The sequence below is a fragment of the Styela clava genome, chromosome 10 (assembly GCF_964204865.1).
Source record: "Styela clava chromosome 10, kaStyClav1.hap1.2, whole genome shotgun sequence".
Lineage (NCBI taxonomy): Eukaryota > Metazoa > Chordata > Ascidiacea > Stolidobranchia > Styelidae > Styela > Styela clava.
Genome location: NC_135259.1, coordinates 15,506,882 through 15,651,060, shown reverse-complemented (window position 1 = coordinate 15,651,060; position 144,179 = coordinate 15,506,882). Strand labels below are relative to the sequence as shown.

The 144,179-nt window shown below is 34.1% G+C and overlaps 10 protein-coding genes and 3 long non-coding RNA genes across 34 annotated transcripts in view; 7 read left to right on the top strand and 6 right to left on the bottom strand.

Moving 5' to 3' along the window:
- Positions 1–16,868: 16,868 nt before the first annotated feature.
- On the bottom strand, positions 16,869–18,277 carry LOC144428385 (uncharacterized). The gene is made up of 3 exons (XR_013478329.1): positions 18,032–18,277; positions 17,476–17,579; positions 16,869–16,939 (listed from the first exon to the last, which is right to left on the bottom strand). It is a non-coding gene; the product is annotated as an uncharacterized LOC144428385 (long non-coding RNA).
- Positions 18,278–30,647: 12,370 nt separating this feature from the next.
- On the top strand, positions 30,648–35,353 carry LOC120337984 (relaxin receptor 1-like). 11 transcript variants are annotated; one of them, XM_078116867.1, is made up of 7 exons: positions 30,672–31,117; positions 31,264–31,306; positions 31,508–31,633; positions 32,264–32,485; positions 32,567–32,712; positions 32,971–33,114; positions 33,432–35,353. In XM_078116867.1, the coding sequence occupies exons 4-7, from the start codon at positions 32,295–32,297 to the stop codon at positions 33,497–33,499; spliced, it is 549 nt and encodes a 182-aa protein (XP_077972993.1). In that variant the 5' UTR covers positions 30,672–31,117; positions 31,264–31,306; positions 31,508–31,633; positions 32,264–32,294; the 3' UTR covers positions 33,500–35,353. The 11 variants fall into 11 exon arrangements, 10 of the variants coding, with proteins under 10 accessions (XP_077972989.1, XP_077972988.1, XP_077972997.1 ...); XR_013478130.1 differs by lacking the exons at positions 32,264–32,485; positions 33,432–35,353 and adding an exon at positions 32,094–32,196 and having other exon boundaries at positions 30,655–31,117; positions 31,264–31,445; positions 32,567–32,752; XM_078116868.1 differs by lacking the exon at positions 31,264–31,306.
- Positions 34,833–37,650, bottom strand: LOC120337987 (uncharacterized). The gene is made up of 3 exons (XM_039405902.2): positions 37,200–37,650; positions 36,567–36,706; positions 34,833–35,324 (listed from the first exon to the last, which is right to left on the bottom strand). Exons 1-2 carry the CDS (start codon positions 37,537–37,539, stop codon positions 36,591–36,593), a joined length of 456 nt encoding a protein of 151 aa, XP_039261836.2. The 5' UTR covers positions 37,540–37,650; the 3' UTR covers positions 34,833–35,324; positions 36,567–36,590.
- On the bottom strand, positions 34,833–125,807 carry LOC120337787 (uncharacterized). 2 transcript variants are annotated; one of them, XM_078116872.1, is made up of 3 exons: positions 124,146–125,807; positions 123,727–123,839; positions 34,833–36,340 (listed from the first exon to the last, which is right to left on the bottom strand). In XM_078116872.1, exons 1-2 carry the CDS (start codon positions 124,681–124,683, stop codon positions 123,781–123,783), a joined length of 597 nt encoding a protein of 198 aa, XP_077972998.1. In that variant the 5' UTR covers positions 124,684–125,807; the 3' UTR covers positions 34,833–36,340; positions 123,727–123,780. The 2 variants fall into 2 exon arrangements, with proteins under 2 accessions (XP_077972998.1, XP_077972999.1); XM_078116873.1 differs by lacking the exon at positions 34,833–36,340 and adding an exon at positions 122,080–123,352.
- LOC144428137 (G-protein coupled receptor GRL101-like) lies at positions 58,676–68,201 on the top strand. 3 transcript variants are annotated; one of them, XM_078116859.1, is made up of 10 exons: positions 58,676–58,876; positions 59,023–59,204; positions 59,861–59,962; positions 60,031–60,252; positions 60,335–60,480; positions 60,739–60,882; positions 61,229–62,487; positions 66,087–66,125; positions 67,223–67,367; positions 68,004–68,201. In XM_078116859.1, exons 1-7 carry the CDS (start codon positions 58,799–58,801, stop codon positions 61,294–61,296), a joined length of 942 nt encoding a protein of 313 aa, XP_077972985.1. In that variant the 5' UTR covers positions 58,676–58,798; the 3' UTR covers positions 61,297–62,487; positions 66,087–66,125; positions 67,223–67,367; positions 68,004–68,201. The 3 variants fall into 3 exon arrangements, with proteins under 3 accessions (XP_077972985.1, XP_077972987.1, XP_077972986.1); XM_078116861.1 differs by lacking the exons at positions 60,031–60,252; positions 66,087–66,125; positions 67,223–67,367; positions 68,004–68,201 and having other exon boundaries at positions 61,229–61,367; XM_078116860.1 differs by lacking the exons at positions 58,676–58,876; positions 66,087–66,125; positions 67,223–67,367; positions 68,004–68,201 and having other exon boundaries at positions 59,066–59,392; positions 61,229–61,367.
- Positions 62,994–64,481, bottom strand: LOC144428138 (uncharacterized). Its single transcript, XR_013478131.1, has 3 exons — positions 63,919–64,481; positions 63,507–63,620; positions 62,994–63,131 (listed from the first exon to the last, which is right to left on the bottom strand). It is a non-coding gene; the product is annotated as an uncharacterized LOC144428138 (long non-coding RNA).
- Positions 86,833–90,300, top strand: LOC144428335 (relaxin receptor 1-like). Of its 4 annotated transcripts, none has more exons than XM_078117428.1 (7): positions 86,833–86,986; positions 87,377–87,497; positions 87,971–88,072; positions 88,141–88,362; positions 88,445–88,590; positions 88,849–88,992; positions 89,339–90,300. In XM_078117428.1, coding segments are annotated over exons 2-7 (684 nt in total). In that variant the 5' UTR covers positions 86,833–86,986; positions 87,377–87,495; the 3' UTR covers positions 89,407–90,300. The 4 variants fall into 4 exon arrangements, with proteins under 4 accessions (XP_077973554.1, XP_077973555.1, XP_077973556.1 ...); XM_078117429.1 differs by having other exon boundaries at positions 87,377–87,502; XM_078117430.1 differs by having other exon boundaries at positions 87,377–87,529.
- Positions 90,635–93,392, bottom strand: LOC144428317 (uncharacterized). Of its 4 annotated transcripts, none has more exons than XR_013478270.1 (5): positions 93,139–93,392; positions 92,569–92,646; positions 92,029–92,398; positions 91,617–91,730; positions 90,635–91,241 (listed from the first exon to the last, which is right to left on the bottom strand). It is a non-coding gene; the product is annotated as an uncharacterized LOC144428317 (long non-coding RNA). The 4 variants fall into 4 exon arrangements; XR_013478269.1 differs by having other exon boundaries at positions 93,012–93,386; XR_013478268.1 differs by having other exon boundaries at positions 92,029–92,796; positions 93,139–93,385.
- LOC144428028 (uncharacterized) lies at positions 94,073–96,311 on the top strand. The gene is made up of 4 exons (XM_078116668.1): positions 94,073–94,091; positions 94,197–94,235; positions 95,333–95,477; positions 96,114–96,311. The coding sequence occupies exons 1-4, from the start codon at positions 94,073–94,075 to the stop codon at positions 96,292–96,294; spliced, it is 384 nt and encodes a 127-aa protein (XP_077972794.1). The 3' UTR covers positions 96,295–96,311.
- LOC120337130 (uncharacterized) lies at positions 110,702–116,313 on the top strand. The gene is made up of 4 exons (XM_039404851.2): positions 110,702–110,838; positions 111,707–111,770; positions 115,411–115,506; positions 116,179–116,313. Exons 1-4 carry the CDS (start codon positions 110,702–110,704, stop codon positions 116,311–116,313), a joined length of 432 nt encoding a protein of 143 aa, XP_039260785.2.
- Positions 117,490–122,561, top strand: LOC120337986 (relaxin receptor 1-like). 3 transcript variants are annotated; one of them, XM_078116856.1, is made up of 8 exons: positions 117,490–117,690; positions 119,495–119,962; positions 120,025–120,150; positions 120,602–120,703; positions 120,771–120,992; positions 121,073–121,218; positions 121,485–121,628; positions 122,008–122,561. In XM_078116856.1, the coding sequence occupies exons 2-8, from the start codon at positions 119,805–119,807 to the stop codon at positions 122,073–122,075; spliced, it is 966 nt and encodes a 321-aa protein (XP_077972982.1). In that variant the 5' UTR covers positions 117,490–117,690; positions 119,495–119,804; the 3' UTR covers positions 122,076–122,561. The 3 variants fall into 3 exon arrangements, with proteins under 3 accessions (XP_077972982.1, XP_077972984.1, XP_077972983.1); XM_078116858.1 differs by lacking the exon at positions 120,771–120,992; XM_078116857.1 differs by lacking the exon at positions 117,490–117,690 and having other exon boundaries at positions 118,965–119,962.
- Positions 125,808–125,949: 142 nt separating the features above from the next.
- Positions 125,950–135,445, bottom strand: LOC120337961 (uncharacterized). The gene is made up of 8 exons (XM_039405871.2): positions 135,137–135,445; positions 135,015–135,058; positions 130,182–130,572; positions 129,791–129,857; positions 128,473–129,091; positions 128,050–128,204; positions 126,804–126,980; positions 125,950–126,205 (listed from the first exon to the last, which is right to left on the bottom strand). Exons 1-8 carry the CDS (start codon positions 135,421–135,423, stop codon positions 125,987–125,989), a joined length of 1,959 nt encoding a protein of 652 aa, XP_039261805.2. The 5' UTR covers positions 135,424–135,445; the 3' UTR covers positions 125,950–125,986.
- Positions 135,446–138,913: 3,468 nt separating this feature from the next.
- LOC120337484 (uncharacterized) overlaps positions 138,914–144,179 on the top strand; it is an 8,302-nt gene continuing 3,036 nt past the window's right edge. Inside the window, exons 1-4 of the mRNA XM_039405274.2 lie at positions 138,914–139,136; positions 139,459–141,490; positions 142,737–142,954; positions 143,795–144,009. Coding sequence (XP_039261208.2) covers positions 139,051–139,136; positions 139,459–141,490; positions 142,737–142,954; positions 143,795–144,009 — 2,551 coding nt within the window. The 5' untranslated portion in view covers positions 138,914–139,050. The remainder of the gene's footprint in view (positions 139,137–139,458; positions 141,491–142,736; positions 142,955–143,794; positions 144,010–144,179) is intronic.

Sequence of the window (144,179 nt, the reverse complement as noted above, 5' to 3'; positions counted from 1 at the left end):
ATGTGTGTCAATTTTACTTTTTTCATAATTTCGTTTGTTATTTTTACTGGATGGAAAAAATAAACTTGACCATGATATGAGTAGACATTTATACGAAGCCGTAGTCCAGATGAGCAAGTAACTTCATTAGTCGCTATCAGTTACAAATCCTTTTTGAAAGTCGTGCTTGTTATTCCTCGGGTATTCTATCACCTAACTATCATACTTATGAATTTTATTACATAACAAACTGCGATACTGGGTGTAACTAAAATCAATCTTGCAGCCTATTTTGGTGCCTATTTTTCAAAATTTTCTTCCAGCCTTTACGTCGGCCTTTTTTGGTCATCCCGCTTTACTGGCCCGCGAGTATCTTCGCCTTGAAATTTTGGCCCGCGGCCAAATAAGTTTGGGAACCCCTGATCTAAAGAATAATATTGATCTATACTTCCATTATACATATATATATTCATTAAAAATATAATCCCACCGTCTGTGACAATGTTCGCAAGCGGTGTAGCTTTTCGTGGCTTAGTGTCTCACAAGAGGAAAACTTCAGTCTAGGTTTGACTCCTCATATCAGATAAGCCGGGATCGATTGTGTTACGCTCTACCCAGCATAGGAATTGGAACTATAGCTCAACCTATGTGTACTGGGAGTAGTAATTTTATGCCTTATGGTATCATATCCTTTTATATTGCGACTTGTGGTAAAATTCTGGATTAAGATTAGTGTCATTAAAGGGGAATATGATGAACTTGACGTAAAGATTATTTGATTATCAATATGGATTTGTTCAGAAAGATTCATTTTGAAAATGTTTTAAATCAAGTTTTTTTGCCTGTTTTGTTTAAAATGGGTGTTATAGTCTCTCCTCCGGAAATTCCGCCTAATACAACGGAAGGTAAAACTTACTGCAGGATGGCTGTATGCGAGAATTGCGACAAAAACATTGTAGAAATAGCGGATCGCAATATTGGTCATTCATACGTGAGTATTTCCAGCAATATTCATATTCTGATGCTAAAATTTGATTGCCCTGAAAGTCTAGGTACCGTGTGAAGTGAAATACCGGTATAGTATTTACTGTCATACAGGTATAACTTGCGTTCAGAACACGCTTGCTGTGGCACCTCTGTTTTTGCTGAATTTTCGTTTGTTTTTCAGGGGTACTTGCAAAAGATGGCAATATCCGGAGTCCATGTCCCACCAGTTATCCATACGGACTTCGAAGATGATATTCCGTAACTGGCCCACCTTGTTCTATCATGCTCACCACATGTGGCAAGCAGTGAAAGAATGTGGTCAGCAGCATCTGCTATTGTAACACGTTGTACGGTTGGAAAAAATGAACTTGACTTGACTTGACTTGACCTAACAAGGCAGCGAAAAGAATGAAAGAGCAGTTTGATATGATATCAATTGTCAAACATCACAGCTAGTTGAAATCTAAGATAAAACCAGCCACAAAAAATCAGTACAAAAGTTAGTTGACATTGTGACACGCGACAATTTTATGGAAGTCAATATTGTGAAAATTGATAGTGAAACCGAGAATGAACATGTTGGAGAATACGAGGATGGTGTCACTGGCAGAGCGAGTGAGATGATGGCAAGTTGGGATGCAGATCCCGTTGTTGACATAGGGATGAGGTTGTTTCAATATGATTGCTTATTGCTATTCCTCAGTTAAGCTTGTATAGGACAAACTCCGAAATTCAGTAATGATCTTCTTTCTTATTTGATATGCTAAATTCGTTTCCATCACGTTCTATTCTGTGGAAGTATAAGTCAAAAATAGGGCCACTGAATCACATGGTCCCATGTCTTATTAAAATCCCGGCATGAGTATGGGGAGGATTTTGCTTATTATTAATGATCCGTATGTCTGAAAGTGGTTAGCGCGAAAGCCGAAAGGTGTTCTGATGACGAGAGGTCCAGAAATCTACTTGCACATTGCCACATCGACCCATGGGATTTGATTCTACGTTAGACTAATGTAAATTGCGACCAATTTTTTTTACAAACATTTTAATTTTAAATTTTAAGTTTAAACAAGCCCTTGTTTTGGCCCAAAAAAAAATTTATCAATGTCGAGTCACAAATAATCGAGTGAGACTTAGAGATTTCTTGCTATCGACTAGGTCAAAAGAAATTTCGCGCTGTCGACTATCGGGGATATTCAAATCTAGGTTTTATTTTCGGGAAAACACGGTATTGTTAAGAACGGTAAGTAATAAGTATACATTTGGGGAATTTAACCCCATAGTTAAGGAGTGTCGGTACTTATTAAAGTTCGAATGTTAAGTCAACTTCCTCACCCATGATACGCCATAGCTGAGAAGATTTTATGAAGCGCTGTAACACCTGATTCCACCCCCGTTAAGATTGACATTTATAAGCTGTCACTGTATTGCGCTTTGTATGCATTGTATAGGTAACCTCGAAGAGCCCTTTACCATTCATAGAACACTATGAACACACTCAAATATGTCAGTGTATTTATATTTGAACAATACGCATACGCTAATACTAATTCTCGGATTCAAAAGTAAAATTGTGGAACCCCTGAACTGGTAGAACCCTGATTGAATGCCACCGATTTAACCATTTTTCAACTCGGAAAATGCTAATCAATATTTCAAGGTACAAATAAGATATAACTTAACAGATCAAATTCATACCATTAGCATGGAATTTGTAGTATGTGAAAGAAACAGCACGAGAAAATATTTGATACCAGCCTTCATGTCAAAAAAACAACTTCCAACTATACCAGTTTCGATGGTAAATCATTAGACGAGTTGTTCTCAAACTTTCATGCTTCGCGATCAGCACTTGTGCCTCCTTCTCCTCAATAAAAATACCTAGTTCTGTTAATACGTTTCTAGCAGTTGTTTCATACAATGTACTGCTACACATTATGGAGCAGAGAAATAGTGTCGAAAATTTAAACAAATCACATAGTCTTCGTCTTTCGTACATAATACGATAGTCAATAGGGCTGGGCATTTCCGAATACCTGATTATTCCAGAATCTAATCGAATATTGTTTTCGAATCAAATCGAATCTCGCATTCTAGGGAGATTGTATGCGACTTTTTTTTTAAATTTGTTCTCTAGTCACATATTACATACAATTACTGAAAGCTTGGTGTTCACACACGATATGAAACATGTTTCATCAATAACTCAAACGGAAGAAAGAAGTCGTATGCCAGACTTGCATTGTATAAATATTGCTCCAACGAAAAAAACGAAAAATTCATCTCCCAAAATGGCGGTGATTCGAAATTTTCGTCTGAATCGATTCGAATAATTGACTATTCAGTCTGATCCAATTATTCGATTCAAAATGCTCAGCCCGACTTGCTAGATTGAAATGAATACTTTTGGGCTTTATATCAATTCTCAATATTAAACAAAAAAAAGGTACTGTTTTGTATAGTTCAAATACTGCATTCCAGACTGAAGAGATTTGTCTCATACCAAATACATCAATTTATTTGTGAGTTATAAATAAAAAAAAAAAATTCTCAACTCCCCGAATTTAGACTTTACTATGTTACCATCGCACCCCCAGCTCACCCAGTTCGTAATAAATTGGGCACTATATGGCGAACCGAATAGATTATGTTCTTTTCATAGCAGTTGCTTCTTGTGTAAGGCCTTGTTCGGAGCGATCCGGAAGTATGGAGGTAACTAATTTTGTTCGCCTACTTTGCATTAAGTTGTGTAAAGGCGCTGAAACCTATGGGCAAGGGGTATGTATATTCACTTGGCAAACACAGACAGTCCCCAACCTCGTAATAGAACTAAGGGAGGGAAAATCGGAATAAAATCATGGCCTACGACCTAACATGGTACACATACTACGGAAGTACCTTGTTAGGAGCAGCGAATATAAGAATAAAAATAGGTAATTTTCTAAATATTTTTCTGGGCCATTTCATATCTAAATACGTATCATGCGTATTTATATTCAGATGGTTATTGTTATACAAAATGGAAGAATGGACGCTGGGTTTCTGTTGGAGATTGTAACAATCCTAGTACTGGATGTAATTTTATATTTCTATTGGATTCCAATCAATATGAGTGCTGGTGTTAAATTCAAAGTGTTGCAAAGTGTTGTCTCACGGACCAAATGTGAATCAAACAAAATTTGAAGCGCACGTGAGCTGCCAATATTGAATGCTGTGCGACCCGCGAAACGAATTTAATTTAGTTCAATCAAGTGACAGTCCCATCTTTTTGCGTTGCATCAATTATGCCTATGATGCTCCGAAAGCGTGCTTGTGCATAAGATCAAACACCACAATTGCGTCCGCGGTTTCACTCACGTATTTGTATCTTGCTCTGCACACATGTGGACTAAACTATGATGACATCACATGTCAAAGTCTCAGGTTCAAATCCTAGCCGCAGCCTCATTCATAGAGTGTTAAAATAGGTATTCCGGCCCTTCCAAAAATAAACTAGTTTCTTACATCAGGACTGCCTGTGTAGAGACTTATTCGGGACGAAAGGCGTATGAATATGGCCAGCAAAGTGATGTATTTTGTGTTACAGCCTACATCGTTGTTAACTATTTTATTAGTTACCTTTTTTATGCTTATGATGTGTGGCAGACAAATTTTGCGTTTTACATGGAAGAAAATTGTTAAAAAATACAAAAAATTTCAATGAACTATATAGTAGAACATCGCACAACGAGGCCCACCAGGAGGTCGATGTGAAGGCAACATTATTCTATTCACGTACATATTTAAGACCCGCGAATTCTCCCAAATTAGACTGGTTTTAAGCAAGAGGACCGTGGTCTAGTGATCAACGCGTTCGACTGAATTATAGGTGTGCAATCTGCGTCCCACGGGTCAAATGTGGCGCACAAGAAAAAAATTGTCAGCCCGCGGTGAGGTGCCAACATTAAACCCTGTGCGGCCCGCGAAACAAATTTAGTTTAGTTTAATCAGGTGAGAGTAATTCCAATCTCTTTGCGTTGCATGATCTGTGTGTCTGTCTATGGAGTTACAATTCCCTAACTGACAGCTAGCTTGTGCATAAGATCAAACACTTTATTACTTACAATTACATTAATTCTGGTGTTGTACCAAGTGGCAAAAGTTGGATGTTAGATGATTATGCTAAAATCCAAAAATACTTACGTGTCCTTGCTCTATATCTCTGCGCCAGTGGATCCGTATGCGTATGATAAAAAGATGGAATAGCCGAAATAATCAAATGAACTATGTTAATTTGTTGTTATTTTTGTTTCTGCAAAATATTGCCATTGATCAAAGCTGGCAACGATCCCACTTGAATTGATTTGAAAAAAGGTAAATTCATCTGGGCTGATGGCGTAAACTGAACTGAAGAAAACACGGATTAGTATGCAGAACAGCCAAGTAATTCGGGAGGTGATGAGAATTGTGTACATTTCTGGCTTTATATATGGCAGTTAAACGATATTTCGTGCAACAGAAACATGGAATATATATGCGAGGCTCGTGCTTGAAAATAATTGACTTAAAATTGGTTGCACACAACTGCGGGAAAAACGGTTAAACTGCAACTGATTTTGGTATTGATACTGAAACTGTTGACAAGTTTAGCTATTTGATCACGCTCTGTTACAGGGGTTCTCAAACTTTTTAAGTCGCGCCTCTATTAAAGAATTTGTCAAGTCTGGCGCCCACCACAAACATAAGAAGCTAACACTATGTTACAATTACCTGATAGTAATGCGAAAGTATGTCTGATTCGAAAAACACGTTAAAAATACGTTAATGAAACATAATATCTAAAATAAAGAAATGTGATTGTCCAAAATAAGACGGGCAAGATCAAATATATTAAATATTTTTTTGTTTCAGTTAGCTTCACGTCCCCTCGAAAAATTGTCTACGCCCCAGTGGATGGCCCCGCCACGCCATTTGAGAACCACTGCTCGATTAGCCCGTTCTTTACTATCATCTGTTTTTATCTCATTATGTACTTCCATTCGCGTGGTGAGGTGATCGATTTGACTTTATCGTTATTGCTATATTATTTAGACCAGGGATGACCAATTCATTTCAAGCGCACCCCTTCTATTGAAGATAGCTGTAGAAACTACATACAAAATTTAGATTTTTTCCGAGTTTATTTAAAAAATTCAAATTATTAATCGTAAAAATCATATTACTTGTCATTACAATACTTCCTTAAAATCTATTTGGATTACTTTATATATTAAAGGTGAAGGTTCTAAAGATCTTCAATTGAAATTTATTTTAATTGCGGCCTTAAAAAAAACGTTGGCCATTCCCGATTTAGACATAAGTTATTTTAAAAGTTGAATATAACCTAGAGCATAGGTTCTCAAAGTGCTCCGTACGGAGCCCCAGGGCTCCGCGAGAGAAACCCAGGGGCTCCGCGAGCTATTCGATTACTTTTCAAAATACTGACTAGTTTTGTAACTGTTCTAATAAGAAGCAATAACAGCTTTGATAAAATCTGACAATAAAATAGCCTTGAAATATGGCAAAGAGGCGGAATTAAAAAATGACATTATTTATAAGCATGAGCGCAACCAGGATTCATAAGAGGGAGGTGGTTCAAAATTGAAATCGGAAATTTCCGCGCAACATTCTTCACGATTAAAAAAACGGATAACGAAATTTCTATTGCGTAAAATATTTAATCCATGACCGATGCGAGCATTTAACGAACAATTGAAATGTATTTTATTGCGTGCGGCTCCGTCGGTAGTTTCATAATGGGGGAAAAGGTACATCGCGCGCACAATTGACTTTGTTTCGATTTCGCAGTTACTACGATGAAAACCTAACATAACACCAAATTTTGTGATTTACAATGTCTATAAAAACGTTTTCAATCTGAGGTGAGTCTGCTGAAACCAAACCTGTGATCTTCCATTTTAAGTTTCTGTTTTAATATTTTAGAATGCCACTTTTCAATCAAGAAATTTGAGTTGCGGATTTACCTCTTTATTAATTATTATTTTTAGCATTTCGTCACCTATGACTATTATATGGTAACATGTTTTTCACATTGACCTCATAATTCCCCACGAGAAGAAAAAAGGAAATAACGTCGTCATTGTGTAACAATACATGTATATATATGCCAAGGGAAATTTTTGATTTAGGGAGAACAGGCCATGCTGACGAAAAAAATCGGCGATTGTAACAAAATGCAACCGCGCACGTTATTAGCGCCTTTTAAGTCTTCCAAAAATGTCAAAAGGAAAAGATTCGACCCCTTATTTATTAATATGTTTGTCAAGTGACAAATTTACAGCTTTAGTGTATTTAGTGTATATAATTTTCTTTATTTAGTGTATAATTTATGTTTGAAATTTAGATTTATATATGACTTGTATTAACCCTAAGATTCAGCATTTAAATTAAGTAAAGTACTTTTAACTTGCTCAGTAATATTATTCTGAAAGTAACAATTTTAACATTTATTTTGGGGCTCCGTGAATAATAGTCAACCTTTTCAAGGGCTCCGCAACACCAAAAGTTTGAGAACCCCTGACCTAGAGTACGAATGTTTATTAGAGAACTCATCACCAGTTCACCATAATTCAACGGCATTAATCTAAATAAATAAAATATCGCAAATTTATGATTTTTATTCTCTAACACTTTTTTGTAATACTTCACTAAATATCGCTTCAGCTTAAAAAAACATTTATTTCTTAGTATTTTTTTGCAAATAAGAGTATAATATTTCAATATTCGCCGTTTCTTCTTAATTATTGTCATTTAAAATCGACGCCTAATCGTGCATTTTCCTAAAGGGGATCAAGATCTAACTTTTGTAATTTGTGATATATTTGTCAATATCCAATGTTTCTTTGTACAAGAATTATACATTTTATGAATTTTTATAGAATCAAATGATTATAGTTCCAGGATTTGTGAATTGAAATGAGTTCGACCATGTGTTTGATTGTGGATACATCAAGAGTGAAGAATATAAAATATAGCAAAGATTGAAAACGTCGCATAGTAGCCGGTTAGCAGCAATACGGTGGTACAATTCGGAATAAAAGGTGTTCCCCTTTAGTTAAAATAAAACGTCAAATGTCGGTTTCGATATAACTCATTGGTAAACTACATGTCATATCATTCAACTTCCACGAATTGTCAGCGACGTAAAATGAACGCAATTTTCAATTATTCCATAGCCATTGGGTTCTCCTGTTGTTCCGTCGGTATTTTCTTTAGTTACTTGTACACAATCAGCTCATACAAATATTCCATCATAACCAATGTCATCCAGACTAACCCAAGGATCAAATTCACCCGACTTTATCATTGGAAGTAATATAACGTACATTTTCGAGTTAGAAACAGGTTGTAAATTTTGCTAAGACAGGCCCTACGTCTAACTAAAATTAAGTATATATGAAATATAACTAACTTAAAATATTTCCAATTCTTGACAAATTACTCATACCATTTAAACCAGGGTCGTCCGACCCCTGGCCCGCGGGCCATAACAACAAGCTTACTACTGCTCAGTTGGCGATCATCTTGCGGGGAGTTAATAATAATTTTGAAATTACCACAGAGCTCGCAGCCATCGTCCCCATTAATTAAGGGTACGACTAGAGGCATTGGCCTGTTGGGAAATGTGATGAAAAAGATCAAGCGTCTTGGCTTGGCTTTGGCGAAACCTTCGGAAATAACTGCTGATGGCGCCCCATCAATGGTTGGGTAACAACAATTTTTATTTTATTGTTATAATAATTGTGAAAGTTTGGTGTGCGGGTATTGTTTGTTTTTCCATTAACATGTAGTCAGTGTAGCAAAACTAGAATAAAATGCCATGTTAAGTGGCCCGCGCAATTATTAGTAAACTACAAGTGACCCTTCAGTCAAAAAGGTTGGACGCCCCTGTATAAACGAACTGCTGATTGCGAGTGTTTGATTGCGAGTGTTTTCAGGTAACATGCAAACAAACCTATCACTGCGACAAGGAATTCCAGATTGGTTTTTTTTTTTTTTTTTTTTTTTTTTTTTTTATATATATTTATTATTATATAAAACACAGTTAATCGATACATCTACAATAGCTACAGCATTATTAATCAATATTCATAGAAACTACATAATCACAATTCATCATATAAAAATAATCAATTATTGTGCGTATATCCTAAAATTTTCCATTTTTGATAATGTTTCTTTATTTTGCCATTTTTATGTGCAATGAACCGCTCAATTTCCCTCACTTCATGAAGATATGAGGTAAAAACATAGAACAGTGGTTTCTTTTTCTGTATCTTACAACGATATAGATAAAACCGGGCAGTAAGAAGTATACAATTACACAATTTGTTATAGAATTGGCAAACATATCCCAACATGCAATCTTTCTTTGAAAAGTTAAAATTAATCCCTGTTTTTGAATATATCCACATGTTCAGAAATTCCCAAAACTGTTGGACAACTATACAATCATAGAAGAAATGGTCAGTAGTTTCAACATTCGAATGACAGAAATCACATAACTCTGATGAAACAAGTTTAAATTTATACAATCTATCGTTTAGTACTATGGCACCATGAAATAGCTTTACATGAAAAGATTGCAATTTAGTTTCAATAGTACAATAAAAGATATCCATATACAATTTATTCCAATTAAAATCACTCTCTAAATACAAAAGATCTGTCCATTTTTTTCTTGATTTATCAGGGGATATAAATTTGATAAGGTTCAACTTTTTATAGATGCTTTTATTTACTTTTCCTGATTCGAATGTTTCAGAAATAAAATGACATATATTCTCTTCAGTGTCACTTATTACACTAAAATCAACACAGTTTCCAATATTGCATAACCAATAATCGGGTAGAACTCCAGTGATGCGATAATAATTCACATACTCTTCATCACTATATTGCATGCCATATTTTTCAGTCAACTCTCTATAAGTAAACAAATTACCCACATTTGCTAAATGTCTTACAGCTTTTATACCATGATCATACCAAGACTTTATAAAAAATTGTTTTCTGGCATAAGAAATACTTTTGTTGTACCATATAGGTTGATCAAAATTTGACATTTTCCAATCAAAAAGCACATTTTTACAGAAATACCAGTTTTTAAATACATTTCGTATGGATGTTAAAGGTAAATGCTTCAGAACATATGAATTTGAGCTCAATTTTCCTTCAAGCAATGCTTGAAAACAGTATTGGCTAAGCACTTCCATCTCAATCAATTTCCACACTGGATTAACTTCCTCATTCAAGAGTGTTTGAATGAATTTAATTTTTTGGGCAACAATAAAATTTTTTATATCTATCATATCAACACCTCCCTTTTCTTTGGGGCCAATCAATGTATTTCGTTTGATCCGCTCCCAAGTTGAACCCCATATAAAAACATATATAGTTCTATTCAATTCAGTCAAAAAACTTTCAGGAACATCGATTGGTTAAGACGCAAGTTGCGTCGTATCTCATCAATGCCCTCCTTTGGAAAAAACATGGCTTTGTATATTATTGGACACGAAGTAGATCCGTGGATCGTTCTGTTAAATTGTTGTTGTTGTTAGTCTTCTTCTTGGTATTCTTAATAAATATGATATTTTGCTGTGACTTGGAGAGCGTGAGTTACTTTTAGTGACATTTTTCGGCGTAAAATTCGTTAGTGTCCTAGTGGTATGACAGGAATATTAATATTGAAGCGCAAGATGGAATTCGACTCTTAGATACCGATATTTATTTTGACTTATTTTCGACGTTTATTAAAACAAGGTGGATATGAACAATATTGTAAAATGTGATTGTGCAAAAGGGTGGAAAAGATAAAATCACAATATATTATACAAACTTACACTTGCAGTCCCTTTCCAAAGCATAAAGAAGAAAAAGTTTAAGGATTACGCATTCAAATTCTGTATTATAAATTTAAAAATAAAGTTAGGGTTTTTACGCTCAAAATAAGTCCTAAATATTTTTATACAAACTTTCACAGAGCATAGATGCAAGTGTACGTACCGATACAAGAATTACCGACAGGAATATTGTGCATTGAATAAATGAAATTAAGCTTTTGTTGAGTAAATTCTTGGAAATATATAATAAATTGTTCAACCGTTTTTTTTTTCTTTTGCAGGTAACTGTTTAATGCTCAGGAGTACAAATACATATTGAAAGTATTGTTTTGTATGCGGTAAATTATGAAGATAAAATAATACAAAGCCTTTACAAGCCAATACAAAGCCTTTTAACTAACCTTTCAATCTTGAGTGGCAATTCTGTGTTATTGTCATTTTATATTCTAAGCGTTGGTATTTCGAGCCGAATTGAAGAGTTTAAAATGCAATTTTAATGATTACCCAGCAGTGTCCACTTGTAACTTTTATCTCTACGAAACTGGTTTGGTAAATTTCATTTAAAGTTACCAATTTACTGAAGCGGTCAAAATAATATACTTCCAACACATCGTAATCAACATTTTATATTGTTATTACTGATTGATTGTAGTCATAGCATAGGCCATAGATGAAGTGATCTATGCATGAAAATACATTCAATCATTCTATGGCTTGTTTCAAATTCTTTCGCTACTACAATTTACGCCAAAATTTTGTCTACATTATTTCTGATCCGAATCGACGAGTTAGTATGATACCATTTCATCATTAAAATGCACATACAAATCGCTAAGCTGGGCCTGGCTAGACTAATTGATTAAAAAGATTTTATTGTTTCAAAAAAATACAGGTTTTCCAAACTTTTCTGGTTCTTAAGTGCCTGATCATATTTAAAAAAATAAAATCACGATATCATAAGTAACAATAGAACACGCGATGAAATATTTGACAATTAATATTTTATAAAATAGATTGAATTTTGATTGAAAGTGAGGTACAATTCAAGCAGTACGATATTAACACTAACCTACGTTTATTTGAACCAAGCATAAAAGTATAGCTACTGGGATTGTCTATTGTTCAGTTCCTTATTCCATAATGTTTAAATCTTTCATTTTATAGAAAGTATTGAACAGAATTATGTATTTGTAATAAATGTCGGTGTTATTAGATATTTGCAAATACTAATATACTCTTATTTTTAAAAACATACATATTATATTCCAACAAATAATAAATATTCAGCCATTTCTGAAGTTTATTGATGTTGTAACTCTAGTGTTTTCAATCAAAAATATCAAATATATTTTATCTTCATTTCTACATTGAGCTACTATCACTTCCAGAATTTTATTGTTTATAGAGTAATTCAATAAATTAGTAATTTGAAATTAACGGCAAAATAATGCATACATCTCCCCACTCGAGATTGTTACTAGTTTCCTATTTATTCATACATATACATTCATACATATCAGTATCCATCTGTAGAAATACAAATTGAAAGTTAATATAACAACGCACGCAATTTCCTTGTTATTAAAAAAATTGGAACGGCGAAAATAATGATACAAAATTGAGCAAAATTATGTTAGACGTATTTGATAAGTATCCAAAAATTTGACATATTTTCGCAATATTGTTTTTTTAGACAATATTTCACGGCGAGAATTTGGCCAAAATTACCTGATGAACAATGCTCGGAGTGTTTTATACATATTTTCAAATTCCTAAATTATATTTTACAATTCTTGCTTAGAATAACCAACGGCCTGGGTAAATATATAATGTTTGAATTATCGAATCTATTTTAGAAATCCTATAAAAATATGCAGATTACCTCCATTTAAAATAATCTTGGATTTTAATGTCAAATTATGAATAATATGTCTCTATTTTTGATTCAGGTAACGTGGATGAAATTCGAGCGAAGCTTGAAGAAAGCGGAAGGAAAGAAAAGAACTAGAAAAAATCAAAAGGCTGGAGAGATGTAGTCAGGTCACCTGCAAATGCTGTTTTATTTAATTGTTGCGAATTACTTGATTGATTGATCTCAGAAATCCATAGTTGCTAAACTAGCTTCACACGCATTTAATGGATCATAGTACTTTCTACGTTTACGCCAAACCAATCATTTTAACAAGCACTCACTTCAGCCTGTTTTTTCTTGTGCAGATCAAAATGCTTTACCCTCTTTGTGACAACATTGGTGGTCAGACAGACAATATATATGACCAGACCCATTAAAAGATTAAAGATTACCTGCAAACCAAAACTATGTTTATTTTTCACGTGTGGACTGGGATAGTTTATCGGGTATGGGTGATACATTTTCACGCATATTTTATGACTAAATCAAGCTGCTAGACCAGTGTTTCCCAACCCGAGTCCGCGGTCTCATGAGCGTTTGAATGAGTCCGCAACGAGCCAGAAATTCACTGCGGGCCGCAAACGTTTTTGCGAAACTTAACCATCAGCCACGATTTACGTTAGTATTTACATAAAACATAAAAAGCAAGTTTATTCATATAACATTAATCGAGTCAATATTTTCTGGATACTGAATGAGTAGGGCTTGGCATATATTCGAATATTCAACTACTAGAATAGCAATTTATTATTCGAAAATTTGGTAACAAGTGACGCGACAGGTCACTTGCGCGTCGTTTAATCAAACGATTGGATTTACTCGTTGTTGTTCAAGTAATAATTTTTCTGGTAGGTGTTTTCTAAATTGCAAAGCGGCAATACAAAATACTGAAAATAAAACTGAAAACACCCTAAGTTTCTTAAAAAACGCTTTTTTAGACATGTTGCAAATGCAAAATTTCGGGTGCTACCTTAGTATTCGTATCAGGGCATTTCCTTTAGAATTCTTTGCTTTACTGCTGGATCCGCAACCTACGGCCCGCGGAGCAATATAATCAGGCCCGCGACAGCTGTTTTTACGATTATATTCTTTACGTGACAGAATTTATTTTGCGGCACGTTTAGACTAAATTATATCACAGCCGATCAAGTATGCAATTCACAATTACTCGTTGAATGAGCATATAAATTAATTATAATTAGGCATTCAATAGCAACAAAAGGCAGAAAAATTGAACGCTAAGTGAAATTGGTTCAATATTTAAATGGTCAGTCTTCGGGCGCTGCTTAAAATTTAACTGTTGATCTGTATGAAAAAATGTGATTCATTGGCCATACGTCCGGCTTACTTCCCAAAAATATGCGCGGTCAACCAATGACTTGCAACCTTTAATTTTGGCCTGCGAGCGACAAAATGTTGCCGACTTTTGGCTTTGCTGTTGTACGAACAGCTCAGATTTGTCGAATTCACAAAAATACAAATCAAAACAAAATATAACCGGACACTTTACCACGCATTTTTGTGTCCACGGATTGTCATGATATTTTCGGAATAGTATTGCTTTTATTTCGTCAACACAACCGCAGATTGAAATGATCACAATTAAATTAATATTAAAGCAAGGCAATGAATATTTTTTTTTGATTTACTAATATACTAATTATATTTTTAATAAGTACTAAATCTAGTTGTACTTTCTAGAAATTTATAGCAGAAATTTAACTTCTGATCTGTGTGAAAAAATGTGATTCATTGGCCACACGCCCGGCTTTAAACTTTCTGAAAATATGCGCGGCCCACCAATGACCTGCAACCTTTAATTTTGGCCTGCGAGTGACAAAATGTTGCCGACTCCTGGCTTTACTGTTGTACGAACAGCTCAGATTTGTTAAATTCACAAAAATACGAATCATAACGAATTCATTACAGATATCCTAAAAAGAATAGTCGCAATAAAAACACCAACTGAATATAATATAACAAAGATAATTGCTGAGGTAGCAAAAACAAGACTCAAAATTGATATGACAACAACGGATCAAATAGAAAATTTGGTACAAATGGATGAGAAAGACCAAAATGAAACGTCCTGATGGCCCTCACAATTTTACAATGGAATTCTAGAAGCATCAAAAATAAAATTTCAGAATTAGTTCATTTTATATACCATACACATCAAATACCAGATATAATTTGCTTACAAGAGACATGGTTGAATCCAAAAGACGAAATAGACATACCAGGATATCAAATTTATAGGAAAGACAGGCTCATAAGAAGGGGAGGAGGATGCTTAATAGCAGTGAAAACTTCTTTATCATTCCAAAGAATACAGGTTACGACAACGCAAATTGAAATTCAGGCAATAGAAATTAATGGATTTTATTTGTTCAATGTATACAACCCTGGAGTAAATATCACACAGGAAGTTTTGAATAAAATTCTTAATATACACTGACAAAAAGTAATCATATGTGGAGATTTCAATGCCCAAAACACTATTTGGAATTGTTCACAGACAAATTCAAGAGGACAGGTTCTACAGTCATTCATTGAAAGCCATGAATTAGTTATTTTAAATGATGAAATGCCTACAAGAGTGGGAAATGGGAATGAAAGCTCTGTCATTGATTTATGCATAACAACGAAAGACATTGCCCACTTATGCATGATGGAGATATTACATGAAAATTTAGCAAGTGACCATAATTTAATCTGGATGTCATTGAACTCATATAAAAACACTTCAAAGGCAACAAGGCAACCATACATCTCGACTAAAAGAACAGACTGGGAAAAATATAAAGTTGAAAGCTTCAATCACATAAATGGTTCAACAATAAACGATGACGTTGAACTTTTTAATACAAACCTGTGTCAGGGCATAATTCTCAGCGTCACATCATGTACTCCACAAAATGTGATTGCTTTATCGAAAAATGCAATACCATGGTGGAATAAAATTTGCAGCAAGGCTGTAAAAGAAAAAAAGAAAGCATATAGGAAACTAAAAAGAAGTTATCTACCCCAAGACCTAGTGGCATTTAACAAGGCGGTAGCAACATCAAAAAAAGTAATACTACAGCAAAAGAGGGAATACTGGGAACAAACTCAAATAAAGTGGGATACCAAAACAAATCCAAAAATTGTTTGGAATACTATAAAGAAAATGAAGGGGAATATACAAAACAATGACTATAAACTAAAATCCGGAAATAGGGAGATAACAAACAACAAGGAAAAAGCTGATGTACCTGCCGGAGTGTTTACCCAAACCATGTGTTCAGACAGTCAAGATGATGTATATAACACAAATAAAAATATTCGTCAACAGTATTACAACCAAGTTAAAATGGAAATTCAACAAAGCCCAAACCCAATTATGTCATCATATAATAGACGAATAACAATACATGATCTAGAAAGGGCATTGAAAGATTGTAAAGATGATACTACCCCAGGGGAAGATCAGGTTACATACAAGATGATCAAAAAACTTCCAGGACCATGCAAAGGAATAGTCCTTAACTTATTTAACAACATCTGGGATACCGGACAAATACCAGTAGCATGGAAGCGCTCAACCATGATACCAATCCATAAAACAGGTAAACCGAAATCAGACCCAGACTCATACAGGCCTATTTCTCTAACCTCTTGCTTATGTAAAATTATGGAAAAAATTGTTGGCAACAGACTGATGATATATTTAGAATTGAATGGAAAACTCAACAATATTCAAAGTGCTTTTCGCAAACAAAGATCCACACTTGATACACTTATTACCCTTCAAGATACAATCACAAAATCTCTTCAAACAAGACAAGCAACTTTTACTGTATTTCTTGACTTTAATGAAGCTTATGACACTGTATGCCACCATGGACTAATAGGAAAAATAGCAGACATGGGAATAAATGGAAAAATGTTCAACTTTTTTGATAATATTTTAGAAAACCGATCATTCTGTGTTAGAGTTGAAGACAAGTTATCTGATACATACCATCCCATTCGAGGACTTAGTCAAGGTTCAATTCTGTCTCCATATTTCTATCTCATTTTTGTAGATGATCTTCCTTCAACTTTACGAGATACAGATTGTGGACAGTTTGCTGATGATTTTGGGATATACAAAACAGGGAGAAATATTGAATTTTTGGAACGTAGCGTTCAATCAAATCTGAAAAAAATAGAAGAATGGTGTATCACATGGGGTATGAAAATATCTCCTAGTAAATGTTCAGCTGTGTTATTTAGCAACAAAAGAAGAAATCCAGAAATTAAGTTACAAATTGGAGGAGTAAATATACCAATACTTGACAAAGTAAAATATTTGGGCATGATATTTGATAAGAAAATGACATGGAAAGAACATATAGAAAATATCGTAACAAAAGCAGCGCAGAGATTAAATATTTTGAAATATGTTAGTGGTTCCAAATGGGGATCACAATTACACACAATGCTACTATTATACCGCTCCTTAATTCGCTCGTTGTTCGATTATGGAACCCAAATCTATAGCACAGCATCAAAAACATTGCTAACAAAATTGGAAACAATACAAAATCAAGCCCTTCGCATTTGCATTGGAGATATGAGAAGCACACCAATGGATGCAGTATTGAATGCATGCTCAGGAACACCACTGGCATTAAGAAGAAAACAATTATGCTTGAATTACCGATTAAAATTACAAAACTCGGTTCAACTTACCTCAGCAAAAGTACTCGAAGAATCCTGGCAACATGAATATGTGGGATATAAATTTGTATCATTCAAAACTATAACAGAGCTTGAAGAAAATGACTTGTCAAAACCTGAAAATAAACACCAAATAAAACATTATATACAAGAAAGATGGAATATACAATATAAACAAAACATATCAGGACTATACTATAAAAGAATATTTCCGGAAATATTACTAAATTACTCGAAAAAAATAAAAGAATCAAGAATACAAACAAGAAATATTTTTAGACTTCAAACAGGACATGGTATGCTAAATAAACATCTTTCGAAATTCAATAAAAATGTAGATGAAATATGCGACCAATGCAACAGGGAAGTTGAAGACACTGAACATTTTTTAATACACTGTCCAAAATATGAACAATATCGAACCAACATTCGAAATCTTTGCAGAAGAGAAAATGTACCATTTACATGTAAAACATACTATATGAGGTGAAATTTAGAAATGCCATAAATTGGTTCATCATTCAAACTGGAAGAAAACTTTGAACACATTACAAAATACTATACTTACCAATCTGAGAATCAAAACAAAACTGAAAGCACAACCGAGTTGTTGACAAGCAGGTTCACGCCATGACGACAAAAAATGGCTGTAGCGAATTGGTAAAGTGTGTGCAATTTTACTGCAATAGAATAGTGCAAAGAGCATATATATATATTCATTGAATAGTGTGAAGTGTTTTTTTTTCACAACATTTTAGTGACAGAATTTCCATTGTTCAGCACGAAATTCTATTTTGCGAAGTGCTTTTTATTTCACTTTTTAAATAAAAATGAAAAATAAAATAATCGGACACTTTACCACGCATTTTTGTGTCCACGGATTGTCATGATATTTTCGGAATAGTATTGCTTTTATTTCGTCAACACAACCGCACATTAAAATGATCACAATTAAATTAATATTAATACAAGGCGATAAATATTTTTTATTTTTATTTACTAATATACTAATTATATTTTTATTAAGTACTAAATCAAGTTGTACAACGGCGATAACAAATTCGCAAGATCGCAATTAATTTATATCAAAACTAAATATGACCGGGCAATATATTCTCACATTATTATGTTCGCAGATTGCCGTGGCATTGAAAAGAAGTAATGCTTTCATCTTGTCATAAGTCAACGCAACCGCGAGTGACCATGAACACAATTAAATTAAAATAAGAACACATTTTAAATTATAGTCGTTGTCAAGGATTGAATACTGTGCGACAGAAAAGACCATTTATACACTAAAGAAGTCGGCCCTTTTAACAAAGGCGTAATTGCGTAGCATTTTCGGTAAAATTCTGTTGTGTTGTGTTATTACCTCTTCACACAGAGTACGGTTGCAATAAACTCACGTTGAGTCCGCAAAGATTTTCGCCAGTGAGAAAATAGTCTGCGACCAAAAAAGGTTGGGAAACGCTGTACTAGACAAATTCGACGCTATTTACAGATCAAATTGCCTATTTTCATACATTCTGTAACGAGGTATGACCATACCAAGGCCTTTTAGCCAACATTGGTAATTATTTTGAATCATGTATATCCAGAACTTACTAAGAAATTTATTTGCAAAAAAAAGCGCTTCGGAAGTGCGTGTAGCAATATGGAGGGAACTAATTTTTTTCGCCTACTTTACATCAAGTTGTGTAAAGGGATTGAAACCTATGGGCAGGAGTATATTCACTTTGCGAACACAGCCAGTCCCCAAATTCGTAATAGAACTAAAATGAGATAAAACAAAATAAAACTTTAGCATAACCCGAACCTGCTACACACACTACGGGAGTACCAAATTATATATATTCGAGAAACACATTCACTCAAAATTAATGTCATTAAATAAATAAAACCAAAGACAAGTTTTGGAGTTGTTTTCCGAACCGGTCCAAAGTTTTAAAACTGCTGAAGTTTCAAATTTTTGCCGAAACAGCAAGGTCTATCAAAGATATCATAAATCTTTTGCGGCACTACCGCAGCATTTGTACCAGGTATACATATGTGTTTTGTTGTGTGTTACGAGAGTTGGGAATTATTTCAGAGCATGTGGAGAGCGGAGCGGACATTTTGTGTTCATGCAGTTAATTTGTGTTCTATTCACTTTTGTACAATGTAACGTACCAGTTTGTTGAGTATACGTAGTAGTATAATAAATAAAATTAATAATAAAAAAAATACAGAGAGAATAAAGAAGAATTCTATATTAAATATGCCCTATAATAATTTTGGAAAATTTGGCATTATTCTTTTGCCAAAATCTCGTCGTTGAATATTGTCTCAAAAACGCTATTGCGAAAATATGTCAAATTATTAGATACTTAACAAATACGTATAACATATTTTGCTCAATTTTGTATCATTATTTCCGCCATTTCAACTGTCTTATTAACACGGGAATTGCGTGCATTGTTATATCAACTTTCGATTCGAATTTCTACCGATAGTTACAGATATGAATGAAAGGAACAACGTAAAATGCATTGTCTAGTTGAAAATTTATCGTCATCGTAACAATCTTGAAATTAACTTCCGAACCTCAACAGAATGTTGTCAGAAAAGCACCTTGCGTATATTTGTTTGTGCAGAGCAGTTTGTTCATTTGCGTATTAATTACAATACACGTTAAAATTCGGATAAGTTTGATAAAATTTTTTTTTTTTTTTAAATATTACGTTTATTAGCTTCATTTACTCTACAGGATTTTAGCCTTTGCTTAATAGTGGAGAAAAATTGCACAGAAGCAAGCGTCTACTTTTAAAAGTTAAAATTATTTGAATTTGATTTTGAATATATCAATTTACAAAATCAATCAGTAATCACTAGATTCAAATTATTAGGTTATTGAAATACGCAACAAACAATTAAAGTGATAAAAGACCAATGTACAAACAAAGATTAATTATTTAATACATATATATGTTATTTTTCGAATGAAAATATATTAGTATTCGCAAATATCAGATAACCCCGACATTTATTACAAATACATAATTCTGTTCAATACTTTCTGTAAAATGAAAGATTCAAACATTAGGGGAAACGGAGCTGAACAATGGATAATCCCAGTAGCTATACTTCTATGCATGATTCAAATAAACGCAGGTTAGTGTTATCTGCTGAAATTGTGCATCACTTTCAGTCTAAATTCAACCTATTTTATAGAATATTAATTGTCAAATATTTGCTTGCATGTTCTATTGTCACTTATAATATCGTGCTTTTATTTTTTCAAATATGAGCAGATAGAATATAAAGGACAATAACATAAAAATGCCACTTAAGACTGAAACGTTAATTTGATAGGCTTGATATTGTCTCTTAACCTACCGCATTAAACAGTTTCCTACAGAAGAAGGATGCAAAACATAAAATCTCTGACGGTTGATAACATTGTATTTTATATTTTCAATACCCTATTCAACAGAAGTTTAATTTGATTTATACAATGCACAATATTCCTGGTGGTAACTCTTGTATCAGTACGTATATTACTTGCATCTATTCTCAGTGAAAGTTTGTATACCAACTTTTTGGAATTATTTTAAGCGTAAAAACCCTGCTTTTATTTTCATATTTATAATTTAGAATTTGATTGCGGAATCCTCAGATTTCCAATTGACTTATTTTGCGATGGAGAAGTTCTCTGCGAGTAAGTTAGTTTGTATAATATATTGGTGGATTCTTTTTTTTCTACATCACTGTACAAGTATATTTCAATCGTAACAAGTGTTCGTTGAACATAGCAACATATTTCAATTCTTCGAATGTCACTGAAATTAGTTCATCATGAGCCATTAGTATGAACATAGTAACCCCATAACAAGATTGTTCATATGTATTTTATTATATTTAAACGTCAACAATTGGTCAATTTGAATACCGGTATTAATGAGCCGAATACCGGTATGCAAGTTTCTCCCCTTCACCTCTTCTGCAATGACACATGGACACTAAAGTTATTTTATGCCGAAAAATGTCACAAAAAAGAACTCACACACTTTAAATCACAGCGAAAAATCAAATTAAAGAGGTCTCCAAACTATATGAGAATTGAGAAATACCAAGAAGAATACTAACAACAAAAACAACAACAACAATTTAGCAGAACGATTCATTGATCTTCTTTGTGTCACAATAATATTCAACGCTATTCTTTTTCCATAGAGACGGCGTCGATGAGATACGACGCAACTTGAGTCTTAACCAATCTGGAATTCCTTGTCGCAGAGACAGGTTTGTTTGTATGTTACCTGAAAATCTCAAACACTTGCAATCAGCAGTTTGTTTAAAAGGTGAGAAGTAATTTGTTTATTCAAAAAATATAAAGTGTTTCATCCTTGATTTTAGTTAGACGTGGCGCCACTCCTAACAAAATATAACCTGTTTCGTACTCGAGAATGAACATTAAATGTTATTTTGTATTTGCAAATATGGTGTTTTGAAGAAAAAAGCTCCTAACATTTTATAACAAACCCCGGAATTATATCTTTTGTCATAAATACGTCCCCGCAACGGGAAGAAGCATTTGAAGAAGTATATCATATTTCTGGTGCACAAAACTTCGCCAAGTATAAACACCATTAAACAATAATGATAGCTATTTCGTTGATATAAATTCAACTTTTCCACATTCATTTGTAGATGCTGAATGTTACAGCGACGAATTCAAATGTACAGACGGATCAGGGTGTGTACCACGTGAATCGTATTGCGATACTCGTAGCATCGATACCCGCCATTGCATGTCAGTTGAAATACAATTTCCATATGCATATAGTTTACATACTTATAAACTTTATATAAAAATGTTTGTTTATATTCATAGAGATGTTGATACATCTTCTCATTATATGAGTTCATAATTCACATAAATACAAAGCGCTAATGAATGTCTTGTGTCTAGGGACAACAGCGACAAAGACTTCCGGCAGTTACGGGACGACAAAACTGGACATTTATGCCGATCCGTTTCAAATGATTTCTGCTATCTTCCCGAAAGTCAAGCCTATAAAGCCTCCTCCCTTTGCGAAGCAGGTGAAAACGATAAACATCTACAAGTATATAAAATTTGTCGGTTTGCCCGTGACAAAGACGGGTCTGTGAGACCCAAGCAGTCCAATTTCGAAACGAATTTTTTTTTTAGAGTGGCTCTAGTTTTATTCCATAAATTTTTTAATAAATAATCATTTATCATTAAAGTTTTTGTGCTACTTTGGTATGCGATATCATCGGAATTTTCAACTTTTTGTTAAACTATTTGTTCCAAGCATTATTCATATAACTTTAATTTACAAAAATATATAATTCAACAACTCTCAGGTGCATTTTTTTAACTTTCCTTTACCATTATTTATACAGCAAAAAATAGAAAGATTAATTCAGCACTAACTTAAAACAGAGGTGGTAAATATAACACTTATGCCTTTCATATATATACATTATAATTTTTAATCTCCACTCCCAGTAAGATAAAACGATGAACCAATCACAAAATTTCGAGTACGAAAAAAAATGATGAATTGAATTTAAATGAAAAGAAATATTCTTAGAAAAAGTGTGATATAATGAATGATGATGCAATATGCAGTATGGCTTTTTTGTGAATATTGTTCTCGGCCACTCTGTGAAGTTATTACTGCCATAGCTAAAATAAGTCCGTCATCTGATTTGTGTTTCAGATCCATTTTGTCGTGGTGATGAAACACTTTGCCGATATCCATATAATTATTGCCAAAAGATTAACTTTTGCACTCGAGAGATTCTTTGTACGTGAGTGAATAACTAATTATGGAAATATCGTATAATTCTGTACAACTAATCATATGGGTCTTAGACCCATCATATTACGCAAGTATAGCAATGTGTGTGGAAAATAATTCAGAGCAGAAAATTGATACCTCACAACAGTCTATAATTAGCTTATCTTGCTCACATTTGTAAGAAAGCATGAGATCCCAATCGGGGTTTGCCACTTAGTATTCTATGAACAACCGTTTTACTCATAAACTTATATTTACTGTTGTATATTCAAAACCTTGTGTCGATGCTTTTGCATCTTGGTCAACTGTCTAATAAATACGATTGTAATATGATGCTTCCATATTCTACCCTCATTGCATCCAATTGTCTACAATCATTTTGTTTGACTCAAAGTGGACAAATTGTTCACTTGGGTAAATTCTTGTTGCTGTTGGGGTTGATTGATTCTGTTGCGGTTGTTTTTATAAATCGTATTATCTCAACTAATGAACCTATCGATCTCAAATTTACACTTCTTCTATAACTTTCATTCAATTTCAAATTGCTTTCGAGATCTCTGGGATACGATATTTCACCTCTAATTCAACTGTTTGATTTATATTGATGTGGAACAGTTTTTATTCCGCCACGGATAACCGTCTCCAAATTGTTTTACCAAGCGTGGTACCGGAAACAACGTACGACCCTGGAGTCCACATATTTGATTACTGCTTCCTTGTTTTAAGTAACAATGACCCATATCATTCCAAGCCTTTCTTCGATCGAAAACGACAAGAGGGAGATATGCTATGTTCTGGTTTGGACGCTCGACGAATGAATCGAAAGTGTCCACTACCGGCGGAATTTATATGTGATTCGTATCCACATTGTTCGGGAGGTAATTCATTATTTAAACTTGTTTTTGAAGAAACTAAGAAACTGTTGTTGTATAATCTCATGCTTTAGTATCAGAATTTTGTTTAACAGAGTTTTTCATTTCATTCAGAATGATTAAATCATTTGGAATATATTATTTTCAATTCGAGCATGTTTATTGGATGGTAGCATTTAGAACCTGGAATATGTTAGACTATTATACAAGCATTTATTTAAACTTGACTTAGTTCTTGGAAAATGGCAGTAAAAGCTGTAATATATAAGATGATTAGCAACTTATTTCATTAGTTTAAAAGTAGCAACAACTTCTATGTTGGGTATTTATCTTTCGCCCAACAAATGTTGTTGGCAGTATAATTTTGAAATTATCTCAATTTCTCACAAACTGATTTTTAAGATCATTTGCAAAACTATATGACTTGTAGCCAACTCGGAGGCATTCTTTGGCAAAACTAGGAAGCGTTTCCAAAATTCAAAATATATCAAGAGTTTTTTTTGTTTTGTGTCGTTTTAAAAAGTCTGTAATGATACAATATTTCAGTACATGTTTCTTCTGCCTCTTTATTTTCGTTATTACAGGAGTCGATGAATGCTTTTGCGATGGAAATGAACCCATACTAAATAGAAGTAAGTTCATTTGTAAATAAAAGTAAAATAAAATACAAACAGTCAGAACAGATATATACACATATATTTCAATACGTAAAGTCTTGTAGAACAAAAAATGAACGGAATGTCTTCTCAAATGGATATACTGGTATTTCATTTAGTTACCTTCATTTTTAAAATATAAGAAAGGATACAAAAAATAAAATATAATTATTATCTTGTTACATATCGCAACGTATTGTTAACGATTTTCGTTAATAATATGTCGATTTTACCTATATTAATTCTTATTGTATTACAAAGTTGAATTGGAGTCAGATAAAAAGTTGCACAGTCTCTTACTGTTTCTGAAACTTGAAGTATTTTGCTAAAATGAGGAACATCAAAAATGTTTAAATTGATTCAGAAGAGTGTAAAATTTTCTAACGAAAATATCATTTAAACGTCTAACCTCATTTTCTAAATTTGTTAAATTTAATATGAATGAGTAAATTAGAAACTGCCCACAAAGCAAATACTGTATATAATTATCACCAATTAAAAGGATTGTTCAAAAATTAAGCAACTAACAAAATAACATAATAACTCGCAGTCTTTCATGAAGAAGAGTGCTTCCGCTGTTTCACATCTAAGGAAATAATTCCTTACGGAAAACTGTGTGACGGTATCATAGACTGTCAAGATTTATCAGACGAATGTTTATGCAAACGAAAAGGTGTCATAGACATCTGCAAACACGTTGTTTGGGGTGAGATTTCTGTCTGCGATTACTTGACTTTTGGAAACAATTTATCCTAGAAAAAGACTAAAAATTTTGCTTTTGAAAAAAGGGCAACAAGATGGTACACCGTACTTCTCATGTAATGCCACGGAGGCATACAATAGTACAAAAGTATGCAATAAAATGTAAGTAGGTCACAGCATATTTTGAAAGTATGGAATAGGAGTTAGAATATGAAGAAATCGGTAAGTAACTTCAAGAAAAATCTAACTTTTTTAATTGAAATTGATTTTGAGCTCAGCCTACAGCTAAAACGACTATAATCTATGGAATGTTTCATCAGGCTATACGCTAACATTAACCTTTTACCTTTCTAAAATATCTATTTGTATATTCAATTTGAATAAAATTTATCATAATTATATTTTAGACCAGACTGCATGGGAGCAATTGACGAAAAATTTTGTCCAGACACAGGTTGTCCGGGTAACGCGAATTTTATCAGATCTATTACTATTTTTATGCAAAATTTACTTCAGAAATACTGTCGAAAATATCTTTATTTGTTTTTTATTATTTGGTATATCATAGTTAATTATATATTTTGCAATAGATTTGGATTTCTCACTTTTTCAAATATTTTACAATAATTTAAATCTCGGTCTTACAGCACTAAGGCTAATTTCACGACTTTAGAGGTTGTGAATAGAGGACATTTTAATTGCCATAGGTTATCATTACACAGATGACTCGTGGGATCAGACAGCAGACAAATGTAACTTCCGTTGTGGATTACGAAACCGTATGTTTTACAATTTTATAGAATATATATAATCATTGAAGATCATAGTAAATAATATGGAATGAAACAGCAATTACAATATACAACTTAAGTCTCAATTAATATTTCAAACCGAATGGGAGCGAAAAATGTGTCAGATAGTTTTTTTTTAATTTAATAAGATCTACAATTTACAATTTATCAATCACGTGTTGCCTCGAAATATTCACTGAATAAGCTCACCATTCAAAAATTATATTTGTTTTATATCAACCGTGAGGCTCAGTTCACGACCATAATTTCAACTCTATCAATAGTCTCTACTTTAGTTCAATATTTTTTGTTGTTTATGGGATTTAGCTTCTAAATCAGTCTGTTCGATTCCAGAAGAAAACACATATTTTTGTTAAAAACTGAACTATATCTTGCTGCTAAAAAATTCTGTTCATCATTAAATTAGCCCAATACCTTATTTGAGAATTATAGCAAATTTATCGAAAAGAAAATTGTTGATGTGATAATAAAAACAGTACATAATGATATATATTCTGGATAAAGAAAATTACGCCTTTTGTCATTTGACCAGGAAACATTGAAAATATTTGTGTAATTTATCATTGAAAAATTTTGGAATGTTTGTGAACTTTCTTTGCAAACAAACCTGTCAAACTTTCATTATTTCTGATGGTCATATATATTTCTCAACATTTTTGTTATTTGTACATACTGACTCAAATTCTATAAATCAAAACTTTTCAGAACTAATTACAACAAAGTGCGATGGAATTATAGAATGCAGATATTTTTACCGCGAGGAATGTCTCGATTGCCTGATGATACCCGAATTCTGCAAACACTATTTTATTGGAGGGTATTATCAATGTTCAAGCAAATCGAGAATTCCATCCTGGAAGATATGTGACGGAATAGCTGATTGCGAAGTAGGAGAAGAAGAAATCAAATGTCCACGAAGGTAAAGTATTTCTAAATTGATTTCTGGCGTATGTCACAAAATTATATGTATTGAAGAATTAATAACTATTTTCGCATCGTATGACGTTTCATGCGAGGACGACCAATCTTATCAATGTACTCGCGGCAACGTTTTGTTTTTCATTTCACGAGTTCTGCTTATTAGTAACATCAAATTAAATTTAGAATAAAATTAAATATCGAGCGTGTGAAGTGAAACTAGCACCTAGTAATTGAGTCTAGTTTTGAACATTAATTTTATGAATTTAAAGTTAGCAATTTGAGTTTAATCAACCGAACATGATAATATTTTTTTCAAATATGGTATTTTTATTTTTTTTCTCCACCTGAGATGGTCTGATGTACTTAGCACACTATAATATACCAGAAATTGAATTTAGATAGGGGAGTTTCGAATTGGAAGACCTAAAATCCTACCAAAAATAATAATGAAATGACTATTAATGAATGAAAATAATATTAATAATAATAGAAGCTTGGTAAGATGTATACTTATATTGATTCACGAGATCAGAACAAGTAGGTTGATTTCAACTTTTCATTCTTCCGTCCACGAAACTCTCTTTAATAAAAAAGTTTACAAATTTTTATTTTTTTATTTTCAAAGATTTTATTGCGAAGGGAATAAGCCAATAAACGTACCGGACCACAAAGTCTGCAACCTTCAAAAAGTATGTGAGACTAATTTATGTTTGTGTTAATAATACGATAATTGCAAATATTTTGTTTTGTTATATCGGCGACTTTAAAAACGCTAACATCAAGTCTTAAAAACGATAATTACACTTTTAACTTCGTGATGGAAATTTTTTTGCTAACAAATCACTTCGATATCTGAGTCCTTATCCACCAAATGGTTTTGTCCGTCGCGCAGCTTAAATCTATAGTTAGCATCGCTCTGAGACGTCTCATTGTCGGCCATTTCAAATTTACAATTAGGTTTGGGTTGAAAACAGAGATACGAATTGCTTAACATCAAAATCTATTGTTTGATCTCTCATTCTGAGCAATAAATTTACCAAGTATCACGTACACGGAGTAGTGAAACTTGGACCCATTGTGATGTAACCTACACTCTCGCGAATAGAACGATCAGTACCAATCGGGTACATCAGTGTTTTTTATTCGCGAACCAATCAGTAGTGAGTGCCTTCGTTAGTGATTGGTCAAACGGGATTTTAATTCTTGATTCGCACGAAAAAACATGAGGTTATAGAGTTGGATCGCTTGCATATTCCTAGCTTCTGACATATAGCTGTAATAAATTGCACAACGTACAACTATACCATGTGGTACTTACAATTCCGAATAATGTTATCAAAAATGTTTATTGGAAAAACAAATTGCTTTTATATTCATATGTTGGCTATTACAGGACTGTGAAGATTCTAGCGATGAAATGAACTGCAATGAAACAACTCACTTTTACTGCAATGACACAGGAGATGTTAAATTCATCTCTAAAAATGAGGTTTGATTGCATTTTGACTCTTAAATATTATAATACAAATTGAGGTATGGTTTTAACATAACTCAGATTAGCTCTGAAATCTGAATGAGAAATTTTCGAAACAGGAATTTGCAGGAATTTTAGAGAAAACATGTGTTCCCAAGCTGTGGGCGGAGCAACAATAATATCCCTCCTGAATATTCTCTCAACTATAAAATAAATATATATATCAGTGCGCTGATGGATGGTTAGTAACTAGTAATTGACAAAGTGACTAACCATCCATCAGCGCACTAATATAAATATTTATTTTCCCGTTCGCGATGCCAGCAGATAAAATTTATCAGGCCATTTTAAAACGATAAATAGCTAGGGAGGAAGAGTTCCACGAATTGGTAGTAAATGAAAAAATATTTTGACACGACACAATTTCTTGCAGTATGGGATTTGACCAAGCAGACAATAAACCCAAACTTAGTAATAGGGCAAACGTTGGATTCAGAACGATTATTCTGTAATATCTTAAAAATTATGACATTCGTTGATTCGTAATTCATTTGAAATCAAAATCGTTAACGGTATTTTAGTAAGGAATATAGGTGACGGATCGCTTGATCCCGATAGAGTTATATACATTTGCCGTTATGCCCAAGTTGTTTTGATCTTCACATACTGATAAAGACGTGACAACTAAAATAGTATTGCTTTACCAATATATAAATTTTTACAGATATGTGACGGGAGTCAAGATTGTAAAAGTGGTAGAGACGAATGTCTTCCTGAATGCATTGTCAGTGCATTTTCAGACACTAATTCAATGATCAAGAATAAGTTTGTGCTTGCCACTGTATGGGTGACAAGTTAGTGTAGTTTATATATATATAAAACCTAATTGTACCAACCAAACCAAACAGGTTATTTCTTGATTACTTAATGTATGTATATTGTAAAGCATATAGGTAGCAGAATTATTTAAAACGTAATAATCTTTGTAATGTCTCTCGAACGAAGCGCGGTTTCGCACATACATGAATCAGTTCAAAAGTAGTTCAGTTCGAATGATCTGGGGCAATCAGCCAAAGTAAGTTACCAATCATGTCCAATTTGTGAATTTGCTTTTGCAAAATAGCTATTTTCAAATATAAGCTGAAAACGTTGTAAATTCCTGCGACGTTTTGCATCAATTTACTATCTGTCGACCGTGCTCTCCAATTAGAATCGATTCTGAACTGTACGTCGACATTCTTTGTCATACATAGTATTGAGTTAAAGCCTGTAAAATATGGAAAATAAATAAATATTTCTATGAATGTCTAGAATAAGATAATAAATAGGTGTGAATACAACTTGCTTAATGTTTTGTCTGAAATAATTTATAAACTTCTTCAAGAAGGCATCTATATATCGGCGTCAGTACATTTGCATTCACGTACATTTGCATTCGCACATTTGCACCCGCAAACTGCAGTCTGGACATTTGCACCCGCAAACATCTTAAACGCACCAATAGTCATGATCGCGAATAACCATGTTTCAGATAAACTTTAATTACCAACTATAAATATATATTCGAAATGAAGACGGATTACAAGTTCTAAGTAGCCCTTATCCTTGATGAGGGTCGTTACGTTTTCACTGTCCTTGCGAGTTACAATCCTTTCCTAGTTTCATCGGTCATTTTTTTTTTCGATGAAATGACGCAAAAGTAGTTGAATGTGTGGTGGTTAGAAGACGATGGGGAAGGAAACTGGTTGTACATAAATTAATCAAGTCAGTGTCAAATCAATTATCAAAATTAATCGGGTTTTCAGTGAGTTTGTCTTCATTACTATACATAATATTAGGATGTCGCTATTTCGGCGCAAATGGCAATATAACCTCTTTTACAGTGAGTAGATGCGAATATCCGTGGGTGCAAAAGTTCATGGGTGCAAATGTCTTTGGGCGAAAATGTACGTGGGTGCAAATGCACGTGGGTGGAAATGTTCATAGATGCAAATATTCATGGGTGCGAATGTCCATGAGAGCAAATGTTCATGGGTGCGAATGTCCATGAGAGCAAATGTTCATGGGTGCAATCTGTATGTGGGTGCAAAAATCTGCGGGTGCAAATGTATTGATGTAATTGTTCATGGGTGCAAATGTCCGTGGATGCAAAAATATTTAGATGCAATTGTCCTGAGTGCAAATGTACATAGGTTCAAAGATAATGGAACCCTATATATCAATCTATCGTTTAACAAAACTTTGCCAGTTATTAAATACTTTTTTGTCAGGTACCGTCACATTGGCAGGAATTGTGTTCGTGATTATTTTCTCTATAATCAAGTTATTCAAGATGAAGAAAGATAAAAAGAATGCTGTGTTCAACAAAATCTTGATTTGTAATCTGTCAGCGTCTGATTTTCTCGTTGGGGTAGATCAACTTAAATATTTTAGTTAAATATTTGAACCATTTTAAAATCTGTAATCTGTCAGCGTCTGATTTTATCGTTGGGGTAGATCAACTTGAATATTTTAGGTAAATATTTGAACATTTTTAAAACATACGATTTAACTCAGGTATACACAATGACCATATGCGTAAAGAGTGTAACAATGCAAGGTGAGTACTGCAAAGAAGATGTAGAATGGAGAAGTGGAATTACCTGTTCTGCTATTGGAGCTTTGCTTATGATTGGAACAGAGTCTTCAGTTTTTACTCTCACAATCATTACAGGATTTAGAGTATATACTGTTCTGAGGTAAATGACAGAGTAAAATTGATTATATTATTGCTGTGCGTTTATATGAATATATATTTCAGACCATTTGTTGAAGTTAGACTCAGAACAATTCGTCATATTATCGTATTGTCATGGACTCTTGCTATTGCAATTGCCGTGATTCCGTTGTTGCCAGTTACTGAAGACTACTTTGTGGACAATGTATGGTATGACAAAATGTTCTGTTAAATATTGTAAGAACAAATATAAAATGTTCTCTGTCATATATGTAACATCTATTTGTTACTCTATTAATAGAATTATTTGTTTGTCATTTCCTTATGGGTCGGCATTTCTTAAATGTAGATTTTTTCTTTCCGTCGGAACCTCAGTTTCTAATGAAAGTGTACAGTTTTTGTCCACCATGATAAGCTCTTTGTTTGAATTTTTATTGTTGTTACTGTTATTCTATAATAGACTTGACAAGAAATAGCATACATTAAGAATCTGAACTTTTCTGTAAATCACCCTGTGAAAAAGGGTTTTTCAAACTTAAGCTACTCAGTCGGGATTCCACAAAATTGTTTTTACTGAGATCCAAATCAATGTCCACCAAGGGTTACAGAAGGCGATCTACTGATGTTGTGCCAATATTTTCTGACAATGACAAATAGTTTACAATTTCAGGTTGAGTCAAAATCCATTTTTTTTCAATAATCAACAAAAACGAAATAAAGGGATTAAATCAATGGATTTCAACAATACAAACTGAAAATAATGATACATTGAAGTAAGACAATTTTTGAACTGATATAAGTATTCAGAAATATTATGTTTAACATTTCGTTTTTTAACAGATTAAGTGACTCATGGTCAGCATTGGAAACTATGCTCAAAAGACTAAATCCTAAATTCAATATTGACCAAAAGTTTGGATATTACTCAACTCATACCGTTTGTCTCCCAACAGTATTTCCGAATCCAATGAATGATATGGCATGGGGTTATTCACTAATCTTTCTCATCTTCAATTTCTTGGCCTTTTTTGTGATTTCAGTTGGATATTTTGTGATATATAAGTAAGAACAACAAATTGGTTACTGAGTTTCCAAATTGTGTTCATCGGATAAAAAAGTGTAAAGTTTTCATATTACCGACAGGAATTCAACTCGAGAAAATAAAGCATTGACCAACCAACAGTTAAAGGAAAGGGCAAAATCCATGCAGAAAAAAGTTACCGTGATCATCATAACAGATTTGTTGTGTTGGATGCCAAATTGTATCATGGGATTTCTACAAGTTGCTGGTAACTATATCGCGAGAAAACTCAATTGTGGCCATGTACTGTGAGGAAATATAGCTTAATAGCATTACCCATTTATATAAAAATTATGGTTATACGTATGAATAGAATAATGAATTGAGTTATGTATAAAGTTTTCAAAGCGAGACATAGCCTTAAATTTACTTTGATGATTGCAATGACAATTGTAATATATATTACAAATTATCTATCTGCAAGAACATTATGAATAATGTTTTAATCATTTATTTTTTTATGAAGGCATAGATATACTAAACGACGCTTATCTTCCTGTTGGGCTGATTATCATACCAATAAACAGCATGATAAATCCTATGTTGTATTACGCTCTTCCCAAACCTATCAAATATATTTTGGCTTGGTTCAGAAAAAGGGTTCATGCAAGTAAGTATGCAAAATTTGTAATAAACCGAAGTAAAGATTCGTAAATACCAATTTCACAGTTATAAACTATGTTTCGAAATATTTTTATTTTTGGGGGAGACTTAAGTGAAAGTCGAATAGGCATCCGGTGCTGCGTTAGACTTTCTTGTGCATATTTTTGAGTATCGCTTCATTGTTAAACATGACAATTACTTTATACCAATGTTTAACTCTAGCACTAGCTTCATCTATTGCAGTTTGATGTATTGTAATATGATAGTAATAAATATATTTACTTTACCTAAATGTTCATTATTCGACGTATCATTGTGCTCCAGAAAACAAACATGCAGCCGAAACCCCACAAAAGAAAATTGACAAAAATGGAGAACAACATGAAAACTGAACAATTATAATTATGCATCTTGGCAAAAGAGCACTTCTAAATAGATTTAAAAACTTGGACAACCTTGTTACGTGGGCTACAAATGAAAAGTGAAATTGACAATTTTATTCTTCGAACATGAAATATTTAGCGACACAGTTTTGGTATTGAAATTTTGTTGCTTCCGTAGTATGTGTACCAGATTAGTGTTAGGCCAGATTTTTTTTTCGGATTTCCTTATTTTAGTTCTACAGTTTTACGAGTTTAGGGACTGACTGTGTTAGCCAAGTGGATATACCCATAGGTTGCCGTCCCTCTACCCAACTTGATGTAAAGTAGACGAACAAAATCAGTTATCTCCATTTTGGTACACATACTTCTGGAGCGCCGAAATTTTTCTTCTCAGGATATTGTTCAAAATTTGAGGAGTAAAGTTCAAATGGTATTGAATTTCGACTTTTGTGAACAATTACTCTCTATCGTTTGAAAATACAAAGCAACATACTAATATTTGATATTTGTCAGTAATTTTATTATAAATATTAAGTTGAAAATGTTCTGCAATTAATCGATGAAATCTCACTTTTCGGGACAAAATGTAGAATTCTTTCCAATTCTAAATAGATGAAAGTTTGCTTTGTATGTTTCTATATTAACTCAACATATATTATTCAGTTTGCCCAAATGTAAATTTTTTTGTTATCTAATTATTTTCGTCATTATGTCGTCATCTAAATTTTGAAAACATTTGCACGATGATGATTGCGGCCATGGTTCAATAAAAACCCTTGCAATCAGAATCTGTCTTTCAGAGAAGTGTACAACATTCAACGAAAGTTTGACTATGGGATTAAATTGCAGTTTAATTTGCGTTGTTATTTTGTTGTTGAGTTCTATTTTGCCATGTGTCTCCTGTTTTAATTTGATATGTCATAGTTACTTCTATCGCAACCTTCTATTTCAAAATTGGAGAACTGATTCAGGTTGTCAGCTTTCTCTCCGAGTTAATTCGATATAATTCATCTTTCTTTGACTTAGTATTTGATGTTATAAATCATGTTGGATTACGAGTCCTAAAATTTAAAACTATTATGATAAAATATTGTGAAACCATCAAGAGCAACATATAAATTAGCGTCGGCGATCACCCAATGGAATAATCACAAAACTAATTACTGAAGCAAGACATCTCGTAACTCAATTTCAATTTCTCGGCCTCTTTTTACGATTGTCTATGTTGAAATTTTTACCCCATCGAGAATAACCCCATTTGTTAGTGTTCACTTAGATCTTCGCTGTCGAATATTGAAACCTAACAACAAATTCTTGATCTATCAATTTTAATATTTTACTGTCGGCGAGTACATATTATTAAATGTTACCGTTACCACGCATAGAAGGTTGACAACCACTGCTGCTATTGATCATTGATGTTCAATCTACTACAACATGACATGTAGAAATATAGAACCTTTCGACATTTTCCAGTTTATTCTACAATCCGCTTATAGCATTTCATATGAAAATTTGCGGTTAGTTGTCGAGCAAACTGGCGACAAAGTTTTAAACGAACCAATGCATTGCAAACTTCGAATTTGTCCAATTGTCGGCTTTTTTAATGCTTATTATATTGCGCATTTACAGTTTCTTGAGAAATTTGTAAATCATCGTTGACGTGTTTCTACGGCCTAACACTACCAATATGTTACTGCCCAGAAATCGTGATCCGTTCCTCATTTCAATCAATACCAAGTTTTTTGTCAAGTGTCTTTGTATTTTTCTTCACATTTTGCAACAATGTATTGTGTTTCTTTGAAAATATCTTCTAATTGTAAATACTGAAGAACTGTAAAATAAAATAAAGTGTACATTAGAGCAGTGATTCCCAAAGTGGGCGATATCGCCCCCCGGTGGGCGAAAAAGTCGAAGGGGGTGATAGGGGGGCGATTTCGCGCAACCTGTTTTTGCTCGTCGCATCGTGCACTTGATTACTGTACTCTGCGTGCTTTCGTAGGTTTGTATCACGTGAGCACACGCGAAACGATTGCTGGGCTCGTCTTCGCAGTAAGGTACGGTAGTTTGCGTATCACAGTGGTCAGGAAATCTGTAGTAATCTGGCCCGGGAAGCTTCACTGAATGGACCTTTCCTGACCTTTGACCCCGGAAAACTCTTCCCATACTTTACCATTCTGTTTTTTAAAAGTACCAGTAAAGAATTTTAGCCTGGTCTATCACAGCTGGGGTTGAGCTCACGAATTGTCGCAGTTTTTGCACGATGTTCCGTTTTTAACTTTCAAAAAATATATGCGATCCGCAAAAGAATAGCAACCCTAAATTTTGACCCGCGAGCGATGTAAAATTTGCCGACTCCTGGGTCATCCGAGTCCGCGAATCCAAAACAAATGGCTGATTAATTCTATGGACTGGTGATCGGACTGGAGGACGTGGTAGGATGAGGAATCGGGAATGAATTTTACGAAGATCGTTATATATCATTTATTTTGGTGAAGGTCATCAGGTTGTAGGGATGAATGGGATGTACGAAAATCATTATAGGTTTTGGAAAATTCATTTTTTTTTCATTATTTCAATGTGAAATGGGGTAAATTTAGGGAGTTAAATGCAAGAGTACACGGCAGTTTTTGAGGAAATAGAATCCTGGATTCTTTCATTTCCGACCTCTGATATGGTAAAAGAGGGGTTTTCAGCCGTGCTGCTATTGCTATCAAAACAACGAAATCGCCTTACCATCAGTAAACGGGGTAATTTTAGATATATATAATAGAAAACTCACTGAAGAACACCAAGCTCATCCATCTCATTAAAAAACACTATAAAATATGATTTGTCTTCTTATTTGGTCTGTAATATATTCGTTTCAGACTTTCAATTTTTTTTGCAGTGCCGGGGGGCGATGAAGCTGTATAACGTACTATATGAGAGCGATGGTACAAAAAGTTTGGGAACCACTGCATTAGAGCATATTTTAAATGTTTAAAAGTTAATCGAGTCGTAGATGATACAGATCATCAAATTCGTATACGTATTCAGCAAACTCAAGTTTAGATCGAGTTTCAATCACACTCACAGTATGCCTTCTGAATTCTAGTAATTAATTGAAGTCGTAGTTGCTTTCGGGATCCACAATCGATCTGGTGTTTTCTTCTTTCGAGGTTGTAACATCAGTCAACCCAAAGTCAAGGGTGTTCTTTTTCAAGCGCGATTTGCCTGTAATATTCGATAGTTCATTTCTGGAAGGTACTTTAAAGTTGGGATTTGCACCGCCATTAAACGTACAGCATTCTTCAGATCTGCAAGGAAGATCTTTCAAAGATCTTTCATTTTTGGAACGTCGTTCTTGGGATAAAATTTTTCTAGATTTATCAACCGAATACTCTGATTTCCCATGTCGAAAATTTCAATATCTTTTCTTGATTTTTCGATATATTCGTTTTCGTTGTCATCTACGGTCTCATAATTTGCATCGTTACCTCCGAAGGAATTTACATCAATTGACATAGAGCTTTTCTCGTTTTCAAGACGTTTTAAGATTGACATTCTATGTATTTTACACGCATTTCGTGTACTTCTGACAGATAATCATTAGGCATGGATAGTTCATGTCGTGTCGAAATTTCCCTATCTTTCAAATCTGTACTCAACTTGTTGGATATTTTGTTCACTACAGCACAATCTAATGAACTTAGGTTCCCGGATGTACCTGGTCCATCATCTGGAATTCTTACCAAATTTCCGCAACCAGTTTTTACCATTTGTCCTGCGGTGGAATTGGTCTCAAGACCTTCGACGTCACGACAACAAATGTTATCCGCACGACAAGTTCCATTTTTTTTGTTGAACTTGGTTTTCGCGCTCGTGTTTCCAGTTTGTAAATGTTGACTCGGTTCGGTACCATGTGAATATTGCTTAATTTCCACGCTTGCTCTACGTAGAAAAAACAACAGCAACGGATCTTTATTTGATTGGGTCAAAATTTTTGAACCCTCCAACTTTGCAATCGATTGGGTATTCGGGTTGCCGTTTTCCATGACATCAAACATCAAAAACTCACGATATGCTATTATAAATAATTTGAATACAATGCAAAAAAGTTAAAATACAATTGTGATGTCATAATCACATTGAAATTATGCTACGAGACGCGTTTCAAAACCCGGTGTTCACATTGTTTGTCAATTACAATTAGCAGAACGCGACAGCTCACATGCCTCGATACCAACAGCATTTTAGGGGTTTCCAAATTATAGTTTGCCTTACTTGAAAACGTGTTGTTATTTATACACTGTTTGATCGTGACCAATAAACGTTTAACTTAACTCGCGTTTGCATTAAGTTTTATAAGTTTTCTTCGTTCTTGGTGCCAAAAGTGTTTCATTATCACTGCAAATCCAAACCCAATCACTCACAAACATCCTCCTTGCTTCCTAAAATTTATGTCTTGTGATTTTTTGGGTGATTTCTGATTCGCTCACTAATAAAATTAGGCCATTGTGACTTGACAATAAAAAATAAACAATCTCAAATTTTACTAACTCAAACTTCCACTTTTATTTACAGATGTTCTGGAACAACTGAGAAAAAGTGTCAAAGCAAAAGGAGAACTATTTATCTCATTTTAAATTGATCTCATTTAGAGCCTGTTTTCAATATATTTTATTAAGAAGTCGAATCGTGAAAATGTTAAATCGGCCGCGTCGGGCCTGAAATGCCAATCATCACGTTCGGGTCTGCCGGACTTCTTTATCGCTAATTTTTTTTTTAAATAAGTACATGTTTATTAAAAATATATACTAAAACTCTTTGTGGATACTCATCAACATGACACATACTGAACTAAACTCTTGCAACGACAATTCAAAAAACTCCTAAATAAAATATGAAATTTCGGGTTTTTCTTCGGGCTCGGGCATTGCAAATCCAGTAAATTAGTCGGGCTCGGGCTGAGTCGGGTTTAATACTCACGGGCCTGGATCGGGTCAGGCTGAAATTTTTGGGCCCGATCTTACCTCTAGAATAGTGTATGGTTTTCTTATTTATCTCGAGAGAAAGAGGAGAGCCGATAATACAGCTCATTCATCAGCTGTGGATCTACTACTTCTCCTCCTGTTACCATATCATGTGGGATGTGGGAATAGTCAACAAGTTGGTCGTTTTTGATACATGGACTTGTAGGAGGAAGTCGTACCGGTGCGTAAGCTATCAAACGATGCCAAAAAGTCCCGCACTCTTCTCGCAATGAATCGTCCCCACGGAATTTGAATTAGTGATTCAACGACGTGTTCCTTCTCTTAGCACGTTGCACCCATCGCTGAGACAAATAATATCAATAAAAGAAACATCTACATATTATGGTTCTTTATTCGTCTTTTAAACAGAATTCAAAGGCTGGTACCAAGCAAGCAACGGCTTTTCCTACAAATTATTCAATGATCGAGTCAATTACGCAACAGCAAAATCTAACTGCCAGAAACAAGGAGCTGATCTGGCATCTGCGAGCTTTAGAAACCCTACCGTCCTCAGGTGATTGGAGTATTCAAACTTGAATATTTTCTAATTAATAATTGGGGTTACGAGAGTCTATTTAGGTTTCCTTGCTCTATGTCTTTGCGCAAGTGAATCGGTATTTTCTGGAACCAAAAGTTATTTTCAAATTTCATTTTTTCGTTATATTTATGGGAGATAAGACTTATGGTGAGTGCCGTGACCTAGTGTCCAAACCTTTCGACTAAATCATAGGTGCGCAGTCTGTGTCCCACGGGCAAAATGTAGCCTACAAAAACAAATTGTGCAACCCGCGGTGAGGTGCCAATATTCAATGCTGTGCTGCCCGCGAAACAAATTTAATTTAGTTCAATCAGGTGAGATTATTCCAATCTCTTTGCGTTGCATGATCTATTTCCATGAAGTTACAATTCCCTAACTAACAGCTAGCTTGTGAATAAAATCAAACATCTCATTACTTACAATTACATTAATTCTGGTGTTGTACCAAGTGGCAAAAGTAGGATGTTATATTATTGTGCTACTATTAGTTTAGGTTACGCCAAATATATCTACTTCAGCTTGCTTTATATCTCTGCGTATATGCGTATGAAAGATGAAATAGCCGAAATAATCAAATGAACTATGTTAATATGTTGTTATTTTTGTTGCAGCGAATTAATGTCATTGATCACAGTTGGCAACGAGCACACTTGGGTTGGTTTAAGCAAACATGAAGGTAAATTCATCTGGGCTGATGGCGAAGTTTCAACTGAAGATAACACGGATTGGTACGCAGAACAGCCAAGTAATTCGGGAGGTGATAAAGATTGTGTACATTGTTGGCCTCATATAAGGCAGTCGAACGACGTAATCGTGCAACAAAGACTTGAAATATATATGCGAGGCAAGTGCTTGAAAATAATCGATTCTGTTGTTATAAATCTCGTGATTGGTTGCACACAACTGTTAAAAAAAGAATTAGCGGGCACTTTTATTTACAAACCAAAATTAAAGTGCCAAACACATTTTTCTGTTCTGATTCATCACAAACTAATGTGGTAATCTGTATCAGCTTGGTACTGAAACTGTTGACAGGTATAGCTATTTGATATTGTTCTATTACAGTAGTTCTCACTCTTTTTAAGCTGCGCCCCATTTTAAAAATTTGACAAGTTTCGCGCCCCACCTCAAACATAACTAGCTAACAATATGCTTCAAATAACTTATAGTAGGGCAAAAGTGTGTATTATTTAAAAACACGTTGAAAATACGTTAATGGAACGTAAATATCCGAAATAAAAAAAAATATAATCGTCCAAAATAAGGCGGGCAAGATCAAATCTAACCAATATTTTTCACTGAATCACTGCTTTATTAGCGCATCTGCGTGGTGAGGTGATCGATTCAACTTTATCGTTATTGCTATATTATTTGGACCAGGGATAACCAATCCATTTTGTGCGCATGACGGGCTCTCTTGGAGATAGTTGTGGAATTTTTTTACAACTACATAAAAAATTTAGATTTTTCGAAGTCTATTCAAAAAATCCAAACTATCAATTGTTAAAATTGTATTAATTGTCATTAAAACACTTCTTTAAAATATTTTCGGGTTACTTTGAATAATAAAAGCTTAGTTCTTCAGTTGAAATTTATTTTAATTGCGACCTTCAAAAAAAAGACGTTGGAATCCCGATTTAGACATAAGTTCTTTTTGAAGTTGAATAAAACCTAGAGTACGAATGTTTGATAGAGAACTTATCGCCAGGTCACCACAATTCGGCTTTAATCTTAACAAAGATAATATCGTTGGAAAATGAAAAAACACAAATTTTTGAATTTTACTCCCTAACACTTCTTTGTAATACTACAGTGAATACCACTTCATCTTAAAAACATTTATTTCGTGCTAATATTTCAATATTTGCCGTTTCGTCTCAATTATTACAAATTTATTTACAAATTGTGCATTTTTTCTGAAAGCATCAAGACATCAAATTTGTAATTTATGATATATTTGTCAATATCCAATGTTTCTTTTTTATAAGAATTACACATGTTATGAATTAACATAGAACATCCCCTTTTAATTAAAATAAAACGTCAAATATCAGTTTCCATACTCCCGAAAACTCCGGAAAAATTGAAAAAAATAATAAATAAATAAATACACTTCTTGTGACTTCTTTCCTTATTATTTAAATTTGAAATCGTTTGGTTCTGTAATTCCAGATAAAAATAATAAGTTTATTCGATAAATGTGTTCGATATTTTTTCAGATTGTATTCGAAGTAGTGAAATATTCGGTTTTGGTCATCCCTGGTACGGATATTCAAAATTTCGACTTCGCCTTAACAACGATGGTCGAAACCTTTTTCAAACTCTCTTCTCGCAAAGGTATTTTATTGGTATACTACATTTCATATTATTCAACTTCTACGAATTGTCAGCGACGTAAAAATGAACGCAATCTTCATCCATTCCATAGCCGTTGCGTTCTCCTGTTTTCCATTCAGTATTTTCTTTAGTTAATTGTATACAATCATCAGTCCTAATAAATATTCCATCGTGTCCAAAGTCACAACCCAGGTATCATATTCACCTGGCTTTATCATTGGGAGTAATTCACTGCAATACAAACAAAAAGCTATGGTCAAATAAATGAACACGAAAGCCAAAATGAAGTAGCACCGATATCAAATCTTTTACAGCAGGCTACCGGTATAGTTTTTCCGACCTCGACTGGCCGCCAAATCGCTGAGGTGCAATCACAGAGCCACCACACGGTGCGCAATATTTACATAATGATGTAAGCATGCAAAATTTCAGAGTGAAAAACGAATCCCAAATGGACCACAGACATTTTTGAAATAAATAAAAAGTAATAACTTTCTAACGATAAAGGCAATCCTCAACCATGGTGCATATAAGTTACAAGTCAGTGCATTAAATATGCAGTCTCCAACTGAAGCACATCTCAGTCGCGCCCACATAAAGATCTTACCTAAGCTAAGGCCGTAAGAGCACAATCAAGCCTCCTTTACGAACTTAGCTTGGGTTAGTTCGGCATAACGTTTCCTTCTTTAGTTTCCTTGTAGCCTTCTTTAGCTTAGGTTCGGATCATATTAAGATACCGAATAAGATGAAGAAAAGTCAATTATATACTTCACATAGAACCGTGATTAAGCCGATGTTATGTCTCTGGCGTCTGGTTTGGACGGAGAAGTTATTGTGAACAAGGCAAAAATTACCAACGTCACATTATTTTTCTTGGCTGCGTAAGTCAATGAGCTATGAATTGTTCCACGCATAGATTGCATTGATAGAACGCCAGACTAGTATGTAACGTTTTTCTTTCATTAGTTCGTTGGAAGGCAACATATCCGATGACACCCACTTGCGCGTTCCTTCGACAGAAACAGACGAGTATAATGGAATTGCCATATCTTATTTACAAAGCCCCTGCCACCAATGCAATAATGCAAGATTTGAGTAAAAACAACCGTCATTGTTTAAATTAGTAGTTCTCCATTCGGGGTCAGGGTTATAGGAAGGATTTGAAAATATGAATTTCCTATTTCGAAATGCTAGAGGTATGCAACTGCCTATTTATTGTTTATTAATGTCTTTCCACTCGCAGTTTGCAATTTGAGAACTACGTATGATATTTTATAAAGTAATATTTGGAATTTATGAAATTGAATTACTACACATACCTGTAACTGTAGAGTTTTATTAAATATTCTTAGAAAAAAAAATCGATGAGAAGCAATTTCTGTGGTAATCCCTGATATTTTAATCTTGGCGAATGAACTTTACTTGTCTAATTTCTCTAAAGTTTTGTGTATTTCGGAAAAACTTTCACAAAAATTGAATTTGGATTTTATTAAATTATATGACGAAATTTGCTTGTAAAGTATTTTTTTTAAATCTGAAAATTGAGTTAAATTTTTAGAAGAAAATAAACGAGAAGAGAAGAGAGACTTGAAGATTACAAAATGAGAGACAATATAATACACTAACACATCGTTTTAAATAAAAAATATTTGTAATTTTATGAGAACCTGTTTGAAAATGAACTAACATTGCATAGTATTAGCATAGCATCACCGTTCCACTGATAATGACATATTTCGCACAAAGATATCTCATTCTAATCAAATTAAGATAAAATTTACCTACGTTTCATCATCTGATATAAATTTATTTTTAGCTTTCTAAAACACTGGTAATTCATTATTTAATCAAAAGAAATGCGACATTGTCAGTTATACGGTTATGCACCACTGAATGAGATGAAAGTATAGCAAGTCTAACCCATAAGTATGTAATCAAAATCTGTTGAAATTTCAATTTACATTCACATAATGAGGTACAATATATTGCATTTATAGACCAAGGAAATCAATGTTATTTATTTTGTTTAATGCAATTTAAAGTTGATTTGTTGATTCTTCTAATTGCATTTCTTTAATAAATAACATTCATCATTTTTTCGGTAAATCTGCGACGTTTATATTTTATTTATATTGAGTATAAGCTCAGCTTTGTCGTGACCATGTCAAATGAAATTTTCTATGAATTATACCCTTAAAATTTTATATAGACACGATTCGTATTTTTCCGGCAAATAAGACCTGATCAATTATTAGCAATAAAAAGTGTTTTTATTTTTATTTTACCGCCCAATATTGGGGAAAAAACTGTATTGCCTCGTTCCAACTTTCGTCATTTTAAGCACCAAATCGCGTATTGCCTGTATTGCCTCGTTCCAACTTTCGTCATTTTAAGCACCAAATCGCGCTCATAATTTTATATGGCAAAATATGTTACAGCCAGACCCACGTTTATGTCAAAGAATCGTAGCCACAGAATTATCTATTTCATCCAATTAAAAAAGTGTTGTCTTATCTGCTGTCAATTTTCGCTGAACGGGCCAAACCGTAATGCTATAAATTTTGAAATAACGATAAAGAACATAAACAAAATAAGTGACGCTTCATCGCAATAGGGAGTAACCTCATTGCAGGAGTCATGTTGGAAATTATCACTAATAGTAAAATAAAATTCAGGGCGATACTATGTAAGACTGTAAGCAAACCCAGCAATTTAAGTCCGCAGTGCTATCGAATGTATTGGACCATGCTATAGCCGTACGTAGGCCTACTTTGCCACTGGAATTATTTATTCATTTTCAATATTTTACAGGCATATCAACACTGTTTATGATAAATGTCTACATACAGTTCCAATTGAGGGAGAGTACGGTCGACTCGAAATAAATATTTTCTACTTTAAGTACTTGACTATTTGCAATTTACAGTGTTTAAAGATTAAATTTTTCGTTAGAAGGCTATTGTTTTTATTTATTTCAATAGTTTTTGTGACTTCCATGGGATTCACTTATTTGTGTGCCATTTCGTTATCAAAATTAAAAAATAGCTTTCCTTGTTGGGGTTCCTTTTTCGCGTAAGTTGATATCTGATGGTCAGCTGCGGACTGTACCGGTATACAATGAAACGACTGTTAATATTGTCTTGATTATAATGTTGTAATTATAGAATCTTCTTTTAGAAACTTATAAAAATATGCATATCATCTCCATTTAAAATATTCTGAGACTTCAAATCATGAATAAGATGTCTTCATTTTTATTTCAGGTGTCGTGGATGAAATTTGAGCAAAGCTAGAAGAAACCAAAATGAATGAAGGAACTAGAAGAATTCAAGAGGCTGGAGAGATGTCGGCAGTTTCACGTGCGAATGCCGTTTTATTTTATCGTTGCAAAGGGCTTGATTGATCTCAGAAATCCGTGGTTGCTAAACTAGCTTCACACGCATTTTATAGGTCATAGTACTTTCTACGTTTACGCCAAATTACACATTTAAACAATCACTCACTTCAATTTGTTAATTTCTAACATTTTTTTATTAAAAACCGCAACGTCATGTGCAGATCAAAATGCTTTATTTTTATACCCTCTTTGTGACAACATTGGTGGTCACCCACTATAAAAAGATTAAAGATTACCTGCAAACCAAAACTACGTTTATTTTTCACGTGTGGACTGGGATAGTTTGCCGGGTATGGGTGATACATTTTTACACATTTTTTATGACTTAATTAGGCTACTCACTAGACCAGGGGTCACCAACGCGTAGCCCGCGGGCACCAAGTCGCCCTTAAAGACCATATGAGTCTCCCGGAGGTCTGTTCCAAACTAAGCTTAATAACGGCGCTTATGAGTAAGCTACATCAGTTAAATATTGTCCTGTTATTCTTGTATGGCACTATATTAAATATTGTAGCCATCAACCTGATTTTTATTTGACTTCAGTAATGTGACGGGTCAATTATCACTCTTCCAATTATGACATCACACTGATATAACTTACCACGAACCCGCGCTTTTTCTTGTCCGTTGTTTTGTGGAGCAGCAATAATATAATTATTGATTCCAAAGAAAAATGGCAGAAAAACGATGAAAAACCCACCATTTTCATAATGAATGGGGGTGGATATATTTTTACCACCATGATAACTGCCTGCACGTGTCTCATTTTTGGGGCGATTGTAGCGACGGCAAAGCGAAAATGTATTTCACGTCTTGTCACGAAATCTACCCACTCACTATCCACTGGTCAGCGCAGTACGGGCAGAACAGCTCGCGATTCAAATCATACAGCAATACTATTTTACGAGACCATTGTTTCGTTCAACCTATCTTTGTGAATCAACATTTTTGACATAAACTCAGAATAGGATGGGATTTACATATTTATCCCGGGGGAGAAGATAGCCCATAAGACGGCTTAATCATATAGCGAACCAGGGCCTCTCGTCCGGTTACCATTTCATGTCGGGTATGGGATTAGCTAAGTATTTGTTTTCGTAAGCATGAACTTAATGGCGAAGGAAGCCATCCCAACTGCGGTAAGGGGTCCAGCAATCCTCTCGCACATAACTATCCTCACATGGAATTCTAACCTGTGAACCTAACGCTTAGCACACTAACGATGGCCACACAGCCGCGATTTTTTAAAAGTTTACATTGAATTGGTAGCCCGCGGCTCAATCTGTAACCAGAAAGTAGCCCTCGGCTTCGAAAAGGTTGGGGATACTTGCTTTAGACAAATGCGACGCTACATCACGTTAGGTAAAGGAACTGAAACCTATGGGTAGGAGTATATTCACTTTGCTAACACTGACAGTCCCCGAATTCGTGATAAACTAAAATAAGGAAAATCGGAATAAAATTTGACCTATCCCTAACCTGCTGGTAAACACACTACGGGAGTACCAAATTATATAAATATTCTACTCAAATATACGAGAAACACTTTAACTTAAAATAAACGTCATGCAATAAATAAAACCAAGAACAAGTTGTTTTCCGAACCGATCTAATGTTTTGAAACGTTTCGTCAAAGTTCCGATTTTTTGCCGAAACGGCAACGTCTATCAAAGATATAATTATTTTGCGGTACTTCCGCAGCGTTTGTACCAGGTTAGGGTTATACATATTTGTTTTGTTGTGTGTTACGAGAGTGCATGCACTAAATTTTTGTTTTATTCACTTTCTTATAAACTTTATAAGAAAGTGAACGTACCAGTTTGTTATGTTTACTTAGTAATGGCATTATACTTTTGCCAAAATCTTGTCGTGAAATAATGTCTCAAAAACACTATAGCGAAAATATGTCAAATTATTAGATACTTAACAGATACGTATAACATATTTTGCTCAATTTTGTATCATTATTTCCGTCATTTCAACTGTCTTATTAACACGGGAATTGCGTGGATTGTTATATCAACTTTCGATTTGAATTTCTACCACTAGATACAGATATGAATGGAAGGAACCCGCAACATGCATAGTCTAGTTGAGAATTTATCATCATCGTAACAATCTTGAAAAGAATAAGATGAGTAGAGGTGAAGGAGGAACATGTATGTAGAATGGTTGTTTGTTACACAAATAGAAAATTGATAATACCGAGATTTTTATTCCTGTGAATATCAAACTCTAGTATATATATATATAGTAAATATGCATGTGTTGTCAGAAAAGCACCTCGCGTATATTTGTTCGTGCAGATCAGTTTGTTTATTTGCGTATTACTTACAATACACAATAAAATTCGGATAAGTTTGATAAAAAAATAAAAAAAATTTTCAAAGGTTACGTTTATTAGCTTCATTTACACTACAGGATTTTAGCCTTCGCTTAACTAATAGGGAAGAAAAATGTCACAGAAGCAAACGTCTACTTTTAAAAGTTAAAATTATTTGAATTTAATTTTGAATATATCAGTTTACAAAAACAATCAGTAATCACTAGATTCGAATTATTAGGTTATTGAAATACGCAATAAACAATAAAATTATAGAGTGATAAAAGATCAATGTACAAACAAAGATTAATAATTATATATATATATATATATTTGCAAATACTAGTATATTTTTATTTAAAAAATAATATACATATATATATATATATTATTTTTTAAATAAAAATATACTAGTATTTGCAAATATCAGATAAAACCGACATTTATTAGAAATACATAATTCTGTTCAACACTTTCTATAAAATGAAAGATTCAAACATTAGGGGATACGGAGCTGAACAATGGACAATCCCATTTGCTATACTTCTATGCATGATTCAAATAAACGCAGGTTAGTGTTAATATAATATTGCTGAAATTGTGCATCACTTTCAGACAAAATTCAACATATTTTATAGAATAATATTTGTCAAATATATGCTTGCGTGTTCTATTGTCACTCATAACATCGTGCTTTTATTTTTTCGAATATGATTAGGCACTTAAGAATCAAAAAAGTTTGGGAAACCTGTATTTTTTGAAAAAAAAAGTCTTCCCTAATCAGTTAGATTGGCCGAGCTCAGCACTGCAACTTCGTGCATCTTAATGATGAAATGTCATCATACGGAACTTGTTGTTTTGTAATTATAAATCCGAAATAAATGTAGAAAAAGAATTTGAAACAAAACATAAATTTATTTAATGTCATTTTGTACATATATTACTCCATATATTATCATTGATGTAATTTAATCAATCAGATTTAATAACATAAAATGTTTACTACGATGTGTTGGAAATATATTATTTTGGCCGTTTCAGTGAATTGGTAACTTTAAATGAAGTTTAGCAAACGAGTTTTGTACAGATGAATCTTACATGCTGACATTGCTTTTTATTCTTCATATTCTATTTGAATTTCTTATTTCGGCTCGAAATACCAACGGTTAGAATATAAATGACAATAACATAACAATGCCACTTATGACTGAAACGTTAATTTGATAGGCTTGATATTGTCTTCTTAACCTACCGCCTTAAACGGTTTCCAACAGAAGAAGGATGCAAAACATAAAATCTCTGACGGTTGATAGCATTTTATTTTATATATTTTCAATACCCTATTCAAAAAAAGTTTAATTTGATTTATAAAATGCACAATATTCGTGTTGGTAACTCTTGTTTCAGTACGTATATTACTTGCATCTATTCTCAGTGAAAAATTGTATACCAACTTTTGGGGCTTATTTTGAGCGCAAAAACCCTGCTTTTATTTTCATATTTATAATTTAGAATTTGATTGCGGAACCCTCAAGCTTCCTATTTCTTCTTTTTGCGATGGAGAAATTGACTGCGAGTAAGTTAGTTTGTATAATATATTGGTGGTTTCATTTTTTCTACATCACTGTACAAGTACATTTCAATCGTAACAAATGTTCGTTAAACATAGCAAGAAATTCTTCAAATGTCACTGCAATTAGTTCATCATGAATCATTAGTATGAACATAGTAACCCCATAACAAGATTGTTCATATCTATTTTATTATTTTTAAACGTTAACAATTGGTCAATTTGAATACCGGTAATAATGGGCCGAATACCGGTATGCAAGCTTCTCCCCTTCACCTTACTGCAATGACACATGAACACTAAAGTTATTTTACGCCGAAAAATGTCATAAAAAAGATCTTAAACACTTTGAGTCACAGCGAAAAAATAAAATTAATCAGGTCTCCAAACTATATGAGGATTGAGAAATACCAAGAAGAGTACTAACAACAAAAACAACAACAACAATTTAGCAAAACGATCCATTGATCTACTTTGTATCACAATAATATTCAACGCTATTCTTTTTCCATAGAGATGGCATTGATGAGATACGACGCAACTTGAGTCTTGACCAATCTGGAATTCCTTGTCGCAGAGACGGGTTTGTTTGTATGTTACCTGAAAATCTCAAACACTTGCAATCAGCAGTTTGTTTAAAAGGTAGAAGTAATTTGTTTATTCAAAAAATATAAAGTGTTTCATCCTTAATTTTAGGCAGATTTGGCGCCACTCCTAACAAAATATAACCTGTTTCGTACTCGAGAATGAACATTAAATGTTATTCTGTATTTGCAAATATGGTATTTTGAAGAAAAAAGCCCCCAACATTTTATAACAAACCCCGGAATTATATATTTTGTCATAAATACGTCCTCGCAACGGGTAGAAGCGTTAAAAGCAGCATATCATATTCCAGGTGCATAAAACATCGCCAGTCATAAACACCATTAAACAATAATAATAACTTTTTCGTTGATATAAATTCAACTTTTACACATTCATTTGTAGATGCTGAATGTTACAACGACGAATTCAAATGTACAGACGGATCAGGGTGTGTACCACGTGAATCGTATTGCGATACCTATCACCACAATACCCGCCATTGCATGTCAGTTGAAAATACAATTTCCATAACTTTATATAAAAATGTTTGTTTATATTCATAGATCTGTTGATACATCTTCTCATTATATGAGTTCATAATTCACATTAATACCAAGCGCTATTAAATGTCTTGTGTCTAGGGACAACAGCGACAAAGACTTCCGGCGGTTCCTGGACAACAACAAAACTGGACATTTATGCCGATCCGTTTCACATGGTTTCTGCTATCTTCCCGAAAGTCAAACCTATAAAGCCTCCTCTCTTTGCGAAGCAGGTGAAAACAACAAACATCTACCTAGTATCTAGTATAAAAAATTTGTCGGTTTTCCCGTGACAAAGACGAGTCTGTGAAACCCAAGCAGTCCAATTTCAAAACGAAATTTTTTTTTAGACTGACTCTAGTATTAATTCATAAATTTTTTAATAAAGAATCATTTATCATTAAAGTTTTTTTGCCAATGTTAGACATCACATAATTCGATGCTACTTTGGTATGCGATATCATCGGATTTTTCAAGTTTTTGTTAAACTATTTGTTCCAAGCATTATTCATATAACTTTAATTTACAAAAATATATAATTCAACAACTCTCAGGTGCATTTTTTTTTACTTTCCTTTGCCATTATTTATACAGCAAAAAATAGAAAGATTAATTCAGCACTTATTTAAAACAGATGTGGTAAATATACCACTTATGCTTTTCATATATATACATTAAAATTTTTAATCTCTACACCCAGTAAGATAAAACAAAAAACCAATCATAAAATTTCGAGTACGAAAAAAAATAATGAATTGAATTTAAATGAAAAGCAAAAATTATTAAAAAGAGTGTGATATAATGAATGATGAAGCAATATGCAGTATGGCTTTTTTGTGAATATTGTTCTCGGCCACTCTGTAAAGTTATTACTGCCTTCGCTAAAATAAGTCCGTTATCTGATTTGTGTTTCAGATCCATTTTGTCGAAGTGATGAAACACTTTGCCAATTTCCATTTTTTTATTGCCAAAAGATTAATTTTTGCACTCAAGGGATTCTTTGTACGTGAGTGAATTACTAATTATGGAAATATCGTATAATTTTGAACAACCAATCATGTGGGTCTTAGACTCATCGTAATACGCAAGTATAGCAATGTATGTGTATAATAATTCAGAGCAGAAATTTGGTGCCTCACAATAGTCTACAATTATCTTTTCTTGCTCACATTTGTAAGAAAGCATGAGATCCCAATCTGGGTTTGCCACTTAATATTCTATGAACAACCGTTTTACTCATAAACTTATATTTATTGTTGTATATTTAAAACATTGTGTCGATACTTTTGCATCTTGGTCAACTGTCTAATAAATACGATTGTAAAGTGATGCTTCCATATTCTACCCTCATTGCATCCAATTGTCTACAATCATTTTGTTCGACTCAAAGTGGACAAATGGTTCACTTGGGTAAATTCTTGTTGCTGTTGGGGTTGGTTGATTCTGTTGCGGTTGTTTTTATAAATCGTATTATCTCAACTAATGAACCTATCGACCTAAAATTTACACTTCTTCTATAACTTTCATTCAATTTCAAACTATTTCCGAGATCTCTGGGATACGATATTTCACCTCTAATTCAACTGTTTGATTTATATTGAAGTGGAACAGTTTTTATTCCGCCACGAATAACCGTCTCCAAATTGTTTTACCAAGCGGGGTACCGGAAACAAAGTACGACCCTAGAGTCCACATATTTGATCAATGCTTCCTTGTTTTAAGTAACAATCACCCATATCCTTCCGAGCCTAACTTTAATCGAAAACGACAAGAGGGAGATATGCTATGTTCTGGTATGGACGCTCGACGAATGAATCGAAAGTGTCCACTACCGGCGGAATTTATATGTGATTCGTATTCACATTGTTCGGGAGGTAATTCGTTATTTAAATTTGTTTTTGAATAAACTGAGAAACTGTTGTTTTATAAACTCATGCTTTAGTATCAGAATTTTGTTTAACAGATTTTTCGTTTATTTACGATTACCATACATTGGTTTTATTCAGAATGATTAAATCATTTAAAATGTATTATTTTCAAATCGAGCATGTTTATTGGATGGTAGCATTTAGATCCTGGAATATGTTTGACTATTATACAAGCATTTCTTAAACTTGACTTAGTTCTTAGAAAATGGCAGTAAAAGCTGTAATATATAAGATGATTAACAACTTACTTTATTAGATCAAAAGTAGCAACAACCTCTATGTTGGGTATTTATCTTTCGCCCATCAACTATTGTTGGCAGTATAATTTTGATATTATCTCAATTTCTCACAAACTGATGTTTTAGATTATTTCCAAAACTATATGACTTGTAGCCAACTCGGAGGCATTCTTTGGCAAACTAAGGAAGCGTTTCCAAAATTCAAAAATATCAAGAGTTTTTTTGTTTTTTGTCGTTTTAAAAAGTTTGTAATGATACAATATTTCAGTATATGTTTCTATTGCCTCTTTATTTCCGTTATTACAGGAGTCGATGAATGCTTTTGCGATGGAAATGAACCCATTCTAAATAGAAGTAAGTTCATTTGTAAATAAAAGTAAAATAAAATACAAACAATCAGAACAGATATACACATATATTTTAATAAGTAAAGTCTTGTAGAACAAAAAATGAACGGAATGTTTTCTCAAATGGATTTACTGGTATTTCATTTAGTTACTTTCATTTTTAAAATATAAAAAAAGATACAAAGAATAAAATATAAATATTATTTTGTCACATATCTCAACGATATTTTTAAAAAAACGATTTTCGTTAATAATATGTCGATTTTACCTATATTAATTCTTATTGTATTACAAAGTTGAATTGGAGAGTTGGATAAAAAGTGGCACAGTCTCTTACTGTTTCTGAAACTTGAAGTATTTTGCTAAAATGAGGAACATAAAAAAAATGTTTAACTGTTTAACTGATTCAGAAGAGTGTAAAAGTTTCTAAAGAAAATTTCATTTAAACGTCTAACCTCATTTTCTAAATTTGTTGAATTTAATATGGATAAGTAATTTATAAACTGCCCACAAAGCACATACTGTATATAATTATCATCAATTGAAAGGATTTTTCAAAATTAAGCAACTAACAAAATAATATAATAACTCGCAGTCTTTCATGAAGAAGAGTGCTTTCGCTGTTTCCAATCTAAAGAAATAATTCCTTACGGAAAACTGTGTGACGGTATCATAGACTGTCAAGATTTATCAGACGAATGTTTATGCAAACGAAAAGGTGTCATAGACATCTGCAAACACGTTGTTTGGGGTGAGATTTCTTTCTGCGATTACTTGATTTTTGGAAACAATTTATCCTAGAAAAAGACTAAGAATTTTGCTTTTGAATAAAGGGCAACAAGATGGTACACCGTACTTCTCATGTAATGCCACGGAGGCAAACACTAGCACAAAAGTATGCGATAAAATGTAAGTAGGTCACATCATATTTTGAAAGTATGGAATAGGAGTTAGAATATGAAGACCTCGGTAAGTTGCTTCAATACAAATCTAACTTTTTTATTTGGAATTGATTTTGAGCTCAATCTACATCTAAAACGACCATAATTTATGGAATGTTTTATCAGGCTGTACGCTAACATTACCCTTTTACCCTTCTAAAATATCTATTTGTGTATTCAATTTGAATAAAATTTAACATAATTATATTTCAGACAAGACTGCATGGGAGCAATTGACGAAAAATTTTGTCCAGACACAAGTTGTCCGGGTAACGCGAATTTTATCATATCTATTACTATTTTTATGCAAAATTTACTTCAGAAATACTGTCGAAAATATTTTTATTTGTTTTCTATTATTTGGTCTATCATAGTTAATCAGATATTTTGCAATAGATTTGGATTTCTCACTCTTTCAAATATTTTACGATAATTCAAATCTCGGTCTTACAGCACTAAGGCTAATTTCATGACCTTAGAGGTTGTGAATATAGGACATTTTAATTTCCATATGTTATCATTACACAGATGACTCGTGGGATCAGACAGCAGACAAATGTAACTGCCTTTGTGGATCACTAAACCGTAACCGTATGTTTCACAATTTTATAGAATATATATAATCATTGAAGATTATAGTAATTAATATGGAATGAAACAACAATTACAATATACAACTTAAGTTTCAATTAATATTTCAAACCAATTGGGAGCGAAAAATGTGTCAGATAGTTTTTTTTTAATTCAATAAGATGTACAATATTTACAATTTGTCAATCACGTGTTGCCTCAAAATATTCACTGAATAAGCTCACCATTAAAAATTTACATTTGTTTTATATCAACCGTGAGGCTCAGTTCACGACCATAATTTCAAGTCTTCCAATGGTCTCTACTTTAGTTCTTTATTTTTTGTTGTTTATGGAATTTAGCTTCTAAATCGGTCTGTTCGATTCCAGAAAAAAATACATATTTTTGTTAACATCTGTACTATATCTTGCTGCTAAAAAATTCAGTTCATCATTAAATTAGCCCAATTCTTAATTTGAGAAATATAGCAAATTTATCGGAAAGAAAATAGTTGATGTGATAATAAAAACAGTAGATAATGATAGATATTCTAGATAGAGAAAATTACGCCTTTTGTCATTTGACCAGGAAACATTGAAAAAATTTGTGTAATTTACCATTAAAAAATTCTGGAATGTTTGTGAACTTTCTTTGCAAACAAACCTGTCAAACTTTCATTATCTCTGATGGTCATATATATTTCTCAACATTTTTGTTGTTTGTACATACTGACTAAAATTCTATAATTTAAAACCTTTCAGAACCAATTGCAACAAAGTGCGATGGAATTATAGAATGCAGAGAGTTTTACCGCGAGGAATGTCTCGATTGCCAGATGATACCCGAATTCTGCAAACACTATTTATTTGGAGGGTATTATCAATGTTCAAGCGGATCGAGAATTCCATCCTTGAAGATATGTGACGGAATAGCTGATTGCGAAGTAGGAGAAGAAGAAATCAAATGTCCACGAAGGTAAAGTATTTCTAAATTGCTTTCTGGCGTATGTCACAAACATATATGTATTGAAGAATTAATAACTATTTTCGCATCGTATGACGTTTCATGCGAGGACGACCAATCTCATCAATGTACTCGCGGCAACGTTTTGTTTATCATTTCACGAGTTCTGCTTATTAGTAACATCAAATTAAATTTAAAATAAAATTAAATATCGAGCGTGTGAAGTGAAATTAGCACCTAGTAATTGAGTCTAGTTTTGAACATTAATTTTATGAATTTAAAGTTAGCAATTTGAGTTTAATCAACCGAACATGATAATATTTTTTTCAAATATGGTATTTTTTTTCCACCTGAGATGGTCTGATGTACTTAGCACACTATAATATACCACAAATTGAATATAGATACGGGAGTTTCGAATTGGAAGACCTAAAATCATACCAAAAATAATAATAAAACGACTATTAATGAATAAAAATAGAATTAATAATAATAAAAGTTTGGTGAGATGTATACTTCTCACACTGATTAATGAGATCAGAACAAGTAGATTGATTTCAACTTGTCATTCTTCCGTCCACGAAACTCTCTTTGATAAAAAAAAGTTTTCACATTTTATTTTTTTTATTTTCAAAGATTTAATTGCGAAGGGAATAACCCAATAAACGTACCTGACCACAAAGTCTGCAACCTTCATAAAGTATGTGAGACTAATTTATGTTTGTGTTAATAATACGATAATTGCAAATATTTTGTTTTGTTTTATCGGCGACTTTAAAAACATCATCAAGTCTCAAAGACGATAATTACACTTTCAACCTTGTGATGGAAAATTTTTTTGCTAACAAATTACGTCGATATCTGAGTCCTTATCAACCAAATCGTTTTGTCCGTCGCGTAGCTTAAATCTATAGTTAGCATCGCTCTGAGACGTCTCATTGTCGACCATTTCAAATTCACAATTAGGTTTGGGTTGAAAACAGAGATACGAATTGCTTAACATCAAAATCTATTGTTTGATCCCTCATTCTGAGCAATAAATTTACCAAGTATCAAGTACACGGAGTAGTGAAACTTGGACTCATTGTGATGTAACCTACACTCTCGCGAATAGAACGATCAGTACCAATCGGGTACATCAGTGTTTTTTATGCGCGAACCAATCAGTAGTGAGTGCCTTCGTTAGTGATTGCTCAAACGTGATTTTAATTCTTGATTCGCACGAAAAAACACGAGGTTATAGAGTTGGATCGCTTCCATATTCCGAGCTTCTGACATTAACTGTAATAAATTGCACAACTTACACCTATAACATGTGGTACTTACAATTCCGAATAATGTTATCAAAAATATTTATTGGAAAAACGAAATGCTTTTATTTTCATATGTTGGCTATTACAGGACTGTGAAGATTCTAGCGATGAAATGAACTGCACTGAAACAACTCACTTTTACTGCAATGACACAGAAGATGTTAAATTCATCTCTAAAAATGAGGTTTGATTGCATTTTGACTCTTAAATATTATATTACAAACTGAGGTATGCTTTTCACATACCTCAGATTAGCTCTGAAATCTAAATGAGATATTTTCAAAACAGGAATTTGCAGGAATTTTAGAGAAAACATGTGTTCCCAAACTGTGGGAGTAGCAACAATATTATCCCTTTTGAATATTCTCTCAACTATAAAATCAATATATATATTAGTGCGCTGATGGATGGTTAATAACTTGTTATTGACAAAGTTACTAACCATCCATCAGCGCACTAATATATATATTTATTTTCCAGTTCGCGATTCCAGCAGATAAAATGTATCAGGCCATTAAAACAATGAATAGCTAGGGAGGAAGAGTTCCTCGAATTGGTAGTAAATGAAAAAATATTTTGACACGACACAATTTCTTGCAGTATGGGATTTGACCAAGCAGACAATAAACCCAAACTTAGTAAAAGGGCAAACGTTGGATGCAGAAACGATTATTCTGTAATATCCTAAATGTCCTGACATTCGTTGATTCGTAATTCATTTGAAATCGAAATCGTTAACGGTATTTTAGTAAGGAATATAGGTGTCGGATCGCTTGATCCCGATAGAGTTATATACATTTGGCGTTATGCCCAAGTTGTTTTGATCTTCACATACTGATAGAGACGTGACAACTAAAATAGTATTGCTTTACCAATATATAAATTTTTACAGATATGTGACGGGAGTCAAGATTGTAAAAGTGGTAGAGACGAATGTCTTCCTGAATGCATTGTCAGTGCATTTTCAGACACAAATTCAATGATCAAGAATACGTTAGTGCTTGCCATTGTATTGGTGACAAGTTAGTGTATATTATATATATAAAACCTAATTGTACGAACCAAACCATACAGGTTATTTCTTGATTACTTAATGTATGTATATGGTAAAGCCTAGAATTATTTAAAACGCAGAATTATTTAAAACGTAATAATCTTTGTAATGTCTATCGAACGAAGCGTGGTTCCGCACATACATGAATCAGTTCAAAAGTATTTCCGTTCGAAGTATCTGGGGCAATCAGCCAAAGTAAGTTATCAATCATGTCCGATTTGTGAATTTGCATTTGCAAAATAGCTATTTTCAAATATAAGCTGAGAACATTGCAAATTCCTGCGACGTTTTGCATCAATTTATTATCTGTCGACCGTACTCTTCAATTAGAATCGATTCTGAACTGTACGTCGACATTCTTTGTCATACATAGTGTTAAGTTAAGGCCTGTAAAATATGGAAGATAAATAAATATTTTCATGAATGTCTAGAATAAGATAATAAATAGGTGTGAATACAACTTGCCCAATGTTTTGTCTGAAATAATTTATAAACTTCCTCAAGAATGCATCTATATATAGGCGTCAGTACATTTGCATCCGCATACATTTGCACCCTCAAACATGTTAAACGCACCAATAGTCATGATCGCGAATAACCATGTTTCAGACAAACTTTAATTACCAACTATAAATATATATTCGAAATGAAGACGGATTACCAGTTCTAAGTAGCCCTTATCCTTGATGAGGGTCGCTACGTTTTCACTGTCCTTGCGAGTTACAATCCTTTCCTAGTTTCATCGGTCATTTTTTTTTCGATGAAATAACGCAAACGTAGTCGAATTTGCGGTGGTTAGCAGACGATGGGGAAGGAAACTGGTTGTACATAAATTAATCAAGTCAGTGTTAAATCAATTGTACAAAACAAGAGATAGGTGATTCAAGAAAGAAAATAGATAAGAGAAAAATCAAAATTAATCGGGTTTGCAGTGAGTTCGTCTTCATTACTATTTATAACTTTAGGATGTCACTATTTCGGCGCAAATGGCAATATAACCTCTTTTCCAGTCACGAATATCCGTGGGTGCAAATGTTCATGGGTGCAATTGTAAGCGGATGTAAATGTACGCGGGTAAAAAAGTACGTGGGTGCAAATGTAAGCGTGTGTAAAAGTACCTGGGTGCAAATGTACGCTTGTGCAAATGTACGCGTGTGTAAAAGTACCTGGGTGAAAATGTACGCGGGTGCAAATGTACCGGGTGCATATGTCCGTGGGTGCAAATGTACATTTGTTCAAATACCCGTGGGTGCGAAAGTTCATGGGTGCAAATGTCTTTGGGCGAAAATGTACGTGGGTGCAAATGCACGTGGGTGGAAATGTTCATGAGTGCAAATATTCATGGGTGCGAATGTCCATGAGAGCAAATGTTCATAGGTGCAATCTGTATGTGGGTGCAAAAATCTGCGGGTGCAAATGTATTGATGTAATTGTTCATGGGTGCAAATGTCCGTGGGTGCAAAAATATTTAGATGCAATTGACCTGAGTGCAAATGTACATAGGTTCAAAGATAATGGAACCCTATATATCAATCTATCGTTTAACATAACTTTGCCAGTTATTAAATACTTTTTTGTCAGGTACCGTCACATTGGCAGGAAATGCGTTCGTGATTATTTTCTCTATAATCAAGTTATTCAAGATGAAGAAAGATAAAAAGAATGCTATGATCAACAAAATCTTGATTTGGAATCTGTCAGCGTCTGATTTTCTCGTTGGGGTAGATCAACTTAAATATTTTAGTTAAATATTTGAACCATTTTAAAATCTATAATCTGTCAGCGTCTGATTTACTCGTTGGGGTAGATCAACTTGAATATTTTAGTTAAATATTTGAACATTTTTAAAACATATGATTTTACTCAGGTATACACAATGACCATATGCGTAAAGAGTGTAACAATGCAGGGTGAGTACTGCAAAGAAGATGTAGAATGGAGAAGTGGAATTACCTGTTCTGCTATTGGAGCTTTGCTTATGATTGGAACAGAGTCTTCAGTTTTTACTCTGACGATCATTACAGGATTTAGAGTATATACTCTTCTGAGGTGAATGACAGAGTAAAATTGATTATATTATTGCTGTGCGTTTATATGAATATATATTTCAGACCATTTGTTGAAGTTAGACTCAGAACAATTCGTCATATTATCGTATTGTCATGGACTCTTGCTATTGCAATTGCCGTGATTCCGTTGTTGCCAGTTACTGAAGACTACTTTGTGGACAATGTATGGTATGACAAAATTTTCTGTTAAATATTGTAAGAACAAATATAAAATGTTCTCTGTCATATATGTAATATATATTTGTTACTCTATTAGTCTATTAATAGAATTATTTGTTTGTCATTTCCTTATGGGTCGGCATTTCTTAAATGTAGATTTTTTCTTTCCGTCGGAACATCAGTTTCTAATGAAAGTGTACAGTTTTTGTCCACCCTGATAAGCTATTTGTTTGAATTTTTATCGTTGTTACTGTTATTCTATAATAGACTTTACAAGAATTAGCATTCATTAAGAATCTTAACTTTTTTGTAAATTACCATGTAAAAAAGGGTTTTTCAAACTTAGGCTACTTAGTCGGTATTCCACAAAATTGTTCTTACTGAGATCCAAATCAATGTCGACCAAGCGTTACAGAAGGCGATCTAGGGATGTTGTGCCAATATTTTCTGACAATGACAAATAATTTACAATTTCAGGTTGAGTCAAAATCCATTTTTTTCAATAATCAACAAAAACGAAATAAGGGGAATAAATCAATGGATTTCAACAATACAAACTGAAAATAATGATACATTGAAGTAAGACAATTTTTTAACTGATATAGGCATTTAGAAATATTATGTTTAACTTTTCGTTTTTTTAACAGATTAAGTGACTCATGGTCAGCATTGGAAACTATGCTCAAAAGACTAAATCCTAAATTCAATATTGACCGAAAGTTTGGATATTACTCAACTCATACCGTTTGTCTCCCGACACTATTTCCGAATCCAATAAAGGATATGGCATGGGGTTATTCACTAATCCTTCTCATCATCAATTTCTTGGCCTTTTTTGTGATTTCAGTCGGATATTTTGTGATATATAAGTAAGAACAACAAATTGGTTACGGGGTTTCCAAAGTGTGTTCATCGGATAAAAAAAGTGTAAAATTTTTATTTTACCGACAGGAATTCAACTCGAGAAAATAAAGCATTGACCAACCAACAGTTAAAGAAAAGGGCAAAATCCATGCAGAAAAAAGTTACCGTGATCATCATAACAGATTTATTGTGTTGGATGCCAATTTGTATCATGGGATTTCTACAAGTTGCTGGTAATTCTATGTCGAGAAAACTCAATTGTGGCCATGTACTGTGAGGAAATATAGCTTAATAGCATTACCCATTTATATAAAAATTATGGTTATACGTATGAATAGAAAAATAAATTAGGTTATGTATAAAGTTTTCAAAGCGAGGCATAGCCTTAAATTTACTTTGATGATTGCAATGACAATTGTAATATATATTACAAATTATCTATCCGCAAGAACATTATGAATAATGTTTTAATCATTTATTTTTCCATGAAGGCATAGATATACCAAACGACGCTTATCTTCCTGTTGGGCTGATGATCATACCAATCAACAGTATGATAAATCCTATGTTGTATTACGCTCTTCCCACACCTATCAAATATATTTTGGCTTGGTTCAGAAAAAGGGTTCATGCAAGTAAGTATGCAAAATTTGTAATAACCCGAAGTAAGTAATCGTAAATGATTTTTGAAATTACCGGTTTCACAGTTATAAACTATGTTTCGAAATATTTTTATTTTCTGGGGAGACTTTAGGGAAAGACGAATAGGCCACCGGTGCTGCGTTAGACCTTCTGGAGCATATATTTGAGTATCGCTTCATTGTTAAACATGGCAATTTATTCTTGCTATTTCCCAAATTACTTCATACCAATGTTTAACCCTAGCTTCATTTATTACAGTTTGATGTATTGTAAAATGATGATAATAAATATATTTACTTTACCTAAATGTTCATTATTCGACGTATCATTGTGCTTCAGAACACGAACATGCAGCCGAAACCCCACAAAAGAAAATTGACAAAAATGGAAAACAACTTGAAAACTGAACAAGTATAATGATGCATCCTGGCGAAAGAGCACTTCTAAATAGATTTAAAAACTCGGACAACCTTGTAACATAGGCTACAAATAAAAAGTGAAATTGACAATTTTAATCTTCGAACATGCAATATTTAGCGACACAGTTTTGGTATTGAAATTTTGTTACTTCAGTAGTATGTGTACCAGGTTAGGGTTAGGCCATATTTTTTTCGGATTTCCTCATTTTAGTTCTACAGTATTACGCGTTTAGGTACTGACTGTGTTAGCCAAGTGAATATGTCCATAGGTTGCCGTCCTTCTACCCAACTTGATGTAAAGTAGGCGAACAAAATCAGTTATCTCCATTTTGGTACACATACTTCTGAAGCACCGAAATTTTTCTTGTTAGGATACTGTTCAAAATTTGAGGAGTAAAGTTCAAATGTTATTGAATTTCGACTTTTGTGGACAAATACTCTCTATCGTTTGAAAATACAAAGCAACATACTAATATTTGATATTTGTCAGTAATTTCATTATAGATATCAGGGAAAGTTGAAAATGTTCAGCAATTAATCGATGAAATCTCATTTTGCCGAACAAAACGTAGAATTCTTTCCAATTCTAAATAGATGAAAGTTTGCTTTGAATGTTTCTATATTAACTCAATATTATTTAGTTTATATTATTCAGTTTGACCAAATGTAAATTTTTTTCGTTATATAATTATTTTCGTTATTATGTCGTCATCTAAATTTCGAAAACATTTGCACGATGAAACCAGGGATTGCGGCCATGGTTCAATAAAAACACTTGCAATCAGAATCTGTCTTTCAGAGAAGTGTACAACATTCAACGAAAGTTTGACTATGGGATTAAATTGCAGTTTAATTTGCGTTGTTATTTTGTTGTTGAGTTCTATTTTGCCATGTGTCTCCTGTTTTTATTTGATATGTCATAGTTACTTCTATCGCAACCTTCTATTTCAAAATTAGAGAACTGATTCAGGTTTTCAGCTTTCTTTCCGAGTTAATTCGATATAATTTATCTTTTTTTGACTTAGTGTTTGATGTTATGAATCATGTTGGATTACGAGTCCTAAAGTTTAAAACTATTATGGTAAAATATTGTGAAATCATCAATAGCAGCATCTAAATTAGCGTCGGCGATCACCCAATGGAATAATCACAAAACCAATTACAGAAGCAAGACATCTCGTAACTCAATTTCAATTTCGCGGCCTCTTTTCACGATTGTCTGTGTTGAAATTTTTACCCCATCGAGAAGAACCTCATTTGTTAGTGTTCACTTAGATCTTCGCTGTCGAATATTTAAACGTAACAACAAATTCTTGATCTATCAATTTTAATATTTTACTGTCGGCGAGTTATGTGTTACCGTTACCACGCATAAAAGGTTGACAACCACTACTGCTATTGACCATTGATTTTAAAACTACTACAATATGACATGTAGAAATATAAAACTTTTCGACATTTTCCAGTTTATTCTACAATCCGCTTGTGCCATTTCCGATGACAATTCGCGGTTAGTTGTCGAGCAAACTGGCGACAAAGTTTTAAAAGGACCAATGCATGGCAAACTTCGAATTTGTCCATATGTCGGATTGGTAATGCTTATTATATTGCGCTTTTACAATTTCTTGAAAATTTTGTAAATCATCGTTGACGTGTTTCTACGGCCTAACACTACCAATATTTTACTGCCCAGAAATCGTGACACATTCCTCATTTCAATCAATACCAAGTTTTCTGTCAAGTGTCTTTGTGTTTTTCTTCACATTTTGCAACAATGTATTGTGTTTCTTTAAAAATATCTTCTAATTGTAAATACTGAGGAACTGTAAAATAAAATAAAGTGTACATTAGAGCATATTTTAAATGTTTAAAAGTTAATCGAGTCGTAGATGATACAGATCATCAAATTCGCATACGTATTCAGCAAACCCAAGTTAAGATCGAGTTTCAATCACACTCACAGTATGCCTTCTGATTTCTAGTAATTAATTGAAGGTGGATATATTATGATATATAACTTTTATTTCATTGATTTTCAATTTTTTCCTGAGCTCATTCGGGCCGATTGCATTACTTATAAATTACCTGATTTAAAAAAAAGCGCCACCACACGGATTTCTACAACAGTCGTTTCCGCCAGAAAGGTGCTCATTCAGCGGTAAATTACTCGTACTAAGTGGTATGTACATTTATGTTACCTGTGTATGCCGATCCACCAATTACACCAAGTAACAGTAATATGTTGATCATCATCAGTATAACAGAAATATTACGATATCTTCTCGCAACGTCCCGCACTTCACCGATCTCGTCTGAAAATATTTTCACGCTTATTTTGGAAGATTTTTATGATTAAAAGAAAAGAAATAAAAAAAACGTTGAGCCTAACTTCAAAAACTAATTATATTACCATAACTGAATTTATTGACAAAATAAGCTATTCGTGTTTAAATAATTATAAGATAGATGGAGCTTAGCATATTGATAAGCTATTTCAAGGGTTTTATCAATATGGTATGGCGCAATCGAGAAGGAAAACTCATCAGGATTTATGTTAAAATACAAATATTTATTTTATGTATATCGATAGAAAATATGTATTGTACCTACCTTTCAAATAGGCTTGATAGGTGGAGTGGTCGGTAGCATGGGACATCACACTTTCTTTATCTGCCAAACTGCGTTCTTCAACTTGTGTTTCAGCATCATATTTGCCGATGTTGGGACAAGGAAATTTACAAACACCCAACCGGCAGTAGCGGATTTTTTTCAGTGGTGTCGTCCTCTTTGTGCATGTTAGTAGATGAAAAGTCTGGAGATTGAGGTTTGAATCCTTCCACTGTAAGCTCTTCCGCCAGAAATGACGTCAGAGATGATTGTTGTACTGGAAAATCCTCTCGATTTCGCTGCAATTAAGCAATTTTCTTCATAATGATGTCTTCTGAAACCCTGCTGTCAAGTTCCGTTTTGCTTTCGTCATCTAAAAAATTGTCATTGATTTCGTTGATAACTTCTGCAAATTCAGCTTTCCTGCTCTTTTTTTAATGACGTCACTGTTTTATCTAACCACTGGAGAAACTTTTTCTTCAAATATTTTATTCTCGGATAGAAGAAAGTCACGTTAAGTTTTTTTAAAAAAAAACCTAATACCGATGTTTGATCCGCAATATCGTCAGTAGAAGAGTCACCACTTTCTTAATTTGTTTCTCCGAGTGTGCTACTTTTCCCCTGTACAAAAGAATTGATATTAGACAAAATAACTTGGTCACTCTGATCTGTTCCATTGACGTTATGAAACGTTTTTTCAGTCGTAATTTCTGAAATTGAATCGTCCTTCAAATGATCTCCAATCTCAAGCATATCAATACTTCGATTTGCCTGTAATAGTCGATAATTCATTTCTGGAAGGTACCTTAAAGTTGGGATTTGAACCGCCATTGAACCTACAGCATTTACATCAATTGACATAGAGCTTTTCTCGTTTTCAAGACGTTTTAAGATTGACATTCTATGGTATTTTACACGCATTTCGTGTACTTCTGACAGATCATCTTCAGGCATAGATAGTTCATGTCGCGTCGAAATTTCCCTACCTTTCAAATCTGTACTCAACTTGTTGGATATTTTGTTCACTACAGCACAATCTGATGAACTTATTTTCCCGAATGTACCTGGTCCATCATCTAGAATTCTTACTAAATTTCGGCAACCAGTTTTTACCATTTGTCCTGCAGTGCAATTGTTCTCAAGATCTTCGACGCCACGACAACAAATGTTATCCGCACGACAAGGTCCATCTTTTTTGTTGAACTTTCCAAATAATTTGAATACATTGCAAAAAAGTTAAAATACAATTGTGATGTCATAATCACATTAAAATTATGCTGCGAGACGCGTTTCAATACCCAACCAATTTTATTTGTAAATACCCAGGTAATTTTCGATGTTCACATTGTTTGTCAATTACAATTAGCAGAACGCGACAGCTCACATGCCTCCATACAAACAGCATTTTAAGGGTTTCCAAATTATAGTTTGCCTTACTTGAAAACGTGTGGTTATTGGACACGTAGTGGACATAACGATCGTTCAATGTTATGTTGGTCTTTTTGTTGTTGTTCTTTGACACTTTTTGGACATCTGATGGAAAATCTAAAAAACCGCTTTTTTCTTTCATTGCTGGACCGATTGATTCAAAATTTTTACTGGTTAAAGATGAAATGTTTCTCCAGAAGGCTATTACTTTTATTTATTTCAAATATTTCTGTTCGCTCTGTGAGATTTGTTTTTGTTTGCTATGACGTCACTGAATGTTCTGCGGACGCATAGCCGACACTCCTCTTCTTTTTGATAACGTGCCATCGAACGTCGATGGTTCGTAACGAAGTCCTTACGGTACTTTGCTAAGATTTTTTTCCTTACGGTGATCGACGGTACGGTAAACCGTACTGTACTGCGAACAGAGGTGTCCATATATTTGGGCGTAGCTCTCTTGTTTACACACTGTTTGATCGTGACCAATAAACGTTTGACTTAACTCGCGTTTGCATCAAGTTTTATAAGTTTTCTTCGATCTTGGTGCCAAAAGTGTTTCATTATCACTGCAAATCCAAACCCAATAACTCACAAACATTCTCTTTGCTTCCTAAAAATTATGTCTTGTGATTTTTTGGGTGATTTCTGATTCCCTCACTAATAAAAGTAGACCATTGTGACTTGACAATAAAAAATAAACAATCTCAAATTTTACTAACTCAAACTTCCACTTTTATTTATAGATGTTCTGGAACAACTGAGAAAAAGTGTCAAAGCAAAAGGTGAACTATTTATCTCGTTTTAAATTGATCTCATTTAGAGCCTGTTTTCAATATATTTTATTAAGAAATCGAATCGTGAAAATGTTATGAATTTACTATCACAAATGAAGAGCATATGGCGTATAGAAGTTCAAATATCAGAAATTTCACAATTCCTGTGTGTAATCTGCAATATCGACGATGGTTTATTATGGCTCTAACATTGCAACGCGGAAATTCCATTTTTATGGAAGACGGTGATTTTTGAATAATGACTTCATTAATCCTTAGCCTTCGCGTAACTAATTATTGAATATTGTATCTAAATAATTATTAAAAATGATGAAAATATGTAAAATTCTCATCGCTCTTGAATATAGCATATTCGTAGACCTAAGATCTGAAGCCCGAGCCCACCCGACCCGAAATTCGGGCCGAGTCGGGCCTGAAATGTCAATCATCACGTTCGGGTCGGGCCGGGCTTCTCTATCGTTGACTTTTTTTTAAATAAATACACGTTTATTAATAATATATAATAAAACTATGTGTGGATACTCATCAACACGACACATACAGAACTAAACTCTTGCAACGACAATCAAAAAAACTCCTAAATAAAATATGAAATTTCGGGTTTTCTTCGGGCTCGGGCATTGCAAATCCAGTAAATTAGTCGGGCTCGGGCTGAGTCGGGTTTAATACTCACGGGCCTGGATCGGGCCAGGCTGAAATTTTTGGGCCCGATCTTACCTCTAGAATAGTGTATGGTTTTCTTATTTATCTCGAGAGAAAGAGGAAAGCCGACAATACAGCTCATTCATCAGCTGTGGATCTACTACTTCTCGTCCTGTTACCATATCATGTGGGATGTGGGATTAGTCAACAAGTTATTCGTTTTTGATACATGGACTTGTAGGAGGAAGTCGTACCGGTGCGTAAGCCACCAAACGATGCCAAAAGCCCCGCACTCTTCTTGCAATGAATCGTCCCCACGTAATTTGAATTAGTGATGCAACGACATGTTCCTTCTCCTAGCACGTTGCACCCATCGCTATGACAAATAATATCAATAAAAGAAACATCTACATATTATGGTTCTTTATTCGTCTTTTAAACAGAATTCAAAGGCTGGTACCAAGCAAGCAACGGCTTTTACTACAAATTATTCAATGATCGAGTCAATAACGCAACAGCAAAATCTAACTGCCAGAAACAAGGATCGGATCTGGCATCTGCGGGCTTTAGAAACCCTACCGTCCTCAGGTGATTGGAGTATTTAAACTTGAATATTTTCTAAATATTAAGTGGGGTTACGAAAGTCTATTTAGGTTAATTTGCTCTATGTCTTTGCGCAAGTGAATCGGTATTTTCTGGAGCCAAAAGGTATTTTCAAATTCATTTTTTCGTTAGATTTATGGGAGATAAGATTTATGGTCAGTGCCGTGCCCTAGTGGCCAAAGCTTAGGTGCACAGTCTGTGTCCCACGGGCAAGATGTGGCCCACAAAAACAAATTGTTCAGCCCGCGGTGAGGTGCCAATATTCAATGCTGTGCTGCCCGCGAAACAAATTTAATTTAGATCAATCAGGTGAGAGTAATTCCAATCTCTTTGCGTTGCATGATCTTTGTGTCTACGAAGTTACAATTCCCTAACTAACAGCTAGCTTGTTCATAAAATCAAACACCTCATTACTTAAAATTGCATTAATTCATGTGTTGTACCAAGTTGCAAAAGTAGGATGTTAGATTATTATGCTACTATTAGTTTGGGTTACGTCTAAAATATCTTCTTCAGCTTGCTCTATATCTCTGCGCCAGTGGATCCGTATATGCGTATGAAGGATGAAATAGCCGAAATAATCAAATGAACTATGTAAATTTGTTGTTTTTTATGTTGCAGTGAATTGATGTCATTGATCACAGCTGGCAACGAGCACACTTGGGTTGGTTTAAGCAAACATGAAGGTAAATTCATCTGGGCTGATGGCGAAGTTTCAACTGAAGATAACACGGATGGTATGCAGAACAGCCAAGTAATTCGGGAGGTGATGAAGATTGTGTACATTTTTGGCCTCATATAAGGCAGTTGAACGATGTATCGTGCAACAGAGACTTGAAGTATATATGCGAGGCAGGTGCTTGAAAATAATTGATTCTGTTGTTATAAATCTCGTGATTGGTTGCACACAACTGTTAAAAAAAGAACTAGCGGGCACTTTCATTTACAAATAAAAATTAAAGTGTCAAAAAAATTTATTTTGTTCTGATCCACCACAAACAATAATGTGATAATCTGTATCTGCTTGGTACTGAAACTGTTGACAGGTTTAGCTATTTGATCTTGTTCTATTACAGTAGTTTTCACTCGTTTTAAGCTGCGCCCCATTTTAAGAATTTGTCAAGTTTCGCGCCCCACCTCAAACATAACTAGCTAACAATATGCTTCAAATAGCTTATAGTAGGGCAAATGTGTGTATTATTTAAAAAACACGTTGAAAATACGTTAATGGAACGTAAATATCCGAAATAAAAAAATATAATCGTCTAAAATAAGGCGGGCAAGATCAAATCTAACCAATAGTTTTCACTGAATCACTGCTTTATTAGCGCATCTCATGCGCATTTCATCTGCGTGGTGAGGTGATCGATTCGACTTTATCGTTATTGCTATATTATTTGGACCAGGGATGACCAATCCATTTTGTGCGCATGACGGGCTCTCGTGGAGATAGTTGTGGAATTTTTTTACAACTACATAAAAAATTTAGATTTTTTTAAAATCTATTCAAAAAATCCAAACTATCAATTGTTAAAATTGTATTACTTGTCATTAAAACACTTCTTTAAAATATTTTCGGGTTACTTTGAATATTAAAAAAGGTTAGTTCTTCAGTTGAAATTTATTTTAATTGCGACCTTTAAAAAAAAGACGTTGGAATCCCGATTTAGACATAAGTTCTTTTTGAAGTTGAATAAAACCTAGAGTACGAATGTTTGTTAGAGAACTCATCGCCAGGTCACCACAATTCAACGGCTTTAATCTTAATAAAGATAATATCGTTGGAAAATGAAAAAAACACAAATTTTTGATTTTTACTCCCTAACACTTCTTTGTAATACTACAGTAAATACCACTTCATCTTAAAAACATTTATTTCGTGGTAATATTTCAATATTTGCCGTTTCGTCTCAATTATTATATCATTTAAAATCGACGTTTACAAATTGTGTATTTTTTCTGAAAGCATCAAGACATCAAATTTGTAATTTGTGATATATTTGTCAATATCCAATGTTTCTTTTTTATAAGAATTACACATGTTATGAATTATTATAGAAGCATTTGAATATATGAATATGAATCAAATGAAATTTATAATTTGTGATATATCTGTCAATATCCAATGTTTCTTTGTATAGGAATTACACATTTAATGAATTAACATAGAACATCCCCTTTTAAATAAAATAAAACGTCAAATATCAGTTTCCATATAACTCCGGAAAAATTGAAAAAAATAATAATAATAAAATGAATACATTTCTTGTGACTTCTTTCCTTATTATTAAAATTTGAAATAGTTTGGTTCTGTAATTCCAGATAAAAATAATAAGTTTTTTCGATAAATGTGTTCGATATTTCATATTCAAAAATATTTTTTCAGATTCGAAGTAGTAATATATTCGGTTTTGGTCATCCCTGGTACGGATATTCAAAATTTCGACTCCGCCTTCACAACGATGGTCGAAACCTTTTTCAAATTCTCTTCTCGCAAAGGTATTACATTGGTATACTACATTTCATATTATTCAACTTCTACGAATTGTCAGCGACGTAAAAATGAACGCAATCTTCATCCATTCCATAGCCGTTGCGTTCTCCTGTGTTCCATTCAGTATTTTCTTTAGTTAAATGTATACAATCATCAGCCCTAATAAATGTTCCATCGTGACCAAAGTCATCTAGACCAACTCAGGTATCATATTTACCTGGCTTTATCATTGGAAGTAATTCACTGCAATATAAACAAAAGCTATGGTCAAATATCTGAACACGAAAGCCAAAATGAAGTAGCACCGATATCTAATCTATTACAGTAGGCTACCGGTATAGTCTTTCCGACCTCGACTGGCCGTCAGATCGCTGAGGTGCAATCACAGAGCCACCACACGGTGCGCAATTTTTACATAATGACGTTACCATGCAAAACTTCAGAGTGAAGAACGAATCCCTTCTAACGACAAAGGCAATCTTCAACCATGGTGCATATAAGTTACAAGTCAGTGCAGTAAATATGCATTCTCCAACTGAAGCACATCTCAGTCGCGCCCACATAAAGATCTTACCTAAGCTAAGGCCGTAAGAGCACAATCAAGCCTCCTTTACGAACTTAGCTTCGGTTAGGTCGGCACAACGTTTCCCTTTTTAGTTTCCTTGTAGCCTTCTTTAGCTTAGGTTCGGATCATATGAAGATACCGAATAAGATGAAAAGAAGTCAATTATATACTTCACATAGAACCATGATTAAGCTGATGTTATGTCTCTGGCGTCTGGTTTGGACGGAGAAGTTATTGTAATCAAGGCAAGAATTACCAACGTCACATTATTTTTCTTGGCTGCGTAAGTCAATGAGCTATGAATTGTTCTACGCAGAGATTGCATTGATAGAACGCCAGACTAGTATGTACCGTTATTCTTTCATTAGGTCGTTGGAAGGCCACATTTCCGATGACATCCACTTGCGCGTTCCCACGACAGAAACAGACGAGTATAAGGGAATTGCCGTATCTTATTTACAAAGCCCCTGCCACGAATGCAATAATGCAAGATTTGAGTAAAAACAACCGCCATTGTTTAAATTAGTAATTCTCCATTCGGGGTTAGGGTTAGGAAGGATTTGAAAATATGAATTTCCTATTTCGAAATGCTAGAGGTATGCAACTGCTTATTTATTGTTTATTAATGTCTTTCCACACGCAGTTTGCAATTTGAGAACTACGTATGATATTTTATAAAGTAATATTTGGAATTAATGAAATAAAATTATTACACATACCGGTAACTGTAGAGTTTTATTAAATATTTTTAGAAAAAAAAATCGATGAGAAGCAATTTCTGTGGTAATCTCTGATATTTGAATCTTGGCGAATGAATTTTACTTGTCTAATTTCTCTAAAGTTTTGTGTATTTTGAAAAAACCTTCACAAAAATAGAATTTGGATTTTATTAAATTATATGACCAAATTTGCTTGTAAAGTATTTTTTTTAAATCTGAAAATTGAGTTATATTTTTAGGAGAAAATAAACGAGAAGAGAAGAGAGACTTGAAGATTACAAAATGAGAGAATATATAATACACTAACACATCGTTTTAAATAAAAAAAATATTTGTAATTTTATGGGAACCTGCTTGAAAATGAACTAACATTGTATAGTATGAGCATAGCTTCACTGTTCCACTGATAATGACATATTTCGCACAAGGATATATCATTCTAATCAAAATAAGATAAAATTTACCTACGTTTCATCATCTCATATAAATTTATTTTCAGCTTTCTAAAACACTGGTAGTCCATTATTTAATCAAAAGAAATGCGACATTGTCAATTATACGGTTATGCATCACTGAACCAGATGAAAGTATAGCAAGTCTAACCCGTGAGTATGTAATCAAAATCTGTTGAAATTTCAATTTACTTTAACATAATGAGGTACAATATATTGCAATTATAGACCAAGGAAATCAATGTTATTTATTTTGTTGAATGCAATTTAAAGTTGATTTGTCTTTTCTAATTGCATTTCTTTAATAAATAACATTTATTATTTTTCCGGTAAATCTGCGACAAGTTTATATTTTATTTATATTGAGTATAAGCTCAGCTTTGTCGTGACCATGTCAAATGGAATTTTCTATGAATTATACCCTTAAAATTTTATATAGACACGATTCGTATTTTTCCGGCAAATAAGACCTGATCAATTATTAGCAATAAAAAGTGTTTTTATTTTTATTTTACCGCCCAATATTGGGGAAAAAAACTGTATTGCTTCGTTCCAACTTTCGTCATGTTAAGCACCAAATCGCGCTCATAATTTTATATGGCAAAATATGTTAGAGCCAGACCCACGTTTATGTCAAAGAATCGTAGCCACAGAATTATCTATTTCATCCAATTAAAAAAGTGTTGTCTTATCTGCTGCCAATTTTCGCTGAACGGGCCAAACCGTAATGCTTCTAAATTTTGAAATAACGATAAAGAACATAAACAAAATAAGTGACGCTTCATCGCAATAGGGAGTAACCTCATTGCAGGAGTCATGTTGGAAATTATTACATATAGTAAAATAAAATTCAGGGCGATTCTATGTAAGACTGTAAGCAAACCCAGCAATTTAAGTCCGCAGTGCTATCGAATGTATTGGACCATGCTATAGCCGTACGTAGGCCTACTTTGCTACTGGAATTATTTATTCATTTTCAATATTTTACAGGCATACCAACACTGTTTATGATAAATGTCTACATACAGTTCCAATTGAGGGAGAGTACGGTCGGCTCGAAATAAATATTTTCTACTTTAAGTACTTGACTATTTGCAATTTACAGTGTTTAAAGATTAAATTTTTCGTTAGAAGGCTATTGTTTTTATTTATTTCAATAGTTTTTGTGACTTCCATGGGATTCACTTATTTGTGTGCCATTTCGTTATCAAAATTAAAAAATAGCTTTCCTTGTTGGGGTTTCTTTTTCGCGTAAGTTGATATCTGATGGTCAGCTGCGGACGGTACCGGTATACAATGAAACGACTGTTAATATTGTCTTGATTATATTGTTGTAATTATAGAATCTTCTTTTAGAAACTTATAAAAATATGCATATCATCTCCATTTAAAATATTCTGAGACTTCAAATCATGAATAATATGTCTTCATTTTTATTTCAGGTGTCGTGGATGAAATTTGAGCAAAGCTAGAAGAAACCAAAATGAATGAAGGAACTAGAAGAATTCAAGAGGCTTGAGAGATGTCGGCAGTTTCACGTGCGAATGCCGTTTTATTTTATCGTTGCAAAGGGCTTGATTGATCTCAGAAATTCGTGGTTGCTAAACTAGCTTCACACTCATTTTATAGGTCATAGTACTTTCTACGTTTACGCCAAATTACACATTTAAACAATCACTCACTTCAATTTGTTAATTTCTAACATTTTTTTATTAAAAACCGCAACGTCATGTGCAGATCAAAATGCTTTATTTTTATACCCTCTTTGTGACAACATTGGTGGTCACCCACTATAAAAAGATTAAAGATTACCTGCAAACCAAAACTACGGGTCAATTATCACTCTTCCAATTATGACATCACACTGATATAACTTACCACGAACCCGCGCTTTTTCTTGTCCGTTGTTTTGTGGAGCAGCAATAATATAATTATTGATTCCAAATAAAAATGGCAGAAAAACGATGAAAAACCCACCATTTTCATAATGAATGGGGGTGGATATATTTTTACCACCATGATAACTGCCTGCACGTGTCTCATTTTTGGGGCGATTGTAGCGACGGCAAAGCGAAAATGTATTTCACGTCTTGTCACGAAATCTACCCACTCACTATCCACTGGTCAGCGCAGTACGGGCAGAACAGCTCGCGATTCAAATCATACAGCAATACTATTTTACGAGACCATTGTTTCGTTCAACCTATCTTTGTGAATCAACATTTTTGACATAAACTCAGAATAGGATGGGAATCACATATTTATCCCGGGGGAGAAGATAGCCCATAAGACGGCTTAATCATATAGCGAACCAGGGCCTCTCGTCCGGTTACCATTTCATGTCGGGTATGGGATTAGCTAAGTATTTGTTTTCGTAAGCATGAACTTAATGGCGAAGGAAGCCATCCCAACTGCGGTAAGGGGTCCAGCAATCCTCTCGCACATAACTATCCTCACATGGAATTCTAACCTGTGAACCTAACGCTTAGCACACTAACGATGGCCACACAGCCGCGATTTTTTAGAAGTGTACATTGAATTGGTAGCCCGCGGCTCAAGCTGTAACCAGAAAGTAGCCCTCGGCTTCGAAAAGGTTGGTGATACTTGCACTAGACAAATGCGACGCTACATCACGTTAGGTAAAGGAACTGAAACCTATGGGTAGGAGTATATTCACTTTGCTAACACTGACAGTCCCCGAATTCGTGATAAATTGAAATAAGGAAAATCGGAATAAAATTTGACCTATCCCTAACCTGCTGGTAAACACACTACGGGAATACCAAATTATATAAATATTCTACTCATATATACGAGAAACACTTTAACTTAAAATAAACGTCATGCAATAAATAAAACCAAGAACAAGTTGTTTTCCGAACCGGTCCAATGTTTTGAAACGTTTCTTCAAAGTTCCGATTTTTTGCCGAAACGGCAACGTCTATCAAAGATATTATTATTTTGCGGTACTTCCGCAGCGTTTGTACCAGGTTAGGGTTATACATATTTGTTTTGTTGTGTGTTACGAGATTGCATGCACTAAATTTTTGTTTTATTTACTTTCTTATAAACTTTATAAGAAAGTGAACGTACCAGTTTGTTATGTTTACTTAGTAATGGCATTATACTTTTGCCAAAATCTCGTCGTGAAATAATGTCTCAAAAACACTATAGCGAAAATATGTCAAATTATTAGATACTTAACAGATACGTATAACATATTTTGCTCAATTTTGTATCATTATTTCCGTCATTTCAACTGTCTTATTAACACGGGAATTGCGTGCATTGTTATATCAACTTTCGATTTGAATTTCTACCACTAGATACAGATATGAATGGAAGGAACCCGCAACATGCATAGTCTAGTTGAGAATTTATCATCATCGTAACAATCTTGAAAAGAATAAGATGAGTAGAGGTGAAGGAGGAACATGTATGTAGAATGGTTGTTTGTTACACAAATAGAAAATTGATAATAACGAGATTTTTATTCCTGTGGAATATCAAACTCTAGTATATATATATAGTAAATATGCATGTGTTGTCAGAAAAGCATCTCGCGTATATTTGTTCGTGCAGAGCAGTTTGTTTATTTGCGTATTACTTACAATACACAATAAAATTCGGATAAGTTTGATAAAAAAATAAAATTTTTTTTAAAGGTTACGTTTATTAGCTTCATTTACACTACAGGATTTTAGCCTTCGCTTAACTAATAGTGAAGAAAAATGTCACAGAAGCAAACGTCTACTTTTAAAAGTTAAAATTATTTGAATTTAATTTTGAATATATCAGTTTACAAAAACAATCAGTAATCACTAGATTCGAATTATTAGGTTATTGAAATACGCAATAAACAATAAAATTATAGAGTGATAAAAGATCAATGTACAAACAAAGATTAATAATTATATATATATATATATATTTGCAAATACTAGTATATTTTTATTTAAAAAATAATATACATATATATATATATATTATTTTTTAAATAAAAATATACTAGTATTTGCAAATATCAGATAAAACCGACATTTATTAGAAATACATAATTCTGTTCAACACTTTCTATAAAATGAAAGATTCAAACATTAGGGGATACGGAGCTGAACAATGGACAATCCCATTTGCTATACTTTTATGCATGATTCAAATAAACGCAGGTTAGTGTTAATATAATATTGCTGAAATTGTGCATCACTTTCAGACAAAATTCAACATATTTTATAGAATAACATTTGTCAAATATATGCTTGCGTGTTCTATTGTCACTCATAATATTGTGCTTTTATTTTTTCGAATATGATTAGGCACTTAAGAATCAAACAAGTTTGGGAAACCTGTATTTTTTGAAAAAAAAAGTCTTCCCTAATCAGTTAGATTGGACGAGCTCAGCACTGCAACTTCGTGCATCTTAATGATGAAATGTCATCATACGGAACTTGTTGTTTTGTAATTATAAATCCGAAATAAATGTAGAAAAAGAATTTGAAACAAAACATAAATTGATTTAATGTCATTTTGTACATATATTACTCCATATATTATCATTGATGTAATTTAATCAATCAGATTTAATAACATAAAATGTTTACTACGATGTGTTGGAAATATATTATTTTGGCCGTTTCAGTGAATTGGTAACTTTAAATGAAGTTTAGCAAACGAGTTTTGTACAGATGAATCTTACATGCTGACATTGCTTTTTATTCTTCATATTCTATTTGAATTTCTTATTTCGGCTCGAAATACCAACGGTTAGAATATAAATGACAATAACATAACAATGCCACTTATGACTGAAACGTTAATTTGATAGGCTTGATATTGTCTTCTTAACCTACCGCCTTAAACGGTTTCCAACAGAAGAAGGATGCAAAACATAAAATCTCTGACGGTTGATAGCATTTTATTTTATATATTTTCAATACCCTATTCAAAAAAAGTTTAATTTGATTTATAAAATGCACAATATCCGTGTTGGTAACTCTTGTTTCAGTACGTATATTACTTGCATCTATTCTCAGTGAAAAATTGTATACCAACTTTTGGGGCTTATTTTGAGCGCAAAAACCCTGCTTTTATTTTCATATTTATAATTTAGAATTTGATTGCGGAACCCTCAAGCTTCCTATTTCTTCTTTTTGCGATGGAGAAATTGACTGCGAGTAAGTTAGTTTGTATAATATATTGGTGGTTTCATTTTTTCTACATCACTGTACAAGTACATTTCAATCGTAACAAATGTTCGTTAAACATAGCAAGAAATTCTTCAAATGTCACTGCAATTAGTTCATCATGAATCATTAGTATGAACATAGTAACCCCATAACAAGATTGTTCATATCTATTTTATTATTTTTAAACGTTAACAATTGGTCAATTTGAATACCGGTAATAATGGGCCGAATACCGGTATGCGAGCTTCTCCCCTTCACCTTACTGCAATGACACATGAACACTAAAGTTATTTTACGCCGAAAAATGTCATAAAAAAGATCTTAAACACTTTGAGTCACAGCGAAAAAATAAAATTAATCAGGTCTCCAAACTATATGAGGATTGAGAAATACCAAGAAGAGTACTAACAACAAAAACAACAACAACAATTTAGCAAAACGATCCATTGATCTACTTTGTATCACAATAATATTCAACGCTATTCTTTTTCCATAGAGATGGCATTGATGAGATACGACGCAACTTGAGTCTTGACCAATCTGGAATTCCTTGTCGCAGAGACGGGTTTGTTTGTATGTTACCTGAAAATCTCAAACACTTGCAATCAGCAGTTTGTTTAAAAGGTAGAAGTAATTTGTTTATTCAAAAAATATAAAGTGTTTCATCCTTAATTTTAGGCAAATTTGGCGCCACTCCTAACAAAATATAACCTGTTTCGTACTCGAGAATGAACATTAAATGTTATTCTGTATTTGCAAATATGGTATTTTGAAGAAAAAAGCCCCCAACATTTTATAACAAACCCCGGAATTATATATTTTGTCATAAATACGTCCTCGCAACGGGTAGAAGCGTTAAAAGCAGCATATCATATTCCAGGTGCATAAAACATCGCCAGTCATAAACACCATTAAACAATAATAATAACTTTTTCGTTGATATAAATTCAACTTTTACACATTCATTTGTAGATGCTGAATGTTACAACGACGAATTCAAATGTACAGACGGATCAGGGTGTGTACCACGTGAATCGTATTGCGATACCTATCACCAAAATACCCGCCATTGCATGTCAGTTGAAAATACAATTTCCATAACTTTATATAAAAATGTTTGTTTATATTCATAGATCTGTTGATACATCTTCTCATTATATGAGTTCATAATTCACATTAATACCAAGCGCTATTAAATGTCTTGTGTCTAGGGACAACAGCGACAAAGACTTCCGGCGGTTCCTGGACAACAACAAAACTGGACATTTATGCCGATCCGTTTCACATGGTTTCTGCTATCTTCCCGAAAGTCAAACTTATAAAGCCTCCTCTCTTTGCGAAGCAGGTGAAAACAACAAACATCTACCTAGTATCTAGTATAAAAAATTTGTCGGTTTTCCCGTGACAAAGACGAGTCTGTGAAACCCAAGCAGTCCAATTTCAAAACGAAATTTTTTTTTAGACTGACTCTAGTATTAATTCATAAATTTTTTAATAAAGAATCATTTATCATTAAAGTTTTTTTGCCAATGTTAGACATCACATAATTCGATGCTACTTTGGTATGCGATATCATCGGATTTTTCAAGTTTTTGTTAAACTATTTGTTCCAAGCATTATTCATATAACTTTGATTTACAAAAATATATAATTCAACAACTCTCAGGTGCATTTTTTTTTACTTTCCTTTGCCATTATTTATACAGCAAAAAATAGAAAGATTAATTCAGCACTTATTTAAAACAGATGTGGTAAATATACCACTTATGCTTTTCATATATATACATTATAATTTTTAATCTCTACACCCAGTAAGATAAAACAAAAAACCAATCATAAAATTTCGAGTACGAAAAAAAATAATGAATTGAATTTAAATGAAAAGCAAAAATTATTAAAAAGAGTGTGATATAATGAATGATGAAGCAATATGCAGTATGGCTTTTTTGTGAATATTGTTCTCGGCCACTCTGTAAAGTTATTACTGCCTTCGCTAAAATAAGTCCGTTATCTGATTTGTGTTTCAGATCCATTTTGTCGAAGTGATGAAACACTTTGCCAATTTCCATTTTTTTATTGCCAAAAGATTAATTTTTGCACTCAAGGGATTCTTTGTACGTGAGTGAATTACTAATTATGGAAATATCGTATAATTTTGAACAACCAATCATGTGGGTCTTAGACTCATCGTAATACGCAAGTATAGCAATGTATGTGTATAATAATTCAGAGCAGAAATTTGGTGCCTCACAATAGTCTACAATTATCTTTTCTTGCTCACATTTGTAAGAAAGCATGAGATCCCAATCTGGGTTTGCCACTTAATATTCTATGAACAACCGTTTTACTCATAAACTTATATTTATTGTTGTATATTTAAAACATTGTGTCGATACTTTTGCATCTTGGTCAACTGTCTAATAAATACGATTGTAAAGTGATGCTTCCATATTCTACCCTCATTGCATCCAATTGTCTACAATCATTTTGTTCGACTCAAAGTGGACAAATGGTTCACTTGGGTAAATTCTTGTTGCTGTTGGGGTTGGTTGATTCTGTTGCGGTTGTTTTTATAAATCGTATTATCTCAACTAATGAACCTATCGACCTAAAATTTACACTTCTTCTATAACTTTCATTCAATTTCAAACTATTTCCGAGATCTCTGGGATACGATATTTCACCTCTAATTCAACTGTTTGATTTATATTGAAGTGGAACAGTTTTTATTCCGCCACGAATAACCGTCTCCAAATTGTTTTACCAAGCGGGGTACCGGAAACAAAGTACGACCCTAGAGTCCACATATTTGATCAATGCTTCCTTGTTTTAAGTAACAATCACCCATATCCTTCCGAGCCTAACTTTAATCGAAAACGACAAGAGGAAGATATGCTATGTTCTGGTATGGACGCTCGACGAATGAATCGAAAGTGTCCACTACCGGCGGAATTTATATGTGATTCGTATTCACATTGTTCGGGAGGTAATTCGTTATTTAAATTTGTTTTTGAATAAACTGAGAAACTGTTGTTTTATAAACTCATGCTTTAGTATCAGAATTTTGTTTAACAGATTTTTCGTTTATTTACGATTACCATACATTGGTTTTATTCAGAATGATTAAATCATTTAAAATGTATTATTTTCAAATCGAGCATGTTTATTGGATGGTAGCATTTAGATCCTGGAATATGTTTGACTATTATACAAGCATTTCTTAAACTTGACTTAGTTCTTAGAAAATGGCAGTAAAAGCTGTAATATATAAGATGATTAACAACTTACTTTATTAGATCAAAAGTAGCAACAACCTCTATGTTGGGTATTTATCTTTCGCCCATCAACTATTGTTGGCAGTATAATTTTGATATTATCTCAATTTCTCACAAACTGATGTTTTAGATTATTTCCAAAACTATATGACTTGTAGCCAACTCGGAGGCATTCTTTGGCAAACTAAGGAAGCGTTTCCAAAATTCAAAAATATCAAGAGTTTTTTTGTTTTTTGTCGTTTTAAAAAGTTTGTAATGATACAATATTTCAGTATATGTTTCTATTGCCTCTTTATTTCCGTTATTACAGGAGTCGATGAATGCTTTTGCGATGGAAATGAACCCATTCTAAATAGAAGTAAGTTCATTTGTAAATAAAAGTAAAATAAAATACAAACAATCAGAACAGATATACACATATATTTTAATAAGTAAAGTCTTGTAGAACAAAAAATGAACGGAATGTTTTCTCAAATGGATTTACTGGTATTTCATTTAGTTACTTTCATTTTTAAAATATAAAAAAAGATACAAAGAATAAAATATAAATATTATCTTGTCACATATCTCAACGATATTTTTAAAAAAACGATTTTCGTTAATAATATGTCGATTTTACCTATATTAATTCTTATTGTATTACAAAGTTGAATTGGAGAGTTGGATAAAAAGTGGCACAGTCTCTTACTGTTTCTGAAACTTGAAGTATTTTGCTAAAATGAGGAACATAAAAAAAATGTTTAACTGTTTAACTGATTCAGAAGAGTGTAAAAGTTTCTAAAGAAAATTTCATTTAAACGTCTAACCTCATTTTCTAAATTTGTTGAATTTAATATGAATAAGTAATTTATAAACTGCCCACAAAGCACATACTGTATATAATTATCATCAATTGAAAGGATTTTTCAAAATTAAGCAACTAACAAAATAATATAATAACTCGCAGTCTTTCATGAAGAAGAGTGCTTTCGCTGTTTCCAATCTAAAGAAATAATTCCTTACGGAAAACTGTGTGACGGTATCATAGACTGTCAAGATTTATCAGACGAATGTTTATGCAAACGAAAAGGTGTCATAGACATCTGCAAACACATTGTTTGGGGTGAGATTTCTTTCTGCGATTACTTGATTTTTGGAAACAATTTATCATAGAAAAAGACTAAGAATTTTGCTTTTGAATAAAGGGCAACAAGATGGTACATCGTACTTCTCATGTAATGCCACGGAGGCAAACAATAGCACAAAAGTATGCGATAAAATGTAAGTAGGTCACATCATATTTTGAAAGTATGGAATAGGAGTTAGAATATGAAGACCTCGGTAAGTTGCTTCAATACAAATCTAACTTTTTTATTTGGAATTGATTTTGAGCTCAATCTACATCTAAAACGACCATAATTTATGGAATGTTTTATCAGGCTGTACGCTAACATTACCCTTTTACCCTTCTAAAATATCTATTTGTGTATTCAATTTGAATAAAATTTACCATAATTATATTTCAGACAAGACTGCATGGGAGCAATTGACGAAAAATTTTGTCCAGACACAAGTTGTCCGGGTAACGCGAATTTTATCATATCTATTACTATTTTTATGCAAAATTTACTTCAGAAATACTGTCGAAAATATTTTTATTTGTTTTCTATTATTTGGTATATCATAGTTAATCAGATATTTTGCAATAGATTTGGATTTCTCACTCTTTCAAATATTTTACGATAATTCAAATCTCGGTCTTACAGCACTAAGGCTAATTTCATGACCTTAGAGGTTGTGAATAGAGGACATTTTAATTGCCATATGTTATCATTACACAGATGACTCGTGGGATCAGACAGCAGACAAATGTAACTGCCTTTGTGGATCACTAAACCGTAACCGTATGTTTCACAATTTTATAGAATATATATAATCATTGAAGATTATAGTAATTAATATGGAATGAAACAACAATTACAATATACAACTTAAGTTTCAATTAATATTTCAAACCAATTGGGAGCGAAAAATGTGTCAGATAGTTTTTTTTTAATTCAATAAGATGTACAATATTTACAATTTGTCAATCACGTGTTGCCTCAAAATATTCACTGAATAAGCTCACCATTAAAAATTTACATTTGTTTTATATCAACCGTGAGGCTCAGTTCACGACCATAATTTCAAGTCTTCCAATGGTCTCTACTTTAGTTCTTTATTTTTTGTTGTTTATGGAATTTAGCTTCTAAATCGGTCTGTTCGATTCCAGAAAAAAATACATATTTTTGTTAACATCTGTACTATATCTTGCTGCTAAAAAATTCAGTTCATCATTAAATTAGCCCAATTCTTAATTTGAGAAATATAGCAAATTTATCGGAAAGAAAATAGTTGATGTGATAATAAAAACAGTAGATAATGATAGATATTCTAGATAGAGAAAATTACGCCTTTTGTCATTTGACCAGGAAACATTGAAAAAATTTGTGTAATTTACCATTAAAAAATTCTGGAATGTTTGTGAACTTTCTTTGCAAACAAACCTGTCAAACTTTCATTATCTCTGATGGTCATATATATTTCTCAACATTTTTGTTGTTTGTACATACTGACTAAAATTCTATAATTTAAAACCTTTCAGAACCAATTGCAACAAAGTGCGATGGAATTATAGAATGCAGAGAGTTTTACCGCGAGGAATGTCTCGATTGCCAGATGATACCCGAATTCTGCAAACACTATTTATTTGGAGGGTATTATCAATGTTCAAGCGGATCGAGAATTCCATCCTTGAAGATATGTGACGGAATAGCTGATTGCGAAGTAGGAGAAGAAGAAATCAAATGTCCACGAAGGTAAAGTATTTCTAAATTGCTTTCTGGCGTATGTCACAAACATATATGTATTGAAGAATTAATAACTATTTTCGCATCGTATGACGTTTCATGCGAGGACGACCAATCTCATCAATGTACTCGCGGCAACGTTTTGTTTATCATTTCACGAGTTCTGCTTATTAGTAACATCAAATTAAATTTAAAATAAAATTAAATATCGAGCGTGTGAAGTGAAATTAGCACCTAGTAATTGAGTCTAGTTTTGAACATTAATTTTATGAATTTAAAGTTAGCAATTTGAGTTTAATCAACCGAACATGATAATATTTTTTTCAAATATGGTATTTTTTTTCCACCTGAGATGGTCTGATGTACTTAGCACACTATAATATACCACAAATTGAATATAGATACGGGAGTTTCGAATTGGAAGACCTAAAATCATACCAAAAATAATAATAAAACGACTATTAATGAATAAAAATAGAATTAATAATAATAAAAGTTTGGTGAGATGTATACTTCTCACACTGATTAATGAGATCAGAACAAGTAGATTGATTTCAACTTGTCATTCTTCCGTCCACGAAACTCTCTTTGATAAAAAAAAGTTTTCACATTTTATTTTTTTTATTTTCAAAGATTTAATTGCGAAGGGAATAACCCAATAAACGTACCTGACCACAAAGTCTGCAACCTTCATAAAGTATGTGAGACTAATTTATGTTTGTGTTAATAATACGATAATTGCAAATATTTTGTTTTGTTTTATCGGCGACTTTAAAAACATCATCAAGTCTCAAAGACGATAATTACACTTTCAACCTTGTGATGGAAAATTTTTTTGCTAACAAATTACGTCGATATCTGAGTCCTTATCAACCAAATCGGTTTGTCCGTCGCGTAGCTTAAATCTATAGTTAGCATCGCTCTGAGACGTCTCATTGTCGACCATTTCAAATTCACAATTAGGTTTGGGTTGAAAACAGAGATACGAATTGCTTAACATCAAAATCTATTGTTTGATCCCTCATTCTGAGCAATAAATTTACCAAGTATCAAGTACACGGAGTAGTGAAACTTGGACTCATTGTGATGTAACCTACACTCTCGCGAATAGAACGATCAGTACCAATCGGGTACATCAGTGTTTTTTATGCGCGAACCAATCAGTAGTGAGTGCCTTCGTTAGTGATTGCTCAAACGTGATTTTAATTCTTGATTCGCACGAAAAAACACGAGGTTATAGAGTTGGATCGCTTCCATATTCCGAGCTTCTGACATTAACTGTAATAAATTGCACAACTTACACCTATAACATGTGGTACTTACAATTCCGAATAATGTTATCAAAAATATTTATTGGAAAAACGAAATGCTTTTATTTTCATATGTTGGCTATTACAGGACTGTGAAGATTCTAGCGATGAAATGAACTGCACTGAAACAACTCACTTTTACTGCAATGACACAGAAGATGTTAAATTCATCTCTAAAAATGAGGTTTGATTGCATTTTGACTCTTAAATATTATATTACAAACTGAGGTATGCTTTTCACATACCTCAGATTAGCTCTGAAATCTAAATGAGATATTTTCAAAACAGGAATTTGCAGGAATTTTAGAGAAAACATGTGTTCCCAAACTGTGGGAGTAGCAACAATATTATCCCTTTTGAATATTCTCTCAACTATAAAATCAATATATATATTAGTGCGCTGATGGATGGTTAATAACTTGTTATTGACAAAGTTACTAACCATCCATCAGCGCACTAATATATATATTTATTTTCCAGTTCGCGATTCCAGCAGATAAAATGTATCAGGCCATTAAAACAATGAATAGCTAGGGAGGAAGAGTTCCTCGAATTGGTAGTAAATGAAAAAATATTTTGACACGACACAATTTCTTGCAGTATGGGATTTGACCAAGCAGACAATAAACCCAAACTTAGTAAAAGGGCAAACGTTGGATGCAGAAACGATTATTCTGTAATATCCTAAATGTCCTGACATTCGTTGATTCGTAATTCATTTGAAATCGAAATCGTTAACGGTATTTTAGTAAGGAATATAGGTGTCGGATCGCTTGATCCCGATAGAGTTATATACATTTGGCGTTATGCCCAAGTTGTTTTGATCTTCACATACTGATAGAGACGTGACAACTAAAATAGTATTGCTTTACCAATATATAAATTTTTACAGATATGTGACGGGAGTCAAGATTGTAAAAGTGGTAGAGACGAATGTCTTCCTGAATGCATTGTCAGTGCATTTTCAGACACAAATTCAATGATCAAGAATACGTTAGTGCTTGCCATTGTATTGGTGACAAGTTAGTGTATATTATATATATAAAACCTAATTGTACGAACCAAACCATACAGGTTATTTCTTGATTACTTAATGTATGTATATGGTAAAGCCTAGAATTATTTAAAACGCAGAATTATTTAAAACGTAATAATCTTTGTAATGTCTATCGAACGAAGCGTGGTTCCGCACATACATGAATCAGTTCAAAAGTATTTCAGTTCGAAGTATCTGGGGCAATCAGCCAAAGTAAGTTATCAATCATGTCCGATTTATGAATTTGCATTTGCAAAATAGCTATTTTCAAATATAAGCTGAGAACATTGCAAATTCCTGCGACGTTTTGCATCAATTTATTATCTGTCGACCGTACTCTTCAATTAGAATCGATTCTGAACTGTACGTCGACATTCTTTGTCATACATAGTGTTAAGTTAAGGCCTGTAAAATATGGAAGATAAATAAATATTTTCATGAATGTCTAGAATAAGATAATAAATAGGTGTGAATACAACTTGCCCAATGTTTTGTCTGAAATAATTTATAAACTTCCTCAAGAATGCATCTATATATAGGCGTCAGTACATTTGCATCCGCATACATTTGCACCCTCAAACATGTTAAACGCACCAATAGTCATGATCGCGAATAACCATGTTTCAGACAAACTTTAATTACCAACTATAAATATATATTCGAAATGAAGACGGATTACCAGTTCTAAGTAGCCCTTATCCTTGATGAGGGTCGCTACGTTTTCACTGTCCTTGCGAGTTACAATCCTTTCCTAGTTTCATCGGTCATTTTTTTTTCGATGAAATAACGCAAACGTAGTCGAATTTGCGGTGGTTAGCAGACGATGGGGAAGGAAACTGGTTGTACATAAATTAATCAAGTCAGTGTTAAATCAATTGTACAAAACAAGAGATAGGTGATTCAAGAAAGAAAATAGATAAGAGAAAAATCAAAATTAATCGGGTTTGCAGTGAGTTCGTCTTCATTACTATTTATAACTTTAGGATGTCACTATTTCGGCGCAAATGGCAATATAACCTCTTTTCCAGTCACGAATATCCGTGGGTGCAAATGTTCATGGGTGCAATTGTAAGCGGATGTAAATGTACGCGGGTAAAAAAGTACGTGGGTGCAAATGTAAGCGTGTGTAAAAGTACCTGGGTGCAAATGTACGCTTGTGCAAATGTACGCGTGTGTAAAAGTACCTGGGTGAAAATGTACGCGGGTGCAAATGTACCGGGTGCATATGTCCGTGGGTGCAAATGTACATTTGTTCAAATACCCGTGGGTGCGAAAGTTCATGGGTGCAAATGTCTTTGGGCGAAAATGTACGTGGGTGCAAATGCACGTGGGTGGAAATGTTCATGAGTGCAAATATTCATGGGTGCGAATGTCCATGAGAGCAAATGTTCATAGGTGCAATCTGTATGTGGGTGCAAAAATCTGCGGGTGCAAATGTATTGATGTAATTGTTCATGGGTGCAAATGTCCGTGGGTGCAAAAATATTTAGATGCAATTGACCTGAGTGCAAATGTACATAGGTTCAAAGATAATGGAACCCTATATATCAATCAATCGTTTAACATAACTTTGCCAGTTATTAAATACTTTTTTGTCAGGTACCGTCACATTGGCAGGAAATGCGTTCGTGATTATTTTCTCTATAATCAAGTTATTCAAGATGAAGAAAGATAAAAAGAATGCTATGATCAACAAAATCTTGATTTGGAATCTGTCAGCGTCTGATTTTCTCGTTGGGGTAGATCAACTTAAATATTTTAGTTAAATATTTGAACCATTTTAAAATCTATAATCTGTCAGCGTCTGATTTACTCGTTGGGGTAGATCAACTTGAATATTTTAGTTAAATATTTGAACATTTTTAAAACATATGATTTTACTCAGGTATACACAATGACCATATGCGTAAAGAGTGTAACAATGCAGGGTGAGTACTGCAAAGAAGATGTAGAATGGAGAAGTGGAATTACCTGTTCTGCTATTGGAGCTTTGCTTATGATTGGAACAGAGTCTTCAGTTTTTACTCTGACGATCATTACAGGATTTAGAGTACATACTCTTCTGAGGTGAATGACAGAGTAAAATTGATTATATTATTGCTGTGCGTTTATATGAATATATATTTCAGACCATTTGTTGAAGTTAGACTCAGAACAATTCGTCATATTATCGTATTGTCATGGACTCTTGCTATTGCAATTGCCGTGATTCCGTTGTTGCCAGTTACTGAAGACTACTTTGTGGACAATGTATGGTATGACAAAATTTTCTGTTAAATATTGTAAGAACAAATATAAAATGTTCTCTGTCATATATGTAATATATATTTGTTACTCTATTAGTCTATTAATAGAATTATTTGTTTGTCATTTCCTTATGGGTCGGCATTTCTTAAATGTAGATTTTTTCTTTCCGTCGGAACATCAGTTTCTAATGAAAGTGTACAGTTTTTGTCCACCCTGATAAGCTATTTGTTTGAATTTTTATCGTTGTTACTGTTATTCTATAATAGACTTTACAAGAATTAGCATTCATTAAGAATCTTAACTTTTTTGTAAATTACCATGTAAAAAAGGGTTTTTCAAACTTAGGCTACTTAGTCGGTATTCCACAAAATTGTTCTTACTGAGATCCAAATCAATGTCGACCAAGCGTTACAGAAGGCGATCTACGGATGTTGTGCCAATATTTTCTGACAATGACAAATAATTTACAATTTCAGGTTGAGTCAAAATCCATTTTTTTCAATAATCAACAAAAACGAAATAAGGGGAATAAATCAATGGATTTCAACAATACAAACTGAAAATAATGATACATTGAAGTAAGACAATTTTTGAACTGATATAGGCATTTAGAAATATTATGTTTAACTTTTCGTTTTTTTAACAGATTAAGTGACTCATGGTCAGCATTGGAAACTATGCTCAAAAGACTAAATCCTAAATTCAATATTGACCGAAAGTTTGGATATTACTCAACTCATACCGTTTGTCTCCCGACACTATTTCCGAATCCAATAAAGGATATGGCATGGGGTTATTCACTAATCCTTCTCATCATCAATTTCTTGGCCTTTTTTGTGATTTCAGTCGGATATTTTGTGATATATAAGTAAGAACAACAAATTGGTTACGGGGTTTCCAAAGTGTGTTCATCGGATAAAAAAAGTGTAAAATTTTTATTTTACCGACAGGAATTCAACTCGAGAAAATAAAGCATTGACCAACCAACAGTTAAAGAAAAGGGCAAAATCCATGCAGAAAAAAGTTACCGTGATCATCATAACAGATTTATTGTGTTGGATGCCAATTTGTATCATGGGATTTCTACAAGTTGCTGGTAATTCTATGTCGAGAAAACTCAATTGTGGCCATGTACTGTGAGGAAATATAGCTTAATAGCATTACCCATTTATATAAAAATTATGGTTATACGTATGAATAGAAAAATAAATTAGGTTATGTATAAAGTTTTCAAAGCGAGGCATAGCCTTAAATTTACTTTGATGATTGCAATGACAATTGTAATATATATTACAAATTATCTATCCGCAAGAACATTATGAATAATGTTTTAATCATTTATTTTTCCATGAAGGCATAGATATACCAAACGACGCTTATCTTCCTGTTGGGCTGATGATCATACCAATCAACAGTATGATAAATCCTATGTTGTATTACGCTCTTCCCACACCTATCAAATATATTTTGGCTTGGTTCAGAAAAAGGGTTCATGCAAGTAAGTATGCAAAATTTGTAATAACCCGAAGTAAGTAATCGTAAATGATTTTTGAAATTACCGGTTTCACAGTTATAAACTATGTTTCGAAATATTTTTATTTTCTGGGGAGACTTTAGGGAAAGACGAATAGGCCACCGGTGCTGCGTTAGACCTTCTGGAGCATATATTTGAGTATCGCTTCATTGTTAAACATGGCAATTTATTCTTGCTATTTCCCAAATTACTTCATACCAATGTTTAACCCTAGCTTCATTTATTACAGTTTGATGTATTGTAAAATGATGATAATAAATATATTTACTTTACCTAAATGTTCATTATTCGACGTATCATTGTGCTTCAGAACACGAACATGCAGCCGAAACCCCACAAAAGAAAATTGACAAAAATGGAAAACAACTTGAAAACTGAACAAGTATAATGATGCATCCTGGCGAAAGAGCACTTCTAAATAGATTTAAAAACTCGGACAACCTTGTAACATAGGCTACAAATAAAAAGTGAAATTGACAATTTTAATCTTCGAACATGCAATATTTAGCGACACAGTTTTGGTATTGAAATTTTGTTACTTCAGTAGTATGTGTACCAGGTTAGGGTTAGGCCATATTTTTTTCGGATTTCCTCATTTTAGTTCTACAGTATTACGCGTTTAGGTACTGACTGTGTTAGCCAAGTGAATATGTCCATAGGTTGCCGTCCTTCTACCCAACTTGATGTAAAGTAGGCGAACAAAATCAGTTATCTCCATTTTGGTACACATACTTCTGAAGCACCGAAATTTTTCTTGTTAGGATACTGTTCAAAATTTGAGGAGTAAAGTTCAAATGTTATTGAATTTCGACTTTTGTGGACAAATACTCTCTATCGTTTGAAAATACAAAGCAACATACTAATATTTGATATTTGTCAGTAATTTCATTATAGATATCAGGGAAAGTTGAAAATGTTCAGCAATTAATCGATGAAATCTCATTTTGCCGAACAAAACGTAGAATTCTTTCCAATTCTAAATAGATGAAAGTTTGCTTTGAATGTTTCTATATTAACTCAATATTATTTAGTTTATATTATTCAGTTTGACCAAATGTAAATTTTTTTCGTTATATAATTATTTTCGTTATTATGTCGTCATCTAAATTTCGAAAACATTTGCACGATGAAACCAGGGATTGCGGCCATGGTTCAATAAAAACACTTGCAATCAGAATCTGTCTTTCAGAGAAGTGTACAACATTCAACGAAAGTTTGACTATGGGATTAAATTGCAGTTTAATTTGCGTTGTTATTTTGTTGTTGAGTTCTATTTTGCCATGTGTCTCCTGTTTTTATTTGATATGTCATAGTTACTTCTATTGCAACCTTCTATTTCAAAATTAGAGAACTGATTCAGGTTTTCAGCTTTCTTTCCGAGTTAATTCGATATAATTTATCTTTTTTTGACTTAGTGTTTGATGTTATGAATCATGTTGGATTACGAGTCCTAAAGTTTAAAACTATTATGGTAAAATATTGTGAAATCATCAATAGCAGCATCTAAATTAGCGTCGGCGATCACCCAATGGAATAATCACAAAACCAATTACAGAAGCAAGACATCTCATAACTCAATTTCAATTTCGCGGCCTCTTTTCACGATTGTCTGTGTTGAAATTTTTACCCCATCGAGAAGAACCTCATTTGTTAGTGTTCACTTAGATCTTCGCTGTCGAATATTTAAACGTAACAACAAATTCTTGATCTATCAATTTTAATATTTTACTGTCGGCGAGTTATGTGTTACCGTTACCACGCATAAAAGGTTGACAACCACTACTGCTATTGACCATTGATTTTAAAACTACTACAATATGACATGTAGAAATATAAAACTTTTCGACATTTTCCAGTTTATTCTACAATCCGCTTGTGCCATTTCCGATGACAATTCGCGGTTAGTTGTCGAGCAAACTGGCGACAAAGTTTTAAAAGGACCAATGCATGGCAAACTTCGAATTTGTCCATATGTCGGATTGGTAATGCTTATTATATTGCGCTTTTACAATTTCTTGAAAATTTTGTAAATCATCGTTGACGTGTTTCTACGGCCTAACACTACCAATATTTTACTGCCCAGAAATCGTGACACATTCCTCATTTCAATCAATACCAAGTTTTCTGTCAAGTGTCTTTGTGTTTTTCTTCACATTTTGCAACAATGTATTGTGTTTCTTTAAAAATATCTTCTAATTGTAAATACTGAGGAACTGTAAAATAAAATAAAGTGTACATTAGAGCATATTTTAAATGTTTAAAAGTTAATCGAGTCGTAGATGATACAGATCATCAAATTCGCATACGTATTCAGCAAACCCAAGTTAAGATCGAGTTTCAATCACACTCACAGTATGCCTTCTGATTTCTAGTAATTAATTGAAGGTGGATATATTATGATATATAACTTTTATTTCATTGATTTTCAATTTTTTCCTGAGCTCATTCGGGCCGATTGCATTACTTATAAATTACCTGATTTAAAAAAAAGCGCCACCACACGGATTTCTACAACAGTCGTTTCCGCCAGAAAGGTGCTCATTCAGCGGTAAATTACTCGTACTAAGTGGTATGTACATTTATGTTACCTGTGTATGCCGATCCACCAATTACACCAAGTAACAGTAATATGTTGATCATCATCAGTATAACAGAAATATTACGATATCTTCTCGCAACGTCCCGCACTTCACCGATCTCGTCTGAAAATATTTTCACGCTTATTTTGGAAGATTTTTATGATTAAAAGAAAAGAAATAAAAAAAACGTTGAGCCTAACTTCAAAAACTAATTATATTACCATAACTGAATTTATTGACAAAATAAGCTATTCGTGTTTAAATAATTATAAGATAGATGGAGCTTAGCATATTGATAAGCTATTTCAAGGGTTTTATCAATATGGTATGGCGCAATCGAGAAGGAAAACTCATCAGGATTTATGTTAAAATACAAATATTTATTTTATGTATATCGATAGAAAATATGTATTGTACCTACCTTTCAAATAGGCTTGATAGGTGGAGTGGTCGGTAGCATGGGACATCACACTTTCTTTATCTGCCAAACTGCGTTCTTCAACTTGTGTTTCAGCATCATATTTGCCGATGTTGGGACAAGGAAATTTACAAACACCCAACCGGCAGTAGCGGATTTTTTTCAGTGGTGTCGTCCTCTTTGTGCATGTTAGTAGATGAAAAGTCTGGAGATTGAGGTTTGAATCCTTCCACTGTAAGCTCTTCCGCCAGAAATGACGTCAGAGATGATTGTTGTACTGGAAAATCCTCTCGATTTCGCTGCAATTAAGCAATTTTCTTCATAATGATGTCTTCTGAAACCCTGCTGTCAAGTTCCGTTTTGCTTTCGTCATCTAAAAAATTGTCATTGATTTCGTTGATAACTTCTGCAAATTCAGCTTTCCTGCTCTTTTTTTAATGACGTCACTGTTTTATCTAACCACTGGAGAAACTTTTTCTTCAAATATTTTATTCTCGGATAGAAGAAAGTCACGTTAAGTTTTTTTAAAAAAAAACCTAATACCGATGTTTGATCCGCAATATCGTCAGTAGATGAGTCACCACTTTCTTAATTTGTTTCTCCGAGTGTGCTACTTTTCCCCTGTACAAAAGAATTGATATTAGACAAAATAACTTGGTCACTCTGATCTGTTCCATTGACGTTATGAAACGTTTTTTCAGTCGTAATTTCTGAAATTGAATCGTCCTTCAAATGATCTCCAATCTCAAGCATATCAATACTTCGATTTGCCTGTAATAGTCGATAATTCATTTCTGGAAGGTACCTTAAAGTTGGGATTTGAACCGCCATTGAACCTACAGCATTTACATCAATTGACATAGAGCTTTTCTCGTTTTCAAGACGTTTTAAGATTGACATTCTATGGTATTTTACACGCATTTCGTGTACTTCTGACAGATCATCTTCAGGCATAGATAGTTCATGTCGCGTCGAAATTTCCCTACCTTTCAAATCTGTACTCAACTTGTTGGATATTTTGTTCACTACAGCACAATCTGATGAACTTATTTTCCCGAATGTACCTGGTCCATCATCTAGAATTCTTACTAAATTTCGGCAACCAGTTTTTACCATTTGTCCTGCAGTGCAATTGTTCTCAAGATCTTCGACGCCACGACAACAAATGTTATCCGCACGACAAGGTCCATCTTTTTTGTTGAACTTTCCAAATAATTTGAATACATTGCAAAAAAGTTAAAATACAATTGTGATGTCATAATCACATTAAAATTATGCTGCGAGACGCGTTTCAATACCCAACCAATTTTATTTGTAAATACCCAGGTAATTTTCGATGTTCACATTGTTTGTCAATTACAATTAGCAGAACGCGACAGCTCACATGCCTCCATACAAACAGCATTTTAAGGGTTTCCAAATTATAGTTTGCCTTACTTGAAAACGTGTGGTTATTGGACACGTAGTGGACATAACGATCGTTCAATGTTATGTTGGTCTTTTTGTTGTTGTTCTTTGACACTTTTTGGACATCTGATGGAAAATCTAAAAAACCGCTTTTTTCTTTCATTGCTGGACCGATTGATTCAAAATTTTTACTGGTTAAAGATGAAATGTTTCTCCAGAAGGCTATTACTTTTATTTATTTCAAATATTTCTGTTCGCTCTGTGAGATTTGTTTTTGTTTGCTATGACGTCACTGAATGTTCTGCGGACGCATAGCCGACACTCCTCTTCTTTTTGATAACGTGCCATCGAACGTCGATGGTTCGTAACGAAGTCCTTACGGTACTTTGCTAAGATTTTTTTCCTTACGGTGATCGACGGTACGGTAAACCGTACTGTACTGCGAACAGAGGTGTCCATATATTTGGGCGTAGCTCTCTTGTTTACACACTGTTTGATCGTGACCAATAAACGTTTGACTTAACTCGCGTTTGCATCAAGTTTTATAAGTTTTCTTCGATCTTGGTGCCAAAAGTGTTTCATTATCACTGCAAATCCAAACCCAATAACTCACAAACATTCTCTTTGCTTCCTAAAAATTATGTCTTGTGATTTTTTGGGTGATTTCTGATTCCCTCACTAATAAAAGTAGACCATTGTGACTTGACAATAAAAAATAAACAATCTCAAATTTTACTAACTCAAACTTCCACTTTTATTTATAGATGTTCTGGAACAACTGAGAAAAAGTGTCAAAGCAAAAGGTGAACTATTTATCTCGTTTTAAATTGATCTCATTTAGAGCCTGTTTTCAATATATTTTATTAAGAAATCGAATCGTGAAAATGTTATGAATTTACTATCACAAATGAAGAGCATATGGCGTATAGAAGTTCAAATATCAGAAATTTCACAATTCCTGTGTGTAATCTGCAATATCGACGATGGTTTATTATGGCTCTAACATTGCAACGCGGAAATTCCATTTTTATGGAAGACGGTGATTTTTGAATAATGACTTCATTAATCCTTAGCCTTCGCGTAACTAATTATTGAATATTGTATCTAAATAATTATTAAAAATGATGAAAATATGTAAAATTCTCATCGCTCTTGAATATAGCATATTCGTAGACCTAAGATCTGAAGCCCGAGCCCACCCGACCCGAAATTCGGGCCGAGTCGGGCCTGAAATGTCAATCATCACGTTCGGGTCGGGCCGGGCTTCTCTATCGTTGACTTTTTTTTAAATAAATACACGTTTATTAATAATATATAATAAAACTATGTGTGGATACTCATCAACACGACACATACAGAACTAAACTCTTGCAACGACAATCAAAAAAACTCCTAAATAAAATATGAAATTTCGGGTTTTCTTCGGGCTCGGGCATTGCAAATCCAGTAAATTAGTCGGGCTCGGGCTGAGTCGGGTTTAATACTCACGGGCCTGGATCGGGCCAGGCTGAAATTTTTGGGCCCGATCTTACCTCTAGAATAGTGTATGGTTTTCTTATTTATCTCGAGAGAAAGAGGAAAGCCGACAATACAGCTCATTCATCAGCTGTGGATCTACTACTTCTCGTCCTGTTACCATATCATGTGGGATGTGGGATTAGTCAACAAGTTAATCGTTTTTGATACATGGACTTGTAGGAGGAAGTCGTACCGGTGCGTAAGCCACCAAACGATGCCAAAAGCCCCGCACTCTTCTTGCAATGAATCGTCCCCACGTAATTTGAATTAGTGATGCAACGACATGTTCCTTCTCCTAGCACGTTGCACCCATCGCTATGACAAATAATATCAATAAAAGAAACATCTACATATTATGGTTCTTTATTCGTCTTTTAAACAGAATTCAAAGGCTGGTACCAAGCAAGCAACGGCTTTTACTACAAATTATTCAATGATCGAGTCAATAACGCAACAGCAAAATCTAACTGCCAGAAACAAGGATCGGATCTGGCATCTGCGGGCTTTAGAAACCCTACCGTCCTCAGGTGATTGGAGTATTTAAACTTGAATATTTTCTAAATATTAAGTGGGGTTACGAAAGTCTATTTAGGTTAATTTGCTCTATGTCTTTGCGCAAGTGAATCGGTATTTTCTGGAGCCAAAAGGTATTTTCAAATTCATTTTTTCGTTAGATTTATGGGAGATAAGATTTATGGTCAGTGCCGTGCCCTAGTGGCCAAAGCTTAGGTGCACAGTCTGTGTCCCACGGGCAAGATGTGGCCCACAAAAACAAATTGTTCAGCCCGCGGTGAGGTGCCAATATTCAATGCTGTGCTGCCCGCGAAACAAATTTAATTTAGATCAATCAGGTGAGAGTAATTCCAATCTCTTTGCGTTGCATGATCTTTGTGTCTACGAAGTTACAATTCCCTAACTAACAGCTAGCTTGTTCATAAAATCAAACACCTCATTACTTAAAATTGCATTAATTCATGTGTTGTACCAAGTTGCAAAAGTAGGATGTTAGATTATTATGCTACTATTAGTTTGGGTTACGTCTAAAATATCTTCTTCAGCTTGCTCTATATCTCTGCGCCAGTGGATCCGTATATGCGTATGAAGGATGAAATAGCCGAAATAATCAAATGAACTATGTAAATTTGTTGTTTTTTATGTTGCAGTGAATTGATGTCATTGATCACAGCTGGCAACGAGCACACTTGGGTTGGTTTAAGCAAACATGAAGGTAAATTCATCTGGGCTGATGGCGAAGTTTCAACTGAAGATAACACGGATGGTATGCAGAACAGCCAAGTAATTCGGGAGGTGATGAAGATTGTGTACATTTTTGGCCTCATATAAGGCAGTTGAACGATGTATCGTGCAACAGAGACTTGAAGTATATATGCGAGGCAGGTGCTTGAAAATAATTGATTCTGTTGTTATAAATCTCGTGATTGGTTGCACACAACTGTTAAAAAAAGAACTAGCGGGCACTTTCATTTACAAATAAAAATTAAAGTGTCAAAAAAATTTATTTTGTTCTGATCCACCACAAACAATAATGTGATAATCTGTATCTGCTTGGTACTGAAACTGTTGACAGGTTTAGCTATTTGATCTTGTTCTATTACAGTAGTTTTCACTCGTTTTAAGCTGCGCCCCATTTTAAGAATTTGTCAAGTTTCGCGCCCCACCTCAAACATAACTAGCTAACAATATGCTTCAAATAGCTTATAGTAGGGCAAATGTGTGTATTATTTAAAAAACACGTTGAAAATACGTTAATGGAACGTAAATATCCGAAATAAAAAAATATAATCGTCTAAAATAAGGCGGGCAAGATCAAATCTAACCAATAGTTTTCACTGAATCACTGCTTTATTAGCGCATCTCATGCGCATTTCATCTGCGTGGTGAAGTGATCGATTCGACTTTATCGTTATTGCTATATTATTTGGACCAGGGATGACCAATCCATTTTGTGCGCATGACGGGCTCTCGTGGAGATAGTTGTGGAATTTTTTTACAACTACATAAAAAATTTAGATTTTTTTAAAATCTATTCAAAAAATCCAAACTATCAATTGTTAAAATTGTATTACTTGTCATTAAAACACTTCTTTAAAATATTTTCGGGTTACTTTGAATATTAAAAAAGGTTAGTTCTTCAGTTGAAATTTATTTTAATTGCGACCTTTAAAAAAAAGACGTTGGAATCCCGATTTAGACATAAGTTCTTTTTGAAGTTGAATAAAACCTAGAGTACGAATGTTTGTTAGAGAACTCATCGCCAGGTCACCACAATTCAACGGCTTTAATCTTAATAAAGATAATATCGTTGGAAAATGAAAAAAACACAAATTTTTGATTTTTACTCCCTAACACTTCTTTGTAATACTACAGTAAATACCACTTCATCTTAAAAACATTTATTTCGTGGTAATATTTCAATATTTGCCGTTTCGTCTCAATTATTATATCATTTAAAATCGACGTTTACAAATTGTGTATTTTTTCTGAAAGCATCAAGACATCAAATTTGTAATTTGTGATATATTTGTCAATATCCAATGTTTCTTTTTTATAAGAATTACACATGTTATGAATTATTATAGAAGCATTTGAATATATGAATATGAATCAAATGAAATTTATAATTTGTGATATATCTGTCAATATCCAATGTTTCTTTGTATAGGAATTACACATTTAATGAATTAACATAGAACATCCCCTTTTAAATAAAATAAAACGTCAAATATCAGTTTCCATATAACTCCGGAAAAATTGAAAAAAATAATAATAATAAAATGAATACATTTCTTGTGACTTCTTTCCTTATTATTAAAATTTGAAATAGTTTGGTTCTGTAATTCCAGATAAAAATAATAAGTTTTTTCGATAAATGTGTTCGATATTTCATATTCAAAAATATTTTTTCAGATTCGAAGTAGTAATATATTCGGTTTTGGTCATCCCTGGTACGGATATTCAAAATTTCGACTCCGCCTTCACAACGATGGTCGAAACCTTTTTCAAATTCTCTTCTCGCAAAGGTATTACATTGGTATACTACATTTCATATTATTCAACTTCTACGAATTGTCAGCGACGTAAAAATGAACGCAATCTTCATCCATTCCATAGCCGTTGCGTTCTCCTGTGTTCCATTCAGTATTTTCTTTAGTTAAATGTATACAATCATCAGCCCTAATAAATGTTCCATCGTGACCAAAGTCATCTAGACCAACTCAGGTATCATATTTACCTGGCTTTATCATTGGAAGTAATTCACTGCAATATAAACAAAAGCTATGGTCAAATATCTGAACACGAAAGCCAAAATGAAGTAGCACCGATATCTAATCTATTACAGTAGGCTACCGGTATAGTCTTTCCGACCTCGACTGGCCGTCAGATCGCTGAGGTGCAATCACAGAGCCACCACACGGTGCGCAATTTTTACATAATGACGTTACCATGCAAAACTTCAGAGTGAAAAACGAATCCCTTCTAACGACAAAGGCAATCTTCAACCATGGTGCATATAAGTTACAAGTCAGTGCAGTAAATATGCATTCTCCAACTGAAGCACATCTCAGTCGCGCCCACATAAAGATCTTACCTAAGCTAAGGCCGTAAGAGCACAATCAAGCCTCCTTTACGAACTTAGCTTCGGTTAGGTCGGCACAACGTTTCCCTTTTTAGTTTCCTTGTAGCCTTCTTTAGCTTAGGTTCGGATCATATGAAGATACCGAATAAGATGAAAAGAAGTCAATTATATACTTCACATAGAACCATGATTAAGCTGATGTTATGTCTCTGGCGTCTGGTTTGGACGGAGAAGTTATTGTAATCAAGGCAAGAATTACCAACGTCACATTATTTTTCTTGGCTGCGTAAGTCAATGATCTATGAATTGTTCTACGCAGAGATTGCATTGATAGAACGCCAGACTAGTATGTACCGTTATTCTTTCATTAGGTCGTTGGAAGGCCACATTTCCGATGACATCCACTTGCGCGTTCCCACGACAGAAACAGACGAGTATAAGGGAATTGCCGTATCTTATTTACAAAGCCCCTGCCACGAATGCAATAATGCAAGATTTGAGTAAAAACAACCGCCATTGTTTAAATTAGTAATTCTCCATTCGGGGTTAGGGTTAGGAAGGATTTGAAAATATGAATTTCCTATTTCGAAATGCTAGAGGTATGCAACTGCTTATTTATTGTTTATTAATGTCTTTCCACACGCAGTTTGCAATTTGAGAACTACGTATGATATTTTATAAAGTAATATTTGGAATTAATGAAATAAAATTATTACACATACCGGTAACTGTAGAGTTTTATTAAATATTTTTAGAAAAAAAAATCGATGAGAAGCAATTTCTGTGGTAATCTCTGATATTTGAATCTTGGCGAATGAATTTTACTTGTCTAATTTCTCTAAAGTTTTGTGTATTTTGAAAAAACCTTCACAAAAATAGAATTTGGATTTTATTAAATTATATGACCAAATTTGCTTGTAAAGTATTTTTTTTAAATCTGAAAATTGAGTTATATTTTTAGGAGAAAATAAACGAGAAGAGAAGAGAGACTTGAAGATTACAAAATGAGAGAATATATAATACACTAACACATCGTTTTAAATAAAAAAAATATTTGTAATTTTATGGGAACCTGCTTGAAAATGAACTAACATTGTATAGTATGAGCATAGCTTCACTGTTCCACTGATAATGACATATTTCGCACAAGGATATATCATTCTAATCAAAATAAGATAAAATTTACCTACGTTTCATCATCTCATATAAATTTATTTTCAGCTTTCTAAAACACTGGTAGTCCATTATTTAATCAAAAGAAATGCGACATTGTCAATTATACGGTTATGCATCACTGAACCAGATGAAAGTATAGCAAGTCTAACCCGTGAGTATGTAATCAAAATCTGTTGAAATTTCAATTTACTTTAACATAATGAGGTACAATATATTGCAATTATAGACCAAGGAAATCAATGTTATTTATTTTGTTGAATGCAATTTAAAGTTGATTTGTCTTTTCTAATTGCATTTCTTTAATAAATAACATTTATTATTTTTCCGGTAAATCTGCGACAAGTTTATATTTTATTTATATTGAGTATAAGCTCAGCTTTGTCGTGACCATGTCAAATGGAATTTTCTATGAATTATACCCTTAAAATTTTATATAGACACGATTCGTATTTTTCCGGCAAATAAGACCTGATCAATTATTAGCAATAAAAAGTGTTTTTATTTTTATTTTACCGCCCAATATTGGGGAAAAAAACTGTATTGCTTCGTTCCAACTTTCGTCATGTTAAGCACCAAATCGCGCTCATAATTTTATATGGCAAAATATGTTAGAGCCAGACCCACGTTTATGTCAAAGAATCGTAGCCACAGAATTATCTATTTCATCCAATTAAAAAAGTGTTGTCTTATCTGCTGCCAATTTTCGCTGAACGGGCCAAACCGTAATGCTTCTAAATTTTGAAATAACGATAAAGAACATAAACAAAATAAGTGACGCTTCATCGCAATAGGGAGTAACCTCATTGCAGGAGTCATGTTGGAAATTATTACAAATAGGAAAATAAAATTCAGGGCGATTCTATGTAAGACTGTAAGCAAACCCAGCAATTTAAGTCCGCAGTGCTATCGAATGTATTGGACCATGCTATAGCCGTACGTAGGCCTACTTTGCTACTGGAACTATTTATTCATTTTCAATATTTTACAGGCATACCAACACTGTTTATGATAAATGTCTACATACAGTTCCAATTGAGGGAGAGTACGGTCGACTCGAAATAAATATTTTCTACTTTAAGTACTTGACTATTTGCAATTTACAGTGTTTAAAGATTAAATTTTTCGTTAGAAGGCTATTGTTTTTATTTATTTCAATAGTTTTTGTGACTTCCATGGGATTCACTTATTTGTGTGCCATTTCGTTATCAAAATTAAAAAATAGCTTTCCTTGTTGGGGTTTCTTTTTCGCGTAAGTTGATATCTGATGGTCAGCTGCGGACGGTACCGGTATACAATGAAACGACTGTTAATATTGTCTTGATTATAATGTTGTAATTATAGAATCTTCTTTTAGAAACTTATAAAAATATGCATATCATCTCCATTTAAAATATTCTGAGACTTCAAATCATGAATAATATGTCTTCATTTTTATTTCAGGTGTCGTGGATGAAATTTGAGCAAAGCTAGAAGAAACCAAAATGAATGAAGGAACTAGAAGAATTCAAGAGGCTTGAGAGATGTCGGCAGTTTCACGTGCGAATGCCGTTTTATTTTATCGTGGCAAAGGGCTTGATTGATCTCAGAAATTCGTGGTTGCTAAACTAGCTTCACACTCATTTTATAGGTCATAGTACTTTCTACGTTTACGCCAAATTACACATTTAAACAATCACTCACTTCAATTTGTTAATTTCTAACATTTTTTTATTAAAAACCGCAACGTCATGTGCAGATCAAAATGCTTTATTTTTATACCCTCTTTGTGACAACATTGGTGGTCACCCACTATAAAAAGATTAAAGATTACCTGCAAACCAAAACTACGTTTATTTTTCACGTGTGGACTGGGATAGTTTGCCGGGTATGGGTGATACATTTTTACACATTTTTTATGACTGAATTAGGCTAGTTTGCCGGGTATGGGTGATACATTTTTACACATTTTTTATGACTGAATTAGGCTACTCACGCCGGGTATGGGTGAAGTCGCCCTTAAAGACCATATGAGTCTCCCGGAGGTCTGTTCCAAACTAAGCTTAATAACGGCGCTTATGAGTAAGCTACATCAGTTAAATATTGTCCTGTTATTCTTGTATGGCACTATATTAAATATTGTAGCCATCAACCTGATTTTTATTTGACTTCAGTAATGTGACGGGTCAATTATCACTCTTCCAATTATGACATCACACTGATATAACTTACCACGAACCCGCGCTTTTTCTTGTCCGTTGTTTTGTGGAGCAGCAATAATATAATTATTGATTCCAAAGAAAAATGGCAGAAAAACGATGAAAAACCCACCATTTTCATAATGAATGGGGGTGGATATATTTTTACCACCATGATAACTGCCTGCACGTGTCTCATTTTTGGGGCGATTGTAGCGACGGCAAAGCGAAAATGTATTTCACGTCTTGTCATGAAATCTACCCACTCACTATCCACTGGTCAGCGCAGTACGGGCAGAACAGCTCGCGATTCAAATCATACAGCAATACTATTTTACGAGACCATTGTTTCGTTCAACCTATCTTTGTGAATCAACATTTTTGACATAAACTCAGAATAGGATGGGAATCACATATTTATCCCGGGGGAGAAGATAGCCCATAAGACGGCTTAATCATATAGCGAACCAGGGCCTCTCGTCCGGTTACCATTTCATGTCGGGTATGGGATTAGCTAAGTATTTGTTTTCGTAAGCATGAACTTAATGGCGAAGGAAGCCATCCCAACTGCGGTAAGGGGTCCAGCAATCCTCTCGCACATAACTATCCTCACGTGGAATTCTAGCCTGGGAACCTAACGCTTAGCACACTAACGATGGCCACACAGCCGCGATTTTTTAGAAGTGTACATTGAATTGGTAGCCCGCGGCTCAAGCTGTAATCAGAAAGTAGCCCTCGGCTTCGAAAAGGTTGGTGATACTTGCACTAGACAAATGCGACGCTACATCACGTTAGGTAATAGAACTGAAACCTATGGGTAGGAGTATATTCACTTTGCTAACACTGACAGTCCCCGAATTCGTGATAAATTAAAATAAGGAAAATCGGAATAAAATTTGACCTATCGCTAACCTGCTGGTAAACACACTACGGGAGTACCAAATTATATAAATATTCTACTCATATATACGAGAAACACTTTAACTTAAAATAAACGTCATGCAATAAATAAAACCAAGAACAAGTTGTTTTCCGAACCGGTCCAATGTTTTGAAACGTTTCTTCAAAGTTCCGATTTTTTGCCGAAACGGCAACGTCTATCAAAGATATAATTATTTTGCGGTACTTCCCCAGCGTTTGTACCAGGTTAGGGTTATACATATTTGTTTTGTTGTGTGTTACGAGATTGCATGCACTAAATTTTTGTTTTATTCACTTTCTTATAAACTTTATAAGAAAGTGAACGTACCAGTTTGTTATGTTTACTTAGTAATGGCATTATACTATTATAGTTATGGCCAAAATCCCGTCGTGAAATAATGTCTCAAAAACACTATAGCGAAAATATGTCAAATTATTAGATACTTAACAGATACGTATAACATATTTTGCTCAATTTTGTATCATTATTTCCGTCATTTCAACTGTCTTATTAACACGGGAATTGCGTGCATTGTTATATCAACTTTCGATTTGAATTTCTACCACTAGATACAGATATGAATGGAAGGAACCCGCAACATGCATAGTCTAGTTGAGAATTTATCATCATCGTAACAATCTTGAAAAGAATAAGATGAGTAGAGGTGAAGGAGGAACATGTATGTAGAATGGTTGTTTGTTACACAAATAGAAAATTGATATTAACGAGATTTTTATTCCTGTGGAATATCAAACTCTAGTATATATATATAGTAAATATGCATGTGTTGTCAGAAAAGCATCTCGCGTATATTTGTTCGTGCAGAGCAGTTTGTTTATTTGCGTATTACTTACAATACACAATAAAATTCGGATAAGTTTGATAAAAAAATAAAAAAATTTTTAAAGGTTACGTTTATTAGCTTCATTTACACTACAGGATTTTAGCCTTCGCTTAACTAATAGTGAAGAAAAATGTCACAGAAGCAAACGTCTACTTTTAAAAGTTAAAATTATTTGAATTTAATTTTGAATATATCAGTTTACAAAAACAATCAGTAATCACTAGATTCGAATTATTAGGTTATTGAAATACGCAATAAACAATAAAATTATAGAGTGATAAAAGATCAATGTACAAACAAAGATTAATAATTATATATATATATATATATATATATTATTTTTTAAATAAAAATATATTAGTATTTGCAAATATCAGATAAAACCGACATTTATTAGAAATACATAATTCTGTTCAATACTTTCTATAAAATGAAAGATTCAAACATTAAGGGATACGGAGCTGAACAATGGACAATCCCATTTGCTATACTTCTATGCATGATTCAAATAAACGCAGGTTAGTGTTAATATAATATTGCTGAAATTGTGCATCACTTTCAGACAAAATTCAACATATTTTATAGAATATTAATTGTCAAATATATGCTTGCATGTTCTATTGTCACTTATAATATCGTGCTTTTATTTTTTCAAATATGATCAGGCACTTAAGAATCAAAAAAGTTTGGGAAACCTGTATTTTTTGAAAAAAAAAGTCTTCCCTAATCAGTTAGATTGGCCGAGCTCAGCACTGCAACTTCGTGCATCTTAATGATGAAATGTCATCATACGGAACTCGTTGTTTTGAAATTATAAATCCGAAATAAATGTAGAAAAAGAATTTGAAACAAAACATAAATTGATTTAATGTCAATTTGTACATATATTACTCCATATATTATCATCGATGTAATTTAATCAATCAGATTTAATAACATAAAATGTTTACTACGATGTGTTGGAAATATATTATTTTGGCCGTTTCAGTGAATTGGTAACTTTAAATGAAGTTTAGCAAACGAGTTTTGTACAGATGAATCTTACATGCTGACATTGCTTTTTATTCTTCAATTTCTATTTGAATTTCTCATTTCGGCTCGAAATACCAAGGTTAGAATAAAAATGACAATAACATAACAATGCCACTTATGACTGAAATGTTAATTTGATAGGCTTGATATTGTCTCCTTAACCTACCGCCTTAAACGGTTTCCAACGGAAGAAGGATGCAAAACATAAAATCTCTGACGGTTGATAGCATTTTATTTTATATATTTTCAATACCCTATTCAAAAAAAGTTTAATTTGATTTATAAAATGCACAATATTCGTGTTGGTAACTCTTGTTTCAGTACGTATATTACTTGCATCTATTCTCAGTGAAAAATTGTATACCAACTTTTGGGGCTTATTTTGAGCGTAAAAACCCTGCTTTTATTTTCATATTTATAATTTAGAATTTGATTGCGGAACCCTCAAGCTTCCTATTTCTTCTTTTTGCGATGGAGGAATTGACTGCGAGTAAGTTAGTTTGTATAATATATTGATGGTTTCATTTGTTCTACATCAGTACATTTCAATCGTAACAAATGTTCGTTAAACATAGCAAGAAATTCTTCAAATGTCACTGCAATTAGTTCATCATGAATCATTAGTATGAACATAGTAACCCCATAACAAGATTGTTCATATCTATTTTTAATTTGAATACCGGTAATAATGGGCCGAATACCGGTATGCAAGCTTCACCCCTTCACCTTACTACAATGACACATAGACACTAAAGTTATTTTACGCCGAAAAATGTCATAAAAAAGATCTTACACACTTTGAGTCACAGCGAAAAAATAAAATTAATCAGGTCTTCAAGCTATATGAGGATTGAGAAATACCAAGAAGAGTACTAACAACAAAAACAACAACAACAATTTAGCAAAACGATCCATTGATCTACTTTGTGTCACTATAATATTCAACGCTATTCTTTTTCCATAGAGATGGCATTGATGAGATACGACGCAACTTGAGTCTTGACCAATCTGGAATTCCTTGTCGCAGAGACGGGTTTGTTTGTATGTTACCTGAAAATCTCAAACACTTGCAATCAGCAGTTTGTTTAAAAGGTAGAAGTAATTTGTTTATTTAAAAAATATAAAGTGTTTCATCCTTAATTTTAGTTAGACGTGGCGCCACTCCTAACAAAATATAACCTGTTTCGTACTCGAGAATGAACATTAAATGTTATTCTGTATTTGCAAATATGGTATTTTGAAGAAAAAAGTCCCCAACATTTTATAACAAACCCCGGAATTATATATTTTGTCATAAATACGTCCCCGCAACGGGTAGAAGCATTAGAAGCAGCATATCATAATCCAGGTGCATAAAACATCGCCAGTCATAAACATCATTAAACAATAATAATAACTTTTTCGTTGATATAAATTCAACTTTTCCACATTCATTTGTAGATGCTGAATGTTACAACGACGAATTCAAATGTACAGACGGATCAGGGTGTGTACCACGTGAATCGTATTGCGATACCGATGATTTTCGCATCACCCGCCATTGCAAGTCAGTTGAAAATACAATTTCCATATGAATATAGTTTACATACCTATAAACTTTACATAAAAATGTTTGTGTATAATCCTAGAGCTGTTGATACATCTTCTCATTATATGAGTTCATAATTCACATAAATACCAAGCGCTATTGAATGTCTTGTGTCTAGGGACAACAGCGACAAAGACTTCCGGCGGTTCATGGACGAAAAAACTGGACATTTATGCCGATCCGTTTCACATGGTTTCTGCTATCTTCCCGAAAGTCAAGCCCATAAAGCCTCCTCTCTTTGCGAAGCAAGTGAAAACGATAAACATCACGTATATAGTATTTGACGGTTTGCCCGTGACAAAGACGGGTCTGTGAAACCCAAGCAGTTCAATTTCAAAACGAATTTTTTTTTTCAGACTGACTATAGTTTTATTCCATAAATTTTTTAATAAATAATCATTTATCATTAAAGTTTTTTGCCAATGTTAGATATCACATAATTCGATGCTACTTTGGTATGCGATATCATCGGATTTTTCAATTTTTTGTTAAACTATTTGTTCCAAGCATTATTCATATAACTTTAATAAACGAAAATATATAATTCAACAACTCTTAGGTGCATTTTTTTTTACTTTTCTTTGACATTATTTATAAAGCAAAAAATAGATAGATTAATTCAGCTCTAATTTAAAAACAGAGGTGGTAAATATACCACTTATGCTTTTCATATATATACATTATAATTTTTAATCTCCACTCCCAGTAAGATAAAACGTAGAACCAATCACAAAATTTCGAGTACGAAAAAAAAATGATGAATTGAATTTAAATGAAAAGCAAAAATGCAATATGCAGTATGGCTTTTTCGTGAATATTGTTCTCGGCCACTCTGTGAAGTTATTACTGCCATAGCTAAAATAAGTCCGTTATCTGATTTGTGTTTCAGATCCATTTTGTCGAAGTGATGAAATACTTTGCCATTATCCATATCTTTATTGCCAAAAGATTAACTTTTGCACTCAAGGAATTCTTTGTATGTGAGTGAATTACTAATTATAGAAATATGGTATAATTTTGTACAACCAATCATGTGGGTCTTAGACTCATCGTATTACGCAAGTATAGCAATGCATGTGTAGAATAATTCAGAGCAGAAATTTGATGCCTCACAATAGTCTACATGTATGTTATCTTGCTCACATTTGTAAGAAAGCATGAGATCCCAATCGGGGTTTGCCACTTAGTATTCTATGAACAACCGTTTTACTCATAAACTTATCTTTATTGTTGTATATTCAAAGCCTTGTGTCGATACTTTTGCATCTTGGTCAACTGTCTAATAAATACGATTGTAAAATGATGCTTCCATATTCTACCCTCATTGAATCCGATTGTCTACAATCATTTTGTTCGACTCAAAGTAGACGAATTGTTCACTTGGGTAAATTCTTGTTGCTGTTGGGGTTGGTTGATTCTGTTGCGGTTGTTTTTATAAATCGTATTATCTCAACTAATGAACCTATCGATCTCAAATTTACACTTCTTCTATAACTTTCATTCAATTTCAAATTGCTTTCGAGATCTCTGGGATACGATATTTCACCTCTAATTCAACTGTTTGATTTATATTGATGGAACAGTTTTTATTCCGCCACGAATAACCGTCTCCAGATTGTTATACCAAGCGTGGTACCGGAAACAACGTACGACTCTAGAGTCCACATATATGATCACTGCTTCCTTGTTTTAAGTAACAACGACCCATATCCTTCCGAGCCTAACTTCGATCGAAAACGACAAGAGGGAGATATGCTATGTTCTGGTATGGACGCTCTACGAATGAATCGAAAGTGTCCACTACCGGCGGAATTTATACGTGATTCGTTTCCACATTGTTCGGGAGGTAATTCATTATTTAAACTTGTTTTTGAATAAACTGAGAAACTGTTGTGGTATAATCTCATGCTTTAGTATCAGAATTTTGTATAACAGAGTTTTTCATTTATTTACGATTACCATACATTGGTTTTATTCAGAATGATTAAATCATTTACAAGATATTATTTTCAATTCGAGCATGTTTATTGGATGGTAGCATTTAGAACCTGGAATATGTTTGACTATTATACAAGCATTTCTTAAACTTGACTTAGTTCTTAGAAAATGGCAGTAGAAGCTTAAGGTGATTAGCAACTTATTTCATTATTTTAAAAGTATCAACAACCTCTATGTTGGGTATTTATCTTTCGTCCAACAAATGTTGTTGGCAGTATAATTTTAAAATTATCTAAATTTCTCACAAACTGATGTTTTAGAATATTTGCAAAACTATTCTTTGGCAAAATTAGGAAGCGTTTCCAAAATTCAAAATATATCAATAATTTTTTTTGTTTTTTGTCTTTTTAAAAAGTTTGTAATGATACAATATTTCAGTATATGTTTCTATTTCCCCTTTATTTTCGTTATTACAGGAGTCGATGAATGCTTTTGCGATGGAAATAAACCCATACTAAATAGAAGTAAGTTCATTTGTAAATATAAGTAAAATAAAATACAAACAATCAGAACAGATATACACATATATTTTAATAAGTAAGGTCTTGTAGAACAAAAAATGAACGGAATGTTTTCTCAAATGGATTTGCTGGTATTTCATTTAGTTACTTTCATTTTTAAAATATAAAAAAGGATACAAAGAATAAAATATAAATATTATCTTGTCACATATCTCAACGATATTTTTAAAAAAAGGATTTTCGTTAATAATATGTCGATTTTACCTATATTAATTCTTATTGTATTACAAAGTTGAATTGGAGAATTGGATAAAAAGTGGCACAGTCTCTTACTGTTTCTGAAACTTGAAGTATTTTGCTAAAATGAGGAACATAAAAAAAATGTTTAACTGTTTAACTGATTCAGAAGAGTGTAAAAGTTTCTAAAGAAAATTTCATTTAAACGTCTAACCTCATTTTCTAAATTTGTTGAATTTAATATGAATTAGTAATTTATAAACTGCCCACAAAGCAAATACTGTATATAATTATCACCAATTAAAAGGATTTTTCAAAATTAAGCAGCTAACAAAATAATATAATAACTCGCAGTCTTTCATGAAGAAGAGTGCTTTCGCTGTTTCCAATCTAAAGAAATAATTCCTTACGGAAAACTGTGTGACGGTATCATAGACTGTCCAGATTTATCAGACGAATGTTTATGCAAACGAAAAGGTGTCATAGACATCTGCAAACACGTTGTTTGGGGTGAGATTTATTTCTGCAATTACTTGATTTTTGGAAACAATTATCCTAGAAAAAGACTAAAAATTTTGCTTCTGAATAAAGGGCAACAAGGTGAGACACCGTACTTCTCATGTAATGTCACGGAAGCAAACAACAATGAAACAGTTTGCGATAAAATGTAAGTTGCTTCAAAATAAATCTATTATTTTTATTTGGAATTGATTTTGAGCCCAATCTACACCTAAAACGACCATATTCTATGGAATGTTTTATCAGGCTGTACGCTAACATTGCCCTTTTACCCATTCTAAAATATTTATTCGCATATTGACTTTGAATAAAATTTAACATAATTTTATTTCAGACCAAACTGCATGGGAGCAATTGACGAAAAGTTTTGCCCAGAGACGAGTTGTCCGGGTAACGCGAATTTTTATCAGATCTAGTAATATTTTTATGTAATATTTACCTCAAAAATACTGTTGAAAATATTTTATTTGTTTTCTATTATTTGGTCTATCATAGTTAATCAGATATTTTGCAATAGATTTGGATTTCTCACTCTTTCAAATATTTTACAATATTTTACAACACAGATGACTCGTGGGATCAGACAGCAGAAAAATGTAACGTCCGTTGTGGATTACCAACCGGTATGTTTTACAATTTCATAGAATATATAGCGGCTCAGTTCACGACCATAATTTTAACTCTATCAATAGTACTTTAGTTCAATATTTTTTGTTGTTTATGGGATTTAGCTTCTTAAAACAGTCTGTTCGATTCCAACGGAAAACACGTATTTTTGTTAAAACTGAACTATATCTTGCTGCTAAAAAATTCAGTTCATCATTAAAGTAACCCAGATCTTAATTTGAGAATTATAGCAAATTTATCGGAAAGAAAATTGTTTATGTGATGAAAAAACAGTAGATAATGATAGATATTCTGGATAAAGAAAATTACACCTTTTGTTATTTACCAGGAAACATTGAAAATATTTGTGTAATTTACCATTGAAAAAATTTGAAATGTTTGTGAACTTTCTTTGCAAACAAACCTGCCAAACTTTCATTACTTCTGATGGTCATATATATTTCTCAACATTTTTGTTATTTGTACATACTGACTAAAATTCTATAATTTAAAACCTTTCAGAACCAATTGCAACAAAGTGCGATGGAATTATAGAATGCAGAGAGTTTTACCGCGAGGAATGTCAAAATTGCCACATGCCCGACTTCTGCAAACACTATTTATTTGGAGGGTATTATCAATGTTCAAGCAAATCGAGAATTCCAGCCTGGAAGATATGTGACGGAATAGCTGATTGCGAAGGAGGAGAAGAAGAAATCAAATGTCCACGAAGGTAAGGTATTTCTAAATTGCTTTCTGGCGTATGTCACAAACTTATATGTATTGAAGAATTAATAACTATTTCCGCATCGTATGGCGTTTCATGCGAGGACGACCAATCTCATCAATGTACTCGCGCCAACGTTTTGTTTTTCGATTCCCGTGTTCTGTTTATTGGACACGTTTAGTGGACATAACGATCGTTTCAAAATTTTGTTGTTATTGTTATTTGTCTCCATCATTTTTAAAAAATCGCTTTTCTCTTCGAATACTGGACCAATTGCTTTGAAATTCTTTCTCCAGAAGGGTATCACTTTTTTCCCCGCTATGACGTCATCAAATATATTGCCATTGGGTGGCGCCACGTGTCCATATATTTGAGCATAGCGCTCTTGTTAGTAACATCAAATTAAATTTGAAATAAAATAAAATATTGAGCGTTTGATTCACGTTATATTATGAAGTAAAACTAGCACCTAGTAATTGAGTCTATTTTTGAACATTAATTTTATGAATTTAGAATTAGCAATTTGAGTTTAATCAATCGAACATGATAATATTTTTTTCAAATATGGTATTTTTATTTTTTTCTCTACCTGAGATGATCTGATGTACTTAGCACACTTTAATATACCACAAATTGAATATAGATAAGAGAGTTTCGAATTGGAAGACCCAAAATCATACCAAAAATAATAATAAAATGACTATTAATGAATAAAAATATTATTAAAAATAATAAAACCTTGGTAAGATGTATACTTCTCATACTGTTTCATGAGATCAGAACAAATAGGTTGATTTCAACTTGTCATTTTTTCGTCCACAAAACTCTCTTTAATAAAAAAAGTTTTCAAATTTTTATTTTTTCATTTTCAAAGATTTTATTGCGAAGGGAATAAGCCAATAAACGTACCTGACCACAAAGTCTGCAACCTTCAAAAAGTATGTGAGACTAATATATGTTTGTGTTAATAATACGATAATTGCAAATATTTTGTTTTGTTATATCGGCAACTTTAAAAACGCTAACATCAAGTCTTAAAGACGATAATTACACTTTTAACTTTGTGATGGAAAATTTTTTTGCTAACAAATCACGTCGATATCTGAGTTCTTATCCACCAAATCGTTTTGTCCGTCGCACAGCTTAAATCTATAATTAGCATCGCTCTGAGACGTCTTATTGTCGACCATTTCAAATTTACAATTAGGTTTGGGTTGAAAACAGAGATAAAAATTGCTTAACATCAAAATCTATTGTTTGATCTCTCATTCTGAGCAATACATTTACCAGTGGCGGCGCGTCAATAGGGCCAACCGGGACAATGCCCCGGTTGTTTTTTCGGTATAATAAAAAATATTCGAAAAATACCACAATATCGGTTGCACAGACTGTCTACACTAGCCATATTCTCCCGACATGGTTCATTTTTCGCTCGCAAAGCCTTCGCCGAACGTCGACGGGGCGACGCCGATTTTGCCCCGGTTGCTCATTGTATATCGTATTCTCTCTTTTATCTGCCACTCGCCGCGTTTGTCTCGTTTGTTTTCTGTTTCTTTTACTAAATCATCGGGGCCGATCGGGGCTAGCCCCGAATTTATGACGACACAATGCCGACGTTTCTTACAACAACGTGTTGACATATTCACGCATTCCTTCTCGTTCGTTGGTTGCTTGAAGAGTTGATAGTTTCCTCGCCTTCGTTTTTGTCACTTGTTTCGCTATTTGAATCAGTTAGAGACCTTTAGTCCATTTTCTTTCGATTTTCCACATTCCTTTTGAGCTCCTCACTTCTTTCCGGCTTCGCATTTCTTAGCCTTAGACCTCATAATGAATAAGGTTGATGCACTACTTCGCACTCCGTTTTCGCAGCTGCCGCTGGAACAAACATTAGAGGTACAACGTCTTGGGCCTGATCAACCAAAAAATTGTTCACTGGAACAATCCCAGGACGGAGGAAAGCGTCGGCGTACATTCTGCGCAGAAACTTGGTATAAAAAACACGAATGGTTGTGTTACAGCGAGGACAAAAATGCTCTTTTTTGTTTTTATTGCCTACTTTTTGCTACCGCCCGAGACTCACGTCGGTGTAAATTTGGTTTTAGAGATCTTAAACATCTTTCTGAGCGTGCCAGGGATCATCAATCTTCTATGGAGCATCTGGACAATGCAGTAAAATACCGAACATTCGGAAATGTTAATATTGCAGCACAGTTGGATGAAGGACGCGCGGTTTCTATTCGTCGGCACAATCAAAACGTCGAGAAAAACCGCCATGTTCTCGGTCGATTGATAGATGTTTTGAAGTTCATTGGTTGTCACGAGCTGTCCCTCCGTGGGCACGATGAACGGGCTGGCTCTTCTAATCGAGAGGTATTTTGGGATATGGTGGAATACACCGCATCCCTAGATACAGTATTGAGAGATCATCTTGATGCCGCAACTGTTTCGAAAGGGACATCTAAGGATATCCAAAATGATTTGCTCGACTCAATGTATAAAATTTATTTACAACATTTGGCTCTGGAAATTGAGAATTGCCAGTTCATTTTGATTCAGTCTGACGAGACAACTGACATCAAGTGCGTTTCCCAACTGGCTGTGATTTTTCGGTTTGTGAAAGATGGTAAACCTACAGAGAGATTTCACAGCTTTGTACCAATCGTTGATCGCACGGCTTGCGGGATATCGGCTGTACTGAAAGAAGTGTTACAGCCTTACAACGCGAAGTCAAAATTGATAGCTCAAACTTACGACGGCGCGGCAGTCATGAGTGGGTCGAAACATGGTGTTCAAGTTTATATAAAAGAAGATTTTCCTCATGCGCATTTTTTACATTGTTATGCACACCAATTTAACCTCGTTATTAAAAATATGTGTCTTGATACCCCTCTCGTCCGTATATTTTTTGCAAATGTTTCGGGGTTTTCTTCATTTTTTCCGTTTCGCCGAAGCGCTCTGACCTCCTTCGCCAGATATGTAGCCACCGTCTCCCAGCTTGTGCACCAACACGTTGGAACTTCCAATCACGCGTGGTGCAGGGCGTGTCCGAAGCGTCTGCTAGAAGATGGTGAGTTTTCATTTTTTCTCCACAATATTCTATCACGTGGATGTATTATACGGCGCATTGCAGTCAAGGCTAATGGATGGATCGTCTGTGCAGTGTATTTTAGACCTCTGCGATGCTGTATCTCGTATCCGGGAAACAATAAAATACGACGACACATGGAGTGCTTCTTTACGCCGCGGGCAAACAACGCAGCGTTTGATTTTGTCTGCAAAGGAATGCTGTGACATTCTGGTGAATCAAATAGGCGATCGTCTGCGGACTGAACACCTTGCCGCGTTCTCTTTGATGAACCCCAAAAATTTTTCAAAATTTGCTGTCAATTTCCCATTCATTTGTTGGCTACTGTCTCCAAATTTAACCCCATGATAAACGTGGGTAAATTGGAAAATGAATTGCGATGTATATACACCAATCAAACTTCTTTGAACATCACATCAACTTGCGCGCTCCATGGGTTCCTCATAGATAACACTCTAGTAACTACATTTGCGGCGTCAGTAAAATTTATGGACATCATTTTGACGACTCCTATTTCTTCCGCCGAAGCAGAGCGAACATTTAGCACGCTCTGAAGAGTATTAAAACGTATCTCAGAAACACAATGAAGCAAGATAGATTATATTCCTTGGCTGTTTTATCCATTCACAGAGACGTTATTTCTGGGATGCATGACTTTAATCAGCGCGTTATTGAGCATTTTGCTTCCAAGAAACCGCGGCGTGTTGCATATATGTTCAAGCAGTAGAAGTCTAGCAGCATATATATCTATGAGTGAGCGACGCATGTCCTTAACTTTCCTTTCTTCATAGTAACGTTTTAAACCTTGTTTTAGGTTTTGTCTGCTTTCCCGAAGTTTCTGTTAATATGTCATTGTATTTATCTGGGTAAATATTGCCTTTCCTTTTGAAAGAGGTTTCAAAATAAACTATGTCTATATTTATTAATCCCTTGACTTGGACCCGTTTTAAAGACGCTTTCTTATCGTTAAAAATTGTCGCTTTTGCCGATTGGTTGTTACCGATGGAATGGTTTTTATACTCATAAAATGATGGAAGAACTTACAGCGCTCATCCTGTCCCCGTAGATGGGGGTGACTTGGTCCCGCAGTAGCTTGCCCCTGTTGTTAAAATGACCACGCGCCGCCACTGACATTTACCAAGTATCAAGTACACGGAGTAGTGAAAATGGACCCACTGTGATGTAACCTAAACTCTCGCGAATAGAACGGTTAGTACCAATCGGGTACGTCAGTGTTTTTTATGCGCGAACGAATCAGTAGTGAGTGCCTTCGTTAGTGATTGCTCAAACGGGATTTTAATTTATGATTCGCACGAAAAAACATGAGGTTATAGAGTTGGATCGCTTCCATATTCCTAGCTTCTGACACATAGCTGTAATAAATTGCACAACGTACAACTATAACATGTGGTAGTTACAATTCCGAATAATGTTATCAAAAATATTTATTGAAAAAATGAAGTGCTTTTATTTTGATATGTTGGCTATTAAAGGACTGTGAAGATTCTAGCGATGAAATGAACTGCCATGAAACAACTCACTTTTACTGCAATGACACAGGAGATGTTAAATTCATCTCTAAAAATGAGGTTTGATTGCATTTTGACTCTTAAATATTATAATACAAACTGTGGTATGCTTTTCACATAACTCAGATTAGCTCTGAAATCTAAATGAGATATATTCGAAAAAGGAATTTTGCGGGAATTTTAGAGAAAATATGTGTTCCCAAGCTGTGGGCGGAGGAACAATAATATTCCTTCTAAATATTCTCTCAACTATAAAATAAATATATATATTAGTGCGCTGATGGATGGTTAGTAACTTGTAATTGACATATATATATTCATTTTCCCGTTCGCGATGCCAGCAGATAAAGTGTATCAGGCCATTAAAACAATAAATAGCTAGAGAGGAAGAGTTCCACGAATTGGTAGTAACTGAAAAAATATTTTGACACGACACAATTTCTTGCAGTATGAGATTTGACCAAGCAGACAATAAACCCAAACTTAGTAAAAGGGCAAACGTTGGATTGAGAAGCGATTATTCTGTAATATCTTAAAAGTCATGCCATTCGTAATCCATTTGAAATCAAAATCGTTAACGGTATTTTAGTAAGGAATATAGGTGTCGGATCGCTTGATCCCGATAGAGTTATATACATTTGGCGTTATGCCCAAGTTTTTTTGATCTTCACATACTGATAGAGACGTGACAACTAAAATAGTATTGCTTTGCAAATATATAAATTTTTACAGATATGTGACGGGAGTCAAGATTGTAAAAGTGGTAGAGACGAATGTCTTCCTGAATGCATTGTCAGTGCATTTTCTGACACTAATTCAATGATCAAGAATGAGTTAGTGCTTGCCACTGTATGGGTGACAAGTTAGTGTATATTATATATATAAAACCTAATTGTACCAACCAAACCAAACAAGTTATTTCTTGATTACTTAATGTATGTATAATGTAAAGCATATAGGTAGCAGAATTATTTAAAACGTAATAATCTTTGTAATGTCTCTCGAACGAAGCGCGGTTACGCTCATACATGAATCAGTTCAAAAGTAGTTCGAATTATCTGGGGCAATCAGCCAAAGTAAGTTACCAATCATGTCCAATTTGTGAATTTGCATTTGCAAAATAGCAATTTTCAAATATAAGCTGAAAACTTTGTAAATTCCTGCGACGTTTTGCATCAATTTACTTTCTGTCGACTGTACTCTCCAATTTAAATCGATTCTGAACTGTACGTCGACATTCTTTGTCATAAATTAGGTTAAGACCTGTGAAATATGGAAAATACATAAATATTTCAATGAATGTCTAGAATAAGATAATAAATAGGTGTGAATACAACTTGCTTAATGTTTTGTCTGAAATAATTTATAAACTTCCTCAAGAAGGCATCTATATATCGGCGTCAGTACATTTGCATTCATACATTTGCACCCGCAAACTGCAGCCTGGACATTTGCACCTTCATACTTTACACCCACCGACATTTGCACCCATACATTTCCACCCATAGATTTTAGCACCCGTATATTGATTACACCCGCGGACATCTGCACCCATGTACATTTGCATCCACGAACATTTTCACCCATGGACGTTTGCACCCCATGTACATTTGCTCCCACGTACATTTGCACCGCATGAACACATTTGCACCTATGAACATTTGCACCCACGGACATTTACACTCTATACATTTGCACCCGCATACATTTGCACTCGCATACATCTTTTACGCACCAATAGTCATGATCGCGAATAACCGTGTTTCAGACAAACTTTAATTACCAACTATAAATATATATTCGAAATGGAGACGGATTACAAGTTTTAAGTAGCCCTTACTCTTGATGAGGGTCGCTACGTTTTCACTGTCATTGCGAGTTACAATCCTTTCCTAGTTTCATCGGTCATTTTTTTCTTTCGATGAAATAACGCAAACGTAGTCGAACGTGCGGTGGTTAGCAGACGATGGGGAAGGAAACTGGTTGTACATAAATTAATCAAGTCAGTGCTAAATCAATTGTACAAGACAAGAGAGAGGTGATTCAAGAAAGAGAATAGATAAGAAAAATTAGAGAGCGAGAAACTCCGACTCGACGAAATTATGATTTATATGTAACAAGTTGTTTACTTTACAGCACTTTCCTACTCTTTGTATTATTGCATCATAATGGTGTCTATACAGACGCGGGTTGTTTCCCTCGATCTGTGTTAATGGATGAAAATCGAAAGTAATCGGGTTTGCAGTGAGTTCGTCTTCATTACTATTCATAACATAAGTATGTAGCTATTTCGGCGCAAATGGCAATATAACCTCTTTTACAGTCAATAGATGCGAATATCCGTGGGTGCAAATGTTCGTGGGTGCAATTGTAAGCGGATGTAAATGTACGCGGGTTCAAAAGTACGTGGGTGCAAATGTACGCGGGTTCAAAAGTACGTGAGTTCAAATGTACGCAGGTTCAAAAGTACGTGGGTGCAAATATCCGCGGGTTCAAAAGTACGTGGGTGCAAATGTACGCGTGTTCAAAAGCACGTGGGTGCAAATGTACACGGGTTCAAAAGTACGTGGGTGCAAATGTACGCGGGTTCAAAAGTACGTGGGTGCAAATGTCCGCGGGTGCAAATGTCCGTGGGTGCAAAAGTACCGGGGTGTGAATGTCCGCGGGTGCAAATGTACCGGGTGCAAATGTCCGCGGGTGCAAATGTACATTTGTTCAAATGTCCGTGGGTGCAAATGTTCGTGGGTGCAATTGAAAGCGGATGTAAATGTACGCGGGTACAAAATTACGTGGGTGCAAATGGGCGTGTGTGTAAAACTACCTGGGTGCAAAAGTACCTGGGTGCAAATGTCCGCGGGTACAAATGTAAACGGGTTAAAAAGTACGTGGGTGCAAATGTACACGGGTTCAAAAGAACGTGGGTGCAAATGTGCGCGTGTGTAAAAGTATCTGGGTGCAAATGTACGCGGGTGCAAAAGTACCTGGGTGTAAATGTCCGCGTGTGCAAATGTACCGGGTGCAAATGTCCGTGGGTGCAAGTGTACATTTGTTCAAATGTCCGTGGGTGCAAATGTTCGTGGGTGCAATTGAAAGCGGATGTAAATGTACGCGGGTACAAAAGTACGTGGGTGCAAATGTGCGCGTGTGTAAAACTACCTGGGTGCAAAAGTACCTGTGTGCAAATGTACAGGGTGCAAATGTCCGTGGGTGCAAATGTACATTTGTTCAAATATTCATTTGTGTAAATGTGCGCGTGTGTAAAAGTACCTGGGTGCAAATGTACGCGGGTGCAAAAGTACCTGGGTTGAAATGTTCGCGGGTGCAAATGTACCGGGAGCAAATGTCCGTGGGTGCAAAAGTACCTGGGTGCAAATGTCCGCGGGTGCAAATGTATCGGGTGCAAATGTTCGTGGGTGCAAATGTACATTTGTTCGAATGTTCGTGGGTGCAAATGGGCGCGTGTGTAAAAGTACCTGGGTGCAAATGTACGCGGGTGCAAAAGTACCTGGGTGCAAATGTCCGCGGGTGCAAATGTATCGGGTGCAAATGTTCGTGGGTGCAAATGTACATTTGTTCGAATGTTCGTGGGTGCAAATGGGCGCGTGTGTAAAAGTACCTGCGTGCAAATGTACGCGGGTGCAAAAGTACCTGGGTGCAAATGTCCGCGGGTGCAAATGTACCGGGTGCAAATGTCCGTGGTTGCAAATGTACATTTGTTCAAATGTTCGTGGGTGCAAAAGTTTATGGGTGCAAATGACTTTGGGCAAAAATGTATGTGGGTGCAAATGCACGTGGGTGGAAATGTTCATGGGTGCAAATATTCATGGGTGCGAATGTCCACGACAGCAAATGTTCATGGGTGCAATCTGTATGTGGGTGCAAAATGTATTGATGTAATTGTTCATGCGTGCAAATGTCCATGGGTGCAAACGTATTTATATGCAATTGTCCTGGGTGCAAATGTACATAGGTTCAAAGATAATGGAACCCTATATATCAATCTATCGTTTAACATAACTTTGCCAGTTATTAAATACTTTTTTGTCAGGTACCGTCACATTGACAGGAAATGCGTTCGTGATTATTTTCTCTATAGTCAAGTTATTCAAGACGAAGAAAGATAAAAAGAATGCTATGATCAACAAAATCTTACTTTGTAATCTGTCAGCGTCTGATTTTCTCGTTGGGGTAGATCAACTTAAATATTTTAGTCAAATATCTGAACCATTTTAAAATCTGTAATCTGTCAGCGTCTGATTTTCTCGTTGGGGTAGATCAACTTGAATATTTTAGTTACATATTTGAACATTTTTAAAACATATGATTTAACTCAGGTTTACACATTTTCCATATGCATAATGAGTATAACAATGCGAGGTGAGTATTGCAAAGAAGATATAGAATGGAGAAGTGGAAAAACCTGTTCTGCTATTGGAACTCTGCTTATGATTGGAACAGAGTCTTCAGTTTTTACTCTCACAATCATTACAGGATTTAGAGTATATACTGTTCTGAGGTAAATGACAGAGTAAAATTGATTGTATTGTTGCTGTGCGTTTATATGAATATATATTTCAGACCTTTTAATGAAGTTAGCCTCAGAACAATCCGTCCTATTATCGTATTGTCATGGACTCTTGCTATTGCAATTGCCCTGATTCCGTTGTTGCCAGTTACTGAAGACTACTTTGTGGACAATGTATGGTATGAGAAAATTTTCTGTTAAATATTGTAAAAACAAATATAAAATGTTCTCTGTCATATATGTATTATGTATTGGTTACTCTATTAATAGAATTATTTGTTTGTCATTTCCATATGGGTCGGCATTTCTTAATGTAGATTTTTTCTTTCCGTCGGAACATCAGTTTCTAATGAAAGTGTACACTTTTTGTCCACCATGATAAGCTCTTTGTTTAAATTTTTATTGTTGTTACTGTTATTCTATAATAGACTTGACAAGAATTGGCATTCATCAAGAATCTGACTTTTCTGTATATCACCATGTAAAAAAGGGTTTTTCAAACTTAGGCTACTCAGTCCACAAAATTGTTTTTACTGAGATCCAAATCAATGTCCACCAAGGGTTACAGAAGGCGATAAACTGATGTTATGCAAATATTTGCTGATAATGACAAATAGTTTACAATTTCAGGTTGAGTCAAAATCCATTTTTTTCAATAATCAACAAAAACGAAATAAGGGGAATAAATCAATGGATTTCAACAATACAAACTGAAAATAATGATACATTGAAGTAAGACAATTTTTTAACTGATAAAAGTATTTAGAAATATTATGTTTACCTTTTTGTTTTTTAACAGATTAAGTGACTCATGGTCAGCATTGGAAACTATGCTCAAAAGACTAAATCCTAAATTCAATATTGACCGGAAGTTTGGATATTACTCAACTCATACCGTTTGTCTCCCGACACTCTTTCCGAATCCAATAAAGGATATGGCATGGGGTTATTCACTAATCTTTCTCATCATCAATTTCTTGGCCTTTTTTGTGATTTCAGTTGGATATTTTGTGATATATAAGTAAGAACAACAAATTGGTTACTGGGTTTTCAAAGTGTGTTCATCGGATAAAAAGTGTAAAATTTTCATATTACCGACAGGAATTCAACTCGAGAAAATAAAGCATTGACCAACCAACAGTTAAAGAAAAGGGCAAAATCCATGCAGAAAAAAGTTACCGTGATCATCATAACAGATTTGTTGTGTTGGATGCCAATTTGTATCATGGGATTTCTACAAGTTGCTGGTAACTATACCGCTAGAAAACTCAATTGTGGCCATGTACTGTGAGGAAATATAGCTTAATAGCATTACCCATTTATATAAAAATTTTGGTTATACGTATGAATAGAAAAATAAATTAGGTTATGTAAGTCAAGGTTAAGTTTTCAAAGCGAGACATAGCCTTAAATTTACTTTGATGATTGCAATGACAACTGCAATATATATTACAAATATTCTATCTGCCAGAACATTATGAATAATGTTTTAATCATTTATTTTTTCATGAAGGCATAGATATACCAAACGACGCTTATCTTCCTGTTGGGCTAATGATCATACCAATCAATAGCATGATAAATCCTGTGTTGTATTATGCTCCTCCCACACCTATTAAATATATTTTGGCTTGGTTCAGAAAAAGGGTTCATGCAAGTAAGTATGCAAAATTTGTAATAAACCGAAGTAAGGAATCGTAAATGATTTTTGAAATTACCCGGCAAAATTTCACATATATATATAGCAATTTCACAGTTATAAACTATGTTTCGAAATATTTTTAATTTCTGGGGAGACTTTAGTGAAAGTCGAATAGGCAACCGGTGCTGCGTTAGACCTTCTTGTGCATATATTTGAGTATCGCTTCATTGTTAAACATGGCAATTTATTCATGCTATTTTTCAAATTACTTCTTACCAATGTTTAACCCTAGCACTAGCTTCATCCATTGCAGTTTGATGTATTGTAATATGATGGTAATAAATATATTTACTTTACCTGAATGTTCATTATTCGACGTATCATTGTGCTTCAGAACACGAACATGCAGCCGAAAGCCCACAAAAGAAAATTGACAAAAATGGAAAACAATATGAAAACTGAACAAGTATAATGACGCATTTCTGCAAAAGAGCACTTCTAAATAGATTTAAAAACTCGGACAACCTTGTAACATGGGCTACAAATAAAAAGTGAAATTGACATTTTTACTCTTCGAACATGAAATATTTAGCGACACAGTTTTGGTATTGAAATTTTGTTACTTCAGTAGTATGTGTACCAGGTTATGGTTGGGCCATATTTTTTTGGATTTCCTCATTTTAGTTCTTTAGTATTACGAGTTTAGGGACTGACTGTGTTAGCCAAGTGAATATGCCCATAGGTTGCCGTCCCTCTATCCAACTTGATGTAAAGTAGGCGAACAAAATCAGTTATCTCCATTTTGGTACACATACTTCTGGAGCGCCGAAATTTTTCCGGTTAAGATACTGTTCAAAATTTGAGGAGTAAAGTTCAAATGTTATTGAATTTCATCTTTTGTGAACAATTACTCTCTATCGTTTGAAAATACAAAGCAACATACTAATATTTGATATTTGTCAGTAATTTCATTATAGATATCAGGGAAAGTTGAAAATGTTCTGCAATTAATCGATGAAATCTCATTTTTTCGGACAAAATGTAGAATTCTTTTTTTGTTATCTAATTATTTTCGTCATTATCTCGTCATCTAAATTTCGAAAACATTTGCACGATGAAACCAGGGATTGCGGCCATGGTTCAATAAAAACCCTTGCAGTCAGAATCTGTCTTTCAGAGAAGTGTACAACATTCAACGAAAGTTTGACTATGGGATTAAATTGCAGTTTAATTTGCATTGTTATTTTGTTGTTGAGTTCTATTTTGCCATCTGTCTCCTGTCTTAGTTACTTCTATCGCAACCTTCTATTTCAAAATTAGAGAACTGATTCAGGTTGTCAGCTTTCTTTCCGAGTTAATTCGATAAAATTTATCTTTCTTTGACTTAGTGTTTGATGTTATCAATCATGTTTGATTACGAGTCCCAAAATTTAAAACTATTATGGTAAAATATTGTGAAACCATCAAGAGCAACATTGCATTGCAAACTTTAAATTTGTCCGATTGTCGGCTTTGTTAATGCTTATTATATTGCGCTTTTACAGTTTCTTGAGAAATTTGTAAATCATCGTTGACGTGTTTCTACGGCCTAACACTACCAATATTTTAGAAATCGTGACACATTCCTCATTTCAATCAATACCAAGTTTTCTGTCAAGTGTCTTTGTATTTTTCTTCACATTTTGCAACAAAGTATTGTGTTTCTTTAAAAATATCTTCTAATTGTAAATACTGAAAAACTGTAAAATAAAATAAAGTGTACATTGGAGCATATTTTAAATGTTTAAAAGTTAATCGAGTCGTAGATGATACAGATCATCTAATTCGTATACGTATTCAGCAAACCCAAGTTAAGATCGAGTTTCAATCACACTCACAGTATGCCTTCTAAATTCTAGTAATTAATTGAAGGTGGATATATCGTGATATATACCTTTTATTTCATTGATTTTCAATTTTTTCCTTTGCTCATTTGGGTCGATTGATTACTTATAAATTGACTGATTTAAAAAAAAGCGCAACCGCACGGATTTCTACAACAGTCGTTTCCGCCTGAAAGGTGCTCATTCAGCGGTAAATTACCCATACTAAGTGGTATGTACATTTATGTTACCTGTGTATGCCGTTCCACCAATTACACCAAGTAACAGTAATATGTTGATCATCATCAGTATAACAGAAATATTACGATATCTTCTCCCAATGTCCCGCATTCACCGATCTCGTCTGAAAATATTTTCACGCTTATTTTGGAAGATTTTTTTGATTAAAAGAAAAGAAATGAATAAAAACGTTGATCCTAACTTCAAAAACTGATTATATTACCAAAACTGAATTTATTGACACGATGAGCTATTCGTATTTGAATAATTATAAGATAGATGGTGCTTAGCATATTGACAAGGTATTTTAATGGTTTTATCAAGATGGTATGGCGCAATCGAGAAGGAAAATTCATCAGGATTTCTGTTGTACTACAAATAATTATTTTATGTATATTTGAAATCGATAGAAAATATGTATTGTACCTACCTTTCAAATAGGCTTGATAGGTGGAGTAGTCGGTAGCATGAGACATCACACTTTCTTTATCTGCCAAACTGCGTTCTTCAACTTGTGTTTCAGCATCATATTTGCCGATGTTGAGACAAGGAAATTTACAAACACCCACTCTCACACCCTCTTCGCCAATCGGATGAAGTGGGGACACGCATTGTACTGAAACGTCTAAATGTGGGTATCTCGAGGTATGATCAATAATTGGGCGCTCTGACAAATTCTGCTCAACCGGCAGAAGCGGATTTTTTTCAGTGGTGTCGTCCTCTTTGTGCACGTTTGGTGATGAAAAGTCTGGAGATTGAGGTTTGAATCCTTCCACTATAAGCTCTCCCGCCAGAAATGACGTCAGAGATGATTGTTGTACTGGAAAATCATCTCGATTTCCCTGCAATGAAGCAACTTTCTTCATAATGGTGTCTTCTGAAACCCTGCTGTTAAGTTCCATTTTGCTTTCGTCATCTAAAAAATTGTCATTCATTTCGTTGATAACTTCTGCAAATTCAGCTTTCATGCTCTTTTTTTAATGACGTCACTGTTTTTTCTAACTACTGGAGAAACTTTTTCTTCAGATATTTTATTCTCGGATAGAAGAAAGTCACGTGAAGTTCTTTTAAAAAAATCTAATACCGATGTTTGATCCGCGATATCGTCAGTAGATGAGTCACCACTTTCTTGATTTGTTTCTCCGAGTGTGCTACTTTTCCTCTGTACGATAGAATTGATATTAGACAAAATAACTTGGTCACTCTGATCTGTTCCATCGACTCCATTTCGTGTACTTCTGACAGATCATCTTCAGGCATAGATAGCTCATGTCGTGTCGAAATTTCCCTTCCTTTCAAATCTGTACTCAACTTGTTGGATATTTTGTTCACTACAGCACAATCTAATGAACTTAGGTTCCCGGATGTACCTGGTCCATCATCTGGAATTCTTACTAAATTTCCGCAACCAGATTTTACCATTTGACCTGCAGTGGAATTGTTTTCAAGACCTTCGACGTCGCGACAACAAATGTTATCCGCACGACAAGGTCCGTCTTTTTTGTTGAACTTGGTTTCCGCGCTCGTGGTTCCAGTTTGTAAATGTTGACTCGGTTCGGTACCATGTAAATATTGCTTAATTTCTACGCTTGCTCTACGTAGAAAAGACAACAGCAAGGGATCTTTATTTGATTGGGTCAAAATTTTTGAACCCTCCAACTTTGCAATCGATTGCGTATTCGGGTTGCCGTTACCAACAGCATTTTAGGGGTTTCCAAATTATAGTTTGCCTTACTTGAAAACGTGTTGTTATTTATGCACTGTTTGATCGTGATCAAAAAACGTTTAACTTAACTCGCGTTTGCATCAAGTTTTATAAGTTTTCTTCGTTCTTGGTGCCAAAAGTGTTTCATTATCACTGGAAATTCAAACCAAATCACTCACAAACATCCTCTTTGCTTCCTAAAATTAGATATAAAACGAATTCGACTTGCCTAAGTAACGATGCAGTAATGTCGCAAAATTTGACCATGGCTGCCGATCCAAAAATTGTGACAGAACAAATAAACGGCATAACACCTGGTTTTGTTTTTAAACAGTAAAAGAAAAGGAAAAACTGTACCGAACAATAACCGAAGTAACCAGCTTGAATGACATTTTGCAGTCATATATCAGTGCTCCCTTTGTGCGTAAGATTATTGCTATTTGAACTTGATAAGGTATATCATATGACGTTTTTGGAACGACAATTATTACAATTATTGTGTATACTGTGTACCACAATTCAAAAGAACTCGAATTTGGTGTTTATTACAACCTCATAGTAACAGTTTATAATATAGAGCAACATAAATCAGGAGCAATGTCCGAAACATTCGCCTCTCCTTCTTTCCTTGGAGAACAATGCTCGCAATTAGCATCTTCTCCAACCTTATGAGAATGAATAGGTTTTGTTGTTTTCTGCACATCATTCACTTGCTCCGGATTTCCAGATTCGAATTGAGACTCCGATTTTGCCACAAACTCTGTTTCTTCGACGACAGTTGGCATCTAAATGTTGTTGAGAAATTAACGGAATAACGGAATAAATAATTCACAGTGAAATGTCAAAGGAAGTGCAATAGTAATATGCGAGTTGCGATACTATCGGTGACTTTTTAACTTCGAGCAATCAAATTTGCATGGATTGTAAAATGGTTTCATCGTTAGTTTTTTTCCAAGTATCACATATTCACATTAAATAATAATGATATGCATCCCAGCACCACAGTAATATTTGCATCTCCTTTTTACTGAAATGTGGGTACTCCGGTAGTATGTGTACCAGGATAGGGTTAGGTCATAACTTTACCCAGATTTTCCTTATTTTAGTTCTATTACGAGTTCGGGGACTGTTTGTGTGCCCCCTGCCCATAGGGGTCAGTCCTTTACACAACTTGTTGTAAAGTAGGCGAACGAAATTAGTTACCTCCATATTGGTACACATACTTGTGGAGCGCCGAAATTTGTGGAGCCGCTTCAAACTAATTCATATTAATAACGCCTGTATGTATATCCTATCAATTAAAAAAAAAATCATTTTCAAATTGAAGCGAACTCGCTTCGGATCGTACAAATACCAAAAACAATTAATTTGTGTACAACCCACCTTATTATTTATGTTATTGCAAATATTACATTTTGAATCTTCTTCAACTTTGTGCGAATGAATTTGGCTAGACTTCGTGTCGGTATCTGATGTTTCATCATTTTTTGTCGCAACCAAATCGTGGAGATCTTTGTAAGTTTCTGGAGCAGGAGCTTCGGCTGCTTCCAAAGCCACTACCTGGATGATAAAATTAGCGATGAAACCAGACACAAGAATGAAACGCTAGAATATGAATATGTTATATAATATACATTAATGGAATAGACCTGTTTGTTGTGTATAGATCAGTGGTTTTTAACCTTTTCGGGGGAGCGGAAACCCAGTAAATCATTTCGAGGTACGAGGAACCCCTCTGCAATAGTTATTTTATTGTCTTTTATTGTTTGAATTGTATGAACTGAAAATATATATGAAAGCAAACCTGATACTGGCAAGAATAAAATTTGAAGTGTAGATTGTTTAATAATAGTGGCAAACCTAATGGGTCTGATATACATACACATACAGTTCATATACAGTAATAATATAGACGTTCGGATTTTTAGGTAAACTTGCGGAACCTCAGGAATTTTCTGGCGAACACCCGATTGAAAACCTCTGGTCTAGATATTGCCAAGCCATGATTTTATTCAGTATTTTATCAGTATTTACAAAAGATTTTTATATTTTTACTGGTTCGATCCATTCTTCCATATAAACTGTTTATCAGAATATTTTTTCAAAACATATCTGTGAAAATACAGAAAAACTGGGCTTTACAGGTCTTTTCAACATGACACAACAGATTTGCAGACATTTTTATCTCAATACATTGCCAATAAATTAATATAATAAATTATAGATATATAGGGTTTACCAGAAATCACAGAGGCGTCAAAAGTAAAACCAAAATTCGCGAGACTTTAGTATATATTTGTATAGGTGCTTTCACATTAATTTTGCATCAATGTCCTATAGGGCCGATTGCATGAGTTGTCATAAAAAGTATTTATTGAACTGGAAAGATTTGGAAAACACTGTGTAACGGTCCATAGAAAGTCAACATACAACATCAAAGACATGTCAGAGTGTGAAGTTTTTTTATTCTTTGCTATGTGTAAAATTCAAAACGACAAATGCTTTAGTGTTATGAATATTATTTCTTCTGCTATTTGTTTGGGTCTGCGCCTTCGTATAAAAACTACAAATTACAAAGCGAAAGTTGACTTTTCTACTATATAACCCATAATAAATATATACAATATACCTCAACATGTTCTTCAACTTGTTTGTCGGGCTTTGGTGTAATTATGGCTTTTCCATTCAAAGTAAACGTCCGATCATCAGCGGGTAGAGGATCCTCGCGAACCAATATATTTTCAATGGGATCAATGCTGTCCCATGTCGTGATGCTACTTGTATCTATAAAAACATTATATTACTAGTTTTGTTTAGTTTATTGGAATTAGTACAGATAATTATTTGAGCCGTTTCTTATGATAGTATCAAAATTTTGCTGAGCAATTACAAATTATTTGAGCCATTTCTTATGATAGTATCAAAATTTTGCTGAGCAATTACACCTATTTGAGTCAATTGTCAATAATCTTACAGCTAAGCAAAATACTGGACAGAATAAACTTGTCGCCTGCCATTACTTCACACTTGAGGTAATTACGCATTTAATTACCTGTTTCTGGTAGGGCTCGTTGTCCGGGTACATTCAGGTAGTCCCTTTCCCGAAGATCATCAAATATGTCGTCAGCGTTTTCCATGTAAACATTTTCATCATCGGTTGCTTCTTGGGTGGATGACGCTGATGACGCCGCACGTACATCTGTTCCTTTGTTTTTCTCCGAAAATTTCAAATTTGAATTTTTATCGCGCTCAAATAAACGCGAAGTATCCTCGCTAACACTTGCGTTATGCTTTTCTATCGCCTTCGCTATTAGCGGAGGAAGAAAGTAGCTCCCGGAATTTGTTTCGACAGCAATTTGATGTGGAACACTGTCTGGATTATCGAAGGAATCCGTCAAGTTATTCTGCTTTCTCTCGCTCTCAATTTGCCTTCTTTTGCTTGCTTCCATTTTCCAGTGTATTCTCTCGTTTTCTCTAGGATCTTCATCAAAAAAATATTCGTCATTTTTATCTCCTTTTTCTATAACTTCATCTCCTAACATGTGTGCCGGTACGGTTGGTGAATTTATTGGAAGAGAAACCGTGAATCCGTTAGTTTCAGCAAATACAACATCAAGTTCATCTGTTTCTTGCTGTTCATATGCGGTATCGCTCATTTTTCTCGTCGCCTTCTAAACAAATGAAAACAAAAGAATTATGTCTCGTTTTCACGAAGAAAGACGAGTATTGCAAGTCGTTGAATGAGAGAGCAAACATGTAAGTCAAGATAGGTTCGGGTTAAAGTTGCATGCATGAATCGTAAGCCAGCATGTTAGTGGAGAACGTCATAGTGTCTCTGTGTGAACATTCTATATGAAGATTTCTTCAAAAATTGCAATGCCAGTCATGCGCCTTTGGCTATTAATCGTTGAAATTTTTCTGACATAACAAATAATCAATGTTCGGGCCTATTTTACGTCGTTTTACACCTCTGTTATTTGCATAAATAACCCACGTGGATTGGGATGAGCGGTCATTCGCAAGGCTCAGCGAAGAATTCCAACAAGTATATCAACGTTTTCCTGATTAAAATTTTAATCTATCACCCACTGGGTACGACAATTGGGAGATAGTGCTGACTTTTAAGGCTCGTGTGATGTAGCCTCGCTGCCAAGCATGCGTGATAAATAAGTGCGATTGTATTGTGAGATTAGGACTATTTGCCACCGTATCACCACTTTCTTCGCTATTCAAGTCGCGCATTTGCAATAAATAACACGCTATTCCCAAAGGCTATCAAGACGCGGAGGCTGTGGTTCGTCAAAATATTGAACTATTTCATTCGCATTGGTCTCCCCGGAACAAATATAAAACATTCTGTGCTATCGTACCTTTAACTTTGCAAGTTCAAGCAATAAAGGCGGACTTTTCAAGGATGGAACTTCACCTGCTGATGATCTGAAACAAATACAAGCATATTTATTTTATTTAAGCATATCTTCAACTATGACAACGCATGACGGTTTTGTGCCTTGCAAGACGGCAGATTTAATCGAACATAATGCTTATACATGTACTTGTAGACTGACGAGTATAATTGGGTCAATAAACATTGTATAATAACTCCCATAACGTACGCTACGCGCATAGTTAAAATTTGTCGTCATTGAAGTATTTCGCAACATTTTTGCTACTGGTTGGAATCACTTACCACTGAAAAACACATATTTAAATAGTATGAGATATAAATTCCACACACAAATCGAATGAGATCATACGCACCTTCTCTCTTGCCAGGGAAATACTAACGGTTTTGTCACCAGATAATTTGCGCCTATCTGTTCCCCAATTGGTGTCGAATATAATGTATCACTCTGAAATATATACGGACAAGATCTTCGCTGTAAAGGGGTTTTATTGTTCCTAAACGATTCTTTAAAATGTTTCTGAATTTCGCTGTCTTCAAATTCGTCTATGTCCGATTCTGAACGAGGAGTTCTTCGTGGTGTGCTGATTTTATCTGACCGGCTTGTTGAACTCGCCAATGAAGAGGATGAAGAATAAAACGGTTCTAACGGAGACTGGGGTATGGTGGTGATAACAGTATGCGGTTTATCGTCGACACTTGTTTCCTTGAGTTTTATGTTAATCGATGAAGTCGGACTTTGAGTTACTGTAAAATTAGAATTGAGATAATTGGACCGTTGGAATACCATTGGAATATTTGCTTGAAGGCCTGAATTATACAGAATTGGAAACTTTTGTAATTATGATCACAAATACACCCCTAAAGTCGGTTCGAAAGTCCAGTTAATCTGAAACGCTTAGGCTGAGTACGCACTGTACAAAGGTCTAAATATTTTTCAACCACAACATCAACGGTTGATGGTTCAGAAATATTCTGTTCCACAATATTAAAACTTCACCTAAACTTCTGTTAGAACATGGTCCAACTTATTTATGCATAGTGACAGTCACTAGCCACAATATACTTGAAAAAAGAGGAAAACAAAACTTGATATTTCTCTAGATTCCTCTCATACGCTCCCTGTTCAAAACAGCATTGATCTTAGACACGGCAGTAAGTCATACTAACTATCTCATAACAAACTTTGTTTTAAACCGAGCCACTAAAATGTTGGGTTCGACAAAAATGAATACAACTTTACTGCTGAAAAATTCTGCAACTGCTTATCATCTTTTACTGATATCCTTAAAATTACATCAACAGTTTTGCATGAATCACTTTACAGAAATCAATCGCCGTCATGTACTGTACTATATATATTATTCAATTTGTCGCCGTTTTTAAACTCATCAAATTCCTATTTATCAATTCTGTATAGACCATGCTCAAAGTTCGATGCCAGAAACAAACATTATTAATGATTATGATGAGCGAAGTCCAATATTAAACTGCGGAATTTGCAAAAAGTATTTTCGGTTGTAGTATATTGTATAGTCCTATAGTTCCAAATACTGTGTTTTCAATGGTTTCGTGGATATTTTCATACTTTGAAATAACGTTGAAATTCAGTGTTAGCTTTACGGTACCCTGATTATCTCTTACTATAGCTCAATATGGATGCGGTAGAACAAAGTACTGTACCTAATACTAAGCACATGACGACAACGTCGTGGATTATTTTTGAATTTGTCGTCGTGTGCGTCTAACTCCTGCATTGGAATGCAAGTTGGATACTGAGATACACAATGCGGAATGCGACATTTCTCTAGAGAATATTAAAGGTCGTGAATATGGGCTCAAGTTGAACATATCAATCGCGGCCAAATGTAATAAGCAGAATTTGTTTTTGAAAGGGGAAAACATTTCTTTCGTCATAGTCTATCATACATGCGCGGGGATTTGTAAGAGAGAGAAACAACGTTCATGATAGGCAATTATGAGTTAAATTTGTTTCTTGTCACTATTAGATGAGTTATACATTTTATACGAATTTTCACGATTTAAATTACAGAGGATTTCCCAAAATTACTAGAATCTGTGTAAATCTATAAAATATACCCCGAATACAAGGCAAGATGTCTAGTACGTATGCTAACACGAACTAGACTAGCCTTTATTTGCTTCTGAAAACATCATAGTAAACAAATTTTTTGTTTACAACGTATGTCTGTTATCGAGTCAGTACTTGTACAGATATGCGATCTTCGTTTACATATATTTAAGTATTGTAGTCTCGTTTACATAATTTTAGTACGATACTGATCATTCAGAAATTGTTATTCATAGAAAGGTGTTAGCATGGCGGCTTTCTTTTAGTTGGGGCTCGCGAGCCAGCGTGCTCTTAACAAACCAATAAAAAGTATGTTTCAACTTGCGATTGGGTTGTTTTTGTATTTTGTAATCTGGATGTTGTTTAGATAACGCACAGTACAAATATTATAATAAAGATAGACATCCATTCCGTTCCCTGTCTACTTTTGTCAGCATCATCGCCTGCAATCCACTTTGCTTTTTTGTGGCTGTACTCATTCTATGTCCAATAACTAAAACCGTGGTGCTATCTGTGAACTGATATATATATTGGTCGAAAACACGAGATGAAAATGTGCCAATTCAATGATTGAAAACATTCTGAACTTGACCTTTTCTAACGTCTGTGACGCAAACTTTGGTATCACGCAATGTTATGCCGCATCGCGCAACTATACAAAAATAGAGTGTGGCACGTTGTAACTTAATGCATAAGGTGCATTTCAGTCAAGTATATTCGTAATTTCTTATGGAGTGTGTGGCTATTCTTTCAATATTTTAGAATATCACTACAGTTTCGTGTATGTCAATTACCTGCAGCTGAAAACAACTAACATTTCGCAGTGAGTCCTATCCCAATGTCCTATTACAATTGAACTGATATGAAATGGTAAAGTATATACATACACTCTAATATTTACAACGCTTTATTCCTCGTTAATGTGCTAAATTTCCTACTCGGAAATATATAGAGCACGACCAAGTCTGCAAGCTCATGGCGAATATTCCTACAGCATAACGTCAAAATTAATAAAAAAAATGAAAACAATTATTCATCCACGGTATGTTTAATTTTGCAGCACTTATGCAGATTGTATATATCTCTATCCATTTTCATGCATGGTGATTAGCCAGTGTCTAAAGCACAAATCTTTACGTTGTTTTATATTCTACAGATCAAACGAGTAAAGGAAGTAAGAAATAATGCGGGAATTTATTTTCGACTTACATCCCTGGACAAATGCCAGAACGTCTTTCAATACTAAATGGTTGTCTGATACGCTTTCAACAAACGTCAACATTAATTTACGTAAATAAATTTCTGTTCAAATTCAATGACATGACGTCACTTTTATCCTTGTTGATTGGAAAAGAATTCACTGCGAATCACACTCTCTTATTGCAAGAGAGCGATGCTGAATTATATGACACGAAAGCCAAAACAAAGTAGGCCCAGTATGAGTATGCAATTTGCCACAGTAGTCTACTCTGAAGGTACCGCAATTGTCACGAATTCGCCAGACCACTAAAGCGAACGCGGAACCGCCACAAGTTGCGAAATTTTTAATTTTGATGACGTCATTGCACACAAAAATATTTTTTTTTAAATAAATAAAAGTATCTTCTAGCGAAAAATGCAGTCTTCAACCACTGAAAATTTTAAAACAATTAGTCAAATGCTAAAGAAAAAGAGCGATTCTTTTACAACCAAAATATAAACAACATAGCAACACAACTAACCGTCCGTCCACTTCGTGTGCAATACTTATTTCAACGCAGTCATGACATGGCGCGTCGCTTGGGAAAAGCATTTGTCAAGTTGTCGAAATCAGATATTGTGTTTTACTTTTATAATAAAATTACTCTTACTTGTATAGGATATATGTTGCATTGATTTAACAATTTATGAAAACCTATTGCCAGAATGTATTGGCGTTTATATACATACATAAATGCATACATACTGGAGTAGCCAAATGATTAGATGTGGAAAACACGTTGGCATATCATGATTTTGGACTTGTCACGACTGTCTGCATAGTAACACAATGTGCCAACGACTGGTGAAATATGGCAAACTCATCATAATAAATGATGAGCTGCGTAAAAAAGAATTGCTCAAATCAGTCATTGAATTATAATTCTATCTTGCATATACGTGAAAATCCAGAACCAGATGATCGATAATGTAGCATGTAAGCACCATACTTATAAGATATTTTAACGTTTTCAATTAAAAGTGCCTTTACAAATAAAATTCGTACACAATGTAACTAAACTATGAATGCCTTTGATGTTGACTATTTAAACTGTCATCCTTTAGTTGTTGCCCTAAATACGTTCAAAATTGGCGCAAGATCTTGTCAAACTTAAGATAGACACCAACAGCCAGGCCAGACGTGAACATATATAACTACTGGATGAGATATTTAAATAGGAAGTAATAACTAGGAACATTTTATAGCTTGTTTCAAGTATTAGTTCCATTTCGATGATTATTTGCAGGAACGATTTCAAGTATATTTCCGTGTTCGTATAGTAAACAAAACCATTTACATACTTGAATGGAGGAAAACCTTTTTTTTTAGTTTCTTGAGTTTCACGAAGTGAGCAAATAATAAAAGAAGAGCCGTTTATACTAAAAGTAAAATGAGATAGACATAGAATTGTTTCTTCAAATATAAGATATTCAGAACTCTGTTGCTTCATTGCAATTTATTAGCTAATTAAATCAAACCTAATTTATAATTAAAGGTCAAATTAACGATTGAATGTTTTTGAGAGTTGTCTTGGCAACTATGCCTGAAAGTGTTTTGGTATTACAAATCTTCATCACTGAAAATGCTTCATGTAAAACAGCTTTCAAGACATCACTAGGCATAAAGAAACGAGCGGGTTTCTATTTTCGCAAGTTAGCTATGCGCTACGCTCATTTTAGTAATGACCTCGGTGAAGTGAACGCAAATTCACTACAAAATATTAGGATCTATCTAAAATTGCGACGTGAAAAACGCTATGGCATCGACATCGCTATATCTCGACCTACATATTGAAAAAGTTAAAATCCATGCAATACATTCAATAAGTGATAAGATCTTGCCAAAATATCAACAAACCTTCATCAAAAACGCCGTTTTCTTTCTTCGAAGGAGTCGCGTTCCTGTTGATTGTAAATAAATTATAAACTCGCTTTATCTTCATGGGCACGACTATATTGAATTATATTTTAATATTTTACCCGAATTCTCCGCTCAAATCCAGAGCATCCAATGTACTATCCATAGCTTCAAACCCGCCAATAGTCTGCGCCCTTTTCAACTGCCGTCGTTGTTTCTGTAATTTCCTCCAACTTCGATAACTCTTAAGACTTCGGGTACTTTGCGTACTCAATGCTGATATTGAAGAGGTGTCGCCATCTTCATCTGGTGATTCAAGGCTGTCACGAGACCCAAGGCTATTTCTAATGTAACTCCCTTTGGAACTAGTAAACAGCGCCCTCCGACGACTGTGATTTAAACTATTCATTATAACATGTACTGTAAATTTGAGAAAGCAAAATTTCAATGAAATGTTCGCATTAAATTAAATATGATCAATACCAATTTAAATCATGTCGTTTCTGTGGTGTTTTATAACGTTTGAATCGGACAGCTGTAATGTAAATAAGCAGAAGACTAATATAGCTCTCGACTATGGCAATTTGTGATCTAAATCTACAGTATAATTTCAAAAAATCAAGCATAAAATAAAACCGCGGTATAAATCACTTGAAGTGAATTTCTTTCATTACAAAAAGAAAGCTGAAAGCAACTTTCTCTTTAATATTCTTACAACCTTGTGGCAGAAGGTTGCATAAAATTTTCATACCTTAATCACGCCATATCTTACTATAAACCTTATTATGCTCACTTTCCTCTGTGTTTCGAAACTGGATAAGCACGTCCATTCATGGTAAATCCCATATCGAAAAGATGTTCATCTGCTATTTGAAAATTTCACTGCACGTGCCGATATCGATAAAATCTGTCAGGTTTGTACTGTCAGGTGCTCTTGTAGCCTATACGGGAACTGGCTTGCATGAAATCTTGCTGCATCAATACTAGCAAATCTGAAATTGATCTCACACTGCAAAGCCTACAACTGTTCAATGCGAACTTACGTGTGAGGTAATGAATGAGTTGTATACATGTCGCCTGTACACGTACCCGCCAGATTGTACTTTTTGTTGATCGATCCCAAGAAAAATTAGGAAATTTAATTGCATATAATTAAGTTTTTAACAACAGTACTTTGTTAAATTACCGCATCAAAACATGACTTTTAAAATGGGGAAAAGCTTCGTACATTCGTTGCCAATAAACGGAACAGATGAATTGGATTTTTTTTAAAGCAGGATATTTTGCCTCTTGGTGATAAGCCACTTAATAGGAATTCAGTTGTTGCTGATTATGAAATTCCAAACAAAAATGCGCAGTATGCTAATTTCTTTTAAAAACAACTTTCAGTTTTTATTACATCAAAAGCCATGCTCATCTGAGATGATGTCACATCAATGAAAACACTGTCCCAACTAAATAATTCACATGAGCACGGTGTGAATCTTAATTATTTTATACGACATTATTGATATGACGTATAACGTTCGACGCTTTATAACACGAAAACAAAAATAGTAGCTAACTTTTATCCTTATATTTAAGTGGCTGCTTGTTCAAAGCGAAAGGCTTGAATAATATTAAAAAAAACTTCCGAATCGATAGGTGATGTTGGAAACAAACACCTATGCTAATAAGAAAACATATTCGTATATTTCATATTTTCATTGAATTAAAGACAAACACAGCACAAAATATATACAAGATCAGCAATGATTTGAGACAGTTCTCAAATAGTCATCTAATTTACTTACGCTAAATTGACATCTTCATTTCAAGAGTGTTTCAGACTATCATCCACTCTCAAGCATGTGGCAAATATGGCGTCATGTGTTCTTCAGTAGGCTAATGTTGGAACCGATCGTCTAGTTCGGTTTCGAAAGCAGCGCAGGGTATGGGATGTTTGCGTGGTGTTACCTTCTATTCAAATCGAAGCAAACCGACACATTTATAAGGCACCCTTCATTAAACATGGAAGGCAAACACGCTGCCAGTATCACGACTACATCCGAACATGAAATATTAAATCGTGTCGCAAAAACGTTCACCCTCTGTACCACAGTAACGACCTAACTGAAAGAATTACTTCTATTCTAAGCTCTGTACATATTTAAAATACAATATATTAAGCACGCATCAAGCCTTGTTGTTGTAGTATAATTACTAACCACAATGTCTCTGCCCTTGTATATTAGCTGAAGCGAGCGGTTCGAAACGCTGAAACAGGAAATGCTTCATCACGACTTTCTATCGCACTGTTTCGTATTTCCCACTTTAGTTACGCATGAGTTAATATTTAGATCTTCCTTTCAAAACTCTTCTGACGTTTTATCTTATTGAGATTATTAGTAAACAAAATACCTAAAAAGGTAAATTGTAACCGATGAATTTGGCAAGGCTAAAAACCAGCACAGGATTGTACTGGCTGAAAAACCTAGGCCCGTAAAGTCTGTTTATCAACCAAACCTATACATGCTGAGTTTATAATGTTTATGCAATATCACGAGTTTGTTGAGTTATAATTTTTACAGCGGGAATTCTAATGGGTTGCAACTTAGCAAAGTCGGCTTTTGTATCATGGAACTTGCTTGGTGATGTGTTGTAGTAAATTTACGTTGTGTTTTGTGAGATCGGAAATTCTGTCACTTTTTGGACACGAATTGTTCTTCTGTTGTTGTTGTTCCACTGGGCCAATTGCTTGGAATATCCAGTGGTTGAAGATTTTTTATTTTTGCTAGAAGGCTATTTCTTTTATTTATTTAAAAACATTTCGTGGGCTCTATATGATTCGTTTCTCACTACGAAATTTTGTGTGATGATCTCTTCAAATTTAATGTAAAGTATTTTAGCGGTTCCGCGATCTCTCTCATGCTAATGCCGTGCTACGCGGAAAGTCGGAAATATTTTGAACGTACGGTTAAGTAGACTATACGTAAGGCGAGGTACTTTATAAGGTAAGGTAGTCTACTGCTTCGTTTTGGCCATCGTGTCCATATATTTAGCATCGCACTCTTTCTGTTTCTATGTTTAATGGTTACACAATACTACTGCAAATCGTATACTGTACATCTTTCTGGCTTGTGTTTCCCATTTGATTGTGTTAATTCTTAGTGAGAAGATTACTGAACTCGGTCGGCAAGGTGCTTCGCGGAACTGTTGATTGGCTGAGGCTCTCTCCATCATTAGAATCCACGAGTCTGAGAGGGTTAACTGCTTAGCTTTTCTCGACTCACGATAAAGCTATAATTTTCTGGATAATAAATGTAATAATATGGCACAAAATATTTTCCCAAAAATGTTGAAGGTGCTTTTCTTTATTTCGTACTTCTAGTTTTAAACCATGATCCTGCAAGTTTACATTCAAATCCGAGCGTCCTTATTATTATATATTTATATTGTTCAATGTAACCAATGTAACCATATAATGAGTGAGTTTCGCTTGTGTTCCATGAAAGACCTTTAGGTGTTCCGCGCCAAATTTGTGTTTCTCATTTTTTGGCATATTTTAAGATACCAATTGCACAGGGCCTCCTGCTGCATTCCACACCCGAGCTCTTGGAATGTTATAATATAAATTTGTAACAATTAAAATTTATGAAATCTTGACCCTGCGCCGGCCAATATAACATAGAAATATTTGAAGCTCAATGTTGACCAAGGTTTAATTCACTCAACGTAATAATTTATCTCTATTTGTTTCGTTGTAGGTACATATCAATATCGTAATGCAGTATAAAGTAAATTTAAATTCACAGTCTCAAACTGATGACAGGATGTTAAACCTAGTAATTGTCATTGTTAATTCTATACTTTGTATCTATCTTCGTGGTGATGTAAGCAACGATCGTTGCTATGGTCGATCTACTTTCTTTGTAACTCAGCAACTTGTTATCGAAGAAAAATGGTGATTACCATTTTTGAAATGGCTTGGCGCTAAGCATTAGTGTGATCGGTATCCTAATTACAGGAGCAATGGGTGGCAGAATCGGAAAACATAATGTCATCAGAGAACATTGCTTCTATATTAATTAGATTTGCAGCACTTTGTACTGGAACAGCTATTTTGACAAGACTGCAAAACAGGTAATTAAGATATGAGTGCAAAGGTATAGGAAAAGTTGTATACGGTCGGATGACGGTTCTTCACTAAGTTCATCAACGAAATGTCTGTGTATTTATACGAGGCTAAGCGAAAGACATCAATCAACCAACACACATTGCGCTAGTCGTTGGCGGAATAAAATGGGTTAGCGAAAAAAAGGTTTTGGGGCGTTCATTCGAACTAGTTCTGCGCGAATAAAACGCTTGTCTAAAGACATTTTCAGCGTCGCTGTGAGAGCACTTAATCTGGACATATGCAAGAAATCTTAATATCAGAAGCTATTTTATAATATTTTATTTCCAGGGAAGACGCAGATACAAAGGAATCAACGACTACAGAACATTTGGATTATTCACAAGATATGTCGAAAAAAGATTCAACATCGTTGCCCAGATATTTAGATGGAGATGAGGCTTCCCAAGTAAATGTAGTTGATGAAACAGAGAATACAGAAATGCATTCAGAAATCCACCCAAGTGAAGACTCGCCTAATAAACAAAAATACGCGGGAACCCCCCCGGAAAATGACGATGAAGACGACAAGTCAATCGGAGCTATGAGTTTGCCAGACACCATTAATCTGAAATTACCGACACAATCTGATGAATCTTTATCGATTTCAGTGCTCAGCAGAAAAGACGACAAGCCAAATATTTCCCATGAAACTTCTAAAACGGTCGATTTGAGCGATGAAAAAAATCACCAAACAGATGCTGGAAATCAACCCATGAATATTCATAATAACGCGTTAATACAAGTTGGCAAACTAGAGTCAAGTTCAGGAAGAAACAATGATAGTGAAGTAGAAACCGAAAATGAGTCGATGGTCGAAAAAATCCTCTTTTTCATTGATGAGAAGGCCTGTCAAGATGAAGCACTCAATCCTGTCGAATCCGAGGATGGTGGAATTGGTATATCATTGAATAAAGTAGCTAAGATTATGCAAGATGGCATTATCAATGAAGATAATTTTGATTGCCGAGTGAAAGTTGAAGAAATTCATGAATATAAAAATGTGGATAAATCACTATCTAAACAAGATTCGAATGATTCAGGCACCAAATGTGATCAAGTTGCTAATGATAACCCAAACGGTGAGTATGTTACTGATAGCACTTCTTCCAAACAGAAAGAAAAAAGAAATTCTTCTTCCGTTCTTGATAACGATCCATTGATGAAAGAGAATTCATGTGTTTCGATGGCAACGGACGCTGAAAATTGTGAAGAAGGAGCTTCAAGCGTTGAAGTCCGAAAAAAATCACCTGCGATGGAAAGGAGTGGAGGTACAAAACGAGCATATGATACTAAAAATGAAATGTTTTCTCTAGTTCAACCTGTCAGTTTCCCCAGCCCTATTCAAACTGAAACACCCAGTTGTATCTTTGCTCCAGAAGGAACTTCAACAATTACGTCAAACATACAGAATGCTGACAATGAAACAAAGCAACCCGACAACTGTAAAATACTGGATAAAAATGGCATCAATGAAGATCAAGTTCCCACTTCTGGGTTGGAAGAGGTCATCCCAAAAGTTGACCAAATGAGACAAACGAATTTGAAAAAGGAGTCTGATGTATTCAAGAAGAAAAAAAGTTATGACGAAAGTAATACTATTGATGTCAATTTGAATTCAAGTAAATTTCCCAACATTCCATCGAATATCAACAGCCCTGACCTCGAACCATCGAACCTCAAATCCAAAACCAGGTCAGCCCACAAAATTGGTGAATCTCTCGCCAAAGGTAATTCCGATCATGACACCTCATCCTTTACATCTGTAACTCCGTCGTCATATAGCAGCAATTGTTCCGTTTGCCAAGATATTGTGAAACATCGGGGAGAGAAGGGAAATGAGAGCAGTGAAAGTAGTGAGTACACAAGCAGCTATGATAGCGATGATTTGAATTCAGCCTTTGCACAGACTCTTGACCAATTGCCTACTGATGACGACAAGGTATCTGCTTACATTGAAAAGAATTTATCTGCGGGGGTAGAGAAATTGGTAACATCGACGTTGGAACACCCTCATAATTCTGCTGTGAGGTTTACTGGCGTTTCTCGGCTTCAGCAAAAGGCCGTATCTCCTCTTCCGCAATCGCCGTGGCCAGGAAAGAAAAGTCGTCAAGGTTCTTCCGCCAGTGGCGAAGGAATTGACTCAGCCTTTGGTAAACCACAAGAAAGTGAAAAACGCAGTAGCAGTAATGCAGCAAACGAGAAAGACACTGAAGTGAAGCCCGCAGAAACCACAAAAACATCGCAAGTTGAAAGCCCACCAAACGTGGAAAAAAAGCTTGAAACACACAAATCCACCAAGCCGGGAACCAGTTCTACAAAGGTAAATTATTTAAATTTTTTGTGTTCATTTTCTAATGTTTAATTGGTATGCAAGAATCGACCAGTGTAATAGTATACGCATGAGTAACATTTTTTGAACTCGCTTTGTCATTGCTTTCAGAAAATTTGTCATTCCGAGATGATGTTACTGTGGTAGTCTACTTTGTATGGTTGCCACGTTATAGTAAGTCTTACAGAACCCAGCAACGCCTTAAATCTGTAACTACATATTGATAGTTATTTTGTTTGCCTGATAATGGTGCACTCAAGTAATTCAGTTTCTCCGTAGCTTATCTCGAGATCAGACTCGCGTGAAGCGTGGCGTTTTCCAGAATCGAGTTGGATGATTAAATCATGGCGCAGGTTGGTGATAAAGAAAACTAGCTGAAATTGACCAAATGAAGAATCGAAATTAATATTGTAGACAGAAAACGTTTAATAGGACAGAGTGAATATGCATTCTTATGACGAGTCTATCATATTTTCTATAGACGTGTATCGGAATAGTTAAGTTTAATAGTTCAGCAAATCTAGACAATTTAATTCTTAAGAAGGCCCTATGTTCCTGCTTTACAATTGTATTTCTCATATAAATACACTCTTTTTTCCACTTCCTTTCACTTCATTTTCTGGTTTGAATGTCGAATATTGTTTTTCTCGCATGTGTTTGGATATTTCAACGAGATTTAGTAACGTCCACCGACATATAATATTGTCCTAATTTTTGCGAAAGTTTCTTGCATGAACTATCCAAAGAGGGAATGAAAAAGACAGATATGCTTTAAATTTGTTCAATCCTAGAGTCTTTGAAGTGGTAAATTAGGGTCTCGAATACTCTCACTATGTCATTTTGTCATGTTCTGATGGGCAATCCACATCTTCTGTAATAGCAAAACTTGCAACTCGCAACAATCGTCCTGAAGTGTTATTTAATGCATGATAATGGTAAAATCACACTCAATTTACGACTCCGGCAGCCGCCTATTACAGTACGTTTGAATCAGTGGTGGGATTCAGCCGGTTCGCACCGGTTCTACAGAACTGTTTTACGGAATTTTATGAGATCAGCGAACCGGTTAGCATTACTCGTTACTGCTATGTTCTGTTTGTAACAGCACCGGTTGAAAAATATGGCTTTTGTGAAGGAACCGGCTGACAAAAAATTTGAATCCCACCACAGGTTTGAATCATCTATCATTAAAGATTTCAACACGTCGTTATTATTTCGGTATCTATTGATATTACAGAAATCCAACGCTCCATATGTTGTAACCTACCAGTCCATGGATGCAACACGAGTCACTCCCACAAAAGCCTGCTTGAAAGCACGACTTTCATTTGAGTCTAGTCAAGCAAGACCTTCGCTGCAGAGTGATGCAGTTGGGAATCTGATAATATTTGTTAGAAAGAGCGATGGACCGGAAGAAATAACAAGTGCTGGTAAAAGCTCTGTTTATGTAAAGATGTAAGTTTTTTTTAATAAGACTTATAATACTGGCACAAATCGCGGACTTCTACGATTTCTTCTTGAATCAATTTTTGAGGAGAAGTTTTTATTAGAAGTATCTAATTCTGGGGCAAAAATTAAATTGTGATCCAATTAGTGTTTTTGGGCTTTGTGAAATAACTGTTCCAAGTTGTTAGTAGCATTGGTACTCTTGCGGGTTTACATTTTAGTCCACAAAAAGGGCTCGGCGTAGGTTTGAAAAGTAGGTTTCGAAAAATGGTCTAACAACAAATATGCAAGAGGGCACCGAAATTTTTTAAAAACAAATATGTATTTCTTTGTCCTGCCCAAGCAAATATAAGCTTTATCCATAACGTGATGCCGTTTGCAAAACCTATTACAAACACAGGTTAAGTTAGTGGAATACAATTCATGGCACTAAAGCAGACATGGGCAAAGCACGGCCCGCGGGCCAAATCCGGCCCGTTGGGTGGTTTAATCTGGCCCGCCTGATGCTGCCAAAACCAAACCGAAATTGAATTTTGATGTTTTAGCTAATAGTTCAAGGAATTTGTTAACATTGCGGTTAAATTTAGTTTTGGCACGAGGCTTTTTGTTTTCCATATTTGTTTTGCAACACTGTAAATATTGTTTTTGAAATTTTATTTTTTACCGCACACTTACATGGCCCGCCAGTCTAGGTGGGCAAAATTTTCGATCCTAGACGCCAATGCATGAACCTAATAAGCACACTTACAGATATGTTTGTTCCATTTGTCTTTGCAGAGCCTTGTAACTTAAATCACGAATTCTCGAAGTTAAATAACGTTAAAAACCATATTAACATTTTCTTTTCAGAAATATATTGAGATCTGACAAGAAAAGCACTCAGTTTCGAGGAAAAACAGGATTAGGAAATATTGCAGGAAGAACCGTTGTTTGGGATAAAGAATTAACGATTCGAAACGTTCCTAACGTGTTGTTGAGTGGAGCGATATTCAGAATATCTTTGATGAAAAGAGAAACGTTCTCAGATAAAACCATATCAAAAATAGAAGTCGATTTTCATAGACGTAAGTGTTTTACACCAGAATGTTTTTTCAAAAGCGATAGCACAAATTTTATAAATATACACAAATTAAGGGGGACATAAAGGGTGACACTTGGATATGCGATCTCACTTGCTTACCGTGATCTCAATCACATAAAAACTTTCTCATAGCATTTAAGTTCAGGTACAAAC

Bases quoted from the DNA above. Each gene is read 5' to 3' on its own strand.
- LOC120337984 (XM_078116862.1), top strand. From the start codon at position 30,890: ATGTACATAGGTTCAAAGATAATGGAACCCTATATATCAATCTATCGT. The intron at 31,118-31,263 runs GTAGATCAACTT...GATTTAACTCAG, and splicing joins CGTCTGATTTTCTCGTTGGG to GTATACACAATGACCATATG. The intron at 31,446-31,507 runs GTAAATGACAGA...TATATATTTCAG, and splicing joins AGAGTATATACTGTTCTGAG to ACCATTTGTTGAAGTTAGAC.
- LOC120337987 (XM_039405902.2), bottom strand. From the start codon at position 37,539: ATGTTTGATGTCATGGAAAACGGCAACCCGAATACCCAATCGATTGCA. The intron at 36,707-37,199 runs GTACATCCGGGA...CGAATATTACAG, and splicing joins AATTCCAGATGATGGACCAG to GCAAATCGCGCTTGAAAAAG.
- LOC144428137 (XM_078116859.1), top strand. From the start codon at position 58,799: ATGAAGAAAGATAAAAAGAATGCTATGATCAACAAAATCTTGATTTGG. The intron at 59,205-59,860 runs GTGAATGACAGA...TTACAATTTCAG, and splicing joins AGAGTATATACTCTTCTGAG to GTTGAGTCAAAATCCATTTT. The intron at 60,883-61,228 runs GTAAGTATGCAA...ATTGTGCTTCAG, and splicing joins CAGAAAAAGGGTTCATGCAA to AACACGAACATGCAGCCGAA.
- LOC144428335 (XM_078117428.1), top strand. The intron at 88,363-88,444 runs GTAAGAACAACA...TTTTACCGACAG, and splicing joins GGATATTTTGTGATATATAA to GAATTCAACTCGAGAAAATA. The intron at 88,993-89,338 runs GTAAGTATGCAA...ATTGTGCTTCAG, and splicing joins CAGAAAAAGGGTTCATGCAA to AACACGAACATGCAGCCGAA.
- LOC144428028 (XM_078116668.1), top strand. The intron at 94,236-95,332 runs GTGAACTATTTA...TCTTTTAAACAG, and splicing joins AAAAAGTGTCAAAGCAAAAG to AATTCAAAGGCTGGTACCAA. The intron at 95,478-96,113 runs GTGATTGGAGTA...TTTATGTTGCAG, and splicing joins AGAAACCCTACCGTCCTCAG to TGAATTGATGTCATTGATCA.
- LOC120337130 (XM_039404851.2), top strand. From the start codon at position 110,702: ATGCCCGACTTCTGCAAACACTATTTATTTGGAGGGTATTATCAATGT. The intron at 110,839-111,706 runs GTAAGGTATTTC...TCATTTTCAAAG, and splicing joins GAAATCAAATGTCCACGAAG to ATTTTATTGCGAAGGGAATA. The intron at 111,771-115,410 runs GTATGTGAGACT...TGGCTATTAAAG, and splicing joins AAGTCTGCAACCTTCAAAAA to GACTGTGAAGATTCTAGCGA.
- LOC120337986 (XM_078116856.1), top strand. From the start codon at position 119,805: ATGAGTATAACAATGCGAGGTGAGTATTGCAAAGAAGATATAGAATGG. The intron at 120,151-120,601 runs GTATGAGAAAAT...TTACAATTTCAG, and splicing joins TACTTTGTGGACAATGTATG to GTTGAGTCAAAATCCATTTT. The intron at 121,629-122,007 runs GTAAGTATGCAA...ATTGTGCTTCAG, and splicing joins CAGAAAAAGGGTTCATGCAA to AACACGAACATGCAGCCGAA.
- LOC120337787 (XM_078116872.1), bottom strand. From the start codon at position 124,683: ATGAAAGCTGAATTTGCAGAAGTTATCAACGAAATGAATGACAATTTT. The intron at 123,840-124,145 runs GTAGGTACAATA...AAATATTTTCAG, and splicing joins CTATCAAGCCTATTTGAAAG to ACGAGATCGGTGAATGCGGG.
- LOC120337961 (XM_039405871.2), bottom strand. From the start codon at position 135,423: ATGAATAGTTTAAATCACAGTCGTCGGAGGGCGCTGTTTACTAGTTCC. The intron at 129,858-130,181 runs GTGCGTATGATC...TATTTGTTTCAG, and splicing joins TTTCCCTGGCAAGAGAGAAG to ATCATCAGCAGGTGAAGTTC. The intron at 128,205-128,472 runs GTAATTAAATGC...ATGTTTTTATAG, and splicing joins ACGAGCCCTACCAGAAACAG to ATACAAGTAGCATCACGACA.